The sequence below is a fragment of the Anser anser genome (genome assembly GCF_964211835.1).
Source record: "Anser anser genome assembly, chromosome: 19".
NCBI classification, from domain to species: domain Eukaryota; kingdom Metazoa; phylum Chordata; class Aves; order Anseriformes; family Anatidae; genus Anser; species Anser anser.
The window spans coordinates 2,872,487-2,997,372 of NC_139740.1; the positions used below are offsets into that span (position 1 = coordinate 2,872,487).

Below are 124,886 nucleotides of genomic sequence, written 5' to 3' on the forward strand. Positions count from 1 at the left end.
ACTTTCAGGGTTCAGACAGACTTGTGAAGAACTGAACTGATAAATTTGGCTTGTCAAAATTCACTGAGTAGAAGCTTCATTCTGTAGAACAAGTTATCATAGCTCTGCGAGAATTTGCAATCCATGCAGCTCTACTGGAGTAACTAGCTGAACTTGTATTAAATTTCTCTCAGAGATGTTTCTTTATGGTAATTCTGGACCAACGTTTTTTTTTTAAAGGTCAATGACATTTGCACTACTTACCAGCTAATAGGCAGTCTGACTCCACAGGGTGTTTATACAGACTGATTCTGATATTGAAGGTATGATATTGAACTACAAACATATGGGAAATGAAATATAATTTCATTTGTATGAATTAATGAGGTATTTAACTGAAATAAATAAGAAGCAGTTCCAGATTCACAAGGTCTAAAAAATTATTTAGGACATGATGTTTATTTTTTGACCTTTGGCTGGACATATGCATCCTGGTGGTACACGGAGGTCAAACAGTTGCTATTAAACATCAACATCATTGAACATGTACAGCATGTTAACCATTGATGTAGTTTAATATTTTACTTTTAAAAATAGTCAATCAGAAAACTTAAATTTCTATTATAGAGTGCTCATCTTCTATTCAAAGAAAGTGTCAGATCAAACATGTAAAGTCTTTGATACTTTTGACATGACGAAGAAATTTTTGTCAAGTCTTTGGTGTGTAAAATCTCCTTGTAAAATAATGCCATGGCTTTGAATATGAATGATATCAAGTCTGCTCATCTGATTCCACCACAATAATTTTTCCAGTCACTGAACAAATGGAAAGCAGACAATAAACAAATAGTATTGTATATTATATCAACACAGATTAATAATTGTTTCAGTTTAGTAACTGAAAAAATAATTTTGGACTGACCTATGGCTTTTCTCCAAATTATACTGATTATACCAAATTTTCTGTATGTCTTCAGAAATGCCAGCATAGCATTTTTTATTTAACACAAAAACCTCATCTGCTAATAGAATCATAGAGTCATAGAATATCCCGAGTTGGAAGGGACCTATAAGGATCATTGAGTCCAACTCCTGGCACCACACAGGTCTACCCAAAAATTCAGACCATATGACTAAGTGCACAGTCCAGATGCTTCTTAAACTAAGACAGGCTTGGTGCCATGACTACTTCCCTGGTGAGCCTGTTTCAGTGCCCGACAACCCTCTTGGTGAAGAACCTCTTCCTGATATCCAGCCTGAACCTCCCCTGTCGCAGCTTGACACCATTCCCTTGGGTCCTATCGCTGGTCTCTAAAGAGAATAGATTGGTGCCTGCCCCTCCACTCCCCCTCATGAGGAATCTGTAGGCCACGATGAGGTCTCCCCTCAGCCTCCTCTTTTCCAGGCTGAATGGAACAAGTGACCTCAGCCGTTCCTCATACGTCTTCCTCTCTAGCCACATCACCATCTTCGTAGCCCTCCTCTGGACACTCTCCAACAGTTTCACATCTTTTTTGTACTGTGGTGTACTTTGATTTATAGACATTTTCATTCATCCAAGATGCTTACAGTGATCTTATCTATTTCTTAGAAAGAAAAACAAAGATAGTATCTTTCTTATGGTCTGCTATGTGCTCAAATTATCTTTCATTAGTAAACTAAATGAAACATTAAGTTATAATAACATAGTAAGGTTATAGTTGCTTGTGTGTTCATAACTGTACCCATTTTACACATTTAAAGGTAGTCTCAACCCTATCAGTTCTTAGGAAAAAAGCAGTAAATCTTCTTGTCACTTTTGCCCATTTCTGTCTCCTCCTTCTTTCCCTTTCCTGTCACACTTACCTGTAGCACTCTTCCAAGCCCATGGTCTATGTTTTTCTCACTCTTCTTCCTCTAAAGCTGGCATCAATTTGCTTTTCGTTCCCACATGTCCTCATTCCTTTTTTTTATCCTTTCCTTTCACATATAACCTTTCACATATAATGGAACAGTTTTCCATTCCATAGCCCAGGTATTTGAGCCACTGTCAATTCTTTCCTTACCACAAGCCTCATATGCGTATGCCCACTTCCATACAACTTCTATGCTTACTTCTGCCCCCACTCATTTCTCTGTATATGTTTATATTTCCGTAATGCACCACATAGAGCAGATTCTGTCTCTTTATGCTCATTTAGCCTAATTCATCAGGATCCTAACTTCTATCTGAGGATACTGAATGGACAGCTCTCCTTATGTTATGCCAAACCTTCCTGCCCCTGGAGGTGAAGGTCCCTGTCAGACTCATGCTAGTACAGCCTGTTTCTATCTCAGTAGCTGCACCATAAACAAAATGTCACATTCTGGGCAAGAGACATGCAGGCACCTCCTTGGAGAAGGGATCCACACAGCCAAAGTCTTGAAGTCTTAATACAAGTATCTGTTCTTCTTGGTCTTCCAAAGCTCTCTCTTTCTGCAGTTGTGGCTAGATCATCTCTACAGGCCAGAACAGAATTGGAGAAAAGAATTCATCCCTGTCAGCAAGAGAAAGAAGAAGATTTAAGAGCACTGCAGCAAGAGGGCACTTCTGCACATTAAGTCTTGGCTTCACAGACTCGCAGACTGGACCTTCTCCTCTGGGACAGGGACAACATCTCTGGGAGACAGTGTCGCCCAGCCCCTGACTCACCTGGGGTCTGCACATGCCACCACAGTGCAATCAGCAGTATCTGCATGCTTAGTCTTTGGGCATGTCTTCATTAACGCTTAGTGTCCCACAGTTTGGTTTGCACCACAAAGTGCAAGTTCAGTGGAGGAATCCCTGTGGAGAGGGCTGGGGCAGGAGTCAACTCTTCATCCTGCTCGCAGGTGCTTTTCGGGAGAGAGGTCACTACCCCATTTATACCTTGGGTGATGAGGTCCCCAGTAGGCAAACTTACTCAGGAGTGAGGAAATGCCTCTGCCTCCAGAGACTATCCCAATTCTCTCCTGGTTCCTGGTGATGCTGGGTGCAGCCTACAGTGGCACACACAGTGGGGCTTTGCCACAGCTAGCTGTGTTTTCAGTGCAGGCCTCTGGCCTGGAGCTGCTGAGAAATTTTGCCTCACTTGTATCGTTTCAGTCTGGGATAATGAGGTGAATTTTACTGGGCTGATAGTATTTATTGTGTTAGTACATGGCACACTAGCTTAGTATCATACTTACCATACTTTGAGAACTGGAAGATCATCTAACTTCAATCCATCTTTCTAAGGGTTGAGGACAGCTAAGGAAATCATGACCTGTCTAAGCAGACTGTTAACAATCTGTTTCTCCAAAACACTCTTAACAAAGACTAAGAACCAAGCACACCTCCTGGTAGTGCGGCCTCTGCTCATTGTCACCTGACAGCTGTGCAGAAAGATGTGCCTCATACCTTTTCCACTGAGCACATGCAGAAACCTTACAGATTTTAGGTCTACCTACAGGGTTCAGATCTGTATGGCTAGATGGTTAAGGATTTCTTAAGACATTTTACACATTTCCAGAAAAGAGGATATCTTCTTGCAGAAATGTAATTTGCCCTTTTCTTTCTGTGCAATTATCTTATATTCCCCAAAAGGAAAACTGCATTTAATTAAGACCCATTCTGTCTTGCACTTTTTTCTAATAGGAAGGATCCCTAATACTAAGCAGGTGCTGATATACCCTAAAGATTGTACAGTAATTGTGCATTTTCTGTAGAGCATTTTTAAATGTCTTTAAAATCTATTCTAAATGGAGGCTCACATATCCTGACAAAGTGGGGAGATGAAAGGAAATAGTTCCTTGTTGTGGGCAGTATACAGATCATATATATAGATCTAAATACACATTCTAATTCTTAAAAATCTCATTGATACAGAAAAACCTCATTGATAGAACAGTTAATTTTTTTATGCAGAATACTTTCTTATATCAGCCTCATTTGTGTCTTATTATACTGACCCTTCTAATGTTACTTTTTGTCCTAACGTCTATTCTTCAGTCTTGCTTAAGAATAGTGGTGGGGCAAGGAGGGAGTCTAAAGGAGTTATTAAAAATCTCAGGTCTTTGCCAAAAGGAGTATGACGTTCACAATAGGTTTTTCTTCTTACTTGATCTTGGGTTTGCTTGGGTTTATTCTTTATTTTCTTATCACAGTCTGCCTCCTTTTCATTGCTTCTCAACTGAAGTTTAAAAGGTGTGCAATAGATTCCTCTGTCTCAGTTACCATGAAAAGCAGTTCTTTATTATGCAGTGGCTACCTAGGCTTGTCAGACCTTTACTGTATATGGTATTCACAAAGTTTAATCTTAAACAGATTAGATAGCAGTCATTTGACTAATTAACAGTTATTAAAACAACCTTAAATCAATTCAGGTGCAGACAAGCCCTAAGACCATACACTGTCAGGTCACAGAATCACAGAATCACAGAATGGCTGAGGTTGAAAGTGACCTCTGAAGATCACCTAGTGCAACCCCCCTGCCAAGCAGGATCACCCAGAGCACATTGTACAGCTTGGCATCCAGGTGGGTTTGGAATACCTCCAGAGAAGGGACTCCACAACCTCTCTGGGCAACCTGTTCCAGTGCTCTGTCACCCTCAGAGTAAAGAAGTGTCCTCTCATATTCAGCTGGAATATCCTGTGCTTTTTTGTGCCCATTGCCTCTTGTCCTGTTGCTGGGCACAAGTGGAAAGAGACTGGCTCCATCCTCTCTACACATCCCCTCTGATGTTGTTGTGGTTTAACCCGGCTGGCAGCTAAACACCACACAGCCGTTCGCTCACCCTCCCCCCTCCCTCTCTGGGATGGGGGGAGAGAAACGGGAAAGTGAAGCCTGTGAGTTGAGATAAAGACGGTTTATTAAGACAGGAAAATAATAATAACAATAATAATAATAATAGTGATAATGGTAATAGTATTAACAATAATAATGTGTAAGAAAACAAGTGATGCACAATGCAATTGCTCACCACCCGCTGACCGATGCCCAGCCTATTCCCGAGCAGCCGGCCCCCCCACCCCGGCCAGCCACCCCTATATATTGTTTAGCATGACGTCAGATGGTATGGAATACCCCTTTGGCCAGTTTGGGTCAGCTGTCCTGGGTCTGTCCCCTCCCAGCTCCTGCTGCACCCCCAGCCTGCTCGCTGGCAGGACAGAGCAAGAAGCCGAAAAGTCCTTGGCCTGGTGTAAACACTGCTCTGCAACAATTAAAACATCAGCATGTTATCAGCGCTCTTCTCATCCTAATCCAAAACATAGCACCCTACCAGCTACTATGAGCTACTTAACTCTGTCCTAACTGGAACCAGGACAGATATCCACCCCTTATTCCATACCATTTATGTCATGCTCAGGTTACACTCTGTCCAATACATTCTAATTAATCACCATTTTCATCTATGATATATAGCAATCATGGTAGTGATGACATACATTATTATATAATAATTAACATACTACAATTCAACTCATGGGCTATTCTCACCCAGTATCAAATCCCCTTGAGGTACACACCGGACCTCCCCATTCTTTTGCATTACCCACCAAGTGCATCCAGGTCCCTGAGCAAAAGCAATTCCACGAATAGGTTTGCCTTTTCCTGAGGCAGGAGTAGCCCAGACTGTTTTACCCAGCATGTTTCTTACGTGCACTACAGGAACTTTATCCCCTTCTACAGTGCGTAACAGGTTTGATTGGGCAGGTCCAGCTCGGTTGGCAGATCCCCTGGTATTGACTAACCAGGTGGCCTTTGCCAAATGTGTATCCCAATTTTTGAATGTCCCAGCACCCATTGCTTTCAGTGTAGTCTTCAACAGTCCATTGTATCGTTCAACTTTTCCAGAGGCTGGTGCATGATAGGGGATGTGATACACCCACTCAATACCATGTTCTTTGGCCCAAGTGTCTATAAGGTTGTTTCGGAAATGAGTCCCGTTGTCTGACTCAATTCTCTCTGGGGTGCCATGTCGCCATAAGACTTGCTTTTCAAGGCCCAGGATAGTGTTCCGGGCGGTGGCATGGGGCACAGGATATGTTTCCAGCCATCCGGTGGTTGCTTCCACCATTGTAAGTACGTGGCGCTTGCCGTTGCGGGTTTGAGGGAGTGTGATGTAATCAATCTGCCAGGCCTCTCCATATTTATATTTCAGCCATCGTCCTCCATACCAAAGAGGTTTTGACCGTTTGGCTTGCTTGATTGCAGCACATGTTTCACAGTCATGAATAACCTGTGCTATAGTGTCCATGGTCAGGTCCACCCCTCGATCACGAGCCCATCTGTAGGTTGCATCTCTACCTTGATGGCCTGAGGTGTCATGGGCCCATCGGGCTATAAATAATTCACCTTTATGTTGCCAGTCCAGGTCCACCTGAGCCACTTCAATCTTAGCAGCCTGATCCACCTGCTGGTTGTTTTGGTGTTCTTCAGTAGCCCGATTCTTGGGCACATGAGCATCTACATGGCGTACCTTTACAACCAGGTTCTCTACCCGGGCAGCAATATCTTGCCACAATGCCGCAGCCCAGATGGGCTTGCCCCTGCGCTGCCAGTTGTTCTGCTTCCATTGCTGTAACCACCCCCACAGGGCATTTGCTACCATCCATGAATCAGTATAGAGATAGAGAACTGGCCACTTTTCTCGTTCAGCAATATCTAAAGCCAGCTGAATGGCTTTTACTTCTGCAAACTGACTCGATTCACCTTCTCCCTCAGCAGCTTCTGCAACTCGTCGTGTAGGACTCCATACAGCAGCTTTCCATCTCCGATGCTTTCCCACAATACGACAGGACCCGTCAGTGAACAAGGCATATTTCTTCTCATTTTCCGGTAGCTTGTTGTACAGGGGGGCTTCTTCAGCACGAACCACCTCCTCCTCTGGTGATATCCCAAAGTATTTGCCTTCTGGCCAGTCCATAATCACCTCCAAGATTCCTGGGCGACTGGGGTTTCCTATTCGAGCCCGCTGAGTAATCAGTGCAACCCACTTGCTCCATGTAGCATCAGTTGCATGATGCGTAGAGGGGACCCTTCCTTTGAACATCCAGCCTAGTACCGGCAGTCGGGGTGCCAGGAGGAGCTGCGCTTCAGTACCGACCACTTCCGAAGCAGATCGAACTCCTTCATATGCTGCCAATATCTCCTTTTCAGTTGGAGTATAGCGGGCTTCAGATCCTCTGTATCCCCGACTCCAAAACCCCAGGGGTCGACCTCGAGTTTCCCCAGGTTCTTTCTGCCAGAGGCTCCAGGTGGGACCATTCTCTCCGGCTGCGGTGTAGAGCACATTCTTTACATCTGGTCCTGTTCGGACTGGCCCGAGGGCTACTGCATGAACTATTTCCTGCTTAATTTGTTCAAAGGCTTGTCGTTGCTCAGGGCCCCATTCAAAAGCATTCTTCTTACGGGTTACTTGGTAGAGCGGGTTTACAATCAGACTGTAATTTGGAATATGCATTCTCCAAAACCCCACGACACCTAGGAAAGTTTGTGTTTCTTTTTTGCTAGTTGGTGGAGACATAGCTGTTATTTTGTTGATCACATCCATTGGGATTTGACGGCGTCCATCTTGCCATTTTATTCCTAAAAACTGGATCTCTCGTGCAGGTCCTTTAACTTTATTCTGTTTTATGGCAAAACCGGCCTTCAGAAGGATTTGGACTATTTTCTTCCCTTTCTCGAAAACTTCTTCTGCAGTGTCACCCCACACAATGATGTCATCGATGTACTGCAGGTGTTCAGGAGCTTCCCCCTGCTCCAGCGCAGACTGGATCAGTCCATGGCAAATGGTAGGGCTGTGTTTCCACCCCTGGGGCAGCCGATTCCAAGTATATTGGACTCCCCTCCAAGTGAAAGCAAACTGTGGCCTGCACTGTGCTGCTAGAGGGATGGAGAAAAATGCATTAGCGATATCAATTGTGGCATACCACTTGGCTGCCTTTGATTCCAGTTCATACTGGAGTTCTAGCATGTCCGGCACTGCAGCACTCAGTGGTGGCGTGACTTCGTTCAGGCCACGATAGTCCACTGTTAGTCTCCACTCACCATTAGACTTTCGCACTGGCCATATGGGACTATTAAAAGGTGAATGAGTCTTGCTGATCACTCCTTGGCTCTCCAGTTGACGAATTAGCTTATGGATGGGACTCAGGGAGTCTCGGTTGGTGCGATATTGCCGCCGGTGCACAGTTGTGGTAGCGATCGGCACTTGCTGTTCTTCAACCCTCAGCAACCCCACAACAGAAGGGTCCTCTGAGAGACCAGGCAAGGTAGACAACTGTTTAATGTCCTCTGTCTCCAAAGCAGCTATGCCAAAAGCCCAGCGGAACCCTTTTGGGTCCTTGAAATATCCTCTTCTAAGATAGTCTATGCCAAGGATGCACGGAGCATCTGGGCCAGTCACAATACGGTGCTTTTGCCACTCATTACCGGTTAGACTCACTTCAGCCTCCAATACAGTTAACTGCTGGGATCCCCCCGTCACACCATAAATACAGATGGGCTCTGGCCCTTTATAGCTTGATGGCATTAGAGTACATTGTGCACCGGTGTCTACCAAAGCCTTATACTTCTGTGCGTCTGACGTGCCAGGCCATCGAATCCACACAGTCCAATAAACTCGATTGTCCCTTTCCTCCCCCTGGCTGGAGGCAGGGCCCCTCTAGTCCTGGTCAGAATCTTCATTTCTGTGTTTAAAGGACTGCCTGCTGGAAGTTGGAGCAGCAAACCTTTCAGAGAACTCCTTTTTCCCAATTGTTTTCCTTTGCAATTCACGTACCCGTGCCTCTAGGGTCGCAGTAGATTTTCCATCCCATTTTCTCATGTCCTCTCCATGGTCACGTAGGTAAAACCACAGGGTGGCGCGGTGTGTGTGCCCACCATATTGTCTTCCTTGCATAGATGAACGTTTACCCCTAATAGCTGAGACACTGGTTTGTACAGGTGGGGAGAAAAATAAACTCTCTTTAAGTTGGTGGATCTCTTCAGAAAGTTTCTCCAAGGTATTCTCTTTTAGCTGGTGGACACTAGTTCGTTCAGGTGAAGGGGAAGATAATCTTTCTTCAAGTTGGTGGATCTTTTCAGAAAGTTTCTCCAAAGCATTCTCTTTTAGCTGGTGGACACTGGTTCGTTCAGGTGAAGGGGAAGATAATCTTTCTTCAAGTTGGTGGATCTTTTCAGAAAGTTTCTCTAAAGCATTCTCTTTTAGCTGGTGGACACTGGTTCGTTCAGGTGGAGGGGAAGATAAATTCTCTTTAAGTTGGTGGACCTCTTCAGAGAGTTTCTCCACAGCTGAGACACAGGCCTTTAGGGAAGAGGAGAGATTTCCTTCGTACTGCCGGAGTATTTTAGTCACTTCATTCACTGTGGGATTCTCCTCCGTTTTCCAGGCTAGTATTGCCAATGAGCTGGCATATGATGATGGGGCACTCCGTACAAACTTCCGCCACATGGGTGGTGTACACTGGACTGCATCTGGATCTGTGGATGTTTGTGCGTCATCTAGGTCCTTATAAATTACTTCCCGTACGGCCAATTCCCTCAGGTACTGAATTCCCTTCTCCATGGTGGTCCATTTGCTTGGTAAACATACAAGTTCTTCCTTGAAGAGATACCTTTCCTTCACAGCTGACAGGAGACGCCTCCAGAGGCTGCGAGATTGTGCTCCATCTCCAATTGCTTTGTCAATGCATGCGTCCCTAGCAAGGGATCCCAGCCGCCTGGCTTCCTTGCCCTCCAATTCCACATAATTGGCTCCCGTGTCCCAGCACCGGAGCAGCCAGGTGACAAGCTGCTCGCCTATACAGCGACCAAAATCTTTTCGCACATCTCGTAGCTCACGCTGGTATAGAGTCCGGGTAATTACTGTTGATTTTCCGACATCCTCATCCTCATCTTCAGTCTCCTGCACCTTTGATGGCTGGTATGGAGTCCGGGTAGTTACTGTTGATTTTTCGCCATCCTCATCCTCATCTTCAGTCTCCTGCACCTTTGATGGCCCAGCCTCGTCTTCACTTCGCCCAGACTTAGCAGAAGACTGTCTGCGTTTTAAACGACCTGAGCCTCTATACCATTTTTTCACCTTGTCTACAGGGGCAACTTGCACTGCTACAGCTCGTTTCTCTGACCCAGCCACAGGGTCTGCCACAGGGGTTGGAATACCCTCTGCGGGGTCAACTTGCACTGCTACAGCTCGTTTCTCTGACCCAGACACAGGGTCTGCCACAGGGCTTGGAATACACTCTGCGGGGTCAACTTGCACTGCTACAGCTCGTTTCTCTGACCCAGACACAGGGTCTGCCACAGGGGTTGGGATACCCTCTGCGGGGTCAACTTGCACTGCTACAGCTCGTTTCTCTGACCCAGCCGCAGGAGTGGGAGCAGCTGCACGAGCTGGGGCAGCTGCAGGAGCTGGGGCAGCTGCAGGAGCTGGAGCGGCTGCAGGGGCTGGAACTGGAGCGGCTGCAGGAGCTGGGGCAGCTGCAGGAGCTGGAGCGGCTGCAGGGGCTGGAGCTGGAGCGGCTGCAGGAGCTGGAGCTGGAGCGGCTGCAGGAGCCGGAACGGCTGCAGGAGCTGGAGCTGAAGCAGCTGCAGGAGCTGAAGCGGCTGCAGGAGCTGGAGCTGGAGTAGCTGCAGGAGCTGGAGCTGGAGCGGCTGCAGGAGCTGGAGCGGCTGCAGGAGCTGGAACTGGAACGGCTGCAGGAGCTGGAGCTGGAGTAGCTGCAGGAGCTGGAACTGGAGCGGCTGCAGGAGCTGGAGCTGGAGTAGCTGCAGGAGCTGGAACTGGAGCGGCTGCAGGAGCTGCAGCTGGAGTAGCTGCAGGAGCTGGAACCGGAGCGGCTGCAGGAGCTAGGTTGCTAATAACATCAATTGCAGCTCGATAGGCACAAGCCAGACCCCAGCACGCTACAGTGATTTGTGTCACTTTGGAACTGCCAGAGTCATGACACCTTTTTTTCAAGCATTCTGCCAGCTTTTTAGGATTTTGCAGTTGTTCAGGGGTGAATGTCCAAAACACTGGAGGTGACCACTGCTCTAGAAACCTGCCCATATCCTCCCACACTCCCTGCCACTCGCAACTATCCCGCCTCAAGACAGATCTCCGGATGAGATTCCTAAGTAGTTGTTTAACCCTCCACAAAATCTGAAGCGCATTCAGGAGACATAACAACAAGAGCAGGCTGGTCTGAGTATCCCAAGGATATTCAACATCTCGGAGAACCACCGTAACTAACTCGGGGGATAAGAGGGTGGTGGTGAAGGAGAAAGGGAGAGTGAACAGGTAGGGAAACATGTCTTCCCCTGTCCCCTTCACAGATTGGCTCCCTAACGAAAACAGGCAATAGGTGTAATTGCTAATAGTTTCCGAGATATGGGTTCCAAAGTATAGAGTCGACGTCAGTGCTGAGTACAAATACCAGGTTAGAGTCGTGACCAGATATTTCATCATTTCATAAGCCATTGTTACACCGCACAGTACCATAACAATCTTAAACCAGGGCCCGGAAAGGATAAACAGTGCAACAGGGAGCACATACAGAAAGTAACGCACCATAAAACTCAATTTGGAATACAGGTACAGCAGACTGGAGATTAAGGCAATCAACATCGTGACTAGCAACTATTAAGCAGGTCCAATACTTATACCAATTTTAGTTTAACACACTCTGGTCAGATTTGTCGATATCTCAACCCTTCGTGCCCCACGTTGGGCGCCAAAAAGACTGTTGTGGTTTAACCCGGCTGGCAGCTAAACACCACACAGCCGTTCGCTCACCCTCCCCCCTCCCTCTCTGGGATGGGGGGAGAGAAACGGGAAAGTGAAGCCTGTGAGTTGAGATAAAGACGGTTTATTAAGACAGGAAAATAATAATAACAATAATAATAATAATAGTGATAATGGTAATAGTATTAACAATAATAATGTGTAAGAAAACAAGTGATGCACAATGCAATTGCTCACCACCCGCTGACCGATGCCCAGCCTATTCCCGAGCAGCCGGCCCCCCCACCCCGGCCAGCCACCCCTATATATTGTTTAGCATGACGTCAGATGGTATGGAATACCCCTTTGGCCAGTTTGGGTCAGCTGTCCTGGGTCTGTCCCCTCCCAGCTCCTGCTGCACCCCCAGCCTGCTCGCTGGCAGGACAGAGCAAGAAGCCGAAAAGTCCTTGGCCTGGTGTAAACACTGCTCTGCAACAATTAAAACATCAGCATGTTATCAGCGCTCTTCTCATCCTAATCCAAAACATAGCACCCTACCAGCTACTATGAGCTACTTAACTCTGTCCTAACTGGAACCAGGACAGATATCTTTGACTGTTAATGGCAAGAACCATATTTCCTGCTCTACAGTAATGGAGATTTTAAGTAACTTAAGCATCTTGGTGTGAGCAGAGAATGTTCAGGCAATCACAAGGAGCAGTGAAAGGAAGATAAACTGATCACAGTATCACAGAATGGTTTAGGTTGGAAGGAACCACAGAGCCTGTCTAGTTCCAACCTCCTTGCCATGGACAGGGGTGCCACCCAACAAATCAGGTTGCTCAAAGCCCCCTCCAAATTGGCCTTGACCACTTCCAGGGATCGGTCATCCACAACTTCTCTGGGCAACCTGTTCCAGTGCCTCACTACTCTCACAGTAAAGGATTTCTTCCTAATATCTAATCTGAATATACCCACTTTTAGTTTAAAACCCCTTGTCCTATCACTACACTCCATGATAAAGAGTCCCTGACCATCTCTTCTGCAGGCCCTCTTTAAGTACAGGAAAGCCGTATAAGGACTCCAAAGATCCTTCTGTTCTCCAGGCTGAACGATCCCAGCTGTCTCAGCCTGTCTTTATAGGACAGTTGCTCCAGCCCTCTGATCATCCTTATAGCCCTCTGTAGTGGTTTCATACTGATGGGCAGCTAAACTCCACCACACTGCTGTCTCACTCCTCCTTATCAAAGTAACAGGGGGAGAAAATATGATAAATGTAAAAGGCTTAAGGATTGAGATATGGATGGGGAGTTCCCTCACAAATTACCTTCATGGGCAAAACAGACTCAGTGTAGGGAGATTAATATAATTTATTGCCTATTACTAACCAACTAGAGCAGTGAGAAACTAAAAGCAAACTGAAAACATCTTCACCTTCTTGCACATTATTCAGCTTGCTCCCCCTGAGAGGCACACAGGAATGGGGAACGATGTTTGCGGTCAGTCCAGAACAATTCATCATCTGCTGCTCCAGCAAGGTCACTCTCTTCCCGTGCTCCAGCATGGGGTCCCTCCCACAGGATGCAGTCCTTACTGAACTGATCATAGAGTCATAGAATGGTTTGGGTTGGAAGGGACCTTAAAGATCATCTAACTCCAACCCACCTGCCATGGGTTGCAGCATGAAGATACACTCCACCGTGGTACCCCATGGACTGCAGAGGGACAGCCTGCTCCACCATCGGCCTCTCCACAGGCTGCAGGGGAACTTCTGTCCCAATGCCTGGAGCACCTTCTCCCCTCCTTCTTCACTAACCTTGGTGTCTGCAGGGTTGTTTCTCACTCCTCTCACACCCAGCTGCTGTTGTGCAGCAGATTTTATCCCTTTCTTAAATATGCTCTCCGTCAGCCTGCTTTCATAGGAAAGGTGCTCCAGCATACTGATCATCCTTTTGGCCCTCCTCTGGACTCATTTAAATACTTCCATGTCCTTCTTGTGCTGGGGGTCCCAGAGCTGAACTCAGTACTCCAGGTGAGGTCTCATGAGAGATGAGCAGAGGGGGAGAATCACCTCCCTTGAACTTTTGGCCAAGCTTCTTTTGATGCAGTCCAGGATACAGTTGTCTTTCTGGGCTGCAAAACTTGTTTTTATACAGCTCAGGATACAGTTGCCTTTATGGCAAAGATGGCAAAGAATATATCAGAAAACAGAGTCTGTCCTGTCTCTGTGGTGGAGAATGAGTGCAGAGGATAAAAGAGTGAAAAAGTTTTTTTAACATGTCATGGGAAAGAAGTGCTAGGTGTTAGCTGGAATTATTAAACTTTGTGGCTGAAAACAAAGTGGGTGAGGGCGAGGTAGAAAGTCTACCCAGGAGGATGCCTAGGGCGAGGAAGCCGACTCCACACCTCAAGACTGCCTCCACCAAGAAAGACAGAAGGGTGATCGTAGTAGGCGACTCCCTTCTTAGGGGAACAGAGACCCCCTTCTCAGGGGAACAGAGGGCCCTATTTGTCGACCCTGACCCTACCCGTAGGGAAGTCTGCTGCCTCCCTGGGGCCAAGGTCAGGGATGTTGCCAGAAAGCTTCCCAACCTGGTTCGCCCCTCTGACTACTACCCTCTTTTGATAGTCCAGGCTGGCAGTGACGATATTGAAGAGAGAAGCCTGAAGGCTATCAAATGGGACTTTAGGGGACTGGGACGGTTAGTGGATGGAGCGGGAGTACAGGTGGTGTTTTCATCTATCCCTGCAGTGGCAGGGAGGGATACTGAGAGGACACGGAAAGCCCACCTGATTAACACGTTGCTCAGAGGCTGGTGCCAACACAGAAATTTTGGTTTTTTTTGGCCATGGGGCGCTTTACTCGGCACCCGGCCTGGTGACCGCAGACGGGTCTGTATCTCTAAGGGGAAAACGGATCCTAGCCCAGGAGCTGGCAGGGCTCATTGAGAGGGCTTTAAACTAGGAAAGAAGGGGGATGGGGCTGAAATTAGGCTTGTTGGAACTGTACCAGGGGGAACAATGGCAAAGCCGGGGAAGAAGGCAATGGCCCAACTGAAGTGCATCTACACTAATGCACGCAGCATGAGTAACAAACAAGAGGAGATGGAAGCCATTGTGCAGCAGGAACGCTATGACTTGGTTGCCATCACGGAAATGTGGTGGGACCACTCTCATGACTGGAGTGCTGCAATGTCTGGCTATAGGCTCTTCAGAAGGGACAGGCAGCACAGAAGGGGGGGTGGTGTGGCTCTCTATATTAGAGAGTGTTTTGATGTTGAAGAACTTGAGGCTGGGAATGATAAGGTTGAGTCTCTATGGGTTAGGATCAGAGGGAAGGCCAACAATGCAAGCATCCTGGTGGGGGGTCTGTTATAGACCACCGAACCAGGATGAGGAGACGGATGAGGAGTTCTACAGGCAGCTGGAAGAAGACATGAAATCGTCAGCGCTTGTTCTCGTGGGGGACTTCAACTTCCCAGACATATCCTGGAAGCACAACACAGCCCAGAGAAAGCAGTCTAAGAGGTTTCTGGAGAGCGTGGAAGATAGTTTCCTGACACAGCTGGTTAGTGAGCCTATCGGGGGAGCTGCCCCGCTAGACCTTCTGTTCACAAACAGTGACGGACTGGTGGGAGATGTGGTGGTCGAGAGCTGTCTTGGGCAGAGTGACCACGAAATGGTTCAGTTCTCTATTCTTGGCGAAGTCAGGAAGGGGACCAGTAAAACCGCTGTCCTGGACTTCCAGAGGGCTGACTTAGAGCTGTTCAGGACACTGGTTGGCAGAGTCCCTTGGGAGGAGGTTCTGAAGGGCAAAGGAGTCCAGGAAGGCTGGGCACTCTTCAAGAAGGAAATCTTAATGGCTCAGGAGCGGTCTGTCCCCACGTGCCCAAAGACAAGCTGGCACGGAACTAGACGGGCCTGGCTGAGCAGAGAGTTGTGGCTCGAGCTTAGGAGAAAAAGGAGGGTTTATAATCTTTGGAAAAGAGAGCGGGCTACTCAAGAGGACTATAAGGATGTTGCGAGGCTGTGCAGGGACAAAATTAGAAAGGCCAAAGCTCATCTGGAGCTCAATCTGGCTACTGCTGTAAAAGATAACAAAAAACATTTTTACAAATACATCAACACAAAAAGGAGGACTAAGGAGAATCTCCATCCTTTACTGGATGTGGGGGGAAACTTAGTTACAAAAGATGAGGAAAAGGCTGAGGTGCTCAATGCCTTCTTTGCCTCAGTCTTTAGCGGCAAGACCAGTTGTTCTCTGGATACCCGGTGCCATGAGCTGGTGGAAGGGGATGGGGAACAGGATGTGGCCCTCACTATCCACGAGGAAATGGTTGGCGACCTGCTACAGCACTTGGATGTATGCAAGTCGATGGGGCCGGATGGGATCCACCCGAGGGTACTGAGCGAACTGGCAGAGGAGCTGGCCAAGCCGCTTTCCATCATTTATTGGCAGTCCTGGCTATCAGGGGAGGTCCTAGTCAACTGGCGGCTAGCAAATGTGACGCCCATCTACAAGAAGGGCCAGAGGGTAGACCCAGGGAACTATAGGCCTGTTAGTTTGACATCAGTGCCAGGGAAGCTCATGGAGCAGATTATCTTGAATGTCATCATGCGGCACTTGTAGGGCAACCAGGCGATCAGGCCCAGTCAGCATGGGTTTATGAAAGGTAGGTCCTGCTTGACGAACCTAATCTCCTTCTATGACCAAGTGACGCGCTTGGTGGATGAGGGGAAGGCTGTGGATGTGATCTACCTTGACTTCAGTAAGGCTTTTGACACCGTTTCCCACAACATTCTCCTCAAGAAACTTGTCTGCTCGTGGCTTGGACTGGCGTATGCTTTGTCGGGTTAAAAACTGGCTGGATGGCCGGGCCCAAAGAGTTGTGGTGAATGGAGCCAAATCCAGTTGGAGGTCGGTTACTAGTGGAGTCCCCCAGGGCTCAGTGCTGGGGCCAGTCCTCTTTAATATCTTTATTGATGACCTGGATGAGGGGATCGAGTGCACCCTCAGTAAGTTTGCAGATGACACCAAGTTAGGTGTGTGTGTCGATCTGCTCGAGGGAAGGAAGGCTGTGCAGGAGGATCTGGATAGGCTGGACCGATGGGCTGAGGTCAACTGTATGAAGTTCAACAAGGCCAAGTGCCGGGTCCTGCATCTGGGGGCACAACAACCCCAAGCAGCGCTACAGGCTGGGAGATGAGTGGTTGGAAAGCTGCCTGGCTGAGAAGGACCTGGGAATACTGGTTGACAGTTGGCTGAATATGAGCCAGCAGTGTGCTCAGGTGGCCAAGAAAGCCAACAGCATCCTGGCTTGTATAAGAAGCAGTGTCGCCAGCAGGTCTAGGGAGGTGATTGTCCCCCTGTACTCAGCTCTGGTGAGGCCGCACCTCGAGTACTGTGTTCAGTTTTGGGCCCCTCGCTACAAGAAGGACATGGAGGTGCTCGAGCATGTCCAGAGAAGGGCAACGAAGCTGGTGCAGGGTCTGGAGAACAAGTCTTACGAGGAGCAGCTGAGGGAGCTGGGGTTGTTTAGCCTGGAGAAGAGGAGGCTCAGGGGAGACCTCATTGCTCTCTATAGGTACCTTAAAGGAGGTTGTAGCGAGGTGGGGGTTGGTCTATTCTCCCACATGCCTGGTGATAGGATGAGGGGGAATGGGCTAAAGTTGCGCCAGGGGAGGTTTAGGTTGGATGTTAGGAAGAACTTCTTTACTGAAAGGGTGCCCAGGGAGGTGGTTGAGTCGCCATCCCTGGAGGTCTTTAAAAGACGTTTAGATGTAGCCCTTAGTGATATGGTTTAGTGGAGGTCTTGTTAGAGTTAGGACAGAGGTTGGACTAGATGATCTTGGAGGTCTCTTCCAGCCTAGACGATTCTGTGATTCTGTGATTCTGTGAAATCTAAAAAGTTCATTCTCATTATTCTTTCAGATGGTGGTGGCAGGGGAGTCTTGAGTTTCTGCTCTCATCCACACTACTGACAGCAGGACAACCTCACAAGTATGTTGGTGAGTTTACATCTTGGAGATGGATAGCACTTACGATAATTCTGTCTTAGCCATACAGACATGGAGCTGTTGGCTGAAAGTTTCCAGCAGACTGAGTATTTCTTTGGAAGCAAAGCCCATGTGGTTTCTACATACATACTGAGGGTTCACTGTCAGCCCTCAGCAATTTCTAGGAGACCTCAAGAGCTCCACTAGCATGCCCACCTTTGAAAGTTCTGTAGATGAAAAAGGAGGCAAAGTTTTAGGAGACCAGTGACCTCAGGACTTGACATAACCATGGTCTCCATGTCATGACTGACCTCCAAGCAGATGATGGTTGGCTGTCACTACATTGCCCTCCTAGACAATCCAGCTCCAAGGCAACTGCAGTCAAAGCTACAGCCCAAATTCACTATAGCATTTAAGGCAAGCCCTAAACTAGGTGCAGGGCATCCAGAGGGCTAGCTATGTAGAGCACAGGTGTGTAAACACATGAGACCAAACCAAAAGACCCTTTTTAATACCCAAACCACATGTTTCCCCTTTGCCCCTTATGTTTTCTGCTTTGGTGGTCTTGTTCTCACTGGCAGCTTCATTTTCTGCAGCTCAGATAGAATTGGAGTGGAGGATGCTCTCTCCCTTTCCCCCAAACAGGTTTGTGCTCTGCTGTAGTTATGTAGAGTCTACAAGAAAAGATAAAATATGTCTGCTGTTACACCTTGAGTGCTCTCTGTCTTCCTGTATAGCTCTAAGCCAATGTGACATGGCAGGGTTTCTGTGTAGTTGGTAACTACTGCTAAAGTCCTCCTTTGTTAGCATGTACAAGTTTGTTTTGAATCAATGTAATCCTTCAGCCTACATGGACAACTAGGAGTTTCATAGGTTATGCACATACTGTGTGAAGAACCCACACATCTTTGTACTGTTGAATACCTTGCCTTAAGGTAGTTTCATCTCATTTCCACACACCTTCCTACAAAGAGACATACACAATCTCCACCATGTTCCACACACCACGCTCTGTTGTTACATTTAATTCCAGAGCTGGTTAGAATGTTGATCCTTCTCAGGCTTCTCCACATGGTGCCAGCTTTATACGTCTGTTTTGTATCTCACTTGGCTGTCTGCTTGACTATTTTAAATTTCTGGGTTTGCTTAATTGGTCCTCCTATAGAAGCTGTTCCTTGCGTCTGGTCGTCTTCATCGCCTTTGGAATGTTTTCTGTTCCTTCTGCGCCCTTTTAAAAATGGGAGGAATCAGACTGTGAATGGTATTCAAAATGTCATCACACTTCTGATCACAATGCAGTGGAGTGATTGTTGTCTCTGTTGTGCCCACTCATAATTCCTTGCAAAATCAGTTTGCCTCTTTTTGTTTTGCCTTTTGCTACGACTGCTGAGATGTGAGCTGATGTTTTCACACAGTTATCCAGCACATGTGGAAGACCTTGCTCCTGACCAGTAACTGTCAGCTTAGTGTCCACCTGTTTGTATGTGACACTGCGTTATGTTCCCCCAAGTGCCTCTTTTTAACTGTACTGAATTTTGTATGCTATCTTTAATGTCTGTCTGTTCGGTGCCATTAAAGCCTTCTCTGGTTCTTAGGCATCAGTCATTGGCCTTACCGCCTGGAATGGTATTATTTCATCAGGAAACGTTGCGCACCTTCCTGCTCAGCACCTCTTCAGGTTGCTTTATGGATAGCTTGGGCAGCACAGACCACTCACAGATAACTCCTCCTTCGTTCTGTGTCTTTGAGGATTATTTAGACAGGCGAGAAGGTTCCTTCTTATCCCATGGCTTCCTCTCTCTGCCAAAGCCTTTGTTGGGAGACCTTGCTGAAAGGGTTTGGGAATCCCCATGGGTTTTATTGGATGGGTCTCCCCATCCACATGCTTATCTACCCTTTCAAAGGATTCTGTGCTGATCCCGATATAAGGCGGACTTGAACTTAACAGGGTTCATCTCTTTGGAAGGGCACAACAGTCTTCACAGTCCCCCAACCCCATCTAACCAAATTAATGAAGCAAACATACTGGAGGCTAAAGAGCACCTTATATCAGCTTCCCAGCAAAACATAAACTCTGTCAGTTATCGGCCCTCCACAAATCCGCCTTCCAAAGTGGCCAGCTAAAGGAGCAGTTCACACCTGACATTGTCTAGGTTAACTGTTACATTGCTTGCTGCACAACTGGGAGGCGATTGAGGCGCTGGATGGGCAAACATAACACCAGAGGTTTGGGACCAAACCGTAAGCAGGCTGAACTGGAAGAAGTCACTATCAGGAACTACTATTGCGATTTCTCTGCCTTTGAATTGCCACTTGCAATCTTGCCCCAGTCATTAAGTGATATAGAAGGGATGAGCCATTGGGAACTAGGTGACAGAAAGCTGTACCGTGATGTTGGTATACAGAGGCTATAACCAAAGCTGTGCCCAAAAACAAATGATGATAGAGACCTAACCAGTAAAAAGAGAAGCAGATGAGAACTAATGCTCATGGTGGGTATGTGAAGTAATCTACAGACTTTATTCCTTATGTATGCAGGGGGCTACAAATCCCAGTTATGGAAGAAGTGACAGAGGGTTCACATTTTGTGCATCCCTCAGGCCACTTTGCTGCCACACAACATCCTCACTCTTCCTCTTCTATCTTCTTGCCATGAAACTCCCGGCTCTTTGCTCGGAGCTTGTTGACCTGTGACTCTGCAATGTCAGCCCGCTCCTCGGCTTCCTCCAGCTCATGCTGGATCTTGCGGAATTTGGAGAGGTTGACATTGGACAGCTCCTCCTGTGTGGGGAGAGGGAGTTGGTGGTGAAGAGCCCGGGGCAGGGGTTTCACTCCTCATGCGTCTGGGCCTTGAGGGGCTCTGGTGATTACGCGGAGAAAGCACAGACCTCCTGTCTCCTACCTACCACTGCTGACCCAGAACCCTCTCAAAGAGCTCATCATCCTCCCTTATTCAGGACCCCGCTGTTGCAAGCTGCACCTGTACTGTGTCACTCTTGAGGAGCAATTCTGTCACGTGGCCTTCTCATTTTGTGTGCTTATTCTCCCACTACTCGGTGCCCAATTTTCCCTGTGGTTTATTAGGTTGAGAAAGACTCAGAAACCCTGTGCTGTTACCAGCGTCAGAGATTCATGAGCTTCTCAGTCAATGGACGAGGCCCTCAGGAATTTTGGTTTGACTTCCAGAATCAAACAGGCGGCAGAATAACCCTTGGTTCATCCCTGAGTGCAGCATGGCCAGAAGAAGGCGAGGCCTGCTGACACGGGAATGAACCACATGGCCAAGACTGTTGTGTCTTTGGAGTTACTTTCATGCCTCTTTCCTTGTATTCGTGCTCATCTCAATGACTGTGCTGCCCCAATGGAAGGGTGCTCATGGCCACTCTCCAAGCAATACTTACAGCCTCCTCAGCTTGTCTCTTGTAGGATTTCACCTTCATCTGCAGCTTGTCCACCAGATCCTGGAGCCTGAGAATGTTCTTCCGGTCTTCCTCAGACTAGAGTGGTTGGTAAGCAGGAAAGAGAGAGAGTTGGTTTCCCCACAGCACCAGAAAACATGTCCTCTTGGAGTTCACGGAAAAATGCTTTGGCTTTCTGTGAGAAGGGTGCGTCAGCACAAAGACACCTCCTGCCTTACCTGGTAGGTTAGCTCCTTCACCCTCCTCTCGTACTTGCGCACACCCTTCACGGCTTCAGCACTGCGCTTCTGCTCAGCATCTACCTCCCCTTCCAGCTCCCGCACCTGCAATGAGAAGCCCATGTTTGGAGCTTTCCAGGTGGCTCCCTTTATGACATGCTCGCTTGTGCACAAATACCATCCCTACGCACCCTGGCCTCCAGCTTCTGGATTTGCTTCTTGCCTCCCTTCAGAGCCAGCTGCTCAGCCTCATCCAGACGGTGCTGCAGGTCTTTCACCGTCACGTCCAGGTTCTTCTTCATTCTCTCTAGGTGGGCACTGGTGTCCTGTTCCTTCTTCAGCTCTTCCGCCATCATGGCCGCCTGGAGAGGCAAAGCAGCAAAGCCAGGTTGGGGCCGTAGACATTTTGGGGGAGGATACATCCACCATCCTCAGTGACAGAGTGCCCCAACTCACATCTGTGATGGCCTTCTTGGCCTTCTCTTCAGCATTGCGGGCTTCCTGGATTGTCTCCTCCATTTCACCCTGAATTTGCACGATGTCTGTTTCCAGCTTCTTCTTGGTGTTGATCAAGCTGGTGTTCTGTGCAACAAGAAGGATAGGATTTGTACTGTCAGATCTAACACCTCCACATCAAGAGTTGAGAGTGAGAGTAATGTTTATGCAAGTCTTTAATTCAAAGGTCCTCTTTAGAGCCCTAGCGGCAAACCAGACGTGTGCCTGGCTGGACTGGTCATGTCACAGCTTTGCTCTTCAAATACGTACACGGTAAGATGCATAGCAACAAGCAAGATACATAGCAATCTCATTCTATGTTATCTCCTGTGGGCGGGATTCATTTCCAGCAAAGTATCCGACCTGGGTATGGAGGAGCTGCACGCGCTCGCTTGCATCCAGAAGCTCCTGCTCAGCCACTTTCCTTGACCGCTCCGTCTGCTCCAGGGCTGCCCGCAGCTCCTCAACTTCAGCCTGTAAGAGGTTTGCTCTGCGCTCCACCATGGCCACCTGTTCTTTCAGGTCTTCCTGCGTCCTGAGAGCATCATCCAAGTGTATTTGAGTATCCTGTAAGAGGGGAAAGAGAGATTATGAGGTGGCTGATCACTGCAGCACTGTTGGACAGAGACATCAGAGACATTCCCTGCTCTTTTAATAAATTATTTGTACAGTTATGATGTTGGTGTAACATGAGGCAAGATAGATGCCTACGTGCACATACTTTGGTTTATACCTTTAGCACTGCCTGTGTGTTTCTCAGGTTCTTTTGTGCCTCTGCAGCCACACGGTTGGCATGGCTCAGCTGGATCTCCATTTCATTCAGGTCTCCCTCCATCTTCTTCTTCAGCCGCAGGGCTTCATTCCTGCTCCTGATCTCAGCATCCAGGGTGCTTTGCATGGACTCCACAATTCTGAGGTGATTTCTCTTCAGCTGGTCGATTTCCTCATCTTTCTCTGCTATCTTCCTGTCAATCTCAGACTTGACCTGGTTGAGCTCCAGCTGGAGGCGCAGGATTTTCCCCTCTTCATGTTCTAAGGAGGCCTGGACAAGTTAGTAGGAACAGTGAATAAAACTGTGGCTTGCTTTCTAAGTAATCTCTAATACGATACCACATGAAATACAGTTTGGCTTTCTTGCCACGTCTGCAGATTTCTGTTCCCATTCTTTCAGTCTGGACACCACTCATTAGCACTTTGTACCTCAGCTTCCTCCAGGGAGGCTTGGATTTCAGATTTCTCCTGCTCAATCTGCTTCTTGACTTTCTCCAGCTCGTGGATCGCCTTTCCTCCCTCTGCAATCTGCTCCGTGAGGTCAGAAATCTCCTCTGTAGGGAAGGGTGAAACAAGGCATGGTCAGACATAGGGCATAAAGGGAAGGGCCCTCACACACCAGGGTGACAGGTCTCTTCTCATCACTGCAGGCACACACCCGTGTGGAGTGGTGGGTAGACAAGCTTGGGGGAAAGCCCGGCCAGCAGCAGAAAGCCACGGACTTACGCTGCAAGTTCTTGTTCTCACGCTTCAGCGTTTCCAGGTGGTCCAGGGACTCCTCATAGGCATTCTTCATCTTAAACAGTTCCGTGCTGAGAGAGCGAGACTCCTTCTGGGAAGCTTCCAGCTCAGCCTGTGTTTCCTCATACTTCTGCTTCCACTCTGCCAGGATCTGGGCAGATCAACAGGGTGTGAGTATGGATGTGGCAATTGTGAAGGGATGCTCTGCCCAGGAAGCACAGGGCCAGGGGCCAGAATACCTTGTCAAAGTTCTTCTGCTTCTTGTCCAGAGCTGCGCAGGCAGCATTTGTTCGCTCCACGTCAATCATCAGGTCTTCCACCTCGTTCTGCAGCCTCTGTTTTGTCTTTTCCAGGGAAGCACATTTGGCATTGACAGCTTCAACGTGTTCCTCTGCATCCTGCAGGCGCTGTGCCAGCTTCTTTCTGGGAGGAGATGATCACGGCTTCAGGTTAGAGAGTAAAGGGTAGCCAATTTTATAAGATTCACAAGAGGGCACTTGCCTGCTTAGGGGACTTAGTTCCTTGAGCTGTCCACAGTATTTATTCTGTCCAAGGCAGCATGCAGCCTAAAGGGCCTATCGCGTCTCTGCCCTAGCACCAATTGAGTATTCAGACTGTCTTAGCTCTTCTAACACCCTAAGGGCAAGTTTGTCCTTCCAGTCTGAACTTTTTCCACAGCACGCTTTTCATCTTTCTCCCTCTCTGCCCTCTACCACAAAGAGAGTATATTGATGCCTTCATCCCATCCCTATCTTGACCCATCCTCAAAGACTCCTTCCAAATACCCTTAGCAGTCTCAGTCTTCTCCACCCATTCAACATCCCACTTCCCACATACTTGGCCTCCTCCAGCTCCTCCGTGCGCTGAATAGCATCCGTCTCATATTTGGTTCTCCACTGGGCCACTTCGCTGTTGGCTTTGGACAGGGCACGCTGCAGCTCTCCCTTGGCTTCCTGCTCCTCCTCATATTGTTCCCGGAGCAAGTCACAGTCGTGGCGAGCAGACTGCACGGCATGGGCTAGGGCGTTCTTGGCCTGTGGGGACACTGGGATTAGTAACCTGGATACACATCTTGAGATGCATCTTGACAGTGAAATTGTCATGCACAGGAGAACTGCCCCAGGGAAAGGGTGGGTAAACTCTGATGAGAAAAATGTATAGCTGGGAGATGATGAATCCCTCATAAATGTGTGCTAGAGGATTAGGATGTGTTAGTGAAAGGTGGCCAGGGGACACTAATCCCTTGTTTCTGTAAACGTGCCTACAGATGTGTGTGCATGCTGTCTTGGAGGGCATCAGAATCTCATTAAGGGCTTGTGGATGACTTCCTCTAGCATCAAAATCACTACGGTTCCTTCCCTGTGTGTTGTGATGAGTATAACTCATGCATTTCTGGGTGATGTGGCTTGCAGGAAGTAGGGTACTTCCAGACCTTTATTTCTTCCTCTAGATGTCTCTTCAGTTCCTCAATCTGTTGGGTAAATCCCTGCTTGCCCCTAGACAGCTGAGAAATCAAAGCATCCTTTTCTTCCACCTGGCGTGAATATTCACCTGGCAAGTGAAAAATAAATAAATAAATAAAGTTACACTAACGGTAGAATCATAGAATCATTTAGAAAGACCCATCAGATCATCAAGTCCAACCATGATGTAACACTATAGTGAACTACCAAGTTCACTACTAAACATTTTCCTGAGCATCACATCCATTCATCTCTTAAATATCTCCAGGAATGGAGACTCTGCTACTTCCCTAGGCAGCCTGTTCCAGTGCCTAACCACTCCTTCCACAGAGAAATTCCTCCTGACACCTAATCTAAACCTCCCCTGATGCAACTTGATGCTATTTCCTCATGTCCTATCACTTGTCACGTGAGGAAAGAAACCAGCACCCACCTTGCTACAACCAACTTTCAGGCAGTTCTAGAAAGCCGTGAGGTCTCCCTTCATCCCCCTTTCTCAAGACTAACCAAACCCAGCTCCCTCAGCGGCTCCTCACATGTCTTGCATGTCTTGCTTTCCAGTCCCTTCACCAGCTTCTTTGCTCTTCATATTCCAGGAACTCAGTATGTTCTTTGCAGTGAGTGGCCCAAATCTGAACACAGTATCTGAGGTGTGGTCTCACCAGTGCCAAATACACAGGGACAATCGCTTCCCTAGACCAGCTGGCCACACTGTTTCTGATACAGGACAGGATGACATTGGTGCCCACCTGGGCACACTGCTGGCTCATGGTAAGACAGCTGTGGACAAGCACCCCCAGATACTTTTCTGCTGAGCAGCTTTCCAGACACTCTTTCCCAAGCCTATATTGCTGCACTTGGTTGTTGTGACCCAAATGCAGCACCCAGCACTTAGCTTTGCTGAATACCATAAAACTGGTTGCAGCCCATTGATCTTGCCTACCCAGATCGCTCTGCAGAGCCTTCCTATCCTCAAGCAGATCAACATTCCTGTCTAGCTTGGTGTTGTCTGCAAAATAACTGAGCGTGCACTCAGTCCCCTCAACCAAGATTGTTGATCAAAATGTTAAACAAAACTGTCCCCAATACTTAGCCCTGGAGAACACTGTAAAGCCCTGTAATCTGGGGTTGCTTTGAGACGTTAGCCCAATTCTTGCTTTGCACCACGGTGTATCCTCCTGATTTTCAGGTTCTGCCATTGCACCTCAGGACTGGGGATGTCTCACCTGTTTCTGTCTGCAGACGAGCTCTCTGAGTATTGAGGTCATTGATCATGCGCTGATTCTGCTCCTCCTTAGTTTTGATCTCACTCAGCTGGTCTTCCAGAGTGCGGCACATCTTCTCCAGATTTGCCTAGGTATCAAAAACAAGGAAGGAGAGGAAATGAACACCTGCACGCTGTCTAATTCTCACAGCAGGATTCTTATATGAGAGTGTGACTAGTAGATTCAGGCTATGTGCTGTACCTTGGCCCTGTGAATTCTACTGCAATTCTTTACCTTGGCTTTGGAGACAGACTCCATGTTACTGGCCAAGTCATCTATCTCCATCTTCAGCTCACTCTTCTCCTTCTCCAGCTTCTGCTTGACTCGTTGCAGGTTGTCGATCTGCTCCCCAAGCTCAGCTGTGCTGTCTGCGTGCTTCTTCCGCAGGGCGGCAGCTGTGGCTTCGTGCTGCAGCGTGGCCTCTTCGAGGTCGCGGCGCATCTTCTGAAATTCTGCCTCACGCTTCTTGTTCATCTCAACCTGAGCTGCTGTAGCCCCTCCTGCTTCTTCCAGGCGCTCGCTGATCTCCTCCAGTTCCCTGGAGAGGTCAGCACGGTGCTTCTCTGCTTTTGCCCGAGAGGTTCGCTCTGCCTCAATTTCCTCCTCCAGTTCCTCGATACGGGCCTGGGGAAAATGCGAGACCCTTCACACCCATGCCCTCCTTGTACTGATGTCCTTCTGAAGGGCGGAAGGGAAGGACCAGAGGCTTGCCTGCAGCTCCTTGATCTTCTTCTGCAATTGCATGCCCAGGGCTTGCTCATCCTCAATTTTGCTCTGGATCTGGCTGATTTCAAAGTCTTTCCTTTGCACAAAGCATACAGAATCACAGTGTTAACACCTGAATAAAACTACCTAATAAATGCACCTGACCCACACTCAGGTGTCTCACAACCACACTTACTTTTTCAGTTTCTCATCCAGCTGCTGCTTATCATTTTCCAAATCCATTATGCTGTCATGGGCCAGCTTCAGGTCTCCCTCAAGTTTCCTCTTAGCCCTTTCAAGGTCCATGCGCAGTTTCTTCTCTTGCTCCAGGGACCCTTCCAGCTAAACACAACAACACCATCAATGCCAGGCAGGTCGAACTCCATACCTGTCCTGTCTTGCTGGAGGCACGTGTGCTTACATCATCCACTTGCTGCTCCAGCTTGGTTTTTGCTTTGGTCAATGTATTGACTTTGTCCTCTTCGGCCTGCAGGTCATCCAGTGTCTGCTGGTGGGCCTCTTGGAGGGCTTTCTTCTCTTTTGTCAGCTTGGCTATGGTCTCATCCAGGGATGCCATCTCCTCTGTAAGGTTTTTCACCTATAAATTGGATAAAATATTTAATATTCAGTCAAAAACCTGATTCCTGGTGCAGTGTCCTGGTTTCAGCTAGGATAGAGTTCATTTTCTAGCTGGTATGGTGCTGTGTTTCAGATCTAGGATGAGAATAATGTTGATAACACACTGGTTTTAACTGTTGCCGGGCAGTGTTCGCACTAAGTCAAGGACTTTTTAGCTTCTCATACTTCACTGCCAGTAAGGGGGCTGGGGGTGTGCAAGAATCTGGGAGGGGAGAGAACCTGGACGGTTAACGCAAACTAGGGGGATGCCAGCCTAATAATGGGAGGTATCTATCCCTTCTCCCTTTGTGTGACTCTCCATGTGTGTACCTTGTTTTCAGTGGCATGTTTTTCCTTCTCAACTTTAGCCAAGGTTAACTCCAGGTCATCAATATCTTTCTTCAGCTCTGAACATTCATCCTCCAGTTTCCTCTTCTTGGCTGTCAGCTCAGCATTGATTTCTTCCTCATCCTCGGCCCGTTCTGTCACCTCCTTAATTTTGGCTTCCAGTTGGATTTTGGTTTTGATGAGCTGGTCACACCTTTCCTCGGCATCAGCCAAGCTGTCTGCTTCCTGATGGGGAGACAGAGGTTTTTCTGGGTCATAACGTTTTGAAATTTCTGTTGTGTTGTCTTTTTCTGTCACAGACTCAGTATTCAATAGTTTTTACTTTTTTAATTTAGTCATCATGATCGTTATCATATTTGGGTAGCCAAGGTTTTTCCATTTGTGGGAATAATACAGTGAAGAAAGTAGTGTTTTGCTTGGAGCTAAGAAACTGCCTTTTCCTGATTGAAGTTGAACACCAAGGATCTGTGCGTGTGAAGGTAATCTAGCCTTATAGTGTATCTGTGTTTATGTAAAGTGGGTCCTTCTCAGGGTTGCCTTTACAATGTTAAGTAGGCACAGAGCTTTGACAGTACACAGATGGAGATGATTCCCTTCCAGGTCACAAGCGCTACTTGGCTTTTTCCTCAGGACATCAGGGCTGCTGAGTCTCATTTGGCACTTACATTTATCCTCACTGACTGACAGGGAACTTGCTGTGCCCCTGGCAGTGTTCACAGTTACTCAACTTTAGAGTAACTTCGAGTGTGTGACTTTTTTTCTATTGCAATTTAGTCAGCTTCCTGTAAGTCTCTGTTTGGGGGAAAAATGAAATCTGCCTGTATGACATGTTTTCTCAGGAACGAATAAACAGTGATATTCACCGCCTGCACTTGGAGCTGAAGGTCATTTTTTTCCTGCAACAGGGCCACCATTTTCTCCTCCAGTTCTTTCCTCTTTGCCTCAGACTTTTCAAGCTCTTCCTTGGTTTTCTCAAACTCTTCTTTCATGTTGGCCATCTCCTTCTCAGATTCTGCACTCTTCAGCAAGGGCTTGATTTTGAAGAACAGCTTCATCCAGGGCCAGTGCTTGACATTCATGAATGCACGAACGTTGTACTGGATGCAGAAGATGGACTCCCTGATATAAAATTTGCATAAGTATTACATGCCTTGTGTGTTACAAATTTAGACTCAATTAATTTTACAGGATCACAGAATCACAGAATTGTAGGGGTTGGAAGGGACCTCAAGAGGTCATTGGATCCAACCCCCCTGCCAAAGCAGGTTTCCTAGAGCAGATTGCCCAGGTAGGCATCCAGATGGGCCTTGAATATCTCCAGAGAAGGAGACTCCACAACCTCCCTGGGCAGCCTGTTCCGTTGCTCTGTCACCCTCACTGTGAAGTTCTTTCACATGTTATTAATTAACAGTAATAATAGTGCTTGGTTAATAATTAACCAAGCACTGTGAGAGTAAATTAAATACATGGAAATATTTACCTCCTTTCCACCATTCTACGATATTCCACTCTCATCAGGAAACCTCTGCACCTGGCCTGTGTGCGAGTGATGATTTCTGCCAGCTTATCATCTCTCATCTCCTCCAGGAGTCCCAGCAACCCAGCTTTGAAGAATACCTCAAGAAAGGAAATTGTCAGCCTATCACTGTCAGGTTAGACAGAACAGAGGTACAGAGGCTTTCCTTATTCTGGAAGAGACCTTAATGGCCTTGACCAGCCTCACCTAAGCTCTCCTCCCAAATCTATTCCCATGGGCCTAGGAGCTTCTTGAAAACTCAGCTCTAGGCCTTCAGTCCCTGTCTGAACCATGTTGTAGGACTACTGGTTTCCCATTCAGCCATAGCATCAGCCATGCGTCTGCCTGGCTGTGGTCACCAGTGAACTCTAATATGACCTGCAGACTTACTTCCTGGCTTGATGTTAGATCTTTTTCATTGCTATGGATCCATCCAGGAATTACTGGGTAGTGCCTGACCCTTGTTATCCTACCTAGACCTGGCCCTGACCAATCTCTAAAACCAAAATTTTATGGGTTCATCTTAAACCTTCCATATTGTTGCAAACATGCCAGATGATCTGGACTCATGTTTAAACCTAGTTATCATCCTTGGGTCTTCCCTACTTTCTTAAATACTGTAGGGTTGGTTTCCTGCTGGTTCAGGCCCCTAACCTGCCATCTGTGTTACTGCACTGCATTTTCATTCTCTGAGGGAGAAGCCAGCCATTATTTCTCCCTGAACATAGGAGCTCTTTTTACCTTAGTGTGGCCAAATCTGTACTGAGTGTGGTCCACATCGATGGACCCAAGGAGCTTCTCTGAAGCCTTCTTGCTGTCCATGAACTGTCCCTCTGGAATAGCACTGGCATTAAGCACTCTGTATCTGTAGGAGAAAACAGAACATGAAGAAACAACTATTGCCAATACCACTACGGCGAATGAACCCCACAGCCTTCTTAGCTACATCGGACTGGCCAGTTGGGTGATATGTGATATGGGGGGACAGCCCACCCTTTCAGGACAGCGTAAGTGACATTTCCATACTGTTAATTCAAAATCTGAGAGAATCCTAATCCTCAAGAACATGAAGAAATAACCATTGCTTAAACCACCACTGAAATTGAAAACCACAGCCTTCTCAGACTGCCTTACTGAATTAGTCTGATGCCTGAAGGTAGTTCATGCTTCCAGAACAGGATATGGAGGTTTCATTTACTGTAATTTCAGAGTTCAAGGTAAACCTAATCCTCAGCAATATCATCACATCATCATGAACTGATAGTGAAACATTTCTATATTACTACTTAGTACCAATATAAAGTGTACTGTTTCATGTACATTAGGATATTCAGGTTATTTATCTTAGTCCAAATGAGCAGAAAGGTGGAGCACTCTTACCTCTGTTTGAAGTCAGCATACAGGACTCTGCTGGGGAATCCTTTCCTGCAAATCCTAATCCCTTCCAGCACACCATTACACCGCAGCTGGTGCAGCACCAGCTCATGTTCCATGGCACCTAACAAACACCATGATTACTGTTTGACACACAGGAGAAAGGCTCCTTTGGCTCAAATTTTCCTGCTGTTTGATTCCCCTTACCTGGTGTTTTTGTTTCATTTGGAATGATGCAGCGTACAAAATGGGGGTGAGTGCTTCTCAGGTTAGCCATTAGCTTGTTTAAATTCTCCTGTGAGACCATAAGATGAATTATAATTAATTGTAAGTGTTGCATGCTTAATAGTGTATTTATCAAACTGAGTGTTTCTGGATGCAGACCTGTCTTCTCTACAACACCTTATAGAGCTCCCAAAGGGAAACTCAGAAATTGAAAGCTCCCAGCTTTGTTGGTTTTAAAGTTCCTTCATTGAATAATAATTAATATTATTTTTTTCTTAATCTCCTCATACAAGTACACAGCTGCCATCTTACAGTTTTCCTTCCAGATAGTATGTCTTGCAAAAGACAATTGAACATTTTAATTTATAGATACTGATGATCAGGGCTCTTGGCTACGCCTGACTATTATCTGTTTTGGTAGCCGATTTCATATAATATATTCATTGAATGCTTTGGGTTGGAAAGGACCTTAAAGATTATCTAGTTCCAACCCCTGCCATGGCAGGGATATCTCTCACCAGATCAGACTGCTGAAAGCCCCATTCAACCTTTCTGTGAACAATTCCAGGGATCAGGCATCCACAACTTCTCTGGGCAACCAGTTGCAGTGCCTCACCACCCTCATGCAACTTGTGAAGAATAAAATATTTGAAATTAACAAAAAAATAATAATAATAGTAAAATAAATTCTCCTAGAGAAGCTGGCAGTTCAGGGCTTGAACAGCTACATCCCTTGCTGGGCTAAAATCTGGCTGGATGGCCAGGCCCAAAGAATAGTGGTGAACAGAGTGAAATCCAGATGGCAACCGGTCACCAGTGGTGTTCCCCAGGGGTCAGTGTTGAAGCCCATCCTCTTTAAGATCTTTATTGATGATTTGGATTAGGGAATTGAGTGCACCCTCAGTAAGTTTGCAGACAACACCAAATTGGGGGGAAGTGTCAATCAGCCAGAGGGTAGGAAGGCCCTGCAGAGGGACCTGGATAGGTTGGATCGATGGGCAGAGGCCAAGGGGATGAGGTTCAACATAGCTAAGTGCCGGGTCCTGCACTTTGGTTACAACCACCCCATGCAATGCTATAGGCTTGAGGGGAGAGTGGCTCGAAAGCTGTGCAGAAGAAAAGGATCTGGGGGTGTTGGTCGGTGCTCACCTGAACATGAGCTGGCAGTGAGCCCAGGTGACCAAGAAGGCCAAAGGCATCCTGGCTTTATATCATGATTCTATAATTCTATAATTCGATGGTTTCATGATTCATACTAAAGAATTTCTTCCTTACATCTAATCTAAATCTTTTTTTTTTTTGTTAAAACCATTACTCCCTGTCCTCTGCATGCCCTTGTAAAAATTCTCCCTCCATCTATCTTACAGGCTCACTTTAATTATTGAATGGCTGCAATAATGCGTTCCTGGAGCCCTCTCTTCTCTAGGCAAAACAACCCCAGCCCTCTCATCTTCTATTCACAGAAGTGTTGCAGGCTTCTAACTATTTCTGTGGCCCTCCTCTGGAGTAGCTATAACAGGTCCATATCTTTCCTGTGACTGGGGACCCAGAGCTGGATGCAGTATTCCAGGAGGTGTCTGAAAAGGGTGGAATAGAGGGGGAGAATCACATTCCCTGACCTGCTGACCACACTTCTTTTGGTGCAGCCCAGGATATGATCAACTTTCTACACTGAAAGCACACACTGCTGGTTCATATATAGTTTTTCATCCACCATTACCCCCTAGTCCTCCTCTGCAGGGCTGCTCTCAATCCACTCATAGCACAGCTGGTATTTATGTTTGGGATTACCTCAACACGGTTACACGACCTTTCACCTGGCCTTCTTGAGCTTCATGAGGTTAATGTGGACTCCCTTATCAAACCTGTCCAGATCCTTCTGAATAGCATCCCTTCTTTCTATTGTGTCAGCTCTACCACTCAGCTTGGTGTCATCTGCAAACTCGCTGAAGATGCACTCAATCCCACTATGTCATTAGTAAAGACATCAAATGTTACTGGTCCCGATCCAGACCCCTGAGGGACATCACTCAGGGCTAAATAGGTTTGGCTAAATAGTTCTTGTTTGTTTGTTTGTTTTAATTGGAAATGAATAATTGTGAGGCCTAAATAAATAATGGTGTTAGGAGTAGTTCAGTCTCGCTAAATATCTCAACCTGAGCCAAATTGAAACCTTGAAAACATAACTGAAATCTGCCCACAAAATGCATTAATTAGAAAGCAATTTAAAATCCACTCCCTTTTCCATTGAAATTAATAATTGCCTTAGAATCTTACAATCTTTTCTTTTTTTTTCTTTTTTTTTTCTTTTGATGCTTGATCTATTATCTACTATTTAATAATATATTAAAAATAAGTGTGGGAAAATTCTCTGATGCTTCCGGAGATACCAAAGAAGTTCGTCTCATTCACTATTCATTCTCAATCTAAGTGGGTGAACTTCACCCTTTTGCAAATTTTATAGAACCCAGAGCAGATAAGAGCAAAATGAAGGCAGACGGTTAGAAGAACACAGCGAAGGATGCAATATAAATAGCTTTTTTGGAGAAAAAGGACTAAAGAAATTACTTAGGGTGTTCCGGGAGGGTGACCATAGCATTCTGTCTCCCGAAATGAAAGGAAGACCAGACATACATTACAGTAGAGGTTTCATGGTATTTTGAGGTCCTGTTTCTGAAGTATCAAACATGACAAGACCAAAACTGAAACAGACCTTTCAGATTCAGAATGAGATTGCATTCTTTCTTTGGACAGAGAAAAAATTCTGTACTTACACGGAAAAGAGCTGAGACTGTCTGGAAAGAAGAACCCTTCTTCTTACCACCCTTCTTACCACCACCACCAGCCTCTGCAATATTGGAAAAAAAAAAAATTAAACAGAAGTCAGAATCAGAACGTTGCCTTTGAGGTTCATCAATATTCAGTATGAAAATATGAAACGTGAACTGTAGAGACATTACCAGCTTCACCACCATAGGCCGCAAAGAGTAAGGCCAGTGTCTTCAGAGATGATTTCTGGTACAACCCAATGACAGTTTCATTCAGGGGGTCCTTGTTCTTCTCAAGCCAGCCAGAGATGTTGTAGTCCACTGTGCCAGCATAGTGCACCAGAGAGAAGTGGGCCTCGGCCTTGCCTTTGGCCGGCTTGGGCTTCTGGAAATTATTGGACTTGCCCAGATGCTGGTCATAGAGCTTGTTCTTGAAAGAGGTGTCAGTTGCCTTGGGGAACATGCACTCCTCTTCCAGGATGGAAAAGATGCCCATGGGCTGGAAGATAGCAAAAGAAGTAACAGCGAAAGATCACAACAGTGTGGAGCATATGCTGTGAGGTTCAGCGGTACCTGTATGTTGTGGGTAGCATCTCAGCCTGGATAAGAGCCTAAGTTGGCTGGGAGTTGTTCTCAGCCAGGGAGCTTATTTGTGCCTCCCCTTGCCTTCCAGCAGCCCGTCTTCACCAAACTGGTAAGAATATCATTCCAGTTCAGTTTAGAATGGGCAGTGGAATGGGCAGAGGGAGAAGGGGTGGATGGAAATATAATAGCTACAAGAGGCCTGTTGTCTTGGGAAATCAGATTAAGCAACACTTATTTCCCAAAATGGTGTGTGGACTTTTGTTTTGAATCTTCAGGAGAAAAAGGAAAGGAGACAGACTCCAATTTGTTTCAAAGAATTCTTTTGTTGGGAGCATGGGCTACCTTTTCCACACCCAAAGACAGGGTGGTGCAGGACTGGTGACAAAGATTTACATCTAGCCTTCCTAATTTCTCTGCTCCACACTAAGGTAAATTCCATTGCAAAATGCTTTGTTTGACTGAAACTGACTGGCTGGTCATAAGTTCTTTCCCATCTGAATCGGGCTCAGGAACATCACAAAATTCCAAAATACATCACACATTTGAATGGAAAAGGTACCTTTTCAATGAGTTCAATGCAAGCAGCCAGGTCCATCCCAAAGTCAATGAATTCCCATTCGATTCCTTCCTTCTTGTACTCCTCCTGCTCCAGCACGAACATGTGGTGGTTGAAGAACTGCTGCAGTTTCTCATTGGTGAAATTGATGCACAGCTGCTCAAAGCTGTTGAACTGTTCAAAGCAAGGAGAGTTGCACAGGTTCTCAAGGGGCAGCAATGACCACAGGGTTTTGTTAGTGTTCTGCTGATTCTTTTTGAAGTTCCCCAGCAGAAACACTACACCTAACCATTATGTAATGGCATATATTTCCTTAGCAGGACTCCTGTTGTAAAATAAATAAGTAAATAAATAAATAAGGTGTCTTTGCAGGATTTTCTTCTTATTATTGTTATTTAGATCAATCAACAGGGAAAAATTCTTTTTTACTGTTCTACGCAAAAGCAGATCCTTCAATAAGCTTAGCTGCTGCACCATGGAGGTGTCTCAGCTCTCTCACCTCCTGGAGAATGGAAACTTGTTCAGTGTCCCACCCAGAAATTTCTCTGCCCTCTAATCAAGACTCCAGCAGTTTCTTTGATCTGACGCAGAAGCCCTGGTATGAGGACTGCATTCACAACACAGGGAACATGCTGTGGGTTTTCCCACAGCACTTCCTTTTCCTTGGCTATTCCAAAAACAAATCTGTTTCTGAGACCTCATGATCTCTTCCTGTCCCTTCCATAACTGTGATGCCAAATCTTCGTTACTCACATCAAAGATCTCAAAACCGGCAATGTCCAGGACACCAATGAAGTACTGTCTGGGTTGCTTGGTATCCAGCTGTTGGTTGATGCGAATAACCATCCACAAGAACATCTTTTCAAAGACAGCTTTTGCCAAGGCACCCACTGCATTGTTCACCTAGAACAGAGAAAAAAGTACTGGACTTACCTTCGAGGGCAGAAGAAGAATGCTCCTGTTCTTTTTTGAAGCCATCTTTATTTACCTGTTCGACAGTTTGACCTTTTGTCACAAATTCATTCCCAACCTTCACTCGAGGGTAACACAGGGCTTTGAGAAGGTCAGCTGAGTTCAGGCCCATCAGGTAGGCAGCCTTGTCGGCCACTAAAGAGGGAGAAAGAGAGAGAAAAGCATTTATCATTGGACAATGGCTAGAATTTGGTCAGTGTGAACAGCTGTGCTGTTCACTTTTCTAGAAATGGCAAAGTATTGGTCTGGTTTTACTGAGAAGGTCTAGAAAGGAATAAGGATTATGGAAACAAATGTTGGCCTTTTTTGAAAGCAAGAACAGGCATGGCTTGAGTAGGAACAGCTTGAATCCAGAAGCTCCCAGAAGCACTCCAAAATCCTGTTTCCTCTCCTGTTCTGTGACAACTGAATTTCTGCACAGCAAAGAATGCATGGTATATTTGGCGAAAAATCTGTTAGTACATCATGGTGATATAGTGGTCGAATGTTTTACTGAGTGAGAGAGATCCTGTGTTAAAGTACCAATTTTCAGGCTGGGTACTTTTGGGAAGTATCTGTTGGATAAAAGAATGGTACTTCCCATGACTGGGCATGCACCTCTGCAATTAGACAGCCAACGAACAAAGATGCTTTTCCTCATTTTTCACTAGCTGAATTTTCTGGTACCTTCTGTGCCATCTGGCTCTGCCTGCTCCTCTCGCTGTTTCTGCTTGAACTTCAAGTTCCCATAGTGCATGACAGCCCCTGTCAGCTTGTAGATGGCAGTCTTTTCATCAGCAGTGAAGCCCAGGATGTCAATGGCACTCTGCAGTAGAAACAGTCAAGTTAAATATGTATTAAGTAAGTCACCCTGCAAGACATACACAGTTGATATCTTTTTTCTCTGATACTCACATCTGTAGCCATGAGCTCCTCCTGGTCATCAATACTGGGTACAGTGACCTCACCTTGACTCACATAGTGGTAGTCATATGGGTTGGTGGTAATGAGAAGCATGTCTGAAAGCAGGAAGAGGAAGGACACAGGCTTAGTTCTTTCGGCTAGATAGTAGAGGGAACAGCTGCTCAGCAATCTTCCTCAAGAAGATATAATGATCCTTCTTACCAATCAGCTCTGGCTTCTTGTTGGACATGATCTGATAAAATATGTGGTAGCTTCTTTCTGCCTTGAGCTGGAAAGTGACTCTGGACTTCTCCAGCAGATCTGGCAAGGCAGGAAGAAAGAGTTAGGAATGACACAGGACACGGAGGTAGGAATTTAGGAAGGGATGTGATCATGCCAGGATGTCACTTACAAGTTTCAATGTCAGCAGAAGCCAGTTTGCCTGTGGCCCCAAAGTGGATTCTGATGAATTTGCCCTGTTGAGGGGAAAAAGAAACATTTCAGCCCGGATGGATTCTTTTGACACCTTAATGTGTAATACCACTGGGTGCATCACTTGTCTTTTAATGGGAGGGAGGGATTTTGTATGAAGCAGCAACTTACAAAGCGCGAGGAGTTGTCATTCCTCACAGTCTTGGCATTTCCAAATGCCTCCAGCAGTGGGTTGGCGCTGATGATTTGATCCTCAAGCGTTCCCTACAGGACAATAATTATTCCTCGATATACTTTCCAAAAACAAGGAACAGAAAAAAAACACTGATTCAAGCCATTATCTATTAATGTACCTGCATTTTGCCAGGCTGCTCCTCCTTCTTCTTCTCCCCACTAGCTGCAATTGTTGCAAAGTACTGGATGACACGCTTTGTGTTCACAGTCTTCCCTGCACCAGATTCTCCACTGTCAAAACAAACAGAGTAGCAGAGAGCGTGTGGTCAGGCAGCATGTCCCCTGGCACAGGGCAGCCCCACAATGACCTTAGCAGGGTGTGTACGTACGTGATCAGGATTGATTGATTCTCACGGTCTGTGAAAGAGGCAGAAATAAAGATGTTGTTAGTAATGCTCTTGAGTAATACAGAACTCACAGTGTAAGACAAATATAAATATAAACAGTACTCTTTGATATCCAAGGTATTATGTACAGGAAGCTTGAGGGAGAAAAATACCTTCTGTTCTCCATTGTTGAATTTTACAACACCTTTTTCACCTCCTAGTTATTCATTTAAACTCTCTTTGAGGCAGTGAAACTGGGTATTTCTTCTTCTAAATTTGACTTTTTCTTATGTCAGACTGAGTATGACATAAATATTGATGTAAGTATTCCTGTTAGGTTCCCTTAAGGAAATTCTGTTCCTCTGAGAAGTCTGTGTTACAGACATTGGAACAAAACATTTGTATGAAAGAACTCCCTGTAGAATTTACAGACATCACCCAGTATTTGTGTGTCGTTTGAAGTTCCCAGAAAGTATGACTATAGGCTTATACATCAGGGAGTCCTTAGTGTAAGAATCTAAGATTCTTAAGTTTCTTTCCACATCTCTTTAGCAAAATTAGCTTCCCCTTCTATGTACCAAGGAATTAGAGTCAATAAATGTCTGCATCAAAAGAATTCTGTTTCCCATCTTACCAAACTCCTTTTTTTTTTTTCATTTTTCTCTTTCCTCAGTAACCTCTAAGTTCTAAAAGTGTAGAGATTTAATTATACTTGGAAATTGTTAAACATGACTTTTTTTCCTTTTCCTTTTCCTTTTCCTTTTCCTTTTCCTTTTCCTTTTCCTTTTCCTTTTCCTTTTCCTTTTCCTTTTCCTTTTCCTTTCCCTTTCCCTTTCCCTTTCCCTTTCCCTTTCCCTTTCCCTGTTTCTTTTCTTTTTCTTTTTCCTTTCTTTTTCCTTGTATCTTCTTTTTTGTTTCAAAGGAATTAATTATTTCCAAAGTGGGGAATAATATTTCTATATAGTTTGGGCTATTTTTTGTTTCAGATTGTTTCTGTTCATTCTTGGTTTACTTCTGTCTTTGCAAGTCTTCTTTTAAAGTCACTAACTAGTAGGAAGAATGAAGAAAGCATGTGTGAAAGAAAATGCTAAATTACTTGTCATTCATGAATTCCATTCATGAATTCAATTCATGAATTACTTCTCATTCATGTTCCAATGTTAAAAAGTGGAAAAGGAGAAAAAAAAACAATTTTTCTTTTTCTTTTTTTTCCCCTCATTATTCAGGGGGTTTATTTAGTACAGTCAGCATTATTATTCTGTGATGTTTAGTTACATCCCTCTTAAAAAGTAGTTTATAAAACTACTGTGGATTCATGAATCTTTGATTCCCTTCAGTGAACTGCAGTTTCAGTGCAAGGATTCTAGTCTATTCTGGTCAAGCTAGCTTCATGCCTGAGAAGAACCAAATCCATGATATGGGAGTATTAGCTAACAGCTAATTGGAAACGAATGCCTTTATCATTTTTTCTGGACAGTGCAACTTTGCTGAGATCCTGGCTCTTGTTCTTTCCCAATAAGCTGTAAATATCAGAATAATACCTGAAATGAGCATTTCGGTTTTTTAATCTATGTTTTCATGAGGCCAAAAAAAAACCCCAACAACTTAATCTATAATATACTATTTAGAAAGATTGCTTAAATTGTCAGAATGTATTTGTGAGTCAAGTCATACTTCAAGCAAATGAGATTCAAATAATGAGTAGAGGAGAATACTTGTTTTATCTGACCCAATTTGTCCCATTACTTATTCTTCAGTGTAAATTTTTTCAGTGCCTTTGATTTCATGCTATACGTTAGACTTCAGAAATAGATAGGAGAGTACTGTGTCTCATGCACAATACCAGCAAATGTTAAAATAACAGTTAATTAAAAGTTCATGCTGAGGTTTACATCTCTACCCAGACTGATTTAAAAAAAAAAAAACAAAACAAAACAAATAAACAAAACCAAAACAGTAACAAACAAACAGCCACAACAACAAAGAACAATAAATTTCCATAAAGAAATTGCCATTTTCTCACCAGTCAGCATGAACTGATAGGCATTGTCAGAGATGGAGAAGATGTGTGGAGGGGCCTCCTGGCGCTTTTTGCCTCGGTAGGCCAACACCACCTCCGGGTTGTACACTGGCAGCCACTTGTAGGGGTTGACGGTGACACAGAAGAGACCCGAGTAGGTCTGCAAGGAAGGGAGACAGCACGTTGCCTTCTGCTCAGCCCGGCACAGCAGGCCTTCCAGCTACCCAAAGGAAGACAGCTGCTGGTACTTACGTAGATCATCCAGGCTGCATAACGCTCTTTGAGGTTGTACAGCACAGCAGGTTCGTGGAGGTGGGTCATCATAGCCATGTCCTCGATTTTATCATACTTGGGAGGGTTCATGGAGAAGATTTGATCTTCCTTCACGGTCAGAGTCTGCCAAGGAAATGAAAGATCTATGTATGTCAGCTTACAGCCCAGAGTGGGAATCAAATGGTGTCTTTCAGCCTTGTTTTTCACTCACCTCTCCAGCTTCAGTCTTGACAGTAACCTTCCCTGATTCCTTGCTCTGGACTGTCCCTTTCACAAAAGATTCCTTAGGATGTACCACAAAGACTGACGTCTTGGCATCAAAAGGCTTGTTCTGAGCCTCAATTCTTTCCTTTTCTGATTTCCGCAGATAGGGAGCTGCCTCCCCAAAGACAGCCATCTCAGCGTCTGGAGAAGCCATGTCTGCACTTACACAGGAGGCAGTCAGAAGAGTACTCTGTAGAAAAGAAGATGTGTTCAGTAAGTGAGTAAACAGCGTTCTGTAGAAGAGAGAAAATCTTTCACAGTTCCATCCCTTCAAATATTTTAGTGGGTATAAACAACTCAATAGTTTGATTCAAACTTCCCTTTCTAGTTTGAGAACACCTGTATTATTTTCAAAAATTAAGGCTAATTCCTAACACACCTGGCTATGAAAGAAAGTAAAGAACAGTTTTAGAGTTCTGTGGTATTGCATTTCATTTACATAGTGTTATTTTTCTTCATAGATTATAATGAATTTGGATTTTGCTATTGCAGATACTCTAGAAGAAATAAGTCTATGATGTTGGTTTAGACAGTAGCTCAAAGTCTTTGAAAGACTTCCTTGTCTGATAGCAAATAGTGGCTTTTCACTGTAAAATTTATTTGCTATGGACAATTTGTCTTACACTATTAGAGCCAAAAATATCATGATTGCCTACTCTGTTTCCTCAAAATCTTAAGTGGTTGGATTACTTCCTGGTCTTTAAAAGCTGATAAATTTTGTTGTTAATTCTGATGGCAGAGTCTGGAAGATAGTCACTACTGTTTCAAAACATTTGAACTATTTTTGTGTTGCACAGATAAAATATATCCAGAGCTAATGAACGAATGGATGACAAAAAAGTTTCAAAACTATGGTAAAATCACTAGAAATAGAGATGGTCCCTCACAGAAATAGGTATCCAAGACTTACAGGTAGTTAAATGGAATAAAGTATATGCTTTGCCCAGAAGTTCACAGGAGTCATACACTTACCTTGAAACTTTCTGTTGAGACTGGGCACAGCACTCCATAGAGACTTTTATAGAGTCTGGTATGCAGATGCTCTGGATGTTTCCTTTTCCTTCAGTCAAATATAATTGGCAAACCTTCTTTGGCAAAACATTGTCTGGCAAACGTAACTAATGGCATAATCGATTTGACAAGATATATTTAGAAATGTTTTATCTTACCATTCCTGTGGATATATCTACTATAAATAATCTGACAGGGCTGTTAGTAAGGGACTCTTGATGAGTCAAAGAACTTAAAAAACTTGAATTAGAATTTATAGGTTCCTTCACTCTCTCTGCAGGTCTCTGCTGATGACCTAGGCCAGGTAGTTTGGCTTTTTTGTACTGCAAGTATTTCAGAAGTAAAATGGGAATGATATAATGTATCTTCTGTACACAGTCATGCAAATTTAAGGAAAGCCTTTACAGCAACAGAAAAGACAATTCTACAATAGACAAATTATGTATGTATGTATTCACTAATTCATTGTATGTTATATGGAAAAGAGGAAAAACAGACACATTTCTTGGGACAGGATTTTCACCATAATAGTACTAGATACAGAGCAAACTTAAAAAATAAGTAAGAATGCAAATACAATTTGGGACATGTAATTTCTGCTTACAGCATGAAAGCTGACTCCTTAGCAATTAAAATAAGTTTAAGTATCACTTTGAGTAAATCTCCACTTGGTGTTGTGCAAAAATTGAAAAACTCAAAAAGGGCAACCAAACAGAATGTTTGCTATTCTTGTAGTAAGTCACAAATAATACTAAAGACTCACATAGTCTAAGCAAAAACAAATATAAATAATTGCAGTACAATGTACCCGAAAAAAGGAAATGATGAAAAAGAAAAATAATTTCTTTCAAAAGAGTTCTGGTTTTAGAATATTCAGAGCTGCTTTCACAGAACTGATTTGGAAGAAATTATTAACATTTGTATTGCAACTTCTATTAATAGGGAAGTCATTAATAGTCAGTGATTTATGTTTCTCCACTTTTATTGAAGATATGTTAAGGGACATGAGAGATGAACATGCAAAACTAACATAGACCATTAAAAAACTCCAGCAACAAATGTGCACATACTCCATAAATGCACAGTGGTATACTTCATTTCCCCTCACTCAAACAGAATTGTTCACATACCTTGAAAACGTTATGCCTATGTCTCATGTTTGTTTGTACCCATTGACAACATCCATCAAGCAATATCCTCAGCCACGCCAGAAATCCATGGAGGCCCCTGTAGGCTTTCACTGCCTACAACAGCAAAAAAGCACAAACCCCTCCACCCAACCACAACTCTGCACAAAATCACATACATACAGTCTGAGATCCTATGTGCTCTGACACATTCCCAGTACAGCATTTCCATCCCATCCCAAATATCTTGCACACTTACACATTCATACATTCATTCCAGAAAAAAAAAAAAAAAAGCTATCAACACAATGCTGTCTGTATCAGAGCATGAGAGGTGGTAGGCAGTCCTGTACAATGCTGATGCTTTTGAGAAAGAAGGAATTCGCTGGTAGTCCTGGAGAGTGAGTGATCTAGTTCTAGGAAAAGGGCACTGTCACTTGAGCTGCTTTAAATGCTGTCAGATCTAAACATGCTCTTCTTCTGATCACTGGTATTTTGGTTATTAAAAGCTCTGTGCATGAAGCTCAGTGAATACCACGGGGACAAGGTTAGAAAAACGATCCAATAGCCAGCACCAGGCACTGTCCTGTGCTTGAAGAGCTTGTTCCAAGGAGGGCTCTGGCACTGCAGCACCCGTCTTTTGGGTGTCCTGGGCCCCAGCCAGGAGCCCAAGCCCAGAGCTGTCCCTGGGGCTCCCTGCACAGGTCATGGGGAGGTTGATGGAAACACATTGATTGCACTCTGCCATGGAGGAGACCAGAGCCAGTCAGTGGGAAACGCGCTTCAGGGGTGTATCTGAAATCCAGCCTCCCTGGGCAATCTCTGATTTCCATTCACATGCAGAAGTTAGAGGATGACAATAATTCCAAGACAATTGCTGTATAAATACTGTGCACCCAACTGACCATGGGTGGAGTTGAGGGGAGAGGTAAGGAGCTGACTTTCATTCAGACTTAGAATGAAAAATACTCCAAGCAAAATTCTCCAGACTGTTGCATAAGGGGGTTCAGTCTTCATGCTGAAAATACTTTTGTGTAGTGAGCTTAGCCAAAAACTACACAGCCTCTCCATCGAGTAGTGCTACTCCCACCACTGAGGCGGTAAGTGGTGCCAGATGCGCCTCCTTACCTTTCTGTCGGTTCAAAAGGGTCCTGTCAGCCACTGACTTTCTGTCACTTCTGTTTTCATTGCTACAGAGCCTGGAGCCCACTGGGACTAGAAGCAAAGCACAGCACAACCAGAAGAGACAGAATGAGAGAAATCTCTGAAAACAGGCATTCCTGCGCAGCAGTACTGTGTGGGCGTTGTGTTGGAGTGCTGACATTCCCCAGAGAGGAGAGGGCATTCACACACGCTGGAAATAGATTCTACCTCACTTTCTGCAAGTCCTTATGATGTGAGTTTCCTTGCCTTGTCTTCAGTGAGCATGAACTGAGACAGACACTCGTGAGCACCAGTGAAGTACAAGCATGGAGCACTGTCAAGGACTGTTGAGTTTGTGGCCCAATGCAAACCGCACTCTCAGCTCTGCTTTTTAGAGCAGCAGCATCAACCTTGTAACCTGTCTAGTTAGAAGGAAATTCCACACCCGCTATCTCCTGCTTAGGTCCTCTGCTCCTTCTACCCTGGACCAATCTGAGCAGCACCTCCTAGCTAGTTGCAATGACAGGAGAAGATGCATGGCTGCAAGTCACTGGCCTGGCCCCTCTTCAGACCCGTTGGTCATCTTTTCTGCCCAGAGAGAAGCAAGCAAAGTCAACCCAGATGGACCATGTGGGAATCAACAAGGGAAGTTCAAGAAGGCATCTTCTTGGGAGTCAAGATGTTTGATGTAAGATTTAACCTTAGCAGCTGGTGAACTCCAGTAGAGAAAAGAAGCTGTTGGTGAGCCCTCCTCTAAGTCTCTGAAGGAGCACAGCATCAAGGTCACCACCACACAGTCTGTGCTTAATGCTTCACTATAGCATCAGGTACCTTTGTTACTGTCATTAGATTCCTTTAACCATGCGGCCATAATGAAGCAGTTGAACAATGGACTTCACAAACATTTTGAGGATATGTATTCGTGGCGACATGGTACAATAAACCATTCCACCTTTCCTAAGCCATCCTGAAGTGCCAGGTGATAATGTAAAGTCCTCTTCTTCCCTGAAGTTTTATCTGTCTCTTCCTCCTCCCGTAGAACATCTTGCCACAGCTCATGGAGGTTGCACAGCTGTCTTGAGCCACACTGGGCAGCATGGCCTAAACTGACAGCAGCTAGTTGCTCCTGCTAACCTGGCCATTCTCATTAGCTGCTCCTTTCCCAGGAGCTCCTCCAGCTATTTACTCTTCCCTCCACCAACCTCTCCAGCTAGGCCTTCCTTCTTTACATCCACGTCCCACGGCTGCTTATGCCCTGCTGGCAGCTCTAGCTAGCTGCTCCAATTAATCTCTTCAGCACTGATGACTGAGTCGCTTCTTCAAAGTCTCCTGACTGTGGCAAGACCCATGGAGCAACCAGAGAGGAAGAGGTCTGTGCTACTGAACGGGTGTGGTTGAAAGAAGCCAACAAACCCGCACACAAGAGTAACATTTCCTTCCCACTCTGGCACGCTGGTCGCTTTGCTGGACATGTCCCCAAGAACAGCAAACTACAAAGCATAATTCAAACATGTTTCCAGCCTGCCCACTGATTTCTTTTGTCATGCAGTGCTCCCTTTTGACAGTGAAACCTGTGACTGTCGGTGACCAGGAAGGTGTCTCTTGGTCCTGCGCGCTGCAGGAGGGATACTGATTCATACCAGCCAGCCAACATTCTTTTAGACCTCAGTCCTGCTTCATACAAGGTCTCGGCTTGACCTTTTGAGGCTTGGCAGAAAGCATTTACCTGTCCTGGGCCTCACAGTGCCTGTTCCCAGCCAGTCTGGGCTAGGAACCCCAGATGTTGCTGGAGCCATCGTTTCACTTATCTATTACACATCCTGTTAAGTTCAGTCCTTAACATGTCTCAGATAAAAGAATCAGCCACCCCCAGAAACTGCAGAGGCCAGAATGGAGTCAAACTCTTTGTCAGTGGTTTCTTAAATGCTTATGTGGGATGCTGTGGAGCCTACTACTCTTCTGCTAATCCCAGAAACAAGGGATAGAGTCTGTGGTCCTGGTAGACTGGAAAAAGCAATCCCTGTTGGATTTGCAGCATGCTAGTGTTGTTATCAGCCATGCTGCTGGGATTAGCAGAACATGCCTGTAGAGATCAGTGTGCCCTGTGAATTGCCCGTGGATACTGTGACATGGAAGAGTGGCCTCAGGCTAACGTGTAGCAAAGCAGACTTGATGGAGACTGCTCGTTGCTGAAGTGGCAGCTACAGCAGAGGTAAGATGTCAGTGTGTCATCAAAGCATCCACATATCCTTCCTTCCTTCCTTCCTTCCTTCCTTCCTTCCTTCCTTCCTTCCTTCCTTCCTTCCTTCCTTCCTTCCTTCCTTCCTTCCTTCCTTCCTCCCTTCCTTCCTCCCTCCCTCCCTCCCTCCCTCCCTTCCTTCCTCCTTCCCTCCCTCCCTCCCTCCCTCCCTCCCTTCCTTCCTTCCTTCCTTCCTTCCTTCCTTCCTTCCTTCCTTCCTTCCTTCCTTCCTTCCTCCCTCTCTCCCTCCCTCCCTCCCTCCCTTCCTTCCTTCCTTCCTTCCTTCCTTCCTTCCTTCCTTCCTTCCTTCCTTCCTTCCTCCCTCCCTCCCTCCCTCCCTCCCTCCCTCCCTCCCTCCCTTCCTTCCTTCCTTCCTTCCTTCATCTGTGATTTATTTCACACAGTGAATTCTCTGCCACAGGGCTAACGGAATGGTGTCTTTCATGGGTGGGGTTATACAACACTTCATATGTGAAAAAATAAAGCCATTATAAACTTCCATTCACATAATGGGTTGGGATTGTGTTTGCTTATCAATAAGCCAAGGTTCTTAGCAATGAAGCAAAAGCATTTCCAGTATTAGCAGAGACAAGAGCTGTTTGAAAACATCCGTGGCAAGAAGTGCAGCTTTCAAATGGTGTTGTCAGTTATGCTGCAATTATTTCATTAGGCGTGCTGAGAGAGATGTCACCGGACCCAATGGGCCATGTGACAGGGAATGCCCATGTGTTCAGCAATGTTTCTGCTGCCCTCTGTGTAAAAGGAGAACTCTCAGAAATGCTAGACATAGCTGAACAGAAATGCTGGCACTCTAATCCTTTGGAGGAAAAGTCCTCTTTGCTGTCCCTCTGCTAAGACATGGCTGAGCGTTGGAGCCTGCGTTTGCTATGGTCACGTTTCTCATTAAGATGTCTGTTTGTTCTGCTGATGGGCATTGAGTCGCGTTAAATTAAATAGAAGGAGTGTTTTCTCCACTCCTAGCATAACATCTCTATGCCATGTAGGTTAATGTCTACTCCATTTGTGGGTTATTTGGTTAAGGCAGAAGCTGTATCACGCTAGCCCTGAAGAGACTGGGATGGCCTTTTGCCATCTCTTAATCCTGCTCCTCCACCCAGAGACCAATTTCTGCAGGTCTTTGCTGCAGGAAGGCAAAAGGGAAGTGAATGCATCTTTCCTTTAGGGAGTTTGATTTGCAGCTCTTTGTATTGTTTGTGTCTTCTCTTTCCAGCAATGACCTTCCTACCATGGCTTCCTGCCGCCTGAAAACCACCAAGCATCTCAGTGGAGAAGGAACAGATTGCCTAACCAGACAGGTAAGCAGAGAGGCTGGTAGGACAGACCTGTCATTTGAAGATGGGCTGCACTTGAATGAGCATCCAAGCTACACACTTACTCAGACGCCTCTTTTGTTCTCAGCTAATGTCACTGGAAGCAATCGCAGTTGGGCAGTAGGTCCTGGCTGAGAAGGTGACTTTCTGAATAGCCTTTCTTTCCATAACCCATCAAAGCAACTGGAAGGCTCCTGTTACAGAGCAGGTGAGGAGGGGAAGAAGCCTCTGTGGTAAGAGGAGGGGTGGAGGCAGGTCATAAATTAATTAGTAAGAAAAAAAAAAAGAGGAGGCAACCTAGTCCTGAAAAAGGGAGGTGATCAGAAAGGTTCTCCCACTGTGGCTGTATACAGGCTTGATTTTTCTGTCTGACTGCTGGACTGCTAAGGAAGGGTGCAATATCGACACCTTTAACTTCAGTGCTTAAAGCATCTATGGGATTCTAGAGAGCATCTGTCAAGTGCCAGAAAGGACTGCGGTACAGGTACACTGCAGAGTATACTTATGCTGGGGCCAGATATTTTTCAAAGATGTTTTACACAGCTCTTTTTAGAACCATAGAATCATAGAATGTCTCAGGTTGGAAGGGACCTCAAAGGTCACCTAGTTCCAACCCCCCTGCCATAGGCAGTGACGCTGTCCACCAAATCAGGTTGCTCATCCAACCTGGTCTCAAACACCTCCAGCAATGGGGCATCCACAAGCTCTCTGGGAAACCTGTTCCAGTGCCTCACCACCCTCTGAGCAAAGAATTTCTTCCTAACCTCTAATCTAAATCCCCCCTCTTTTAGTTTAAAACCATTCTCCCTTATTCTGTCATTGTCTGACTTGAGCAGAGTCACTCTCCATCTTTTTCATAAGTCCCCTTTAAGTACTGAAAAGCCTCAACGAGGTCACCCCAGAGCCTTCTCTTCTTCAGGCTGAACAGCCCCATCTCTCTCTGCCTTTCTTCATAGGAGAGGTGCTCCAGCCCCTTGATCATCTTCGTGGCCCTCCTCTGGACCTGTTCTAACAGATTAACAGCCTTCTTGTGCTGGGGGCCCCAGACCTGGACACGGTACTCCAAGTGGGACCTCACAAGGGCAGAGTAGAGGAGGACAATTCCCTCCCTCAACCTGCTGCCCACTCCTCTGTTGATGCGCACAGCATGCTTCTGGGCTGCGGGCGCGCACTGCTGGCTCATGTCGAGACAGTAGAGTTGACTTGGGCAGGCTTCTTTAGCTTATTGCATGTGATCCATCTCTGGTCCATGAGGATGGGTACAAGCCCCTGCCCACTTGAATGGTAAATCATCTGTGTAAAGCAGTCCAGCTCCAGCAGGAAACAGTGATGGTGACTTCCCACCAGGCAGCCAGCCACAAGGGTGCTAGGGTGCTGGTGCCCAGTGGGGGAGACTAGCAGCTAGAGGATCTAACGGTGCTTGCACACCCTGTCCTGTTGACATTCCCTGCTCATGCTACTAAAGTCTGCTAGGAACTGATCTTTATATCCATGTGGGTTGTATTTGGGAAGGCATGAGTTTAACCCGAGAGTGATGGCGACACTGTTTGAGCTCCAAGCAGGTCGAATAGGGGAAAATGTATCCTGTATCCTTTCCAGTTCAAGGTGCAAAGGCCACTGCACTTTTATCACTGCTTTGCCAAGCAGCACAGGTGTATGTCGCCTGCCGCCCAGATCAGGCTCTTCAGCTCCCCGAGAAATGCCTCCAGTTGGCCATTATCTTGCAGAATGCCTGGAGGGTCTTGGAACAGAGCCATCCTATGACCCTGCACTGCTGGCTGCCTTGCACATTAGCTAAACTTGGGCTTTACCTCTATAGGCTCCTATTCCAAAGCTTTGAGCATCGTCAGAGTCTCTGTCGGTGGTGTTTTCCTTAGATGCTTCTTATTTGCCACACTCTGGGGATTCTCCGTCAGAGTCTCGTCAGCAGAGCAGCAGTGCATGGCGTGGATCTGAATCTGGTGAGAGTGGCATTACAAGTAGCAGGCCTTGAGATTTATAGCATAAGTTTAAGCAAGTACGTGGTTACAGTCAACCAACTCAAGAGTCAGACACTCCTCAGAATCTCTCACATGGGTACGTCAAAGGAGCTGATGAGTCTAAGAGTACTTTCAGTGTGAGAGCATCTGTTGCAGGAAGTTACTGTGATATCTTCCAAAGTCCATTTGATTTTATATTGCTCAGAAAGTAGTCTGCAAAAGACAGTCAATTCAGCTGATTGAGCATGTGACGTATGTGCTTATGAACTGGAAGTTGTTGCCAAAGTAGAGAAAAAGCTCTTTTTTGATCATTAGTTCCAGAGGAGAAAGACCAATACATTGGCAGACACGGTCCTCACACACACAGACTGACGGGTGGATTTCTTTCTTGTATAACAAGGCTGCCTCAACTAGGAGCCTGATCGGGGATAGCCCTCGAGCTAGCCCTCCCTTAGGAATTCCTGGGCATGGCCTGAGAGGTAGCATTCACACAGGTCCATTCTCAACAGGCGGTTTAGGCGCCAGCACCCATTTGTGACGGTCAGGGCCTTTCATAGCATAAGCATTTGTCTGTCTGGCAACGTCATCACATTGATGACTCATCCTGAGGTTTGGATTCACTAGAGCCTGCAGATCTCCTTTTCCTGGCTGAGCACATCTATATTTTGGTGTCTATTTTTAAATTCCCCTGTGCACTGCTGTGCTTGTACGTTGTCAAATTTCTCCCTATGCATTTGAGAGCTATGCTCCAATTTGCCCATTTAATTTTCTACCCTTCTATTTTTCATTCTGATGATGCTCTCTAAAATCCCCGTGTTATTTCCAGGGAGTGTAAAATCATCATAGTACCATGTGACCATCATAGTCATTAAGCTGGGGTAACAGGCAGTGAGTGGTATGGTGGCTCGGCAGCAGAAGGCCTCATGTCTTTGTGTCTCCTGTCACTGAAGCTCGGCACTGCCTAGCAGACTTTGCTGGGCAGTTCCTTTCCATACTTGTATCTGTCAGTACTTTGACCACTGGCTGATGAAGATCAGTACCCTGAGTGAGCAGCATACTTGCTCCTCCTTAGGAGTTTCTTCAGATCCGTAAAGGTGGAGCACAACACAGGTATACCAGGCAGGGGAATGCGTGTGTAACAGCAGTACTCTTGGACCACTGCACTGCACTTGGACCACCAGCACTGAAGCAGTGGGAGGTACCTGTTGATCCTGGTGCTCAGCTCTTAAGAGCAGGTGCCTGTGCTTAGTATAAAGGTTGATTTTATTCCATCATAGTCACTAGAAACTCATGGTTTTCCCAGTGAGCTGTGTTCCCTGGAATATGGAGCTGACTAGAGGGAGGTGAGGGGCAGAATGCCCTCTTCGCACTGCGGCCCTGCTCTCCTTTTGTGTGTGACCACTGAAGGTCTGGGTGTGTCTTGCTTAGGCTCACAGTAATACCACACTTGCTATTTCACATTCTCTTCATTGGGACAATTATTACGACGATCTCTATTGTTTTGGTCAGGGAGCCAGTGTGAAAGTAGTCTGTGGGAGTGAATCTAATACGCTTTGCCATGCAGAAGGCTTTCCCTGATGCAGCTGCTCTGTTCCTGATGGGCTACCATGTGGCAGGAGAGGTCGGCGAGAACCCAGGGTCTGGGTTGACTTCACCCCCTTCTCTTTTTGCCGTGAGGGAGAATTGTGCCCAAGTGAATCTTTCTGAGAGAAGAGCAGCGTCTGCCTTCTTAGAGCATGGTGCAGTTGCCTACTTCTAAAATTGACCCAGGTTCAGAATCTAGGGAGGTACACACCCTGAGTTAGCCTATTCTCAGCTCTCACGCAGTAGCTTTGCAGGGCAGTGTGCCTCAACATCAGCATGCTGGGACTTTTTTTGGGGGGCTAAAATGACTCACTTCCCAGGAGCTCCACTAGCAAGCCTTCTTTTGAAATGCTGTGGGAATTCAAGCTCTGAAGATTTTAGGGACCAGCTGCCTCAAACTTGGGTGCTGTGGTCTATGGCTGGGGACTGCTGACCACTGAGCAGGTGATGATCACTCCCCAGACTTCCCTTGCACCGCCCTCTTGCCGGAGCATGCAGTGTGGGGAATGAAGACCCCAAGGCAATTGCCATGTTAGCTACTGCCCAAATTGACAAGGATAAGATCTGAAGAAGTGTGTAGGCATCCAAAGAGACAGCTGTACAGAGAACGGGCATGTAAACGCAGCAGAGCGATGCAGAAGCCTACTTCCCCCTTCTTTGCTTCTGTCTGTGAAACAGAATAGGCACACCACATTTCTGGCTAATGCTCCCATGTGTTTCTTAGCCTCGGACAGTCCAGTAGTGCTGTTACTGTAGCCAGCTGCTGTGGGTTAGCCCTGGCAGGCAACTAAACACCACACAGATGCTTGTTCACTCCGCCCACAGTGGAATGGGAGAGAGGATTGGAAGGCTAAAAGTGAGGAAGCTTGTGGGTTGAGATGAAGACAGTTTAACAGGTAAAGCAAATCTGAGTGTGCAAGCAAAGGAAAACAAAGAATTCATCCACTGCTTCCCATCAACAGGCAGATATTCATCCATTTCCAGAGAAAGCAGTGCTTCATCACGTGTAATGTTTACTCAGGAAGACAAATGATGTAACTCTGAATGTCCCTGCTTCCTCCTTCTTTCACCGAGCTTTCATTGCTGAGCATGCCATTATATGGCATGGGACGTCCCTTTGGTCCATTGGGGTCAGCTGTCCTGGTTGTTTCCTATCCCAGCGTCTTGTGTACCCCAGGACTACTTCCTGGCAGGGCAGCGGGAGAAACAGGAAAGACCTTGACACTGTGTAAGCAATGTTCAGCAACAGCTAAAACATCAGTGTAACACTAATCAAGACTGTTTTCATCACAAATCCAAAACATAGCACCATATGAGCCACTACTAAGAAAATTAACTCTATCTCAGGTAAATGCAGCACACAAGCCAAACTTTCCCTGCACACAAACAGTGGGATTCAACAATTGTTTTTATCCCTGTGTGTCCTCGGGCCTGATTTGCTGGGTGTGTTCTGACTGGAACCACATTTTCTGGCCCCCAAAAGGGCACAGACACACACTGTCCCCCACCTTGCAACGTCCACACTCTCCTGTATCTTTTAAAGCCAGAGCCAGTTAGAATGTTGATCCTTCTCAGGCCTCTCCACATGGTGCCAGCTTTATACGTCTGTTTTGTATCTCACTTGGCTGTCTGCTTGACTATTTTAAATTTCTGGGTTTGCTTAATTGGTCCTCCTATAGAAGCTGTTCCTTGCGTCTGGTCGTCTTCATCGCCTTTGGAATGTTTTCTGTTCCTTCTGCGCCCTTTTAAAAATGGGAGGAATCAGACTGTGAATGGTATTCAAAATGTCATCACACTTCTGATCACAATGCAGTGGAGTGATCGTTGTCTCTGTTGTGCCCACTCATAATTCCTTGCAAAATCAGTTTGCCTCTTTTTGTTTTGCCTTTTGCTACGACTGCTGAGATGTGAGCTGATGTTTTCACACAGTTATCCAGCACATGTGGAAGACCTTGCTCCTGACCAGTAACTGTCAGCTTAGTGTCCACCTGTTTGTATGTGACACTGCGTTATGTTCCCCCAAGTGCCTCTTTTTAACTGTACTGAATTTTGTATGCTATCTTTAATGTCTGTCTGTTTGGTGCCATTAAAGCCTTCTCTGGTTCTTAGGCATCAGTCATTGGCCTTACCGCCTGGAATGGTATTATTTCATCAGGAAACGTTGCGCACCTTCCTGCTCAGCACCTCTTCAGGTTGCTTTATGGATAGCTTGGGCAGCACAGACCACTCACAGATAACTCCTCCTTCGTTCTGTGTCTTTGAGGATTATTTAGACAGGCGAGAAGGTTCCTTCTTATCCCATGGCTTCCTCTCTCTGCCAAAGCCTTTGTTGGGAGACCTTGCTGAAAGGGTTTGGGAATCCCCATGGGTTTTATTGGATGGGTCTCTCCATCCACATGCTTATCTACCCTTTCAAAGGATTCTGTGCTGATCCCGATATAAGGCGGACTTGAACTTAACAGGGTTCATCTCTTTGGAAGGGCACAACAGTCTTCACAGTCCCCCAACCCCATCTAACCAAATTAATGAAGCAAACATACTGGAGGCTAAAGAGCACCTTATATCAGCTTCCCAGCAAAACATAAACTCTGTCAGTTATCGGCCCTCCACAAATCCGCCTTCCAAAGTGGCCAGCTAAAGGAGCAGTTCACACCTGACATTGTCTAGGTTAACTGTTACATTGCTTGCTGCACAACTGGGAGGCGATTGAGGCGCTGGATGGGCAAACATAACACCAGAGGTTTGGGACCAAACCGTAAGCAGGCTGAACTGGAAGAAGTCACTATCAGGAACTACTATTGCGATTTCTCTGCCTTTGAATTGCCACTTGCAATCTTGCCCCAGTCATTAAGTGATATAGAAGGAATGAGCCATTGGGAACTAGGTGACAGAAAGCTGTACCGTGATGTTGGTATACAGAGGCTATAACCAAAGCTGTGCCCAAAAACAAATGATGATAGAGACCTAACCAGTAAAAAGAGAAGCAGATGAGAACTAATGCTCATGGTGGGTATGTGAAGTAATCTACAGACTTTATTCCTTATGTATGCAGGGGGCTACAAATCCCAGTTATGGAAGAAGTGACAGAGGGTTCACATTTTGTGCATCCCTCAGGCCACTTTGCTGCCACACGACATCCTCACTCTTCCTCTTCTATCTTCTTGCCATGAAACTCCCGGCTCTTTGCTCGGAGCTTGTTGACCTGTGACTCTGCAATGTCAGCCCGCTCCTCGGCTTCCTCCAGCTCGTGCTGGATCTTGCGGAATTTGGAGAGGTTGACATTGGACAGCTCCTCCTGTGTGGGGAGAGGGAGTTGGTGGTGAAGAGCCCGGGGCAGGGGTTTCACTCCTCATGCGTCTGGGCCTTGAGGGGCTCTGGTGATTACGCGGAGAAAGCACAGACCTCCTGTCTCCTACCTACCACTGCTGACCCAGAACCCTCTCAAAGAGCTCATCATCCTCCCTTATTCAGGACCCCGCTGTTGCAAGCTGCACCTGTACTCTGTCACTCTTGAGGAGCAATTCTGTCACGTGGCCTTCTCATTTTGTGTGCTTATTCTCCCACTACTCGGTGCCCAATTTTCCCTGTGGTTTATTAGGTTGAGAAAGACTCAGAAACCCTGTGCTGTAACCAGCGTCAGAGATTCATGAGCTTCTCAGTCAATGGACGAGGCCCTCAGGAATTTTGGTCTGACTTCCTGAATCAAACAGGCGGCAGAATAACCCTTGGTTCATCCCTGAGTGCAGCATGGCCAGAAGAAGGCAAGGCCTGCTGACACGGGAATGAACCACATGGCCAAGACTGTTGTGTCTTTGGAGTTACTTTCATGCCTCTTTCCTTGTATTCGTGCTCATCTCAATGACTGTGCTGCCCCGATGGAAGGGTGCTCATGGCCACTCTCCAAGCAATACTTACAGCCTCCTCAGCTTGTCTCTTGTAGGATTTCACCTTCATCTGCAGCTTGTCCACCAGATCCTGGAGCCTGAGAATGTTCTTCCGGTCTTCCTCAGACTAGAGTGGTTGGTAAGCAGGAAAGAGAGAGAGTTGGTTTCCCCACAGCACCAGAAAACATGTCCTCTTGGAGTTCACGGAAAAATGCTTTGGCTTTCTGTGAGAAGGGTGCGTCAGCACAAAGACACCTCCTGCCTTACCTGGTAGGTCAGCTCCTTCACCCTCCTCTCATACTTGCGCACACCCTTCACGGCTTCAGCACTGCGCTTCTGCTCAGCATCTACCTCCCCTTCCAGCTCCCGCACCTGCAATGAGAAGCCCATGTTTGGAGCTTTCCAGGTGGCTCCCTTTATGACACACTCGCTTGTGCACAAATACCATCCCTACGCACCCTGGCCTCCAGCTTCTGGATTTGCTTCTTGCCTCCCTTCAGAGCCAGCTGCTCAGCCTCATCCAGACGGTGCTGCAGGTCTTTCACCGTCATGTCCAGGTTCTTCTTCATTCTCTCTAGGTGGGCACTGGTGTCCTGTTCCTTCTTCAGCTCTTCCGCCATCATGGCCGCCTGGAGAGGCAAAGCAGCAAAGCCAGGTTGGGGCCGAAGACATTTTGGGGGAGGATACATCCACCATCCTCAGTGACAGAGTGCCCCAACTCACATCTGTGATGGCCTTCTTGGCCTTCTCTTCAGCATTGCGGGCTTCCTGGATTGTCTCCTCCATTTCACCCTGAATTTGCACGATGTCTGTTTCCAGCTTCTTCTTGGTGTTGATCAAGCTGGTGTTCTGTGCAACAAGAAGGATAGGATTTGTACTGTCAGATCTAACACCTCCACATCAAGAGTTGAGAGTGAGAGTAATGTTTATGCAAGTCTTTAATTCAAAGGTCCTCTTTAGAGCCCTAGCGGCAAACCAGACGTGTGCCTGGCTGGACTGGTCATGTCACAGCTTTGCTCTTCAAATACGTACACGGTAAGATGCATAGCAACAAGCAAGATACATAGCAATCTCATTCTATGTTATCTCCTGTGGGCGGGATTCATTTCCAGCAAAGTATCCGACCTGGGTATGGAGGAGCTGCACGCGCTCGCTTGCATCCAGAAGCTCCTGCTCAGCCACTTTCCTTGACCGCTCCGTCTGCTCCAGGGCTGCCCGCAGCTCCTCAACTTCAGCCTGTAAGAGGTTTGCTCTGCGCTCCACCATGGCCACCTGTTCTTTCAGGTCTTCCTGCGTCCTGAGAGCATCATCCAAGTGTATTTGAGTATCCTGTAAGAGGGGAAAGAGAGATTATGAGGTGGCTGATCACTGCAGCACTGTTGGACAGAGACATCAGAGACATTCCCTGCTCTTTTAATAAATTATTTGTACAGTTATGATGTTGGTGTAACATGAGGCAAGATAGATGCCTACGTGCACATACTTTGGTTTATACCTTTAGCACTGCCTGTGTGTTTCTCAGGTTCTTTTGTGCCTCTGCAGCCACACGGTTGGCATGGCTCAGCTGGATCTCCATTTCATTCAGGTCTCCCTCCATCTTCTTCTTCAGCCGCAGGGCTTCATTCCTGCTCCTGATCTCAGCATCCAGGGTGCTTTGCATGGACTCCACAATTCTGAGGTGATTTCTCTTCAGCTGGTCGATTTCCTCATCTTTCTCTGCTATCTTCCTGTCAATCTCAGACTTGACCTGGTTGAGCTCCAGCTGGAGGCGCAGGATTTTCCCCTCTTCATGTTCTAGGGAGGCCTGGACAAGTTAGTAGGAACAGTGAATAAAACTGTGGCTTGCTTTCTAAGTAATCTCTAATACGATACCACATGAAATACAGTTTGGCTTTCTTGCCACGTCTGCAGATTTCTGTTCCCATTCTTTCAGTCTGGACACCACTCATTAGCACTTTGTACCTCAGCTTCCTCCAGGGAGGCTTGGATTTCAGATTTCTCCTGCTCAATCTGCTTCTTGACTTTCTCCAGCTCGTGGATCGCCTTTCCTCCCTCTGCAATCTGCTCCGTGAGGTCAGAAATCTCCTCTGTAGGGAAGGGTGAAACAAGGCATGGTCAGACATAGGGCATAAAGGGAAGGGCCCTCACACACCAGGGTGACAGGTCTCTTCTCATCACTGCAGGCACACACCCGTGTGGAGTGGTGGGTAGACAAGCTTGGGGGAAAGCCCGGCCAGCAGCAGAAAGCCACGGACTTACGCTGCAAGTTCTTGTTCTCACGCTTCAGCGTTTCCAGGTGGTCCAGGGACTCCTCATAGGCATTCTTCATCTTAAACAGCTCCGTGCTGAGAGAGCGAGACTCCTTCTGGGAAGCTTCCAGCTCAGCCTGTGTTTCCTCGTACTTCTGCTTCCACTCTGCCAGGATCTGGGCAGATCAACAGGGTGTGAGTATGGATGTGGCAATTGTGAAGGGATGCTCTGCCCAGGAAGCACAGGGCCAGAGGCCAGAATACCTTGTCAAAGTTCTTCTGCTTCTTGTCCAGAGCTGCGCAGGCAGCATTTGTTCGCTCCACGTCAATCATCAGGTCTTCCACCTCGTTCTGCAGCCTCTGTTTTGTCTTTTCCAGGGAAGCACATTTGGCATTGACAGCTTCAACGTGTTCTTCTGCATCCTGCAGGCGCTGTGCCAGCTTCTTTCTGGGAGGAGATGATCACGGCTTCAGGTTAGAGAGTAAAGGGTAGCCAATTTTATAAGATTCACAAGAGGGCACTTGCCTGCTTAGGGGACTTAGTTCCTTGAGCTGTCCACAGTATTTATTCTGTCCAAGGCAGCATGCAGCCTAAAGGGCCTATCGCGTCTCTGCCCTAGCACCAATTGAGTATTCAGACTGTCTTAGCTCTTCTAACACCCTAAGGGCAAGTTTGTCCTTCCAGTCTGAACTTTTTCCACAGCACGCTTTTCATCTTTCTCCCTCTCTGCCCTCTACCACAAAGAGAGTATATTGATGCCTTCATCCCATCCCTATCTTGACCCATCCTCAAAGACTCCTTCCAAATACCCTTAGCAGTCTCAGACTTCTCCACCCATTCAACATCCCACTTCCCACATACTTGGCCTCCTCCAGCTCCTCCGTGCGCTGAATAGCATCCGTCTCATATTTGGTTCTCCACTGGGCCACTTCGCTGTTGGCTTTGGACAGGGCACGCTGCAGCTCTCCCTTGGCTTCCTGCTCCTCGTCATACTGTTCCCGGAGCAAGTCACAGTCATGGCGAGCAGACTGTAAGGCGTGGGCCAAGGCGTTCTTGGCCTGTGGGGACACTGGGATTAGTAACCTGGATACACATCTTGAGATGCATCTTGACAGTGAAATTGTCATGCACAGGAGAACTGCCCCAGGGAAAGGGTGGGTAAACTCTGATGAGAAAAATGTATAGCTGGGAGATGATGAATCCCTCATAAATGTGTGCTAGAGGATTAGGATGTGTTAGTGAAAGGTGGCCAGGGGACACTAATCCCTTGTTTCTGTAAACGTGCCTACAGATGTGTGTGCATGCTGTCTTGGAGGGCATCAGAATCTCATTAAGGGCTTGTGGATGACTTCCTCTAGCATCAAAATCACTACGGTTCCTTCCCTGTGTGTTGTGATGAGTATAACTCATGCATTTCTGGGTGATGTGGCTTGCAGGAAGTAGGGTACTTCCAGACCTTTATTTCTTCCTCTAGATGTCTCTTCAGTTCCTCAATCTGTTGGGTAAATCCCTGCTTGCCCCTAGACAGCTGAGAAATCAAAGCATCCTTTTCTTCCACCTGGCGTGAATATTCACCTGGCAAGTGAAAAATAAATAAATAAATAAAGTTACACTAACGGTAGAATCATAGAATCATTTAGAAAAACCCATCAGATCATCAAGTCCAACCATGATGTAACACTATAGTGAACTACCAAGTTCACTACTAAACATTTTCCTGAGCATCACATCCATTCATCTCTTAAATATCTCCAGGAATGGAGACTCTGCTACTTCCCTAGGCAGCCTGTTCCAGTGCCTAACCACTCCTTCCACAGAGAAATTCCTCCTGACACCTAATCTAAACCTCCCCTGATGCAACTTGATGCTATTTCCTCATGTCCTATCACTTGTCACGTGAGGAAAGAAACCAGCACCCACCTTGCTACAACCAACTTTCAGGCAGTTCTAGAAAGCCGTGAGGTCTCCCTTCATCCCCCTTTCTCAAGACTAACCAAACCCAGCTCCCTCAGCGGCTCCTCACATGTCTTGCATGTCTTGCTTTCCAGTCCCTTCACCAGCTTCTTTGCTCTTCATATTCCAGGAACTCAGTATGTTCTTTGCAGTGAGTGGCCCAAATCTGAACACAGTATCTGAGGTGTGGTCTCACCAGTGCCAAATACACAGGGACAATCGCTTCCCTAGACCAGCTGGCCACACTGTTTCTGATACAGGACAGGATGACATTGGTGCCCACCTGGGCACACTGCTGGCTCATGGTAAGACAGCTGTGGACAAGCACCCCCAGATACTTTTCTGCTGAGCAGCTTTCCAGACACTCTTTCCCAAGCCTATATTGCTGCACTTGGTTGTTGTGACCCAAATGCAGCACCCAGCACCTAGCTTTGCTGAATACCATAAAACTGGTTGCAGCCCATTGATCTTGCCTACCCAGATCGCTCTGCAGAGCCTTCCTATCCTCAAGCAGATCAACATTCCTGTCCAGCTTGGTGTTGTCTGCAAAATAACTGAGCGTGCACTCAGTCCCCTCAACCAAGATTGTTGATCAAAATGTTAAACAAAACTGTCCCCAATACTTAGCCCTGGAGAACACTGTAAAGCCCTGTAATCTGGGGTTGCTTTGAGACGTTAGCCCAATTCTTGCTTTGCACCATGGTGTATCCTCCTGATTTTCAGGTTCTGCCATTGCACCTCAGGACTGGGGATGTCTCACCTGTTTCTGTCTGCAGACGAGCTCTCTGAGTATTGAGGTCATTGATCATGCGCTGATTCTGCTCCTCCTTAGTTTTGATCTCACTCAGCTGGTCTTCCAGAGTGCGGCACATCTTCTCCAGATTTGCCTAGGTATCAAAAACAAGGAAGGAGAGGAAATGAACACCTGCACGCTGTCTAATTCTCACAGCAGGATTCTTATATGAGAGTGTGACTAGTAGATTCAGGCTATGTGCTGTACCTTGGCCCTGTGAATTCTACTGCAATTCTTTACCTTGGCTTTGGAGACAGACTCCATGTTACTGGCTAAGTCATCTATCTCCATCTTCAGCTCACTCTTCTCCTTCTCCAGCTTCTGCTTGACTCGTTGCAGGTTGTCGATCTGCTCCCCAAGCTCAGCTGTGCTGTCTGCGTGCTTCTTCCGCAGGGCGGCAGCTGTGGCTTCGTGCTGCAGCGTGGCCTCTTCGAGGTCGCGGCGCATCTTCTGAAATTCTGCCTCACGCTTCTTGTTCATCTCAACCTGAGCTGCTGTAGCCCCTCCTGCTTCTTCCAGGCGCTCGCTGATCTCCTCCAGTTCCCTGGAGAGGTCAGCACGGTGCTTCTCTGCTTTTGCCCGAGAGGTTCGCTCTGCCTCAATTTCCTCCTCCAGTTCCTCGATACGGGCCTGGGGAAAATGCGAGACCCTTCACACCCATGCCCTCCTTGTACTGATGTCCTTCTGAAGGGCGGAAGGGAAGGACCAGAGGCTTGCCTGCAGCTCCTTGATCTTCTTCTGCAATTGCATGCCCAGGGCTTGCTCATCCTCAATTTTGCTCTGGATCTGGCTGATTTCAAAGTCTTTCCTTTGCACAAAGCATACAGAATCACAGTGTTAACACCTGAATAAAACTACCTAATAAATGCACCTGACCCACACTCAGGTGTCTCACAACCACACTTACTTTTTCAGTTTCTCATCCAGCTGCTGCTTATCATTTTCCAAATCCATTATGCTGTCATGGGCCAGCTTCAGGTCTCCCTCAAGTTTCCTCTTAGCCCTTTCAAGGTCCATGCGCAGTTTCTTCTCTTGCTCCAGGGACCCTTCCAGCTAAACACAACAACACCATCAATGCCAGGCAGGTCGAACTCCATACCTGTCCTGTCTTGCTGGAGGCACGTGTGCTTACATCATCCACTTGCTGCTCCAGCTTGGTTTTTGCTTTGGTCAATGTATTGACTTTGTCCTCTTCGGCCTGCAGGTCATCCAGTGTCTGCTGGTGGGCCTCTTGGAGGGCTTTCTTCTCTTTTGTCAGCTTGGCTATGGTCTCATCCAGGGATGCCATCTCCTCTGTAAGGTTTTTCACCTATAAATTGGATAAAATATTTAATATTCAGTCAAAAACCTGATTCCTGGTGCAGTGTCCTGGTTTCAGCTAGGATAGAGTTCATTTTCTAGCTGGTATGGTGCTGTGTTTCAGATCTAGGATGAGAATAATGTTGATAACACACTGGTTTTAACTGTTGCCGGGCAGTGTTCGCACTAAGTCAAGGACTTTTTAGCTTCTCATACTTCACTGCCAGTAAGGGGGCTGGGGGTGTGCAAGAATCTGGGAGGGGAGAGAACCTGGACGGTTAACGCAAACTAGGGGGATGCCAGCCTAATAATGGGAGGTATCTATCCCTTCTCCCTTTGTGTGACTCTCCATGTGTGTACCTTGTTTTCAGTGGCATGTTTTTCCTTCTCAACTTTAGCCAAGGTTAACTCCAGGTCATCAATATCTTTCTTCAGCTCTGAACATTCATCCTCCAGTTTCCTCTTCTTGGCTGTCAGCTCAGCATTGATTTCTTCCTCATCCTCGGCCCGTTCTGTCACCTCCTTAATTTTGGCTTCCAGTTGGATTTTGGTTTTGATGAGCTGGTCACACCTTTCCTCAGCATCAGCCAAGCTGTCTGCTTCCTGATGGGGAGACAGAGGTTTTTGTGGGTTATAACATTTTGAAATTTCTGTTGTGTATCTGTAAGTAGGCACATGTTAAAATGTGGAGGCCTTGCCATCTGACATCAATGGTAATTCCTTTTTTTTTCTTCCTTTCTTCCGTTCGTTCTTTCTTTCTTTCTTTCTTTCTTTCTTTCTTTAAAATGGCTCACAGAGGTGGTAGTTATGAGAATACCTCATACACGCTTGAGCTTGACAGAACAGTGACAACTCTCAGCAAGGCCGTAGATTTGTAGCCTTTTTCCCTCACAGACTCAGTATTCAATAGCCTCTATTTTATAATTGACTCACCATGATCGTTATCATGTTTGGGTAGCCAAGGTTTTTCCGTTTGTGGGAATAAAACAGTGAAGAAAGTAGTGTTTTGCTTGGATTTAAGAAACTGCCTTTTCCTGATTGAAGTTGAACACCAAGGATCTGTGCGTGTGAAGGTAATCTAGCCTTATAGTGTATCTGTGTTTATGTAAAGTGGGTCCTTCTCAGGGTTGCCTTTACTCTTTTACATGGACACACAGCTTTGGAAGTTGAACAGATGGAGATGCTTCCCTTCCAGGTCACACAAAGGTGTCTGCTGCATATAACCTGTTGGCTAGCACTACTTGGCTCTTTCCTCAGGACATCAGGGCTGCTGAGTCTCATTTGGCACTTACATTTATCCTCACTGACTGACAGGGAACTTGCTGTGCCCCTGGCAGTGTTCACAGTTACTCAACTTTAGAGTAACTTTGAGTGTGTGACTTTTTTTCTATTGCAATTTAGTCAGCTTCCTGTAAGTCTCTGCTTGGAAAAGCAAACAAACAGACAAACAAACAAACAAAAAGAAGATTAAAAAAAAAAAAAAAAACAGGGACAAATAAATGGTGACACTCACTGCCTGCACTTGGAGCTGAAGGTCATTTTTTTCCTGCAACAGGGTCACCATTTTCTCCTCCAGTTCTTTCCTCTTTGCCTCAGACTTTGCAAGTTCTTCCTTGGTTTTCTCAAACTCTTGTTTCATGTTGGCCATCTCCTTCTCAGATTCTGCACTCTTCAGCAAGGGCTTGATTTTGAAGAACAGCTTCATCCAGGGCCAGTGCTTGACGTTCATGAATGCACGAACGTTGTACTGGATACAGAAGATCGAGTCCCTGAAATAAAATCCCCATGTTAATAACATAGCCAAAGGCTGTGAATTTAGACTCATTTACTAATGTATCTGTGGTGTTTTTACACAGCTGGGCAGCTGAACTTCAGCACACTGCTCTCTCACACCCCCTCCTCAAAAGGAAAGGGGAGAAAATACAATGAAAGGGGCTCAAGGGTTTTGATAAGAACAGTGAGATCACTCAAAAATTATTGTCATGGGCCTAACAGACTGAGGACTGGGAGATTAATGCCATTTATTACCTATTACAAAGAGACTAGAGCAGAGAGAAACTAAAAGCAAACTACAAACATCTTCCCCCAGTCCACCCTTTTCTACTTCCTCCCCTGAGCAGCGCAGGTGAATGGGGAATAGGGGTCAGTCCCTAATGCTTCGTCTCCACTGCTCCTTCACGGTCTCTTTCTGCCCCTACCCCAGCATGGGGTCCCTCCCATAGGATGCCGTCCTTCCCAAACTGATCCTGCAGGGGCTTCCCACAGGCAGCAGCAATTTAAGAACTGCTCCAACATGGGTCTGTAGCATGGGGTCCACCCCCCAGGAGCAAACTGCTCCAACATGTGTCACCGATGGCGGCAGCTCCCCCCAGACCCCATGCTCCTGTGTGGTCTCCTCTCCACGGCCTGCAGCTCCAGCCCAGGTCCTGCTCTGTGAGGGGGTCTCCATGGGCTGCAGCCTCCTTCAGGCTACATGCACCTGCTCCGCCAAGAGCTCCTCCATGGGCTGCAGCATGGAGATCTGCTCCACTGTGGGACCCATGGGCTGCAGGGGGACAGCCTGCTCCACCAGGGGCCTCTCCACAGGCCACAGGGGAACTGCTGCTTTGTGCCTGGAGCACCTCCTGCCCTCCTTCTGCACTGACTTTGGTGTCTGCAGGGCTGTTTCTCATTCCTTGCTCTCCCAGCTGCTTCTGTGCAGTAGGTGGGTTTTTTTTGTTTGTTTGTTTTTTTCCCTTTCTTAAATATGTTCTCAAAGAGGCGCAACCAACATCACTTATTGTGTTGGCTCTGGCCAGTGGCAGATCCCTTTTGGAGCCAGCTGGAACTGTCTTTTGTCTAACATGGGGCAGCTTCTGGACTCTACTCACAGAGTCTACCCATACAGCCTCCCCACTACTAAAACCTTGTCACATAAACCCAATACAGCATCCTGTGAATAAAGTACATTTGTGATAAATGTCTACCTCCTCTCCACCATTTTCCGATACTCCACTCTCATCAGGAAGCCCCTGCATCTGGCCTGTGTCATGGTCATAATCTCTGCTAGCTTCTCATCTCTCATCTCCTCCAGAAGACCTATTAGCCCAGCTTTGAAGAACACCTTAAAAAAAATGAAGCATTGTAGCACATCAGTCTCAGGTCATGGGTAGCGGAGGTACATAGTCTTTGAGTGCAGGACTTGTTTCTACCTTGGTGTGACCAAATCTGTACTGAGTGTGGTCCACATCGATGGACCCAAGGAGCTTCTCTGAAGCCTTCTTGCTGTCCATGAACTGTCCCTCTGGAATAGCACTGGCATTAAGCACTCTGTATCTGTAGGAGAAAATAGAACATGAAGAAACAACTATTGCCAATACCACTACGGCGAATGAACCCCACAGCCTTCTTAGCTACATCGGACTGGCCAGTTGGGTAACATGTATTAGGGACAGCCCACCCATTCAGGACTGCGTAAGTGACATTTCCATACTGTTAATTCAAAATCTGAGAGAATCCTAATCCTCAAGATTGTGATATCATTCAGAAATTCACAATAAAAAATTTCTATGATTCTACTTTGCTCCATTTTGAAGTATAATGTTTCAAGTATGTTAGATTCCTTAGGCTGTTCCAATTGGTCTGAATTAACACAAAGGTGGAGCACTCTTACCTTTGTTTGAAGTCAGCATACAGGACTCTGCTGGGGAATCCTTTCCTGCAAATCCTGATCCCTTCCAGCACACCATTACACCGCAGCTGGTGCAGCACCAGCTCATGTTCCATGGCACCTAACAAGCACTGTGATTACTGCTTGAGACACAGGAGAGAGCTTCTGTGGCTCAAATTTTTCCACTGTTGGATCCCTTTACCTGGTGTTTTTGTTTCATTTGGGATGATGCAACGGACAAAATGGGGGTGAGTGCTGCGTAGATTTGTCATCAGCTTGTTCAAATTTTCCTGGGAAATCATAGGGTAACATTTAGCATATGAGTAATGTAGGTTTTATAAAATACATGTAAAAACTGAAACTTACAGTTTCCTGATTAATTGGATATTACCGTGGTAATGCTAGTGTAAACTTTGTTGAATAAATGTAAATCAGTCTGCTCAGTGAATTACAGGGGCAGTTTTGTCACAGCACTACTGTTTGATTTCTACTCCTGTTTCATTTCATTGTTTGTTTTCAATAGTGAGGTAAGGTATTTTTCTCTTACCCTGAAAAGTGCTGAGACTGTCTGGAAAGAAGAACCCTTCTTCTTACCACCCTTCTTACCACCACCACCAGCCTCTGCAATATTGGAAAAATTGAAAAAAAAGGAAAAAAAAAAATCTTCAATGTTGCCTTTGAGATTCTGCTATGAATGGAAGAAAATGATGAACACAGATTTTACATAGCGTACCTGCTTCACCACCATAGTTGGCAAAGAGTAAGGCCAATGTCTTCACTGATGATTTCTGGTACAACCCAATGACAGTTTCGTTCAGGGGGTCCTTGTTCTTCTCAAGCCAGCCAGTGATGTTGTAGTCTACTGTGCCAGCATAGTGTATCAGGGAGAAGTGGGCCTCGGCCTTGCCTTTGGCAGGCTTGGGCTTCTGGAAATTGCTGGACTTGCCCAGATGCTGGTCATAGAGCTTGTTCTTGAAAGAGGTGTCAGTTGCCTTGGGGAACATGCACTCCTCTTCCAGGATGGAAAAGATGCCCATGGGCTGGAAGATAGCAAAAGAAGTAACAGCGAAAGATCACAACAGTGTGGAGCATATGCTGTGAGGTTCAGCGGTACCTGTATGTTGTGGGTAGCATCTCAGCCTGGATAAGAGCCTAAGTTGGCTGGGAGTTGTTCTCAGCCAGGGAGCTTATTTGTGCCTCCCCTTGCCTTCCAGCAGCCCGTCTTCACCAAACTGGTAAGAATATCATTCCAGTTCAGTTTAGAATGGGCAGTGGAATGGGCAGAGGGAGAAGGGGTGGATGGAAATATAATAGCTACAAGAGGCCTGTTGTCTTGGGAAATCAGATTAAGCAACACTTATTTCCCAAAATGGTGTGTGGACTTTTGTTTTGAATCTTCAGGAGAAAAAGGAAAGGAGACAGACTCCAATTTGTTTCAAAGAATTCTTTTGTTGGGAGCATGGGCTACCTTTTCCACACCCAAAGACAGGGTGGTGCAGGACTGGTGACAAAGATTTACATCTAGCCTTCCTAATTTCTCTGCTCCACACTAAGGTAAATTCCATTGCAAAATGCTTTGTTTGACTGAAACTGACTGGCTGGTCATAAGTTCTTTCCCATCTGAATCGGGCTCAGGAACATCACAAAATTCCAAAATACATCACACATTTGAATGGAAAAGGTACCTTTTCAATGAGTTCAATGCAAGCAGCCAGGTCCATCCCAAAGTCAATGAATTCCCATTCGATTCCTTCCTTCTTGTACTCCTCCTGCTCCAGCACGAACATGTGGTGGTTGAAGAACTGCTGCAGTTTCTCATTGGTGAAATTGATGCACAGCTGCTCAAAGCTGTTGAACTGTTCAAAGCAAGGAGAGTTGCACAGGTTCTCAAGGGGCAGCAATGACCACAGGGTTTTGTTAGTGTTCTGCTGATTCTTTTTGAAGTTCCCCAGCAGAAACACTACACCTAACCATTATGTAATGGCATATATTTCCTTAGCAGGACTCCTGTTGTAAAATAAATAAGTAAATAAATAAATAAGGTGTCTTTGCAGGATTTTCTTCTTATTATTGTTATTTAGATCAATCAACAGGGAAAAATTCTTTTTTACTGTTCTACGCAAAAGCAGATCCTTCAATAAGCTTAGCTGCTGCACCATGGAGGTGTCTCAGCTCTCTCACCTCCTGGAGAATGGAAACTTGTTCAGTGTCCCACCCAGAAATTTCTCTGCCCTCTAATCAAGACTCCAGCAGTTTCTTTGATCTGACGCAGAAGCCCTAGTATGAGGACTGCATTCACAACACAGGGAACATGCTGTGGGTTTTCCCACAGCACTTCCTTTTCCTTGGCTATTCCAAAAAGAAATCTGTTTCTGAGACCTCATGATCTCTTCCTGTCCCTTCCATAACTATGATGCCAAATCTTCGTTACTCACATCAAAGATCTCAAAACCGGCAATGTCCAGGACACCAATGAAGTACTGTCTGGGTTGCTTGGTATCTAGCTGTTGGTTGATGCGAATAACCATCCACAAGAACATCTTCTCGTAGACAGCTTTTGCCAAGGCACCCACTGCATTGTTCACCTAGAACAGAGAAAAAAGTACTGGACTTACCTTCGAGGGCAGAAGAAGAATGCTCCTGTTCTTTTTTGAAGCCATCTTTATTTACCTGTTCGACAGTTTGACCTTTTGTCACAAATTCATTCCCAACCTTCACTCGAGGGTAACACAGGGCTTTGAGAAGGTCAGCTGAGTTCAGGCCCATCAGGTAGGCAGCCTTGTCGGCCACTGAAGAGGGAGAAAGAGAGAGAAAAGCATTTATCATTGGACAATGGCTAGAATTTGGTCAGTGTGAACAGCTGTGCTGTTCACTTTTCTAGAAATGGCAAAGTATTGGTCTGGTTTTACTGAGAAGGTCTAGAAAGGAATAAGGATTATGGAAACAAATGCTGGCCTTTTTTGAAAGCAAGAACAGGCATGGCTTGAGTAGGAACAGCTTGAATCCAGAAGCTCCCAGAAGCACTCCAAAATCCTGTTTCCTCTCCTGTTCTGTGACAACTGAATTTCTGCACAGCAAAGAATGCATGGTATATTTGGCGAAAAATCTGTTAGTACATCATGGTGATATAGTGGTCGAATGTTTTACTGAGTGAGAGAGATCCTGTGTTAAAGTACCAATTTTCAGGCTGGGTACTTTTGGGAAGTATCTGTTGGATAAAAGAATGGTACTTCCCATGACTGGGCATGCACCTCTGCAATTAGACAGCCAACGAACAAAGATGCTTTTCCTCATTTTTCACTAGCTGAATTTTCTGGTACCTTCTGTGCCATCTGGCTCTGCCTGCTCCTCTCGCTGTTTCTGCTTGAACTTCAAGTTCCCATAGTGCATGACAGCCCCTGTCAGCTTGTAGATGGCAGTCTTTTCATCAGCAGTGAAGCCCAGGATGTCAATGGCACTCTGCAGTAGAAACAGTCAAGTTAAATATGTATTAAGTAAGTCACCCTGCAAGACATACACAGTTGATATCTTTTTTCTCTGATACTCACATCTGTAGCCATGAGCTCCTCCTGGTCATCAATACTGGGTACAGTGACCTCACCTTGACTCACAAAGTGGAAATCATATGGGTTGGTGGTAATGAGAAGCATGTCTGAAAGCAGGAAGAGGAAGGACACAGGCTTAGTTCTTTCGGCTGGATAGTAGAGAGATCAGCTGCTCAGCAATCTTCCTCAAGAAGATATAATGATCCTTCCTACCAATCAGCTCTGGCTTCTTGTTGGAGGTGATCTGATAAAATATGTGGTAGCTTCTTTCTGCCTTGAGCTGGAAAGTGACTCTGGACTTCTCCAGCAGATCTGGCAAGGCAGAAAGAAAGAGTTAGGAATGAGACGGGACACGGAGGTAGGAATTTAGGAAGGGGTGTGATCATGCCGGGATGTCACTTACAAGTTTCAATGTCAGCAGAAGCCAGTTTGCCTGTGGCCCCAAAGTGGATTCTGATGAATTTGCCCTGTTGAGGGGGAAAAGAACCACTTCAGCCTGGATGGATTTTTTTTGACATCTTCTTAACGTGTAATACCACTAGGTGCATAACTTGTCTTGTAATGGGATGGAGAGATCTTTTCCAATGCAATGAAATGCTGAGTGAACTGGGATTGTTTAGCCTAGAATAGAGAATGGCCATGGGATCTCATCAATGTCTATAAACGCCTGAAGGGAGGGTGCAAAGCAGATGGAGCCTGGCTCTTTTCAGTGGTGTCCAGTGCTAGAACATGAGGCAAACTAAAACATGGGATGTTGTGTATCCAGAAACACTGTGACTGCAAGGGTGATTGAGCAATAGAACATGTTGCCCAGAGAGGTTCTAGGTACTTATGCCTTGGAGATATTCAGAAGCCACCTGGACATGGTCCTGTGCAACCAGCTGGCTAAGTGACTCTTATTGAGCAGGGTGATTGGACCAGGTGACCTGAAGACATCACTTTCAATGTCAGCCATGCTTTGATTCTGTGATTCTACGATTCTGATTTCTGATTCTCTGAACTTACAAAGCGCGAGGAGTTGTCATTCCTCACAGTCTTGGCATTTCCAAATGCCTCCAGCAGTGGATTGGCGCTGATGATTTGATCCTCAAGAGTTCCCTAAAGGACAATAATAATTCCTAGTTATTACTTTTCAAAAATGAGGAACAGAGAAAAGCATTGTTTCAAGCCAGTATCTGTTAATTTACCTGCATTTTGCCAGGCTCCTCTTTCTTCTTCTCCCCACTAGCTGCAATTGTTGCAAAGTACTGGATGACACGCTTTGTGTTCACAGTCTTCCCTGCACCAGATTCTCCACTGTCAAAACAAACAGAGTAGCAGAGAGAGTGTGGTCAGGCAGCATGTCCCCTGGCACAGGGCAGCCCCACAATGACCTTAGCAGGGTGTGTACGTACGTGATCAGGATTGACTGATTCTCACGGTCTGTGAAAGAGGCAGAAGCAAAGACATTATTTATACTCATCATGAGTATCCCAGATAAAAGTTTTTGGGGAACTTTTAACAGTTGCATAATCGGTATACAGATAACTTCTTCCAAACCTGCAGTTCTTCACTCTTAATTCCTTTTGAATTCTTTGAAGTTCCCAGTAGTAGTAAATGGAATCTGACATGTGTCATCATTGAAATCCATGTAATATTTAGTATACATGTTTTTTTGTTTGGATATTCTGTTCATGTCAAGCTGCTCACTTCTCTTTAGGAAAAGGAGTCCAAGCTAATGGATATTTTGATAGACTTACTGATTAACTTTGAACTTTGATCTGTAGGCTAAAATGAACCAGTACAAGTGCCTCTCATAAACTGAATAATACAGGAACAACCATCCCAGTCAATTGAAAGGTCCCACCAGTTTTTTTTTCCTGTCAGTGTCCTATTGAGTGTTACATAAAAAAAGCACGAAAATATCTTAATAATTTATTTATCTTTCCCTAGGATACTCTCCCAGAGTATTGAATGGAATGTTGATATTTTAGTACTTCCACACCTAAATTTCTCTGTAAGAGCTTCATCTGAATTTGCCTGAGCTTGAACCCTTCCTCAGTTGCTTTCATGTTGTTTTAACTTTTAGTATCATGTCTGCTCCATTTCTGATCCACTTACTGTTTGAAGGAAAAAAATAAAATTGGTCTGTGGTGAGCTTAGTTTTTACTGTACAGTTTTTACTGTACTGTTTCCTTGTCTATCCGTCTGCTCTACACTGTACATAATTTTGTAGAGAAGTAGCCCAAATCATCTGTCTAGAGTTACCTGAGCAAATGTCTTGCCATGCTTTTGGGAAACCTTTTCACCTTTTTCTTGACCTGTTCAATTTTCACTGTATTCTTGTTTGGAAAAGGAAGACAGAAATAAATACAGTACACAATGTGCAGACATTCTTTGGGTAACCATCGTGACATAATGATGTTTTCTGTTTTGGTCTTCAATCCTTTCAGTTTGTTATTTTATATATAACTGATCACTGAGTGAAAATTTTCAAAGTTATATTAGAACAGAAGTAGTAGTTGTCAGCAACAAGCCCACTTTTATACACCTTTAATATTGGTTGTTTTCCTGTGTTTATTATTTTACATTCTTGTTGACCATACTTTGTTGCCGTATCCCTGAACGATAACTTGGTCATTGAATCTCATATAGTTTTCCTGAAATTCTTTACTGTTGGACTTCATCTTTACAGAAGATGAAGGACCTAGTCAAATCAGAAATCTTGTCATCTTAGATGTTTCGACATTTCTAGATCATTTAAATAAATGTTGGACGGCAGAACTTCCAGAACAGATCCCACTAGAACTTCACTGGTATACACTTTGCACTGTGAAAATGGAATAAAACTTTTTTACCACGTGTTCCTTTTTCTTAACTAGATCTGTTTGAACATTCTCAATTTTATAGCTGCTATAGAATGTAAGTGAATGTAAGCATAAAAATTTATGCTGACTACAAATAGCTGCTTTATAGACTCAGCTGAAGATCTTTGTTTAATTGAGATAGGCTACTTCCACCATCTCTGTTTTGTTAAAAAAAAACAGTGGTTTTGTGAGACATGCATTCACTTTAAAATAAATGCGTCAGTTTCTTCTTGGTACATGTCCAGTAATTGCTTGTTTAGAAATTCCTGCCTATTTGCCTATTACAAAAATCAAGCTTATTGGTATGCTCTTACTTAAATTACTTTGGTTAATATTTTTCTAAGTAATCTGTTCTTTCTTTAATGTTTGGAGAGTTAGAAAATACTAAAAAAGTTTGAAGCAATCTGTTTGCTACCCTTCTTATTCCTTCAGTTTATACCACTGAATGGAAAAGAAGGAATGGGTTTCTGCAATGGGAGAGGAAGTACCAATTTTCTGCATAGAGTTCAATCTAACACCTGAGTAAGAGTGGTTCCTGAAATTTCATAAGGGCATTACAGGAAGCATTCCCTTTGATTTTGAATTTGCTATTCCTTGACACCAAAACCATCACAGAACTCCATCCTCATGATTTTCAGTCCTGAAAAGCCAGTCATTCAAAGAATAATCCTCTCAACTAAGAGCAAAACTGAAATTCGAAAGTTTATCCTCCCAAGTATCTTGGGCAATAAATTCTAACCCAGATTATTAAAGACAATCACTGATGACGTCCAGTAAAGAGAAATATTTTCAGTGACAAGAGGACATACACCCTCCCAACATCTTTAAACTGAACTACTGCGCAGTGAAAAGACTTCTGTCTCTGAGAATATTTTCAGTCAAATGATTCTGAAGAAAACCAAGCAACTCACCAGTCAGCATGAACTGGTAGGCATTGTCAGAGATAGAGAAGATGTGTGGAGGGGCCTCCTGGCGCTTTTTGCCTCGGTAGGCCAACACCACCTCCGGGTTGTACACCGGCAGCCACTTGTAGGGGTTGATGGTAACACAGAAGAGACCCGAGTAGGTCTGCGAGGAAGGGAGACAGCACGTTGCCTTCTGCTCAGCCTGGCACAGCAGGCCTTCCAGTTACCCAAAGGAAGACAGCTGCTGGTACTTACATAGATCATCCAGGCTGCATAACGCTCTTTGAGGTTGTACAGCACAGCAGGTTCATGGAGGTGTGTCATCATGGCCATGTCCTCGATTTTATCATACTTGGGAGGGTTCATGGAGAAGATTTGATCTTCCTTCACGGTCAGAGTCTGACAGAGGAAAAAAAGAGATCCAAGTATGTCAGCTAAGGGCTGAGAGCGGTAATTACTTTAAGTTTTTAACCCTTGCTTTTAACTTACTTCTCCTGCTTCGGACTTAACAGTGACCTTCCCTGATTCCCTGCTTTGGATAGTTCCTTTCACAAAAGATTCCTTAGGATGTACCACAAAGACTGATGTCTTGGCATCAAAAGGCTTGTTCTGGGCCTCGATCCTTTCCTTTTCTGATTTCCGCAGATAGGGAGCTGCCTCCCCAAAGACAGCCATCTCAGCATCTGGAGAAGTCATGTCTGCACTTCACTGAAGACAGATTGGTAGAGGACCCTGCAGGACAAAATAAATGTAGCATCAGTAATATTCTGTGCTTGCAAGGATACCTTTTCTGATGTTTTAATGTTAAGCACATTCTAGAATTCTTAAAATCTAGAAAAATTAAATTTCCTCCTGTCTAATGATTTAAACCCAGACGAGAAAAATCTTTCCATTCTTTAACAGTAGGGAATAAGGTTTTAAAAATTAGTATTATTTTTGTCTTGTGACATTGTACAGATTGTACAGTAGCTTTCAAGTACGTACAAATTGTACAAGGTCATATTTTAAAGTACAAAATACATTAAAGGAACATTCTTACTGTTATCCTTTTTCTTTCTTCCTTTTTTCTTTTTTTTTAATACTGATATGAAATATACAAATACCTTGAAAGAATTTGGAAAAACTTATTTCAAAACCAGCTTCAGCAGTAAAAATACTGCAAAATATACAAAGTGGGATGCCTAATTTCAACAAATTACTAGACCCAGAATACTTACCTTGAAGCTTTTCTTGAAGACAGACCAGAGAGCTCCAAAGACACTTTTATAGAGTCTAGTATGCAGATGCCCTGGATTCCTCCTCTTTCTTCGGTCAAAATATTTTTTGGCAAACATTATTTGGCAAAGCATTGTCTGGCAAACTTAACTAAGGGTATAATTGTCATTTGATTTGACTAGATATATTTAGAAATGTTTTTTATCTTACCAATGATGTGAATGTGTCTACTATAAATAATTTGACAAGAGACTTAAGAAGAGAATCTCGATTAGTCAAGGCACTTGGGGAACTTGGATGTAGGACTTATGGACTCTGTTGCTACATGTCCAGTGATTTGCTCCTTGGCCCAAAGCAGATTTTTTCCATGCTTGTGCTGCAACTCTTCCAGTTGCACCATACAGATAACATCTATCTTTTACACATTCTGTTCTGAGGCTATTGAAGAAACGCATTAAGAGCACTAAAGCAGTATGTAGAAAAAGGCTAAATTGTTCTTGTTAACTGAAATTAATTATTATCTTCAAGTGATACTTGAAATGAGAGAAACAAAATGTGTTTATCTAAACTGACATATGACATTCCTGGAATCTGTGACAATATGTGGCACAACATCTTGAGATGCAGCTGAAGAAAAAGAAAACTAATCTATTTTTGTCTCTCTATCCTACTGAAAGATACAGACAAAGATGTGTAATTATAGAGTTAAGTATGCAGAAATATGTAACCTTTAAATAATTTCACTTTTTTAAATGGGAAAGTGATTAACAAACTTGTAACACACATGTGGCAAAACATGAAAGAACCAAACATGCAAAGAATCCTTTTCAAAAACCTTATGCCTATGTTTCATGTTTGTTTGTACCCATTGACAACATCCATCAAGCAATATCCTCAGCCACGCCAGAAATCCATGGAGGCCCCTGTAGGCTTTCACTGCCTACAACAGCAAAAAAGCACAAACCCCTCCACCCAACCACAACTCTGCACAAAATCACATACATACAGTCTGAGATCCTATGTGCTCTGACACATTCCCAGTACAGCATTTCCATCCCATCCCAAATATCTTGCACACTTACACATTCATACATTCATTCCAGAAAAAAAAAAAAAAAAGCTATCAACACAATGCTGTCTGTATCAGAGCATGAGAGGTGGTAGGCAGTCCTGTACAATGCTGATGCTTTTGAGAAAGAAGGAATTCGCTGGTAGTCCTGGAGAGTGAGTGATCTAGTTCTAGGAAAAGGGCACTGTCACTTGAGCTGCTTTAAATGCTGTCAGATCTAAACATGCTCTTCTTCTGATCACTGGTATTTTGGTTATTAAAAGCTCTGTGCATGAAGCTCAGTGAATACCACGGGGACAAGGTTAGAAAAACGATCCAATAGCCAGCACCAGGCACTGTCCTGTGCTTGAAGAGCTTGTTCCAAGGAGGGCTCTGGCACTGCAGCACCCGTCTTTTGGGTGTCCTGGGCCCCAGCCAGGAGCCCAAGCCCAGAGCTGTCCCTGGGGCTCCCTGCACAGGTCATGGGGAGGTTGATGGAAACACATTGATTGCACTCTGCCATGGAGGAGACCAGAGCCAGTCAGTGGGAAACGCGCTTCAGGGGTGTATCTGAAATCCAGCCTCCCTGGGCAATCTCTGATTTCCATTCACATGCAGAAGTTAGAGGATGACAATAATTCCAAGACAATTGCTGTATAAATACTGTGCACCCAACTGACCATGGGTGGAGTTGAGGGGAGAGGTAAGGAGCTGACTTTCATTCAGACTTAGAATGAAAAATACTCCAAGCAAAATTCTCCAGACTGTTGCATAAGGGGGTTCAGTCTTCATGCTGAAAATACTTTTGTGTAGTGAGCTTAGCCAAAAACTACACAGCCTCTCCATCGAGTAGTGCTACTCCCACCACTGAGGCGGTAAGTGGTGCCAGATGCGCCTCCTTACCTTTCTGTCGGTTCAAAAGGGTCCTGTCAGCCACTGACTTTCTGTCACTTCTGTTTTCATTGCTACAGAGCCTGGAGCCCACTGGGACTAGAAGCAAAGCACAGCACAACCAGAAGAGACAGAATGAGAGAAATCTCTGAAAACAGGCATTCCTGCGCAGCAGTACTGTGTGGGCGTTGTGTTGGAGTGCTGACATTCCCCAGAGAGGAGAGGGCATTCACACACGCTGGAAATAGATTCTACCTCACTTTCTGCAAGTCCTTATGATGTGAGTTTCCTTGCCTTGTCTTCAGTGAGCATGAACTGAGACAGACACTCGTGAGCACCAGTGAAGTACAAGCATGGAGCACTGTCAAGGACTGTTGAGTTTGTGGCCCAATGCAAACCGCACTCTCAGCTCTGCTTTTTAGAGCAGCAGCATCAACCTTGTAACCTGTCTAGTTAGAAGGAAATTCCACACCCGCTATCTCCTGCTTAGGTCCTCTGCTCCTTCTACCCTGGACCAATCTGAGCAGCACCTCCTAGCTAGTTGCAATGACAGGAGAAGATGCATGGCTGCAAGTCACTGGCCTGGCCCCTCTTCAGACCCGTTGGTCATCTTTTCTGCCCAGAGAGAAGCAAGCAAAGTCAACCCAGATGGACCATGTGGGAATCAACAAGGGAAGTTCAAGAAGGCATCTTCTTGGGAGTCAAGATGTTTGATGTAAGATTTAACCTTAGCAGCTGGTGAACTCCAGTAGAGAAAAGAAGCTGTTGGTGAGCCCTCCTCTAAGTCTCTGAAGGAGCACAGCATCAAGGTCACCACCACACAGTCTGTGCTTAATGCTTCACTATAGCATCAGGTACCTTTGTTACTGTCATTAGATTCCTTTAACCATGCGGCCATAATGAAGCAGTTGAACAATGGACTTCACAAACATTTTGAGGATATGTATTCGTGGCGACATGGTACAATAAACCATTCCACCTTTCCTAAGCCATCCTGAAGTGCCAGGTGATAATGTAAAGTCCTCTTCTTCCCTGAAGTTTTATCTGTCTCTTCCTCCTCCCGTAGAACATCTTGCCACAGCTCATGGAGGTTGCACAGCTGTCTTGAGCCACACTGGGCAGCATGGCCTAAACTGACAGCAGCTAGTTGCTCCTGCTAACCTGGCCATTCTCATTAGCTGCTCCTTTCCCAGGAGCTCCTCCAGCTATTTACTCTTCCCTCCACCAACCTCTCCAGCTAGGCCTTCCTTCTTTACATCCACGTCCCACGGCTGCTTATGCCCTGCTGGCAGCTCTAGCTAGCTGCTCCAATTAATCTCTTCAGCACTGATGACTGAGTCGCTTCTTCAAAGTCTCCTGACTGTGGCAAGACCCATGGAGCAACCAGAGAGGAAGAGGTCTGTGCTACTGAACGGGTGTGGTTGAAAGAAGCCAACAAACCCGCACACAAGAGTAACATTTCCTTCCCACTCTGGCACGCTGGTCGCTTTGCTGGACATGTCCCCAAGAACAGCAAACTACAAAGCATAATTCAAACATGTTTCCAGCCTGCCCACTGATTTCTTTTGTCATGCAGTGCTCCCTTTTGACAGTGAAACCTGTGACTGTCGGTGACCAGGAAGGTGTCTCTTGGTCCTGCGCGCTGCAGGAGGGATACTGATTCATACCAGCCAGCCAACATTCTTTTAGACCTCAGTCCTGCTTCATACAAGGTCTCGGCTTGACCTTTTGAGGCTTGGCAGAAAGCATTTACCTGTCCTGGGCCTCACAGTGCCTGTTCCCAGCCAGTCTGGGCTAGGAACCCCAGATGTTGCTGGAGCCATCGTTTCACTTATCTATTACACATCCTGTTAAGTTCAGTCCTTAACATGTCTCAGATAAAAGAATCAGCCACCCCCAGAAACTGCAGAGGCCAGAATGGAGTCAAACTCTTTGTCAGTGGTTTCTTAAATGCTTATGTGGGATGCTGTGGAGCCTACTACTCTTCTGCTAATCCCAGAAACAAGGGATAGAGTCTGTGGTCCTGGTAGACTGGAAAAAGCAATCCCTGTTGGATTTGCAGCATGCTAGTGTTGTTATCAGCCATGCTGCTGGGATTAGCAGAACATGCCTGTAGAGATCAGTGTGCCCTGTGAATTGCCCGTGGATACTGTGACATGGAAGAGTGGCCTCAGGCTAACGTGTAGCAAAGCAGACTTGATGGAGACTGCTCGTTGCTGAAGTGGCAGCTACAGCAGAGGTAAGATGTCAGTGTGTCATCAAAGCATCCACATATCCTTCCTTCCTTCCTTCCTTCCTTCCTTCCTTCCTTCCTTCCTTCCTTCCTTCCTTCCTTCCTTCCTTCCTTCCTTCCTTCCTTCCTTCCTTCCTTCCTTCCTTCCTTCCTCCCTTCCTTCCTCCCTCCCTCCCTCCCTCCCTCCCTTCCTTCCTCCTTCCCTCCCTCCCTCCCTCCCTCCCTCCCTTCCTTCCTTCCTTCCTTCCTTCCTTCCTTCCTTCCTTCCTTCCTTCCTTCCTTCCTTCCTTCCTTCCTTCCTCCCTCTCTCCCTCCCTCCCTCCCTCCCTTCCTTCCTTCCTTCCTTCCTTCCTTCCTTCCTTCCTTCCTTCCTTCCTTCCTTCCTTCCTTCCTCCCTCCCTCCCTCCCTCCCTCCCTCCCTCCCTCCCTCCCTTCCTTCCTTCCTTCCTTCCTTCATCTGTGATTTATTTCACACAGTGAATTCTCTGCCACAGGGCTAACGGAATGGTGTCTTTCATGGGTGGGGTTATACAACACTTCATATGTGAAAAAATAAAGCCATTATAAACTTCCATTCACATAATGGGTTGGGATTGTGTTTGCTTATCAATAAGCCAAGGTTCTTAGCAATGAAGCAAAAGCATTTCCAGTATTAGCAGAGACAAGAGCTGTTTGAAAACATCCGTGGCAAGAAGTGCAGCTTTCAAATGGTGTTGTCAGTTATGCTGCAATTATTTCATTAGGCGTGCTGAGAGAGATGTCACCGGACCCAATGGGCCATGTGACAGGGAATGCCCATGTGTTCAGCAATGTTTCTGCTGCCCTCTGTGTAAAAGGAGAACTCTCAGAAATGCTAGACATAGCTGAACAGAAATGCTGGCACTCTAATCCTTTGGAGGAAAAGTCCTCTTTGCTGTCCCTCTGCTAAGACATGGCTGAGCGTTGGAGCCTGCGTTTGCTATGGTCACGTTTCTCATTAAGATGTCTGTTTGTTCTGCTGATGGGCATTGAGTCGCGTTAAATTAAATAGAAGGAGTGTTTTCTCCACTCCTAGCATAACATCTCTATGCCATGTAGGTTAATGTCTACTCCATTTGTGGGTTATTTGGTTAAGGCAGAAGCTGTATCACGCTAGCCCTGAAGAGACTGGGATGGCCTTTTGCCATCTCTTAATCCTGCTCCTCCACCCAGAGACCAATTTCTGCAGGTCTTTGCTGCAGGAAGGCAAAAGGGAAGTGAATGCATCTTTCCTTTAGGGAGTTTGATTTGCAGCTCTTTGTATTGTTTGTGTCTTCTCTTTCCAGCAATGACCTTCCTACCATGGCTTCCTGCCGCCTGAAAACCACCAAGCATCTCAGTGGAGAAGGAACAGATTGCCTAACCAGACAGGTAAGCAGAGAGGCTGGTAGGACAGACCTGTCATTTGAAGATGGGCTGCACTTGAATGAGCATCCAAGCTACACACTTACTCAGACGCCTCTTTTGTTCTCAGCTAATGTCACTGGAAGCAATCGCAGTTGGGCAGTAGGTCCTGGCTGAGAAGGTGACTTTCTGAATAGCCTTTCTTTCCATAACCCATCAAAGCAACTGGAAGGCTCCTGTTACAGAGCAGGTGAGGAGGGGAAGAAGCCTCTGTGGTAAGAGGAGGGGTGGAGGCAGGTCATAAATTAATTAGTAAGAAAAAAAAAAAGAGGAGGCAACCTAGTCCTGAAAAAGGGAGGTGATCAGAAAGGTTCTCCCACTGTGGCTGTATACAGGCTTGATTTTTCTGTCTGACTGCTGGACTGCTAAGGAAGGGTGCAATATCGACACCTTTAACTTCAGTGCTTAAAGCATCTATGGGATTCTAGAGAGCATCTGTCAAGTGCCAGAAAGGACTGCGGTACAGGTACACTGCAGAGTATACTTATGCTGGGGCCAGATATTTTTCAAAGATGTTTTACACAGCTCTTTTTAGAACCATAGAATCATAGAATGTCTCAGGTTGGAAGGGACCTCAAAGGTCACCTAGTTCCAACCCCCCTGCCATAGGCAGTGACGCTGTCCACCAAATCAGGTTGCTCATCCAACCTGGTCTCAAACACCTCCAGCAATGGGGCATCCACAAGCTCTCTGGGAAACCTGTTCCAGTGCCTCACCACCCTCTGAGCAAAGAATTTCTTCCTAACCTCTAATCTAAATCCCCCCTCTTTTAGTTTAAAACCATTCTCCCTTATTCTGTCATTGTCTGACTTGAGCAGAGTCACTCTCCATCTTTTTCATAAGTCCCCTTTAAGTACTGAAAAGCCTCAACGAGGTCACCCCAGAGCCTTCTCTTCTTCAGGCTGAACAGCCCCATCTCTCTCTGCCTTTCTTCATAGGAGAGGTGCTCCAGCCCCTTGATCATCTTCGTGGCCCTCCTCTGGACCTGTTCTAACAGATTAACAGCCTTCTTGTGCTGGGGGCCCCAGACCTGGACACGGTACTCCAAGTGGGGCCTCACAAGGGCAGAGTAGAGGAGGACAATTCCCTCCCTCAACCTGCTGCCCACTCCTCTGTTGATGCGCACAGCATGCTTCTGGGCTGCGGGCGCGCACTGCTGGCTCATGTCGAGACAGTAGAGTTGACTTGGGCAGGCTTCTTTAGCTTATTGCATGTGATCCATCTCTGGTCCATGAGGATGGGTACAAGCCCCTGCCCACTTGAATGGTAAATCATCTGTGTAAAGCAGTCCAGCTCCAGCAGGAAACAGTGATGGTGACTTCCCACCAGGCAGCCAGCCACAAGGGTGCTAGGGTGCTGGTGCCCAGTGGGGGAGACTAGCAGCTAGAGGATCTAACGGTGCTTGCACACCCTGTCCTGTTGACATTCCCTGCTCATGCTACTAAAGTCTGCTAGGAACTGATCTTTATATCCATGTGGGTTGTATTTGGGAAGGCATGAGTTTAACCCGAGAGTGATGGCGACACTGTTTGAGCTCCAAGCAGGTCGAATAGGGGAAAATGTATCCTGTATCCTTTCCAGTTCAAGGTGCAAAGGCCACTGCACTTTTATCACTGCTTTGCCAAGCAGCACAGGTGTATGTCGCCTGCCGCCCAGATCAGGCTCTTCAGCTCCCCGAGAAATGCCTCCAGTTGGCCATTATCTTGCAGAATGCCTGGAGGGTCTTGGAACAGAGCCATCCTATGACCCTGCACTGCTGGCTGCCTTGCACATTAGCTAAACTTGGGCTTTACCTCTATAGGCTCCTATTCCAAAGCTTTGAGCATCGTCAGAGTCTCTGTCGGTGGTGTTTTCCTTAGATGCTTCTTATTTGCCACACTCTGGGGATTCTCCGTCAGAGTCTCGTCAGCAGAGCAGCAGTGCATGGCGTGGATCTGAATCTGGTGAGAGTGGCATTACAAGTAGCAGGCCTTGAGATTTATAGCATAAGTTTAAGCAAGTACGTGGTTACAGTCAACCAACTCAAGAGTCAGACACTCCTCAGAATCTCTCACATGGGTACGTCAAAGGAGCTGATGAGTCTAAGAGTACTTTCAGTGTGAGAGCATCTGTTGCAGGAAGTTACTGTGATATCTTCCAAAGTCCATTTGATTTTATATTGCTCAGAAAGTAGTCTGCAAAAGACAGTCAATTCAGCTGATTGAGCATGTGACGTATGTGCTTATGAACTGGAAGTTGTTGCCAAAGTAGAGAAAAAGCTCTTTTTTGATCATTAGTTCCAGAGGAGAAAGACCAATACATTGGCAGACACGGTCCTCACACACACAGACTGACGGGTGGATTTCTTTCTTGTATAACAAGGCTGCCTCAACTAGGAGCCTGATCGGGGATAGCCCTCGAGCTAGCCCTCCCTTAGGAATTCCTGGGCATGGCCTGAGAGGTAGCATTCACACAGGTCCATTCTCAACAGGCGGTTTAGGCGCCAGCACCCATTTGTGACGGTCAGGGCCTTTCATAGCATAAGCATTTGTCTGTCTGGCAACGTCATCACATAAGCAGGCTGAACTGGAAGAAGTCACTATCAGGAACTACTATTGCGATTTCTCTGCCTTTGAATTGCCACTTGCAATCTTGCCCCAGTCATTAAGTGATATAGAAGGGATGAGCCATTGGGAACTAGGTGACAGAAAGCTGTACCGTGATGTTGGTATACAGAGGCTATAACCAAAGCTGTGCCCAAAAACAAATGATGATAGAGACCTAACCAGTAAAAAGAGAAGCAGATGAGAACTAATGCTCATGGTGGGTATGTGAAGTAATCTACAGACTTTATTCCTTATGTATGCAGGGGGCTACAAATCCCAGTTATGGAAGAAGTGACAGAGGGTTCACATTTTGTGCATCCCTCAGGCCACTTTGCTGCCACACAACATCCTCACTCTTCCTCTTCTATCTTCTTGCCATGAAACTCCCGGCTCTTTGCTCGGAGCTTGTTGACCTGTGACTCTGCAATGTCAGCCCGCTCCTCGGCTTCCTCCAGCTCATGCTGGATCTTGCGGAATTTGGAGAGGTTGACATTGGACAGCTCCTCCTGTGTGGGGAGAGGGAGTTGGTGGTGAAGAGCCCGGGGCAGGGGTTTCACTCCTCATGCGTCTGGGCCTTGAGGGGCTCTGGTGATTACGCGGAGAAAGCACAGACCTCCTGTCTCCTACCTACCACTGCTGACCCAGAACCCTCTCAAAGAGCTCATCATCCTCCCTTATTCAGGACCCCTCTGTTGCAAGCTGCACCTGTACTCTGTCACTCTTGAGGAGCAATTCTGTCACGTGGCCTTCTCATTTTGTGTGCTTATTCTCCCACTACTCGGTGCCCAATTTTCCCTGTGGTTTATTAGGTTGAGAAAGACTCAGAAACCCTGTGCTGTTACCAGCGTCAGAGATTCATGAGCTTCTCAGTCAATGGACGAGGCCCTCAGGAATTTTGGTCTGACTTCCTGAATCAAACAGGCGGCAGAATAACCCTTGGTTCATCCCTGAGTGCAGCATGGCCAGAAGAAGGCAAGGCCTGCTGACACGGGAATGAACCACATGGCCAAGACTGTTGTGTCTTTGGAGTTACTTTCATGCCTCTTTCCTTGTATTCGTGCTCATCTCAATGACTGTGCTGCCCCGATGGAAGGGTGCTCATGGCCACTCTCCAAGCAATACTTACAGCCTCCTCAGCTTGTCTCTTGTAGGATTTCACCTTCATCTGCAGCTTGTCCACCAGATCCTGGAGCCTGAGAATGTTCTTCCGGTCTTCCTCAGACTAGAGTGGTTGGTAAGCAGGAAAGAGAGAGAGTTGGTTTCCCCACAGCACCAGAAAACATGTCCTCTTGGAGTTCACGGAAAAATGCTTTGGCTTTCTGTGAGAAGGGTGCGTCAGCACAAAGACACCTCCTGCCTTACCTGGTAGGTTAGCTCCTTCACCCTCCTCTCGTACTTGCGCACACCCTTCACGGCTTCAGCACTGCGCTTCTGCTCAGCATCTACCTCCCCTTCCAGCTCCCGCACCTGCAATGAGAAGCCCATTGGAGCTTTCCAGGTGGCTCCCTTTATGACACGCTCACTTGTGCACAAATACCATCCCTACGCACCCTGGCCTCCAGCTTCTGGATTTGCTTCTTGCCTCCCTTCAGAGCCAGCTGCTCAGCCTCATCCAGACGGTGCTGCAGGTCTTTCACCGTCACGTCCAGGTTCTTCTTCATTCTCTCTAGGTGGGCACTGGTGTCCTGTTCCTTCTTCAGCTCTTCCGCCATCATGGCCGCCTGGAGAGGCAAAGCAGCAAAGCCAGGTTGGGGCCGAAGACATTTTGGGGGAGGATACATCCACCATCCTCAGTGACAGAGTGCCCCAACTCACATCTGTGATGGCCTTCTTGGCCTTCTCTTCAGCATTGCGGGCTTCCTGGATTGTCTCCTCCATTTCACCCTGAATTTGCACGATGTCTGTTTCCAGCTTCTTCTTGGTGTTGATCAAGCTGGTGTTCTGTGCAACAAGAAGGATAGGATTTGTACTGTCAGATCTAACACCTCCACATCAAGAGTTGAGAGTGAGAGTAATGTTTATGCAAGTCTTTAATTCAAAGGTCCTCTTTAGAGCCCTAGCGGCAAACCAGACGTGTGCCTGGCTGGACTGGTCATGTCACAGCTTTGCTCTTCAAATACGTACACGGTAAGATGCATAGCAACAAGCAAGATACATAGCAATCTCATTCTATGTTATCTCCTGTGGGCGGGATTCATTTCCAGCAAAGTATCCGACCTGGGTATGGAGGAGCTGCACGCGCTCGCTTGCATCCAGAAGCTCCTGCTCAGCCACTTTCCTTGACCGCTCCGTCTGCTCCAGGGCTGCCCGCAGCTCCTCAACTTCAGCCTGTAAGAGGTTTGCTCTGCGCTCCACCATGGCCACCTGTTCTTTCAGGTCTTCCTGCGTCCTGAGAGCATCATCCAAGTGTATTTGAGTATCCTGTAAGAGGGGAAAGAGAGATTATGAGGTGGCTGATCACTGCAGCACTGTTGGACAGAGACATCAGAGACATTCCCTGCTCTTTTAATAAATTATTTGTACAGTTATGATGTTGGTGTAACATGAGGCAAGATAGATGCCTACGTGCACATACTTTGGTTTATACCTTTAGCACTGCCTGTGTGTTTCTCAGGTTCTTTTGTGCCTCTGCAGCCACACGGTTGGCATGGCTCAGCTGGATCTCCATTTCATTCAGGTCTCCCTCCATCTTCTTCTTCAGCCGCAGGGCTTCATTCCTGCTCCTGATCTCAGCATCCAGGGTGCTTTGCATGGACTCCACAATTCTGAGGTGATTTCTCTTCAGCTGGTCGATTTCCTCATCTTTCTCTGCTATCTTCCTGTCAATCTCAGACTTGACCTGGTTGAGCTCCAGCTGGAGGCGCAGGATTTTCCCCTCTTCATGTTCTAGGGAGGCCTGGACAAGTTAGCAGGAACAGTGAATAAAACTGTGGCTTGCTTTCTAAGTAATCTCTAATACGATACCACATGAAATACAGTTTGGCTTTCTTGCCACGTCTGCAGATTTCTGTTCCCATTCTTTCAGTCTGGACACCACTCATTAGCACTTTGTACCTCAGCTTCCTCCAGGGAGGCTTGGATTTCAGATTTCTCCTGCTCAATCTGCTTCTTGACTTTCTCCAGCTCGTGGATCGCCTTTCCTCCCTCTGCAATCTGCTCCGTGAGGTCAGAAATCTCCTCTGTAGGGAAGGGTGAAACAAGGCATGGTCAGACATAGGGCATAAAGGGAAGGGCCCTCACACACCAGGGTGACAGGTCTCTTCTCATCACTGCAGGCACACACCCGTGTGGAGTGGTGGGTAGACAAGCTTGGGGGAAAGCCCGGCCAGCAGCAGAAAGCCACGGACTTACGCTGCAAGTTCTTGTTCTCACGCTTCAGCGTTTCCAGGTGGTCCAGGGACTCCTCATAGGCATTCTTCATCTTAAACAGCTCCGTGCTGAGAGAGCGAGACTCCTTCTGGGAAGCTTCCAGCTCAGCCTGTGTTTCCTCGTACTTCTGCTTCCACTCTGCCAGGATCTGGGCAGATCAACAGGGTGTGAGTATGGATGTGGCAATTGTGAAGGGATGCTCTGCCCAGGAAGCACAGGGCCAGAGGCCAGAATACCTTGTCAAAGTTCTTCTGCTTCTTGTCCAGAGCTGCGCAGGCAGCATTTGTTCGCTCCACGTCAATCATCAGGTCTTCCACCTCGTTCTGCAGCCTCTGTTTTGTCTTTTCCAGGGAAGCACATTTGGCATTGACAGCTTCAACGTGTTCTTCTGCATCCTGCAGGCGCTGTGCCAGCTTCTTTCTGGGAGGAGATGATCACGGCTTCAGGTTAGAGAGTAAAGGGTAGCCAATTTTATAAGATTCACAAGAGGGCACTTGCCTGCTTAGGGGACTTAGTTCCTTGAGCTGTCCACAGTATTTATTCTGTCCAAGGCAGCATGCAGCCTAAAGGGCCTATCGCGTCTCTGCCCTAGCACCAATTGAGTATTCAGACTGTCTTAGCTCTTCTAACACCCTAAGGGCAAGTTTGTCCTTCCAGTCTGAACTTTTTCCACAGCACGCTTTTCATCTTTCTCCCTCTCTGCCCTCTACCACAAAGAGAGTATATTGATGCCTTCATCCCATCCCTATCTTGACCCATCCTCAAAGACTCCTTCCAAATACCCTTAGCAGTCTCAGACTTCTCCACCCATTCAACATCCCACTTCCCACATACTTGGCCTCCTCCAGCTCCTCCGTGCGCTGAATAGCATCCGTCTCATATTTGGTTCTCCACTGGGCCACTTCGCTGTTGGCTTTGGACAGGGCACGCTGCAGCTCTCCCTTGGCTTCCTGCTCCTCGTCATACTGTTCCCGGAGCAAGTCACAGTCATGGCGAGCAGACTGTAAGGCGTGGGCCAAGGCGTTCTTGGCCTGTGGGGACACTGGGATTAGTAACCTGGATACACATCTTGAGATGCATCTTGACAGTGAAATTGTCATGCACAGGAGAACTGCCCCAGGGAAAGGGTGGGTAAACTCTGATGAGAAAAATGTATAGCTGGGAGATGATGAATCCCTCATAAATGTGTGCTAGAGGATTAGGATGTGTTAGTGAAAGGTGGCCAGGGGACACTAATCCCTTGTTTCTGTAAACGTGCCTACAGATGTGTGTGCATGCTGTCTTGGAGGGCATCAGAATCTCATTAAGGGCTTGTGGATGACTTCCTCTAGCATCAAAATCACTACGGTTCCTTCCCTGTGTGTTGTGATGAGTATAACTCATGCATTTCTGGGTGATGTGGCTTGCAGGAAGTAGGGTACTTCCAGACCTTTATTTCTTCCTCTAGATGTCTCTTCAGTTCCTCAATCTGTTGGGTAAATCCCTGCTTGCCCCTAGACAGCTGAGAAATCAAAGCATCCTTTTCTTCCACCTGGCGTGAATATTCACCTGGCAAGTGAAAAATAAATAAATAAATAAAGTTACACTAACGGTAGAATCATAGAATCATTTAGAAAAACCCATCAGATCATCAAGTCCAACCATGATGTAACACTATAGTGAACTACCAAGTTCACTACTAAACATTTTCCTGAGCATCACATCCATTCATCTCTTAAATATCTCCAGGAATGGAGACTCTGCTACTTCCCTAGGCAGCCTGTTCCAGTGCCTAACCACTCCTTCCACAGAGAAATTCCTCCTGACACCTAATCTAAACCTCCCCTGATGCAACTTGATGCTATTTCCTCATGTCCTATCACTTGTCACGTGAGGAAAGAAACCAGCACCCACCTTGCTACAACCAACTTTCAGGCAGTTCTAGAAAGCCGTGAGGTCTCCCTTCATCCCCCTTTCTCAAGACTAACCAAACCCAGCTCCCTCAGCGGCTCCTCACATGTCTTGCATGTCTTGCTTTCCAGTCCCTTCACCAGCTTCTTTGCTCTTCATATTCCAGGAACTCAGTATGTTCTTTGCAGTGAGTGGCCCAAATCTGAACACAGTATCTGAGGTGTGGTCTCACCAGTGCCAAATACACAGGGACAATCGCTTCCCTAGACCAGCTGGCCACACTGTTTCTGATACAGGACAGGATGACATTGGTGCCCACCTGGGCACACTGCTGGCTCATGGTAAGACAGCTGTGGACAAGCACCCCCAGATACTTTTCTGCTGAGCAGCTTTCCAGACACTCTTTCCCAAGCCTATATTGCTGCACTTGGTTGTTGTGACCCAAATGCAGCACCCAGCACTTAGCTTTGCTGAATACCATAAAACTGGTTGCAGCCCATTGATCTTGCCTACCCAGATCGCTCTGCAGAGCCTTCCTATCCTCAAGCAGATCAACATTCCTGTCCAGCTTGGTGTTGTCTGCAAAATAACTGAGCGTGCACTCAGTCCCCTCAACCAAGATTGTTGATCAAAATGTTAAACAAAACTGTCCCCAATACTTAGCCCTGGAGAACACTGTAAAGCCCTGTAATCTGGGGTTGCTTTGAGACGTTAGCCCAATTCTTGCTTTGCACCACGGTGTATCCTCCTGATTTTCAGGTTCTGCCATTGCACCTCAGGACTGGGGATGTCTCACCTGTTTCTGTCTGCAGACGAGCTCTCTGAGTATTGAGGTCATTGATCATGCGCTGATTCTGCTCCTCCTTAGTTTTGATCTCACTCAGCTGGTCTTCCAGAGTGCGGCACATCTTCTCCAGATTTGCCTAGGTATCAAAAACAAGGAAGGAGAGGAAATGAACACCTGCACGCTGTCTAATTCTCACAGCAGGATTCTTATATGAGAGTGTGACTAGTAGATTCAGGCTATGTGCTGTACCTTGGCCCTGTGAATTCTACTGCAATTCTTTACCTTGGCTTTGGAGACAGACTCCATGTTACTGGCCAAGTCATCTATCTCCATCTTCAGCTCACTCTTCTCCTTCTCCAGCTTCTGCTTGACTCGTTGCAGGTTGTCGATCTGCTCCCCAAGCTCAGCTGTGCTGTCTGCGTGCTTCTTCCGCAGGGCGGCAGCTGTGGCTTCGTGCTGCAGCGTGGCCTCTTCGAGGTCGCGGCGCATCTTCTGAAATTCTGCCTCACGCTTCTTGTTCATCTCAACCTGAGCTGCTGTAGCCCCTCCTGCTTCTTCCAGGCGCTCGCTGATCTCCTCCAGTTCCCTGGAGAGGTCAGCACGGTGCTTCTCTGCTTTTGCCCGAGAGGTTCGCTCTGCCTCAATTTCCTCCTCCAGTTCCTCGATACGGGCCTGGGGAAAATGCGAGACCCTTCACACCCATGCCCTCCTTGTACTGATGTCCTTCTGAAGGGCGGAAGGGAAGGACCAGAGGCTTGCCTGCAGCTCCTTGATCTTCTTCTGCAATTGCATGCCCAGGGCTTGCTCATCCTCAATTTTACTCTGGATCTGGCTGATTTCAAAGTCTTTCCTTTGCACAAAGCATACAGAATCACAGTGTTAACACCTGAATAAAACTACCTAATAAATGCACCTGACCCACACTCAGGTGTCTCACAACCACACTTACTTTTTCAGTTTCTCATCCAGCTGCTGCTTGTCATTTTCCAAATCCATTATGGTATCTTGGGCCAGCTTCAGGTCTCCCTCAAGTTTCCTCTTAGCCCTTTCAAGGTCCATGCGCAGTTTCTTCTCTTGCTCCAGGGACCCTTCCAGCTAAACAGAAAGAGCATCAGTACTCTGCCAGCCCTATTTATCTCCACAAGCATCCTGTAATTGCCATATGCATTTGTGCTTACATCATCCACTTGCTGCTCCAGCTTGGTTTTTGCTTTGCTCAGCGTATTGACCTTGTCCTCCTCAACCTGCAGGTCATCCAGTGTCTGCTGGTGGGCCTCTTGGAGGGCTTTCTTCTCTTTTGTCAGCTTGGCTATGGTCTCATCCAGGGCTGCCATCTCCTCTGTGAGGTTTTTCACCTGCATGTTGTAAGCAAGCACCAGAATACCATGTATAAGACTTGACTTCTTGTGTAGTGGCATTTTCATTTGCAGTGCTTAGCCAGGAGCTTGCTTTTTATTTGAGCTTCACAGCTGTCCAGCTGCGATGCTCTTGTCATCTTCCAAACCTAGCCCCTTTCTAGGGATACCAGCCTAATATGGAAGGTATCTATCCCTTCTTCCTTTCTGTGACTCTCCATGTGTGTACCTTGTTTTCAGTGGCATGTTTTTCCTTCTCAACTTTAGCCAAGGTTAACTCCAGGTCATCAATATCTTTCTTCAGCTCTGAACATTCATCCTCCAGTTTCCTCTTCTTGGCTGTCAGCTCAGCATTGATTTCTTCCTCATCCTCGGCCCGTTCTGTCACCTCCTTAATTTTGGCTTCCAGTTGGATTTTGGTTTTGATGAGCTGGTCACACCTTTCCTCGGCATCAGCCAAGCTGTCTGCTTCCTGATGGGGAGACAGAGGTTTTTGTGGGTTATAACATTTTGAAATTTCTGTTGTGTATCTGTAAGTAGGCACATGTTAAAATGTGGAAGCCTTGCCATCTGACATCAATGGTAATTCCTTTTTTTGTTTGTTTCTTTGTTTGTTTGTTTGTTTCTTTCTTTCTTTCTTTCTTTCTTTCTTTCTTTCTTTAAAATGGCTCACAGAGGTGGTAGTTATGAGAATACGTCACACATGCTTCAGCATGACAGAACAGTGACAACTCTCAGCAAGGCCATAGATTTGGAGCCTTTTTCCCTCACAGACTCCGTATTCAATAGCCTCTATTTTATAATTGACTCACCATGATCATTATCATATTTGGGTAGCCAAGGTTTTTCGATTTGTGGGAATAATACAGTGAAGAAAGTAGTGTTTTGCTTGGATTTAAGAAACTGCCTGTTCCTGATTGAAGTTGAACACCAAGGATCTGTGTGTGTGAAGGTAATCTAGCCTTATAGTGTATCTGTGTTTATGTAAAGTGGGTCCTTCTCAGGGTTGCCTTTACTCTTTTACATGGACACACAGCTTTGGAAGTTGAACAGATGGAGATGCTTCCCTTCCAGGTCACACAAAGGTGTCTGCTGCATATAACCTGTTGGCTAGCGCTACTTGGCTCTTTCCTCAGGACATCAGGGCTGCTGAGTCTCATTTGGCACTTACATTTATCCTCACTGACTGACAGGGAACTTGCTGTGCCCCTGGCAGTGTTCACAGTTACTCAACTTTAGAGTAACTTTGAGTGTGTGACTTTTTTTCTATTGCAATTTAGTCAGCTTCCTGTAAGTCTCTGCTTGGAAAAGCAAACAAACAGACAAACAAACAAACAAAAAGAAGATTAAAAAAGAAAAAAAAACAGGGACAAATAAATGGTGACACTCACTGCCTGCACTTGGAGCTGAAGGTCATTTTTTTCCTGCAACAGGGTCACCATTTTCTCCTCCAGTTCTTTCCTCTTTGCCTCAGACTTTGCAAGTTCTTCCTTGGTTTTCTCAAACTCTTGTTTCATGTTGGCCATCTCCTTCTCAGATTCTGCACTCTTCAGCAAGGGCTTGATTTTGAAGAACAGCTTCATCCAGGGCCAGTGCTTGACATTCATGAATGCACGAACGTTGTACTGGATGCAGAAGATGGCATCCCTGTAATCAAATCCCCCATGTTAATAACATACCCAAGATTTGTAATTTAACACCCATTTGGTGAAGTACCATGTGAATAAGGCACATTTATGATAAATGTCTACCTCCTCTCCACCATTTTCCGATACTCCACTCTCATCAGGAAGCCCCTGGATCTGGCCTGCGTCCTGGTCATAATCTCTGCTAGCTTCTCATCTCTCATCTCCTCCAGAAGACCTATTAGCCCAGCTTTGAAGAACACCTTAAAAAAAATGAAGCATTGTAGCACATCAGTCTCAGGTCATGGGTAGCGGAGGTACATAGTCTTTGAGTGCAGGACTTGTTTCTACCTTGGTGTGACCAAATCTGTACTGAGTGTGGTCCACATCGATGGACCCAAGGAGCTTCTCTGAAGCCTTCTTGCTGTCCATGAACTGTCCCTCTGGGATAGCACTTATGTTAAGCACTCTGTATCTGTAGGAGAAAACAGAACATCAAGAAAAAACTATTGCCAATACCACTACTGCAAATAAATCCCACAGACTTCTCAGCAATAGCTGACTCTCCAGTTGAGTATTAGGGACAATCCCCCCTTTCAGGACAGCGTAAGTGACATTTCCATACTGTTAACTCAGAGTCTAAGGGAATCCTGATTCTTACCCATGAACTGATACTGGTACTTCTCATCATGAACTGATACTGAAACATTTTTAAATTTCCACTCAGTACTTTATTGTAATATTTAGGCATGTTAGGATACTCTGGCTATTCTCAGTAACTACTCTCATCAGATAGTTTCCAGCAACAGCTGACTACATAACTGAAGTAATCTCATTTCCAGCAACAGACCTCTGAAAAACATTTTAGAGGCATTCTGTGCACACTGGGTAGAAACATGTATTTTTGTTCAATTTTTGAAGTGGATTTGTGAAGGAAACCTTATTGTTAGTTACCTCATCATTTTCCAGTAGTACACTACTGTAATGTGATAGTTAGATTTGATTACAGAGTGTATGCACTAAATGGTGTATTAAATATGGCACTTAAAGTAGTTTAGGATATAGAAGGCGTGGAACAGGAAAAGATTGGGCAGCAAGGCAGACCAGACCAGATCAAACAAGAATACTCCAAGCTGGAAGGGACCCATAAGGATCATTGAGTCCAGCTCCTGGCTCCACACAGAACTACCTAAAAATCAAACTCTATGTCTGACATCATTGTCCATATATTTATTGAATTCTGTCAGGCTTGGTGCTCTGACCAGTTCCCTAGGGAGCCTGTTCCAGTGCCTGATGACACTCTATGTGAAGAACCTGTTCCTAACACACAGCCTGACCTTCCCCTGTCACAGCTCCATGCAGTTACTGTCACCAGAGAGAAGACATCAGCACCTGCCCCTCCACTCCCCTCGCACGGAAGCTGCAGGCTGCAGTGGTGTCCCCCCTTTAGTCTCCTCTTCTCCAGGCTGAATAAACCAAGGGACCTCAGCCGCTCCTCATATGTCTTCCCCTCTAAACCCTTCACCACATTTGTAGCTCTCCTTTGGACAGTTTTATATCCTTCTTATATAGTGATGCATAAAACTGCACACAGTAGTCGAGGTGAGGCTGCCTTGGCACAGAGTAGAGTGGGACAATCAGTTCCCTTGACTGGTTAGCAACACTGTGCCTGAGGCACCCCAGGATATATTTGGCCCTTTTGGCTGCCAGGGCACACTATTGAACCATATTCAACTTGCCATTGGCCAAAACCACCAGATGCCTTTCAGTGGGACTGCTCTACAGCCTCTTGTCCCCCAGTATGTACGTATATCCAGGGTTTCCCCTTCCCAGGTGCAGAATCTGGCACTTGAATTTGTTAAATTTCATATGGTTCTTGATTGTCCAGCATTCTAATCTGTCAAGATCTCTCTGCAAGGCTTCTCTACAACTGAGTGAGTCAACAGCTCCTCCTTTACTCTTACCTCTGTTTGAAGTCAGCATACAGGACTCTGCTGGGGAATCCTTTCCTGCAAATCCTGATCCCTTCCAGCACACCATTACACCGCAGCTGGTGCAGCACCAGCTCATGTTCCATAGCACCTAACAAACACCACCATTAGTTATTACCCCATTGTTTGCTACTCAGGAGAAGAGCTTCTGTGGCTCAAGTTTTCACCCTGTTGGATCCACTTACCAGGTGTTTTTGTTTCATTTGGGATGATGCAGCGTACAAAATGGGGGTGAGTGCTACGTAGATTTGTCATCAACTTGTTTAAATTCTCCTGTGAGATTTCAAGGTAAAGTTTAAATCAACAAATGAGAAATCTGCATCCCTGAAGTTCCCTGTATTTCAACTATGGAAAGGAGTTAATCATAGATTGTAAAATTTCCATATTCATGCACAAAAGCTTTCACTAGTCTTTGACTATTGGGCATTGCTACTAAAAGGAAATATAATTTTGTTATTTTGTCATCGTAATTTATTTATTACAAAACCTGGGATATACCTCATTTGATACCCTAAGACTCATTGCTCTGAACACAATGAACAATCTCCTGTGCCTGCTCTCCTGCATCAATATATTGGTTAGGCTTTTACATGCAATAAACTTAAAGTTACCCTCTGCCAAACTTAAAGTTACCCTCACTGTTTTTCAGAACTGTTCCATTATTCACAAATGTTGCATGGTAGCAGCGCTGAAAATATTCAGAAGTCTAAAACCCCCATTTGGGAAAACACTCTGAATTTTGTGCAATTGCTGGAAGAAGATGCTATGTTACAGCTTCATAATTAACCTACAAATAAAGCTGTATGAAAGAAGATCTGCATGACAAATATTTTGAAAGAGTTTTCATTTTGTTATCTTAATGACAGAAAATTATTCCACATGGAAAAAAAAAATCGCTCCATCATTTAAATGGAAATAAATGGATCTATAGTAGTAAGTGGATCTTCAGCTGTAGGACTTCAAGAGGGTACAACTTCACTTTTCACATTTTAAGTTCTCTTTCTTCAAGTAAGAAAAGACAAAGTGAGGACACGTGTACTTACACGAAAAAGAGCTGAGACAGTCTGGAAAGAGGAACCCTTCTTCTTGCCACCTTTTTTGCCACCAGACTCTGAAAATGAAAGAAAAGGAAAACTATATGAAAATATTGACATTGAGTATTATAAATTATATAATAGAAAACAGGCTTTAAACAATTTTTTCCGTTTTTATTTCCCTTCAGAATTGTCCCATGTTGAAAAGAATTCCACAGAGCTGACCTGAATCTGGTCCACCATAGTTGGCAAACAGTAAGGCCAATGTTTTCAGTGAAGACTTCTGGTATAACCCAATGACAGTTTCGTTCAGGGGGTCCTTGTTCTTCTCAAGCCAGCCAGTGATGTTGTAGTCCACTGTGCCAGCATAGTGTATCAGGGAGAAGTGGGCCTCAGTCTTGCCTTTGGTAGGCTTGGGCTTCTGGAAATTGCTGGACTTGCCCAGATGCTGGTCATAGAGCTTGTTCTTGAAAGAGGTGTCAGTTGCCTTGGGGAACATGCACTCCTCTTCCAGAATGGAAAAGATGCCCATGGGCTGCCATTACAACAGGCAGGAGGGAGAAAAAGATTAGAAAGGAGACAACACTTGGTTAGAAAGAGTCTGGAATTAGGACAGAAAACTGCCAAACAAATCAAAAGAGAAGGCTGTTTCTGTACATTTCATGACAGTAAGTCAGAGAAAATTAGCTAAATTCATTGTTTTTCACAGCTGGTGTTTCTTTGTTGCTTGTGGAAGTGCTTTTAACCCTTGCAAGCAACATTACAGATTACAAAAATACGGAGCAGCTTTATAACTGAAATGTAATATTTTAATTTATCATACGTCTTTTCTTTATGTATCCCTAAATAACAACAGAATCCTAGCATTAATACACCTGTACAGGAAGGATACCTTCTCAATCAACTCAATGCAGGCAGCCAGGTCCATCCCAAAGTCAATGAATGTCCATTCAATCCCTTCCTTCTTGTACTCCTCCTGCTCCAGCACAAACATGTGGTGGTTGAAAAACTGCTGCAGTTTCTCATTGGTGAAGTTGATGCACAGCTGCTCAAAGCTGTTGAACTGCCAAATGCAAAAAAAAGATATAACATTTTCAAGGTGCAGCAATCACAAGACTTTTTCCTGTGCAGTTATAATTCACCTTATGTCTCTTCAGACAAATACAAGTTCCCCTCCCTGTCTGTTCTCCCAACAATCCTTCGATGAGACTGTACTTGAATTCTGAAGATAAAAAGAGACTTCTAATATATAATTAACATATTTTTTCTCTGTTATCATTCTTTTATGAATACAATATGTATTCTTTAACAATGATAATTATCCCTTAACTCTTTGGAATTTCTTAACTCTAAGGCATATTTCGGTAAATCATTTTCAGAACAATTTCTCCTATTAGACAAATTTATTAGTAGACTCTACTCCAACCAATCATGAAGACAGTCTCAGTTTGCTATTGAAATATTTTTCTGCTCTTGACTTGGTGTCTGTAGATGTTTCCGTCCTCTGGTACAGAAGGTTTTGTGGTTCTTTCAATAACTACATAAGCACTTCCTAATCTCTTTCAATAATTTCCTCACCTTTGACCCATGTAACTTTGTCACAGATTTCTTTCCTTTTTTTTTTTTTAAGCTTAATATTCTTGCATGCTGAGTTAGTAGTTGCTTTCCAATTAAGATCTAATTCTTCAAAAAGGTTGAAAATTTCTTTAACTGTGAGACCTCTTGATCATAGTATTTTTACAAAAGGAAAGAACACAACTGTATTATGTCTCTGACTGTTTTAAAAAAAATCTTTCAGAATTTTGTTAACACACATTTTCCCTACTATGAAGCTGCTGTGAAATTCTTGGTCCTTACATCAAAGATCTCAAAGCCAGCGATGTCCAGGACACCAATGAAGTACTGTCTGGGTTGCTTTGTATCCAGCTGTTGGTTGATGCGAACAACCATCCACAAGAACATCCTCTCATAGACAGCCTTTGCTAGAGCACCTACAGCATTGTGCACCTAAAGCAAAGGGGAAATATTACTGCACAGAGAATTTTTTAAAAAGATTAACCTATAAAGAGATGTTCTGAGCTATAACCACGTGTCTAGTAACCAATTGTTTTACCTGCTCCACAGTTTGACCTTTTGTCACAAATTCATTTCCAACTTTGACTCGGGGGAAGCACAGGGCTTTGAGCAGGTCAGCTGAGTTCAGGCCCATCAGGTAGGCAGCCTTGTCAGCAACTGAAAGACAAGAGATGCGTGAAAAAAATCATTTAAGGATGACTGGAATTTTATAAATGGGGAAGTCTCTCAGAAATGACTCCAATGTTTAAAATTCTTGAACTGCAAATCTTTTCATCTAATATCACAGGGAGTATATACCCCATGAAGGAAAGCTGTGAAAGCTGATGGTATCTTTTGAAAGTAGCTATCAGTAAGAAATGTATCCTTGAATATTTTCACAAAGCTTATAAACTAAAATAACTATAAACTAATAAACTTATACACTTCAAATAACTGTAACTTTAAAAGTACATGAAGATTACAGCTTGGCAGTTTAGTCAAACTCTAAGAAAGCACTTATATTTGAACAGGCCACAGTCTGTGTGCCAATAGAAGCATGTGTGTTCCAGAGCTGATTCTAGAGCCTCTTTACGAACACAGGAAAGATGAATTTTGAAAAGGCTTGCCAAAAAGCTCTGCATGCTAAATGGAAAAATGGAAAAATGCATGAAACTAGCCCATGGAAAAGGAAGGAGTGTCATTCAATAAAATAGGTCAGAGATCAGCGAATCAGCTTCACAGTTTCATGGACACTAAAATAAGCATTCCTTACTTTTCACTTCATTGATTTATGGCTTTTCTCCTGACTAAAAAGGTATCTTTCCAAATTTATTTATTTTTTTTATTAGGAGAAGAGTTGCTAGGGACCTTCTGTGCCATCTGGCTCTGCCTGCTCCTCTCGTTGTTTCTGCTTGAACTTCAAGTTCCCATAGTGCATGACAGCCCCTGTCAGCTTGTAGATGGCAGTCTTTTCATCAGGAGTGAAGCCCAGGATGTCAATGGCACTCTGCAGTAGAACCAGTGAAGTAAAGTTATTGCCTAGCAGAGTTAACAATTGAAAATATTTTCATTATAGTACTTACATCTGTAGCCATGAGCTCCTCCTGGTCATCGATACTGGGTACAGTGACCTCACCTTGACTCACAAAGTGGTAGTCATATGGGTTGGTGGTAATGAGAAGCATGTCTGAAAGCAGGAAGAGGAAGGACACAGGCTTAGTTCTTTCGGCTAGACAGTAGAGGGAACAGCTGCTCAGCAATCTTCCTCAAGAAGATATAATGATCCTTCCTACCAATTAGCTCTGGCTTCTTGTTGGAGGTAACCTGATAAAAAATGTGGTAGCTTCTTTCTGCCTTGAGCTGGAAAGTGACTCTGGACTTCTCCAGCAGATCTGGCAAGGCAGGAAGAAAGAGTTAGGAATGAGACAGGACATGGAGGTAGGAATTTAGGAAGGGATGTGATCATGCCAGGATGTCACTTACAAGTTTCAATGTCAGCAGAAGCCAGTTTGCCTGTGGCCCCAAAGTGGATTCTGATGAATTTGCCCTGTTGAGGGGAAAAAGAACCACTTCAGCCTGGATGGATTCTTTTGACATCTTAATGTGTAATACCACTAGATGCATCACTTGTCTTGTAATGGGAGGGAGGGATTTTGTCCAAAGCTACAACTCACAAAGCGTGAGGAGTTGTCATTCCTCACAGTCTTGGCATTTCCAAATGCCTCCAGCAGTGGGTTGGCGCTGATGATTTGATCCTCAAGCGTTCCCTAAAGGACAATAATAATTCCTAGTTATTTCTTTTCAAAAATGAGGAACAGAGAAAAGCATTGTTTCAAGCCAGTATCTGTTAATTTACCTGCATTTTGCCAGGCTCCTCTTTCTTCTTCTCCCCACTAGCTGCAATTGTTGCAAAGTACTGGATGACACGCTTTGTGTTCACAGTCTTCCCTGCACCAGATTCTCCACTGCCAAATGAAACAGTGAAGCAGAGAGTGTGTGGTCAGGCAGCAGGTCCCCCGGTATAGAGCGGCCCTGTGGGGAACTGAGCAAGAAGTGTACTTACGTGATCAGGATGGACTGATTCTCACGGTCTGCAAAAAGACAGAGAATTTTCTCAGTGCTCCTGAATTGAAATGAAATCAAAATCTATGAAAGAACGTAACTGGAGCTTCCTTATGTTGCAGGAACACTAGATAATCAATTCCCAGATAAAAGGTCAGGAATTTAGCACTTAGCACTTCAATTTAGCACTTTCAGGATTTTTTGAAGTTCTCCCCAATAAAATATGATATCTGATTTGGACTGATAGAGATATGGGTTTGGGATAAAAAATGCTGGCTTCTTTTTAAGACGATTCTGTTCAAATCATGAATGATGTTTCTGTATATGAGAAAAACCCAAACCATATATATATATATATATAATGTTAATATGATTAAAGTGATTGAAAAATGTAAATTAAAATGAATAGAAGCTTTCTGGGGAGTCAAAATCCTTCCCAGATCAGACCAAAGGACCTCCTGAGTTCAAGGATTTCTTGAGCCATGTTTGGTATAATTTTATGTAATGGTTTAAAATGGACATTGCATGAATCCATCTCCTTACTTTATTAATTAACATAGAACTTTAGGACATATGTTTTCTTTGAAAAAGAATTTCCAGAACTTAAGTATATTTTATGTGATTTTTTATTCCCTTCGCCTTTTTTTAAACATCTCTATTGATAGTTTGTTTTGATGCATTGTAGTTGCTTTACTACAAGGCAGAATAGAAGAGTAAATCCTTATCCTACTTTCTATACAACTCTTGATTTTACAAATTTCTGTCATATGTACCCTCCATTTTCTCTTTGCCATCTTCAGTGTCCTTATCTACTTACTTGTTATTCTTAAAGAATTTATTTAATTTATTTAATGTCTTTGAACATTCTTTTGTCCTTCATTTAACCTTCTCCAGTTCCACTATATCGTTTTCTAACATGGAAAAACTAGAACTCTCTACTTTATTCAAGATCTGAATGTTCCACTTTTTCATAGAGCCTCATGGTACTACTGCTATTTTGGCTCTTTTTCAAATAATTCCTACTGTTCATTTTGTTTCCTTCTGCCCTACTGTGCACTGAGCCAAAGAATTACCCATTGTAAGCCTAAGATCTTATACTTAAGAAGTAAAAGCCATTTCTTAGCCAATCATTCTACCAATCTTCCATTTTCCGTTGTATCTTCTGCCTCTTACTACTACAGGCCCTAATACTGCCTTCATCTCTGGCAATCACCATTATCACTTGGGGTTATAAGGCAGTAAAAAGCACTGATAGTATACTTATTTGGATTTGGAACTTCAATTTATACTGATACTTTCTTACTTCCTGACATAGATAGTATGTTAGTAATGTTTGATTCTATACTTTATGTTCAGATACACCCCTAACACTCCTGTAGCATTGCTTGTTCTGCTTTCCATCAAACTTTTTACTCTGCAATTACAAAACTAAGTATCTAGACTTCCCTCCACAACACTCCCAGTATGCTCTCTGTGCCATTGATCTCATTTAAAGATGGGTATTCAAGTTCACTAAACTTACATACATGATACATACACGACTCCATATGTTGAAATATTTTACATATATCTGCATGAAAAAAATATATTTTTTTTTCTGAAGTTCTTACTACAATATAATTTGGAGGGAGATCAAGTACTCACCATTTAACATGAATTGATAGGCATTGTCAGAGATGGAGAAGATGTGTGGAGGGGCCTCCTGGCGCTTTTTGCCTCGGTAGGCCAACACCACCTCCGGGTTGTACACCGGCAGCCACTTGTAGGGGTTGACAGTGACACAGAAGAGACCCGAGTAAGTCTGCAAGGAAGGGAGACAGCACATTGGCTTCTGCTCAGCCTGGCACAGCAGGCCTTCCAGCTACCCAAAGGAAGGCAGCTGCTGGTACTTACGTAGATCATCCAGGCTGCATAACGCTCTTTGAGGTTGTACAGCACAGCGGGTTCGTGGAGGTGGGTCATCATGGCCATGTCCTCGACTTTATCATACTTGGGAGGGTTCATGGAGAAGACCTGATCTTCCTTCACGGTCAGAGTCTGCCAAGGAAGAAAGACTGATATATGTTAGCTAAGTGCTTAGAATGGGAATTAATCACTTGATGTTCTCAAGTGTTGCTTTTCACTCACTTCTCCTGCTTCAGTCTGGACAGTGACCTTCCCTGATTCCCTGCTCTGGATTGTCCCTTTTACAAAGGATTCCTTAGGATGAGCCACAAAGACGGATGACTTGGCATCAAAAGGCTTGTTCTGGGCCTCAATTCTTTCCTTTTCTGACTTTCGGAGGTAGGGAGCTGCCTCCCCAAAGACAGCCATCTCAGAATCCGGAGAGGTCATGGCTGCGCTTTATTGAAGGCACGTCAATAGAGGACTCTGAGGGAAGAAGAAGACAGTTTCCATCAGTTAGACTATAGTTTTCTGTGCTAGTGATGAAATCTCATACAGTTTCTACCTTTCTGGTATTTAAACTAGTAACATTTCAATAACATATTGTTATTTTAATAACAGCTTATGAAAGCTAGTTTTGATGTGAACATCTAAGTACCAACATCCCACTTAAGGCTGAGACAACTTCTAAATAACTTGAGTCCTCTAAGCATGAACAGAATTTTTAATATTGATTATAATTTTTCAATTAGAGCAGGTGGTTTGGTTGCCATTTTGAAACTGGTGTACTGAAAAACTAAACCTAAAGCAAATCTGTCTCTTTTCTTGTTGGTGTTGGGTTTGAAAATAGAAGATGGGGAGTGAATATAGCAAAATTACTTCAAGCTAATTAGCCTAACATTTAGGCACTGTAAGGGTGTTGCATGTCATGACTTCACAGGTTCTTAGTCATAGGTTACTAGCATATTAACAGGATGGTAACTTTCTTCTTATGTTCCACTGTACTCCAGAGAGAAATTTTAAATTGGAAATATACCATGGAAAAAAGATTGAAAACTCCAGCTGACAGAAGCAACCCCTTCTGGAAATGGTTATCAGAAGCAATCCGAATGCAATGAGACATGCAAGATAAAGAGATACTGCTCAGTCTCTGCAGTCCTACAGAACCCTAACACTTACCTTGAAACTTTCAGTGAGGGCAGGGCAAAGTAGTCCCAGGGAGATTTTATAGGGTCTGGTATGCAGATGCTCTAGATTCTTCCTCTTTCTTCGGTCAAAGCATTTTTGGCCAACCTTCTTTGGCAAAGCATTGTTTGGCAAACTTACCTAAAGACATAATTGTCATTTGATTTGACCAGATATAATTAGAAATTTTTTATATCTTACCAACTATGTGGCTATATCTACTATAAATAATTTGACAAGAGAATTAAGGAGGGAATCTTGACCAGTTAAGGCACTTGGGGAACTTGGATACAGGACTTATGGATTCTGATGACATATTTCCTGGTGACAATCTGATCCATCCAAGACATTGTTTGGTATATAGTGCTGCAACAATTCAAACTATACAATGCAGGTAATAGCATTTATCTTCTCCCTATGATGCTATGAGGTTTATAAAGAAGTACTTGAAAAACAACAGGTAACTATGCCAAAAACTAAAACTCATAAAACTCATCACTACTGAAATGAGGTATTTTTCCTGAAAACAGGAAACCAAAAACTTACCAGAGCTCAGATTACTATGTGGACACTATATCAACTCTTGAAATACAGCTTGTGTAGAGCTTTTGAGATGATTTCCAAGGTCTGAACATGGAAACAGATGCAGATGGATATATAAAGATGCTGTATCTCTCTGAAAAGTGAGATATCTAAAGACGTTCTATATGTCCCTAATAATGAAAAAGGAGTTGAGAATTGTAGCATCTATTATATAACACGAGAACAGAAGATCAGAAGGTGTCTTCTAATTTTAACAGCTAAAAATCACAACATCCCTAAATGAACGTAAAAGTAAAAAGTGTATTCTACTGAACAAAGAAAGGCGAAATTCGTGATTTATAGGGTTCAGCCACAAGAAATATGTAACAGCTGTTACTTGAGCTGTTTTGAATTGTCTCAGGCCTAAACATGTTCTTCTCCTGGTCACTGGCATTTTGGTTATTAAAAGAGGTCAGTGGAAAACACAGGGACAAAGTTAGAAAAGTGATGCATAGAATCTGATGTAATATCTAGAACCAGGCACTGCCCTGTGCATGATGAGCTTATTCCAAGGAGACTCTTGCACTGCAGCACCTGTTTTTTTGATGCCTGGAGCCCAAACCCAGAACTCATCCAGCACAGGGAGGACGATTGTAACACCCTGTCCAGGATGATCTCAGAGCAAGCTGGTGTGAAATGGTGTGCACAGGGGTACATCTGAAGTCTTGTCTCTTTAGGGACTGGACATTGAGGGTGACTGGCAGAGGCACCTGCCTCTGGCAGGACCAAGTGCAAATTTTCTCCCCAGATTGGGACCAGCAGGGATTGCTCTGAGGGACTTCTACAGTGGAGACACTGGGGCACGGGTTTGCCACACAGTGCCCAACAACACATTGGTTATAGGTCCTAGCCGTGGAGGGGACAGGAGGGCCTTGGCAGCTCAGAGCACAGTGTTCAGAACACCATGCACAAAGAGCAAGGCTTGGGAGGAGCAGAGATGGCTGAGGGCTCCCCCAGGATGGGAGACCTAGGGATTTCCTTCCCTTAGGTTGAGGTGGGAGCTCCACTCTTCCATTTCCAGGGAAGCTGTAGCATCTGCACTGTCAAGGCAGCATCCCTCAGCAGCAGCACGTGAAGTACTGGTAGCTGCTGTTGCTTTCCTGTGAGGCCCTGCTCTCAGCAGTAGGTAGCAAGCCTGTTTTTTGCAGCGTTGTCAGACTGGGACAAAGTGCCCATCCTCAGGATGTGCCTGTGTCTCCAGGATCTATTTGAGAGCAGCTGAGTGTCTTAGGCTAGATGCCTGATTCTGAGGACAGAAAATGTTGAATTTCCAGTTGCCAATGACAAATCCAGTCTCTTCAGTAGGGCTCTTCTGTGTTTTTCCTGTTGGATTGCCCAAGTTGTGGACCCAGCTGGCAGGAGTGAGGCACATAGTCAGGCAGCTGTAGGTGTGAAGTCAGCCAAGGGAGGGCCTGGTTTGAAGAGGAAGCAGCTAGCAAATGTACGCGTCTTCAGTTGTTGATAGACACTCAGCAGTGATTTGCACATTGAATTTAGTGTCCCTACATCCCTATAAGGCAGATTTAGAAACCCAAAGCATTTTATGAAAGTGCTCCTAGTTGCAAGCAATGGTAATATCTCTTATGTGAGACATACCCTAAAATGGAAAGAGATGAATTGTTCCTTACTTGTCCATCTCCACAATACCGCTCCCATTGTATGGACAACACAGTCGGTCAGCAAAAGGAGTTTTTGGAACAGCTGTCAATAGGGCTTTGAAGTACAAAAGACAGTGTAAGATAACTAGCACTAGAACCTCTACAGGGCTAAAAGGAAGGACCATGCAAGGAACACGGTCTACTTGGGTAAACAAGATAGCCCACACAGAGAATGTACAGACATGTTTAAAAATCCAGGCTTTCAGACTGGAAGTGCTAAGGCTGTTTGGCTCTTTCTCCTGGAGCTCAGTGTAAGCAGACCTAAAACCTTCAGTATGCTCCTGGAGAGATAGATTGTTACTGTAAGTGCTACAACCTGGACCATTTAATGCCATTATTAACACATCCTGCCTCAGTTTGCAGAAGAATTTCAGAAAGGCTTGCCTTAAATTAAGGTAGTGTATCAGCATTCCCAAACAGATAAGAATTTGCAGGCATGCAGCTTGGTTCCTAAATTTCTTGAAAAGAAGAACTAGGGCTTCTTCTTCATCAGAAAGGTTAATCTTCTTCTGTGTGAAGTATGGCTAAGAGGACTTCACTAAGAATTTTTTACTAAAATAGAATGAAGAGATCAGGATTGTCCATGTTTTACCTAAATGGGAGATAGAAGAAGCAAAAGAAGTATAATTAAAAATGGATATCTGCATGCCAGAGGAGGACATCTCAGCTGAAATGAGTTTTCTTATGTAATTTCTTGCACTAAAATATCTAGTAAGTATTACTGGGGAATAAAGGAGGCATGTAGAAGGATCCTTCTCAGTCAGGAAAGTGTCAGCAGGAAGGTCTTGAGCAGTGTTAGAATAACCATTGTACAAATGTGAATTTCCAGGGATGGTAGTTGTTTGTGAGCAGAGATCTCATGGATTACAGTTGCTATTTTGCACAGTGTATGAATTTCACATCATGTGCACCTAAATTTCCAACTAGTAATTTGCAACCAAAAAAATCCATTTGATTAGCAGTTTAAGCTTATGGTGAGATCTAGAAGTTGTACATACACTGAGTTGGATGGCTATAACTTCACCACAAAACTAAGAACTAACCAGCTACAGGGTGGCATAAAAGCATAACATCTGCTTGAATTATTTAGTATGAACACATATAAGCAAATTGTTTAGCCCTTTCATCTGTTTTCACATTTTTTTAATAGAAATATTGTTTTCCTGACAACCCCATCAAAAAAAAAAAAAAAAAAAGTGAATATTTCATGTTCATTCTTCTTGCTCTAGGACTAGAGGTTGTGAACTACACTGTCCCAGGCAAGCCAGGTCTATAATCATCTCATTAAAAGACAAAGGAACCTTGCATACATGAGAGCACTGGAAAATATGCATGAGAGCTGGGCTGGTTTAGATGTGTGCATCCAGTTAATGGGTTACTTTTATCAGCAGATTTGTAGAGTGAAGTGTTTATGACCTTCCATAGACCCTACAAAAGCAAAAGTCTTTGGAATCAATTGCATAAAATGCAATTTTATTTTTTTTAGAATGCATAAAATTATGTATTATTGCTGAAATAGGAAAAAGGTATTGTAAAATGGGAGCTTTACTTTCAAATGAGCTCTTTTTACTGTTCTCTAGTACTACTGGAATTACTAAGTGCATCTAAAGTAAGTTGATTAATACAGTGCAGTTACAGTAATACAGTGGAATGGAAGCTTTGCTTTATAACTGAGAGTTTAAAATATCATGACAAAAAGTTGGTACAGAATCACATTTAGTGAAATTCCTGAAAGTTAGCAAAATTAATCATATGCTTGTATACTTCTGTGTTTGTTTGTTTGTTTTTCCAAAAAAAATTAATAACAACAATTCTTCAAAAATATACCTACCTTTAAGCTGTCCTTAACAACCACACTTATTGCACATACCCAGTTTTTGGTTTGTTGGGTTGTGCTATTAAGGAGATAGATAGATAATTTATTGGGCCCATCTAGAATACAGGTGTTAAAAGGATTGAACAATCAACTTTTCAGTGCTTGGCATTAAACCACCCAGTGCAAATAAAATGAATGACAGTGTTAATTCCATAAGTCCTGCTTTAGTAAACGGTAATTAAAAATTTCTGCCATGTACAGAAAAGTAATACATTTTCCAATTCTCATCTACCAAGAATTCCATGCTTTCCCACAAATAGTATTAAAAGACGTATATTTTAAGCAAGAAAAAAATGATTGATTGCAATGGCAGATGTGACAGAGTGTGTGACATTGATCACAAGATGGACATGAATTCCCAGTGCAGGTTTAGAAAGGAAAGACCTTTCCACTTGGATTAGATTTGAAGGTGTTGGAAAAGGAAAAGAAATCAGAAGAAAATATGGCTAAAAGAGACTAAGAGGAAAAATCTATAAGGTCATTGCTTCTATGCCAGTGAGAATGTCTGTATGATTAATATTTGTAACAATATACTTTAATGTTTCCTTCTAGAGAGTAATGATAATATTAATGAAAGTTTGCAGGCAGCCTATCTTTTCAAGACCCTGTTCCGTAGGACAAGAAACTCCTGCAAAAAGAATAGTAGTGTTTAATCATCTAGCCACTTATATCAGCATTTGCAAAATCCTTCTGAGCTGCACAGCATTTGCCTCTCAGTCTTTCAGAAATATTTACGGTAGCCTCATGAAGGGAAGGTATTTGAATGACAGTTCTTGGTAAAAGCAACTGCTGAAAGAAGCACCAATGCCTTAACACAAAAGAAAAAAGAAAAAAAAAAAAAAAGAAAGAAATAGATCCTGCCAGACACTAACTTTCTCCCAGTCTCATTCCTGCCTCTGCAGGAGTGGACTTTACCGCAGCTGGATGCAAAGCACAGAACAGTTCAAAAAGAGAAGAGGTGGAATTGGAGCAGCCCCTGGATACAGAATGTCCTGTACAGTAATGTGGCGTGGGCAAGGTAGTGTGGTGCTGACATTTCCCATGGAGGAAAAGAGACTCAGGGGTGCTGAAAATAGAACTGTCTTAAGGAAGAGATCAGGCAGCTGCCTCACTCTCTGCCAGCCCTTAAGATATGACTTCTACTCAATCAAGCTCTAAGGTTAGCAGAGAGAGAGAATACTTAGCAACATATCAGTTAAAGCGAAAATATGCACAGACACAGATTTTCAGCCTACAGCCAGGCAGAATCTCACAATGAATTTTGCTTTTATATTTGCCTTGTGAAAAGGAAACTTGACTTTATTATATTCCAGTGGAACGAAATTTCACTGTCTGGTAGTGTGATGCTGTTTTCAATGCTATCAACTAGCTTCAATAAGATCATCAGTAGAAGAAATCCCATGGTCCCTGTTCATGTGTCAGTCTCCTGCACAAAATAAACCCAGGAAAAGAGTGATCATAAGCCCCACATCGTTATATAGGACCCTTCTATTCTACTTTACAACTTGAAAGAAGTGATTGAATAGGAACACTGCTGATATCTTACATTCAGCTGGGAAGATCTTTGCATCTTCTCCAGGTTAAAACTTATTATAAACAGGATGTTCTGTGGCAGCCAGTGAATTCCTGTACAGTAGAGAATAAATTGTCAGGTTGCATTTCTTATTTCATAACAGTGCAGCAGTGAAATTCTGTGCAAATAATACCTTCTATATCATCATCTAATTCCTTTGGTGGTCTCATTAGCTTCCTCTTTTTCACTAGGTTTCCCAGTACAGGCCCAAGAATTTCTGAGATGCCTTGTGGAGATTTGTTTTATGCACTGTTCAATGGGCAGTAGATTAGGAAGTCCTAGTTTACAGATTCATCTCAGTCATAAAGGGATGTCCAGAAGTTAGAAACTTCTAAATTTAAGTATCATTGTTCCTTGTACTAAAAAATTGTGACTCCTGAGTTCTGTCATGCAACTTTTCCTGAAGACTGGATGCTACGGCACTTATTCCTTGCTGACTGCAGTTTTCATTCATGACAATAAAGCATAGCAGATTCCAATATAAACTGGTTGTACTTCGATGATGAACATGGATCTAGCCTTCCAAGATTTTACTCTTTATACAGCAGCATGGCATTGGAAAGAGGCAGGTAGAATGAGATTCAGGGGGGGTAACAAGATGCATTGCAGAGTTAAATTAGGTATAGACAACTACATTCCTACTACCATCTGACGAAGATAAAAAGCATGTTAGCCTTCATTACTCCAAGTAACCTGCTCATTTCCCTGTCAGCATGTAGCCTATAATTCTCACAGGACACAGCTAACAACCCCTGCTTTTGAGCCCTGAGAGGTTGTAGAAAGCTCAGAGCTGCTCAGCTTCTGCTAGGTAGGAAACCTTCTCTTGTGGGTCAATTGTCCTGGGCCTGAAGAACAGGCTCAGGTGCTTACTCAGGGAGCAGTGCCCCTCCTGTGCTTGGGGACAGGTCACTTCAGCTACTCCTCACCCAGTAATCAGGGAGCTTGATGTCCTGACCATGAATTGTGAGGGTCTCAGGGCCACAGGAGGGACCAAGAATGCCTGTGTTGATGTGCTGCTCCTGTGACAGACCATGGCCCTGCATGAACTGAGAACTGGTGCAGCTGGGAGAGGCACAGTGCCTATGTGCCTGTCCCACCCTGAGCATGGGCAAGGGAAGGGCTGGCACACAACGCTGTGAGTGCTGTGTGAAGGAAATCCCATCAATGAAAGGTTGTGGTCAGGGGAGTGAGGGGGAGAGGAATAATAATTGAAGAAACTGAGATGGGGGAAGGCAGGACAAAGGATGTGGAGAGACAAAGAAGAAATGAGTGAGAAACCTATAGGGAAGGACAGGCACTGGAGAGAGAGGATGCAATATGAGTGTGTTATATCCTAGAAGGTGAGGCAGCAAAAATTTTGGGAATGGAAAGGGCTTGAGCTAATCCCAGCTGTAGCACCTGTAGAAATCCAAGAGGGAAATTGGTTACAGCACCATTAATTTCAGAATGTAGTGGAGTGTTCTTTGATTGCTCAGTAACATTTTTCTCTTTAACATTTCTCATTCAGAACCAACAAGCAAAAATATTGAGAAGAGCTGTGTCCTTTGGAGAAGACAATTGCGATGAAATCCTGTCCCTTTTCATGCTGATTTGTAAGAGTACTGCAGTCACACACTTCACAGAATCACAGAATTACAGAGAATCACAGAATGTTAGGGATTGGAAGGGACCTTGAAAGATCATCTAGTCCAATCCCCCTGCCGGAGCAGGAACACCTAAATCATGTAACACAGGAATGCGTCCAGGCGGGTTTTGCATATCTCCAGCGAAGGAGACTCCACAACCCCCCTGGGCAGCCTGTTCCAGTGTTCTGTCACCCTCACTGTAAAAAAAATTTTGTCTCATATTTAAGCGGAACTTCATATGTTCCAGCTTGCACCCACTGCCCCTTGTCCTATCATTGGATGTCACCGAGAACAGCCTGGCTCCATCCTCCTGACACTTGCCCTTTACATATTTATAAACATTAATAAGGTCACTCCTCAGTCTCCTCTTCTCCAAGCTAGAGACCCAGCTCCCTCAGCCTTTCCTCGTAAGGGAGATGCTCCACTCCCTTAATCATCCTTGAGGCTCTGGACTCTCTCAAACAGTTCCCTGCCTTTCTTGTACTGAGGGGCCCAGAAAACTGGACACTATATTCCAGATATCACCAGGGCAGAGTAGAAGGGGAGGAGAACCTCTCTCGACCTACTAACCACAGCCCTTCTAATACACCCCAGGATGCCACTGGCCTTTTTGGCCAGAAGGGCACAGTGCTGGCTCACGGTCATCCGGCTGTCCACCAGGACCCCCAGGTCCCTCTCCCCTTCACTGCTTTCCAGCAGGGCAGTCCCCAACTTACACTGGTGTCTGGGGTTGTTCTTGCCCAGATGCAGGACTCTACACTTGCCCTCATTATATTTCATTAAATTTCTTTCCGCCCAATTCTCCTACCTGTCAAGGTCCTGCTGGATGGCAGCACAGCCTTCTGGCGTGTCAGCCACTCCTCCCAGTTTAGTGTCATCAGCAAACTTGCTGATGGCACACTCCATTCCCTCATTCAAGTCATCGATGAATATATTAAACAACACTGGTCCCAGTATCAGCCCCTGAGGGACTCCACCAGATACAAGACTCCAACTTGACTCCGTCCCATTAACCACAACCCTCTGGCTTCTTCCCTACAGCCAGTTTACAGTCCACCTCACTACCCAATCACTCAGACCACACTTTCACAGTTTAGCTGTGAGGATGCTGTGGAAGATGGTGTCAAAGGCTTTACTGAAATCAAGATACACCACGTCCACTGCCTTTTCATCATCTATCCACCCAGATACATCCTCATAAAAGGCTATCAGGTTGGTCAAGCACGACTTCCCCTTGCTGAAGCCATGTTGACTGCCCCTAATGACCCTTTTATCCTTGATATGACTAGAAACGACACCAAGGATAAGTTGTTCCATCACCTTACTAGGGATGGAGGTGAGGCTGACCATCTACAGTTACCCAGGACCTCTTTCTTGCCCTTTCTGAAGACTGGAGTGACATTTGCTTTCCTCCAGTACTCAGGCACCTCTCCCAATGCCTGTGACTTACCAAAGATGATGGAGAGTGGCCTAGCAATGACTTCTGCCAGCTCCCTCAGCACCCGCAGATGCATCCCATCAGGATCCATGGACTTCTGGATGTCTAGCTTGCTTAATCGGTCCTTAACCCAGCCCTCACCAACCAAGGCAAACTCCTCCTTTATTCCAACTTTGCCTGGGGCCTTAGGGGTGTGGGGCTCCTCAGGACAGCCTCTGGCATTATAGACAGAGACAAAGAAGGCATTCAGTAACTCCACCTTCTCTTTATCTTCTGTCACCAGGGCACCCACCTCAATTCATTAGTGGGCCTATATTGCCTCTAGTGTTAGTTTTATCTGCAATGTATTTGAAGAAGCCCTTTCTGTTGTCCCTGACCCCTCTTGCAAGGTTTAATTCTAGGGAGGCCTTAGCTTTCCTATTTGCCTCCCTACATTCTCTGGCAACCGCTTTATATTCCTCCCAAGTGGCCAGCCTCTCCTTCCATGATCTGTAGACTCTCCTCTTCCACTTGAGTTTGCCCAGTAATTCCCTGTTTAACCATGCAGGTCTCCTGGCTCTCTTTCCTGACTTCCTACCTGTGTGCAGTGCATTCTGTATGAACAACATGAAGGAATGAAGTGCAGTCTGTGCAGTTACAAATGGTAAGAAGTTGTCTTGGCAGCTGATTACACTGATAAGAGAAAAAGATTGATTACACTGATTCAGAGAAAAGAGATATCATAGAACCATAGAATGGCGTGGGTTGAAAAGGACCTTAAAGATCATCTAGTTTCAACCCCCCTGCTCTGGGCAAGGTTGCCAACCACTAGAGCAGGCTGCCCAGAGCCGCATCCAGCCTGGCCTTCAATGCTTCCAGGGATGGGGCATCCACAGCCTCCCTGGGCAACCTGTTCCAGTGCCTCACCACCCTCTGAGTGAAAAACTTTCTCCTAATTCCTAACCTAAATCTCCCCTGTCTTAGTTTAAAACCATTCCCCCTTGTCCTATCACTATCAACACATGTAAACAGGCGTTCCCCCTCCTGTTTATATGCCCCCTTCAAGTACTGGAAGGCTGCAATGAGGTCTCCTCAGAGCCTTCTCCAAGCTAAACAAGCCCAGTTCCCTCAACCTTTCCTCATAGGAGAGGTGCTCCAGCCCTCTGATCACCTTAGTGACCCGTTCCAAGAGCTCTACATCCTTCTTGTGCTGGGGACCCCAGGCCTGCACACAGTATTCCAGGTGGAGTCTAACAAGAGCAGAGCAGAGTGGGACAATCACCTCCCTCTCCCTGCTGGCCGCCCCTGTTTTAATGCAGCCCAGCCAAAATGCAACACCTTGCACTTGGCCTTGTTGAACCTCATTAGGTTTTCATCGGCCCACTTCTCCAGTCTGTCCAGGTCCCTCTGGATGGCATCCCTTCCCTCGATTGTATCGACTGCACAACTCAGCTTGGTGTCATCTGCAAACTTGCTGAGGGTACTCAATTCCATTGTCTATGTCACTGATAAAGATGTTGAAGAGCACCGGTCCCAAGATCGACCCCTGAGGGACACCACTTGTGATTGGCCTCCACCCAGACATAGAACGGTTGACCACAACCCTTTGGCTGCAATCAGCCAACCAATTCTTTATCCATCTAACAGTCCATCCTTCAAATCCATACCTCTCCAATTTAGAGAGAAGAATGGGGTGAGGGACCATATCAAAGGCTTTGCTCAAGTCCAGGTAGATGATATGCATCACCCTTTCTTTGTCCAGCGATGCCATTACTCCATCATAGAAGGCCACCAGATTGATTAGGCAAGATCTGCCTCTGGTGAAGCCATGCTAGCTGTCTCGGATGACCTCTTTATCTCATACGTGCCTTAAGATGTCTTCCAGGAGGATCTGCTCCATGATCTTGCCAGGCACAGAGGTGAGGCTCACTGGTCTGTAGTTCCCCGGGTCTTCCTTTCTCCCTTTCTTAAAAATGGGAGTAATGTTTCCCCTTTTCCAGTCACTGGGGACTTCACCTGACAGACATGATTTTTCAAATATGATGGAGAGCGGCTTGGCAACCACATCAGCCATCTCTCTCCGCACCCTGGGATGTATACCATCTGGCCCCATGTACTTATACACATCCAATTTCATTAGGCAGTCCCAGACTTGTTCCACTGTCACAGTGGGACAGAATCTGCTCCTCTCACCCTCTCCTCGAGGTTCAGGGTCCTCACAGACATAGGAAACTTGACCATCAGTGAAGACTGAGGCAAAGCACTTATTGAGTACCTCAGCTTTTTCCATGTCTGAGGAAGCCAGTTCTCCCGTCTCATTTATCAGAGGGGAACACTCTCCTTGGCCTGTCTCCTCCTACCTATGTATCTGTAGAACCCCTTCTTGTTATTCTTCACATCCCCTGCCAAGTTCAGCTCCATCTGTGTTTTGGCTTTCCTGATCCATCTCTACACATCCAGACGACACCCCTGTATTCCTCCCAGGCTACAAAACCCTGCTTCCACTTCCTGTACATTTCTCTCTTTTCCCTCACTTTAAGCTGCAGGTCCTTGCTCAGCCATGCCAGTCTCCCGCCTCCTCTGCTCAATTTCTTCTTCTGGGGGATGGAAAGCTCTTGTGCTCTCAGAAGGGTGTCCTTAAAGAGCTGCCAGCTCTGTTTCATTCCTATGCCCTTAAGGACAGTTTTCCAGAGGATCCCAGGCAGTAATTCCTTGAGCAGATGGAATTTTGCTCTCCTGAAGTTCAGGGTTCTGACTCTGCTTTTTGCCAGACCTATATTCCTTAAGATCACAAACTTCACCAGGGTATGGTCACTACAGCCCAGGCAGCCTCCAGTCTTAACCTCTCTAATGTTTTCTTCCGCATTGGTGAGTGCCAGGTCTAGTAAGGCTTCACCTCGGGTCGGTCCGTCTATTACCTGGACCAGGAAGTTATCCTCAACAGACTCCAGGAATCTCCTGGATTGTCTGGAACCCACCGTGCTGCTACCCCAGCAGATATCCAGGTGGTTGAGATGCCCCATCAGGACAAGAGCTTGTGAGCACAACAGTTCTTGCAGCTGAAGCAAGAAGGCGTCATCAACAGACTCCCCCGATCAGGTGGCCTGTAGCAGACCCCAACCACTAGATGTCCTTTACTGAACCGATCCTTGATTTTCACCCACAAGCTCTCAACCTGGTCATGGCTATTTCTCAGGCATAGCTCTTCACAATCTACCCACTTCCTAACATAGAGGGCAACTCCTCCTTACCTCCTTCCTCATCTATCCCTTCTGAACAGTCTGTAGCGAGCCATAGGAATCATCCCACCAGGTTTCAGTGATGGCAACTACATCATAGTTTCCTACTACCATGGTGGTCTCCAGCTTCTCCTGTTTGTTACCCATACTGTGTGCATTAGTGTAAATGCACCTCAGCAGGGCCACCTTTTGGGCGGGAGAAGCCCTAATACCCTCTTGACCATACTCAGGTGTTTCCACAGTAACCAAGCTCTCACCAGCCCTTGTGTCCTTCCTGCAAAATGTTACGTCATCCTCCTCCTTCACCAAGACATAAGACTGCAAGGTCTTGCTAGCACATTCCTCATCCACAAGAACTGGCATGTTACATTCATGCTCCTTTCTAGTAACCCTGGTTTCACTCCCACCCCCCTTCATACCTAGTTTAAAGCTCTCTCAATGAACCTTGCCAACTCCCATCCTAAAACCCTTTTCTGCTGGTGGAATAAGCTATTCCTGTCTGTTGTCAGCAGGCCTGGTCTCATGTAAATCAAGACAAGGTCAAAAAACCCAAACCCCCACTAGTGACACCAGGCTCAGAGCCAAGTATTAATCCACTGGCTCATCATTTCCAGTCCCTCATTATTTCCTATAACTGGAGGGATAGAGGAGAACATGACTTGTGTCCCGAATCATTGACCAGTCGTCCCAAGGCTCTGAAGTCCTTCTTCATAGTCCTTAGAGAAGTTCTTCCTATTTTATCACTGCCTACCTGAAACAACAGAAGAGGATAATAATCCAAGGGCCATACAAGCGAAGGAAGCGTTAACCTTTTTACATCTTTAACCTGGGACCCCAGGAGGCAGCAGATCTCCCTGTGTAGCAAGTCTGGTCTGCATATCAGGTCTTCTGCTCCCTTCAGCAGTGAGTCACCAATGACAATGACCCATCTTTTATTCTTTAGTGAGGAGGTTTTAATGCAGTGGGTAGTCTGATTAGACTTTGGTACCTCCAAGTAAGAAGAATCATCACCCTCACCAGTGTCCAGTTGTCCTCACAGAGCACTGTATGTGTTCTGCAGGGGCAGCTGGGGAGGCAGGGGAACCACTGGGCAGGTGCACCTGCTACACTTGTAACGCCAAGCAGGGACCTTTTGCCATTGCCTCCTGTCCCCCAACTCATCACCATCATTGTTAAGGGGAGGAAAGGAGATGGGGTTCACTGTAGCAGGAACTCTGACTGCTGGTCCCTTCCTGTTACCTGCTCACAAGGTGGTAGGGGGTGATGTGCTTCTTGCAGAGCCTCTGCTGGCTGCCTAAGCCTCAAGGCTGCTAGGGACTGGCTCCACCAATCTATCTCCCTCTCACACTCCCTAATGATCCTCAGCCTCTCCACCTCTTCCTTCAGGTCAGCCACTAGGCCGAGTAAATCATTCATCTGGTCGCATCTGACACAGGTGTTGTCTCTGTCGCCTTGTACTGCAAGGGTCAGGCTCTGGCATTCACTCCAGCCACAGACCTGTCCATTCACATGTTTGCGTGGGACCTCTCTCTGGGTCTCCACACTTTTCTTGGCAATAGCCTTCTGCTGGGGTACAGCCATGGCAAACCAGCAGGCTCACTAGTACTCTCTACGGTAGCTTCCTCACTAAAATTATAAGTTGTAAGAGGCAGAGTTCCCAAAGGAGGTAAGAGCAAGAAAAAGGGAGGTGAGAAAGGGAGGAGAGGATCCTCCGCTTGAACTGCCTGCACTAAGCACCAAGCCAGTCCTGTTTGTGGTGCTGCCTAGGGACTGCTTTTATAAAGTCAGGGGGGCGGCTGCCTCGGTGAGTGACTGCAAAATGGCGGTGACGCCCGATTTAAAAGGCTCGCTGCTGCTGCTGCTGGCTCTGCTCACGCCTCGTCAGCCTCTGTCGTGAGGGCTGCCGGGTCCTGACGGCTCCCTCGAGTGGCCTCGATGCCGGAAAAAAAGCCCTGCCCGCCTCAATCCCCCGCTCTGCTGCAGAAAGCGCCTGACCTGGAGCCGATCTTTTCCTCAAAGCCTAGTCTGTCTCTCTGTGAAATGACATTTTCCACTGGCTTTCTGCATAACATTTTCTCGTTTGAATGTTCCTCTGAGACTCCCTCCCCAAGAGGTTTAATACCAGAAGCTTTCTGCAGAGCACATGCAGCCCACAGTACTTCCCTACAGGGCTGTAACTATCTTCGTGGTCTTGTATTTACATCAACTGCATTATATCTGTACAGAGTGTGTATGGAAAGCAGTCATTCACCTTGCAAGGTTGAAAATTTCAAGTGCAAGTCAGTAAGAAACCATCTCCTTCTCACCCCACAAGTTTCAAAAAAAGGAGCTCCCACTGTCAGAACAATAGAACTTCCAGAAATTCCTTCTGAAGGTGCAACTGGATGCTTTCTGCACTGGGCTACTCAGACACAACTCTAAGGCTCCAAACTAGCTGCAAGTCTGGTGTTGGTATATCTATACCAAAGAACACCTCCCCTGCAGATGCTTACTGTACATGACAGCTGTCCCTAGGGATAAAATCCCATGGATGTGCCTGGGTGGGCAAGGAGGTGTCAGGTCCAGTAAGAAGACGGAACAGAAGAACTGAGACAGAGCATAATGAAGTTCCCCTTACTGCAGTTTGATTTATGCCTGGTTCCTGCTGACATGTGGTGGAAATCCTGAATCCCTTCAGCTTCCCACAGCAGACTTGAGTAGCAGATATGGGGGACCAATGCCAGAACAGTCCTGAATTCAGAACAGCACAAGGCACAGTTGGCAGCTCACAGATGAGCACAAACTCTTTCCTTCCCCACTTTTCCTGTTAGAGAAGGAGCTGAATCTGGACTTCCTGTGGTGTCACTGGACAGCTCATGCTCAGGTGTGCCTATTGCAGGAAACAGCTAGGTTTCCATAACAGAAGTACACAGTAAGTATAAAGGCCTGTGTCTAAGACCATTAAATTCAATTGAATAGTGCTCTAATATGTGCTAATGGAAAATAGTGCTGGAAGGTTTATGACTAACAGTTTTAACAGCTGATCTTTACTGATGTCTTTTTTTGTTAGGATGTTGCCTCTTTCCAAAAACTAACTGCAGTTCTTCAATAGATGTGGCAACATAAGTTTACGCCATTGCATTTGCATCTTTCTATCAAAATGGTATAATCAAAACAATAGCTTTTAAACTCTGCTGAGGTGTCAGAGTACCTCTGGCAGAACCTGTGTTAACCACAGAGAAGAAAGGATCTGGAAGAAAAACCTGACTTGGACAACGTATACAGATGGGACTCCTAGGTCTTTCACCAGCTGGAAGGAAGTCTTCCTAGCTTACATTTTTGAGACCTGAGTGTCTGCCTGCTTCCTGCTATTCTGAGCAGTCCGTTGTTCTCTAGTCTTGCTGCAGGCCCCATATTCAGATCTCTCTCTTCTCCCCATCATTCTGGAAGTTACTTCATCATGTTCTTATCCCGTTTAATTGCTGCCAGATAAGGTCCAGTCTTCTCTTCAGAACACCTCACCTGATCTGCACTGAAGTGTGCAGGACAGAGTTTTCCCATTTGTTCCTCAGTCACAGCCATTTAACAAAATACCACTCCATAGATTGCAGAGCTGAAGAGAACTAATAAAAACCTGTTGTTAATCTGAGCATATCAGGTTTTTCACAGGCATCCCCAGATTTCATCAGTTGTTTTTTCATCACTTGTTGTTTATTCCTTGTCATATTCTATGATTATTTTTAGAATCCAAAGTGGATGTCCTGAATTGTAGTTCTTTTAGGTAGGGATTTGTCACTTAATAGGTCTGTTTAACTTCCATTGAAGGAAAAAGGAGTCCTAGAATTCAGAATAAGACATTAAACACTTAGAATAAATATCAAGACAATGGTATTCATTCTTACACAGAGGGATGATCAGCTTCTATTATGAACAGAGATCCTGGAGTTAAATTTTACAAGTCCCTGTTACTTAGTCATGCTTCCTCTGAAGTTGGAGAGCACAGGGTTCTGCTTCTGGCGCTTGTCAAAATTCTGGTCATCCGTTCAGAAAATTAAGTGATTAAATTTAAGTGGATTCCCTCTACTGAGATGTTTCTGTGGGAAACTTCACAGCACAGAAAACTTTCTCCAAACTTTCCATACAATTTCTTTGTGCCCCAAACACTTTCAGATCTAAAGCCCCTCTTTGTAATTAAAGCCAAAACTCTCAAGGTTTGAAGGTTTTAAAGTATTCCCTTGGATCTGGTGATAGACATAGCTTTGTTTCAGTGGACTGAACCCAGCAAAAAAACTTAATGAGGTACTAGAGCTGGAAATCATGCCTATTTCTTCTGCTTGTTGCCAAAATATGTTGTTTAACAAATAGATTTAGGAAATGGACTTAACACCCACATAGTATATCTTGGGGATGAGAGTGATGGGATACGGTAAGTCTTCTGCTAAAGAAACTGTCAACATGCAACAAAATAGGTTGTCTCATAATGATGAAGTGCTCACAGAATGCAAAGCTAAAACACCCATGTTTCCTGTTAATAATAAAAGATGCTCAGTGTTTTTTTTACTGTTTGATGTTAGTTTTTACAGTAATCTTAAAGAAAATTCCTGATGGGATTTGCAGCTTGCAAATGCTGTTCTCAGCTATGCTGTTAATATTTATAGAACATGCCAAGAGGGACCTTTGTGCCTGTGGATCCTTAATGAACAGACTGACAACGAATGTGTAGCCTCATACCCCTGCGTAAAATAAGACCTCTCAGGAATGCTGGCATGAGACAAGGAGAAATGCCGGAACACTAATTCTCTGGTGCAAAGCTTCTCATCCCAACACTTCTGCTAAGATGTGGCTGGGCACTGGATCCTGGAGCCTGGAGATGGTAAGGACACTTTCCACATAAAAAGTTCTCTTTATTCTATTGAAAGGTGGGTGCTGTGTCAAATTAAATGGAATATGATGAAGGTTTTCACTGTTCGTGACTTAGCTTATCTAGTCTGGGTAATTGTTTGTGGTTTATCTGGATAAGACGTCCTTCAGGGATTTTAACTATCATTCCAGATGAGCAGTGCTAGAAAGGATGAAGCAGGAAAGAAGCTGGAGAGATTTATAGAGAATACCCAGTGATGAGCCCAACAAATGAAAGGATAACTAATCTGGTCATGTGAAGAGCACCTTGGGCCAGGTATTTGTTTGCCTATGGCAAAGACAAAACACATCCTAGGGTTAAGTGAGCTAACCTTTGTATCTGTTGCTGTTGAGAACCTCTTTGTACCTCAGGTTAGATGGGAATGGGCTGAGATGGCTTTACTATCTTCTAATCCTGTTCCTTAGTTAAGAGACTAATTTCTGCAATGCTTGATACAGTTATTTGACCTCACAGCAGGGGAAAGGGAAGTGACTTCTATTTGAGAAGTTTCAACAGTAGACTTTAAAACCAGGAATCTCTTTATTCTCCTCTAATAACACCTAAGTAGCTGCCAACAGTGTAGAAGTAAAATAGTCTTACAAAGAAAAGGGAAGATAGAGGGCAAAATTAGATAGAGACAGGGAGGACATGGAACTTAATTTTGAAGAGGAACAGCTCTTGATTATGCATCAAATTTCTATGGTTACTTAAACTCCTCCTATCTCCACAGCAAATGTCAGTGAAAGATATCTGGGCAGTGGGTCCTGGCCGAGAAGGTGACATTCAGAATGCCCTTTCCATCAGATACCATAGCAGCCAAACAGCTCAAGTTACAGAGCAGGTGATTGGGGTGGACAGGCTCTGATGACAACGGAAGAGGAAGGAAAAGGCAAAAGAAGTTGGAGAATGGAATGAAAGGAGAAGAAATGAGGATAGCAATATAAACTAAAATTACCAGGCACTTGATTAACTGGTTTGTTTGTCCACTGAAAGTTCACCTGTAAGAGAAGCAGAGAGAGAGGTTACACTATGGAGTTTTGTTTAGATTTTTTACAACTAACATCTTGTTGCTGTAAGTGGATGTTATGATTATATCCAAAAAAATGACCTGCTTTCTTTATAAAAAATGAAAGTCTTTTGAACATAAAAACCATTAAATACAGCATTCATGACAGCAGAAATAGTATGCAGTATCGTTATCACATGAGATGTTTTCTACTGGTTATTCCCATATTCATTAATTACATTGAAAAAAAAAGAGGGTTCTCAAAACTTGTTTTCAATTTGGAGACTTATCCATAGCAAAATAGTTCTCACAGATGAAAGATTGTATTGGTGTTCATGTAAAATTAGCCTAATTGAATACTAACCTAATCAGCTAAAGTTGCAATGAACACTTCACTTGTTGACTGCTTTGCCAGGCAGCACAGGTGTATATCAGCTCCCTTCCAAATCAGTGTTTTCAGATCCATGGCAAGCCCCTCCAGTTGACCAGTATAATTTATGAGCAGGATGCCTTGTAGGGCCTCAGAGCAGAGCTATCCCATGACCTTGCACTGCTCTCTGCCTCATATATTTGCTAAGCCTCCATTTTGTCTCTTAGTACCCCAATTCCAAACCCTCCTTGTGTACTGGGTTGTATTTCTCCAAGAAGTACTGTGCTGACCTCAGGAAACTACTGGCATGAAGTAGTTGTGGTGCCTGCTCTGCTTGAGGTGTAAAAGCACTGTCGTGAAACCTTACTAGTAAGACTCAGGTGCTAGTTGATTTCCTCCTCTTCTCAGGCTCCTGACAGGAGCTTACAGTGTGAACTGTTAAATGTGGCTTTACTGACAGTGTCTGAAGGGGAATGTTTTCAATCATTTGCTCTGCTGTAACCAGAACGCTGCTTTTGCACTCAGGAGATCTCCTGCAGTCCATATATGACACAAGCTCTATATAAGCCCATCAGCTGCATCTATTTTAAGCTTTTCTCTGAGAGATCTTTCTTTATGGCCATTACAGACCAATGTTTTTCTCAGGACCTTTGCACTAGTACTGATCAGATGACAGACAGCTTGACTTTAAAAATAGTGCATCATTGCAAAGCAACCCTTGACCTTCAAACATAGCAGATAATCACAATTCAAGAAAAAGAAATCCTTAGTTTCTTCCTGGTGTTCTACCTTTGCCCTAATAATGTAGTAAATTGGATCATTAATTAACCACCACTGTAATTCAAGCACAGGAGAATATCACAAATAACAGAATTGTCAAATGGTTTGGGTTTGAAGGGACCTTCAAAGATCACCTAGTCCTACACCTGTATATAGGAAAAGAATAATCTATCTAAAGATGGCTTTAGAAACAGAACACCTTGACTGAGATGCTAGTTCAAATTGAAAATTAGAGCATGTTAAGGATCCCAGGAATTAAAAAAAAAAAAAAATCATGTAAGAGTAATGTGAGTTTAAGTTACTTCCAAATATGATAATTTTCAAGTAAGGCAGATTACATTTTTAAGGTATTTCCTATTTAAGGTAAATGCTATTATGATTCTATTTTGTTCAAAGTATATTTTTCAAAGTAAAGCTAGTGTTTTTCTCATATAATCACATAATTATCAATTATGTCACGTAAGTGTCAATCCAACACACTGAAATATGAATTGTATCCTATTGTAGAAACTTTCTCATTTTCCAACAATAACACCCAAACAGCAATACATATAAAAAAAATGCTAGGAACATGTTCAAAAATATCAAACTGTCCCTTTTTTTATAGCTGTCACACAATGCCAACTTGTGATATAATTTTCACTTCCTTTCCCGTCCAGTTTGGCAGCCATAAAATATGCATTTCTCTGCCTCATCTTCCAAAGTGCTTTTTTCATCTTCATTAGATTTCCTTCTTAATTTGGAAAACTTCTCCAGTTTGCCAGAGCTACTTTTAATTCTGAACCCATTTTGTTCTACCAGAGTGCTTAGATGCCCCTCTCACACAAGTTCACAAGCCCTTAACAAAGTCTGCAATGTAATGACCATTTTACGTAATCAAACAGGTAAACAAGATCATTAATGTATGGTGAATATGGCAGCTCATGTCATAATATTGTGTGGTTCCAAAATCTGTAACTGAATGCCCCTGCTTTAAAACCCAAGAGAAATGCCAGGACAGAATGACCAAGTGCTCTTTACTGGCCATTGTGGATTTTATCCTAGAGACTTCAGTCCCTAGAGGCAAATGTCCCTGCCAGGCTCATGCTAGGACAGTCTGTTTCCATGTCAGTGGCTGTAGTGTAAGGAAATGTCACATTCTGGGCCAGAGACATAAAAACTCCTCCTTGGAGAAGGAATCCACACAGCCAAAACCACGAAGCACAGCTCACCTAGATAAGATGGGCACCTCTGCCGTGCTCCCACCTCAAACTGGCATTCGGGTCTTGGAACCCCCATCCCTGCCCCTGGAACACATTGAGCCTAGGTGTCAGGTCCTCAGCACATGATTCTGCCCCACTGATGTTCTCCTGTTGTGCCACTTGCTAGAGGAGAGACAGCCGGTGGTTCCAGTGTCTGTTAGTGACTGGCCCTACCTCTCACAGCATCTCTGTCTCCCAGGGAGCTGGTCCTGCTCACAGGCCTCAGAGGGCAAGGGGAACCTCATACGCAATTCTTCTCAACCCCCCTCACTGGGCTTCCTCTGCAAGATGAAGAGGAGGGAGATGAGAGACAGGATTTCTTTTCCCACTGTGGCCCTGTTCTGTTTTTATGTGTGAACAGTGAAGGTCCAGGCCGGCTTTGGTTGAGTTCACAGTCACTTACTTCTACAGGGACAATTACTTTGATGATGTGTATTTTGATCCTGGAGTCAGCTTAAAGGTAGACCATGGGAAACACTTGCTTACACTTCAGGCTGCAAAGGGCTTTCTCTGTTGCTCTTTGTGGCCTAAGGGTCTAAGAGATCCTCACCTGTGGAGGCAAGATCCTCATGGCCATCCTAAGATGAGTGGGGCACTCCAGAGCCCTGAGCCTCTCCTGGTACCTGCACTCTGAAGGTCCAGCCAGAGCACAGCTGTCAAAAGAGGTGCAACAGTCGCTGCCCTCAGGCTGTGCAATCAGGTGTGTGTGTTGGAGTTGGCAGGTCTATTGGTGCTTTGTGTTGGCCTTTTGACAGTCACACACTTCAGAGCACCTACATGGAGGCTTTCTCAGCAGAGGGCCCAATGCAAACGAGGCCCTGTACAGTGACCAGTGGCTGCTACTGTCAGCTCAGGGTCCTTTGTATCAGCATTAATGATCCACAAATTTCTAGGCCTTCTTTGGCCCATTCCACCTGCCTTTGTCCTGTTCCAGTGAACACAGAATATAGATAGACACTAGATAAGTTGACCTATCTAGTTAGATTTCACCCCATTTGGTTGGGTTTGGCAATAACAGGTGGGTCAGCAAGTTTCACCAGCTTTAAATGCATACCATTTTAAGCGAGTCCTAGCTGCTGTTTTATAGCAGGGAAGGCACCCAGTGGAAGGTCCACCTCTGAGGCTCCATGCTGCCACCCGCTGGCAATTCGTGTTCTCAGCACAAATTCTGCTCTGAGCACAAATGGATGAGGTCGGGTGTTGCCTGTCTGAGTTCCCTGTGACTGACAGGAGGCTGCTGGAGTCCAGTGCCGAGAGGAAAGCTGATGGGGCCTGTGTCCTCCATGCGACAGGCCAGGTGGCAATGGGACAGGCACAGCCACCCTCCCAACTGATGTCTCTGAGCCTTGACTTCCTCTAATTGATTTCCTGTGGCGACTGTACAGTACCGGGGTGCCTGCTTTCCTGAGCTCTCCAAAGAGCTAGTGAAGGCAGGCTGCAGGCAGAGTTGGGCCTCCATAACCAGCATGTTATAGCCACTGACTTGGCCAGAGGTTCTTCTGCAGTCCCCATACTGCAATGGGATTCCTTGAAGGATCTCCGTTGTGCAGCCCTGCTACTTTACCTCAGTGAGTGCTGCAAACGCACAGTCTGAGCAAGGGGAAGAGGCTTTCTGGAAGCTTCTGGAGCTTGGAGTAAGCCCTACCTCTGGCTTCACCACAGAGGGAGGCAGTTGTAAAATTGTGCACTTTCAGGGCTACATACCATCTTTTCATTTGTTGATATCCAAGAGAAGGGATGCCCCCACCCACCCCCAACAGACCACTGAAGTACTTGTGCAGCTGCCATGTTCCCGATGGGACAGCGTGTCCCAGGAGAGCAGAGTGAGCACCCAGACACTGGTTTCACTCACTGTCATTCCGCTGGCTTCAGAGGGGCCACTCTTGATTTATACTCTTACAAGTGAGAGCACACGCAGTTTCTGATTTTTCACATTTCAGCTGACAAAGGAGCTGTGCCGGAGCAGGCCTTTCTGGGATAAGAATAGCATCTGCCATCTTAGGACACAGCACAGTTGTCCAGCACCTACACGGCAACGCATTGCAGTGAGATATAGAAGGCAAGCTACCCGCTGAGGAATGTCTTCAAGTGCTATTAGTGGAAGCGTATCATCTACACAAGCAGGCATGGCTCCACGCAGGATTCTTGCAAGAGGTGGCTATTTTTAGTTTTTGACACTGCTGATGAAGGGAGACAAATGACAAAGTGATCCTCCTGGCACTGGCAACCTCCAGAGCTCTCTGAGCAAGCCCCTTCTGGGAATGACTCTTGTCAAGGCTGCAGGGCCTGAGAGTGCAGGAGAGGGGGGCCAGGAGGGAGCTGTGAATTTGCTGGGGACATGAGGCTGAGCCTCGGTCCCACCAGCACTGCCCAGCTGCACTTACGGCAAGCTCTCCCTGAGGGCGGGAACCTGTCCCTGAACTTAGGACATTCTGCTGCCTGCTGTATTTTCAACCACATCCCTGAGCTCTAGGGAGAGAACAGGGGGGCATGGAACTTTGTGTAAGCAAAGGTTACAGTAGCTCAGAAGAGAACAGACACAGTTATACTCATGATCTGAGAGTTGCTTCATCTCCAGTGATTTGCCCGCACTTTCGTATCAGTACCTCTTGTAACATTTTCTTTTTACAAGTCATCAGAGAAACTATTTCCAGATGCCACACTTACCAATGTGTCCAGGAGTCACCAGCCGGCTCACTCTTCTTCACGGCTGCTGCCTTCTCTCTTCCCTATGGCTCGCTTTTGCTGGCTACCTTGCTTTGTTCTGATGTCATGACACATCCTTGAGCTCCCACGGTGGAGCCAATGCAAGGCAAAGGAGAGTGCAGGGTCTGAAAAGTGGGATTTCAAAGAGTCTCAGAATTTTATGCTTGTACAGAGTAGCCCTGCCGTTACAGCTAACAGAGATGCTCATGCGATGTTGTGTGTCATCTAGACTCCACCCATCCCTATCTGAAGCTTCGGAGAAGCCTGCAGGTGTGTGTGGACAGGGATTCTAAAGCCACTCAAAAGGAGCACTGAGCTCATAGATGCGTTTGGACAGTCCAGGCTCACCACAGAGACCCCATCCATGATGGCAGAGCCAGGCACTCTGTCAGGCAAAGAGCAAGACTGCAGAGGATGAGGAGGCATGAAAAAGATTGGAGTCTGCTGGGAAGCCATGGGGAAAAGTTATGCAGTGTCCTCAGAAGGGAAAACTAGTCTGGCATCTCTGCAAAGTGCTGGGTAGCTTTTTTAAGGTCCTTGTGATTGAAAACCTAAAGAACCATCTCCCCTTGCTCTCTCAGACAGTAGTGACAGCAGTGACAGAGGTTCTGCTCACCAGTCCTCCCTAGTGACACTGGAAGCAAGCTGGACTTCCTTGCAAGAGCTGGTGTGTTGGTGAGGCTGCACCTGGGAGCCAGGTAGGGTGGATATTCGTCCATTCATTGGATAATGCTGTCACAGACATACAGCCACAGAGCTGTTGGTTGAAACTTCCCAGTGGTGTGAGTGCCTGCTTGGAGGCAGAGCCCCCTCTATGGGCTTCTAAAGCTTGGACCAAGAGACCAGTCTCAGTCCTTATCACTTCCCATCACCCTTAAGGAGCTCCAGTGGCAAGCTCTCCATTGTAAACACTGTAAGCCAATCAGGGCTGAAAGCATTCAGGGGCTACCTGCTTGGGCACAATCGTTTTCTGCACAGCTTTCATCCCTTCAGCCCACAGCACCAGCCTCACTCCCACCCTTTCTCCCCTTCTAGGCTTAGTGATCCATGGAGGATCCACCTCTGCTTTTGAGCAGCAGCCCTTGTACAGTAGACAGAGGTGAAAACACATGGACCCTCGTGAGCCATCAACACATACACTGTCCTCTGCTCCTGCATCGGCTTCTTGCTTCCCTTCAGTGCCAGCTGCACCTCACTCCTCAGTTGCTGTTAATGTCTTTCTCATCCACTCTGCATCAGTCCACACCAAGGGCTCCTGCGGTCAGGAGTCAGTCAAAGTAATGGGCTGTGAACACTTCAGACAGGGGCAGTGCGGCAACAGTGGGTGCAATTGTGCAAATTTCTACTCCTTAAAGGAACACCAAATTAACTTAGTAGTCCTCAGTTACCACTAACCTGTCTTTGATTCAGAGTACGCACAGCCCTGCAGAGCTTTCTGACAGAATCCTCCAGGGTTGTGTGGTCTTCCTGAAAACAAGGGACAGAATTTGCTTGGAAGCACAGAGCTGTCAGTTATGTGAGAGCATTGGTTTAGGCAGACATCTGTGTGCATGTCTTTAACGTACCATCACACTCTCCATGTGCCTTTTCACCCAAGGCCTAACGTTTCAGAATACTCCAGCTGAGACGGCT

The 124,886-nt window shown here is 45.3% G+C and overlaps 3 protein-coding genes and 1 long non-coding RNA gene across 6 annotated transcripts; 1 reads left to right on the plus strand and 3 right to left on the minus strand.

Moving 5' to 3' along the window:
- Positions 1-20,161: 20,161 nt before the first annotated feature.
- On the minus strand, positions 20,162-40,321 carry LOC310883840 (myosin heavy chain, skeletal muscle, adult). Its single transcript, XM_083804788.1, has 38 exons — positions 40,082-40,321; positions 39,850-39,993; positions 39,601-39,757; positions 37,581-37,608; positions 37,371-37,482; positions 37,189-37,281; positions 36,998-37,061; positions 36,808-36,906; positions 36,598-36,701; positions 36,370-36,508; positions 35,720-35,838; positions 35,485-35,634; positions 34,735-34,905; positions 33,783-34,089; positions 33,597-33,670; positions 30,805-30,892; positions 30,604-30,721; positions 29,965-30,088; positions 29,188-29,324; positions 28,571-28,826; positions 27,690-27,932; positions 27,163-27,339; positions 26,938-27,083; positions 26,748-26,838; positions 26,271-26,660; positions 25,998-26,124; positions 24,741-24,859; positions 24,146-24,342; positions 23,548-23,731; positions 23,294-23,459; positions 22,997-23,121; positions 22,530-22,838; positions 22,160-22,363; positions 21,758-21,883; positions 21,493-21,663; positions 21,302-21,406; positions 21,066-21,161; positions 20,162-20,445 (listed from the first exon to the last, which is right to left on the minus strand). Exons 1-38 carry the CDS (start codon positions 40,286-40,288, stop codon positions 20,290-20,292), a joined length of 5,823 nt encoding a protein of 1,940 aa, XP_083660914.1. The 5' UTR covers positions 40,289-40,321; the 3' UTR covers positions 20,162-20,289.
- Positions 40,322-44,037: 3,716 nt separating this feature from the next.
- On the plus strand, positions 44,038-92,910 carry LOC310883989. The gene is made up of 6 exons (XR_014573975.1): positions 44,038-45,627; positions 46,886-46,970; positions 74,907-77,065; positions 78,364-78,448; positions 78,552-78,671; positions 92,733-92,910. It is a non-coding gene; the product is annotated as an uncharacterized lncRNA (long non-coding RNA).
- LOC310883777 (myosin heavy chain, skeletal muscle, adult-like) lies at positions 53,555-72,368 on the minus strand (the record flags this gene model as incomplete). Its single annotated transcript, XM_083804632.1, has 38 exons — positions 53,555-53,843; positions 54,464-54,559; positions 54,700-54,804; positions 54,891-55,061; positions 55,156-55,281; positions 55,558-55,761; positions 55,928-56,236; positions 56,395-56,519; positions 56,692-56,857; positions 56,946-57,129; positions 57,544-57,740; positions 58,139-58,257; positions 59,396-59,522; positions 59,669-60,058; positions 60,146-60,236; positions 60,336-60,481; positions 60,561-60,737; positions 61,088-61,330; positions 62,241-62,496; positions 63,694-63,830; positions 63,919-64,042; positions 64,380-64,497; positions 64,579-64,666; positions 64,924-64,997; positions 65,110-65,416; positions 66,062-66,232; positions 66,812-66,961; positions 67,047-67,165; positions 67,697-67,835; positions 67,925-68,028; positions 68,135-68,233; positions 68,325-68,388; positions 68,927-69,019; positions 69,109-69,217; positions 69,316-69,343; positions 71,679-71,835; positions 71,928-72,071; positions 72,162-72,368. The coding sequence occupies 38 exons, from the start codon at positions 72,366-72,368 to the stop codon at positions 53,688-53,690; spliced, it is 5,820 nt and encodes a 1,939-aa protein (XP_083660758.1). The 3' UTR covers positions 53,555-53,687.
- Positions 81,295-99,567, minus strand: LOC310883988 (myosin heavy chain, skeletal muscle, adult-like; the record flags this gene model as incomplete). Of its 3 annotated transcripts, none has more annotated exons than XM_083805132.1 (38): positions 81,295-81,572; positions 82,193-82,288; positions 82,429-82,533; positions 82,617-82,787; positions 82,882-83,007; positions 83,284-83,487; positions 83,654-83,962; positions 84,121-84,245; positions 84,418-84,583; positions 84,672-84,855; positions 85,270-85,466; positions 85,865-85,983; positions 87,122-87,248; positions 87,395-87,784; positions 87,872-87,962; positions 88,062-88,207; positions 88,291-88,467; positions 88,697-88,939; positions 89,859-90,114; positions 90,219-90,355; positions 90,444-90,567; positions 92,057-92,174; positions 92,269-92,356; positions 93,127-93,217; positions 93,372-93,652; positions 94,010-94,180; positions 94,975-95,124; positions 95,231-95,349; positions 96,040-96,178; positions 96,255-96,358; positions 96,465-96,563; positions 96,655-96,718; positions 96,846-96,938; positions 97,028-97,136; positions 97,235-97,262; positions 98,878-99,034; positions 99,127-99,270; positions 99,361-99,567. In XM_083805132.1, the coding sequence occupies 38 exons, from the start codon at positions 99,565-99,567 to the stop codon at positions 81,417-81,419; spliced, it is 5,811 nt and encodes a 1,936-aa protein (XP_083661258.1). In that variant the 3' UTR covers positions 81,295-81,416. The 3 variants fall into 3 exon arrangements, with proteins under 3 accessions (XP_083661258.1, XP_083661259.1, XP_083661257.1); XM_083805133.1 differs by having other exon boundaries at positions 93,127-93,194; positions 93,358-93,652; XM_083805131.1 differs by having other exon boundaries at positions 93,127-93,194; positions 93,343-93,652.
- Positions 99,568-124,886: the final 25,319 nt, after the last annotated feature.

Excerpts from the sequence above, each read along its gene's own strand:
- LOC310883840 (XM_083804788.1), bottom strand. The coding sequence starts at position 40,288 with ATGGCTTCTCCAGACGCTGAGATGGCTGTCTTTGGGGAGGCAGCTCCC. Across the intron at positions 27,084-27,162 it reads TGGAGCAGCAAGTGGATGAT|CTGGAAGGGTCCCTGGAGCA; the intron begins GTAAGCACACGT and ends TGTTGTGTTTAG. Across the intron at positions 21,884-22,159 it reads TGCAGCTCCTCCATACCCAG|AACACCAGCTTGATCAACAC; the intron begins GTCGGATACTTT and ends CTTGTTGCACAG.